The following is a 128,434-nucleotide window of genomic DNA, read 5'->3' on the forward strand; positions in this document are numbered from 1 at the left end:
TTTTTTTTTTTGTTCTATTTTAATTTTTGGCAAACACATAAGTAAGCTCTTTGATAACCCATCGCATGTTATCCATCACATCTATTAAAAAACTGTGCAAATTGTTTTGTGGCTTTTTTGCTTATTTTCCTACATGTGTGTGGACGTAGTGCATTTTGTTTCTAAATTAACTATCACAGGATTCAGAAAGTACCTTTTGTTCAATCTATATGTAGTCCTAAATGATCAGCTATGTATGTAGATATTCCTGATATCGGAAGAGCTTAGAAACGAAGACCCTTTTACCTAAATTATATGAAGAAAAATCTGATATAATCTTTTATCATCAATTCTTCTTCCTTTTTCTTCCATATGTAATCAAGTACTAGGGAGAACTAGTACATATATGTAAATAACAAGCATGCAGGAGAAAACTATAAAAGATGCATGATCATGCGACATCTTGGAATCATGAGGATCCTTGTTAGGTTTTAGGGGCACTGAGAGACCCATTTTGCACTGTGCCGAGTGTCAACTGTCCACTCCTAGCAGTAGCACACATCAGAGAGAGAGAGAGAGAGAGTCCACTGGACTATCATCATTAATGTCTATCACCAAGTTGCAAAAGTATCAAGCTAAAAGAGAGAGAACAATGGTGCGAAGATATCATGCCCTAGCTGGGCTGCTTGTTTATGATATTTTCTTCTAATTAAACTTCCACTTTCCAGTTCATATTTCGCAGCTTTAATAATTGGGAGTTTCTAGTTAAGCCCCCCCCAAGCCATAGTGTTCCCCCCCCCCCAAAAAAAAAAAAAAAAAAATCTAAAAAAAAAAGAAGAAACAAATATAATTTTTATCCCAATTCTTTAAAAAATTTATAGTTTTGGACCCCCAAATTATTTTTTTTCAATTTGGCCCCCCAAAGCCTAAAAGCTGGCTCCGCCACTGTTAATATATACACCCGTACAGGGTAAGAAGAAAGAAAATGAAGACAGCGTGCGAGTTTCATAAGAATTTAAACAAACAGGGTTCACCTGAAACTTAAACCCTAACTAGTTTGTGTTATATATATTACCACGTACGATCCACGAATAACCATATATATGTTATATATATATAAGGGATATTTAGGATTCTCTCCGTTCAAAGTAAAATGAAGATAATTAATTTTATAATTCATATTGAATTTTATAGATTTAATAGTGTATACGTTGTCACGTCATTTAAAATTTTTAAACGATTCGACACAATATACACAATTAAATACAATAAAATAAAATTTAAACAGAAAAATAAATCATTTTTAAAAAGAGAATGTTATATTATATCATGACGTAAACGGAGATATATATAACTAATTATTTAATTTGGCAAATGAGCGGCATGAACCTTGTTTTGTGTCCTCAAGACATTTTCGGTGAGAAATATTAGAAATCATATTTTTATTTTTTAATTATTTTATAATGTTGATTAGTGACAGCCTTAATTAATCAACTCTTGATTATTTTTTTTTAAGAAAAAATTAATCTAATAATTAGTTAAAACAGCCGCATCAACATTATAAAATAAAAATATAATTTATAGAATTAATCATTCCGGTCACGAGACAAGCAGAGAAAATGATCGACCGCATTAATTTTCTTTATAATTAGCGGTATATATGTATACCCATGAAAAATGCAGGAATAGAAGTTGCATGCAGTTGTCCAATTAGGTGACAGGCCAATACTCCAAGCCTTATTTAGCTGGGTTGGGCTTCTCATAGGTTATGGAAGTTGGGTAATGCCTAAATCAATCACACGCTCATTGGCTAGGCTTAAGCCCAAGGCCCGTTGTTTTTAATTTCTTATTTTTGGTCCCAAACACAGGATTGGACCGACCGTATCCAAGGTACGAATTTACCGAAAAGTAAAGTTCAAATTAATATCATCGACTACTATTAATATATTAATACGATCATTTGGGCAAAAAATAAAAATAAAAAATAAACTAGAACCTTATAATTATATAATGCCAGCGCTGATGATTTCCACCTACAGAAAAGAAATTTCAGTTGATTGATGAAGTGACCGAACATATTATCGGACAAGAGCCGTGGACGTTTTTGCTTGTGTTGATGAATTTGAGCGGAAACGTTTGTGCTTCATGCATGCAACGATCGGAGCTTTGCAAACAATCATGTCACTCCTCGATCGATCAATCAAGATTCAAGACATTGAAATTAGAAATCCATGCATCCTCACCCTTCAATTTCAACAGACACGAACCATGTAAAAGTTCATAAGCTTTACTCACTCTCAAAAGACGTCTTCAGAGAGGAGGAGATACTATGGCTTATAAAGTGTACAAGACAAAGATATCTTAGCAATGTGAGACACTTTAAAACGCCCCTCACGTGTGACATATTTGACTAAACACGTGTTCAACAACAGGAAGAAAATGTCCATCATTGTCAAAGGAACCCGCTTTGATACCATGTAAAAGTCTATGGAGTTTACTCACTCTCAAAAAACGCCTTGAGAGAAAAGGAGACACCATGACTTATAAAGTGTACAAGACAAGGATCTCTTACCAATGTGGGACACTTTAACAAACCACAATCACTATGAAATGAAAGAAACGTCCAGGCAGAAAGCTCAAGAAAAGGAAAGAACCTCTGCATCGAGTCTTATGGGCTTAGCTATGGGCCACAGATCGAGTTGCCATCCGCTGAAAGTGCTGACATTTTGATGAACTCCAAGCAATCGGAAATCGCTTCCGAATAAAATGAATTTGAGCCATTATATGATCTAGAGCTGCAACCGGATATGCGTCGTCGACGTCCCTCTAACACCATTCTTTCATCCAGAGAACTATTTCCGTTGATATTGCTACTCGTGATGCTTCTCTTGGTTCTACATTTTTTCAGAAATTTCAAAGCTTGCTTATATGGAAACCTCCACTTACAAAAGAACAACCTGACGAAGTAAAAGAACCTCACCCGCAGAACTGAAAACCGCCTTTTGTGCAACCGGAAACCTCTTGATGGAGGCCTTCTCTGACCACTTCTCCAGTCGTAGCTCATATGACCCATTTGGTCAGGGTCAGGGGGCATCAATGGCGGGCAAGGAGTTGTGGCAGCAGGAGCAAGTTTCCATAAAAAGCTATGAAATCTCAACACAAAAAGCGGAGATCAGTCGTACGAGTTATATATATATATGAGGTAATTAGGAATTAGCACTTCATATATTCTGTTTAACTCGTGACGCGCACTCAAACGGGGCATCATCGCACGACGTCGTTTTCTTGTATATACGACGAAGATAAGCTCTGTGCATGATTGACTCGCCCAACCCCGGAGTCTTTTCTTTCGGTCGTCACGTGAATATAAGTAAAATTAATATAGAAGAAGAAGAAGAAAATAAATGATGGTGCCACGTAAGCGAAATTAATTCAACGAACAAGCCCAACTCCTATTGGCCTCTTTGGGACCTTTGGCTCCGTTAACACCTAATTGATATTCAATATCAACAATAATATATTCTAATCACTTCTTTTTTATAAGTAAATACGATAGAGATTAGGATACTAAAATTCAATTGTTTGTTCGAATTACACGTAATTTAGACAGTTCCACGTAGAAAGAACAAGCGGGCCTTACACCTCAGATTGTTCGATTGAGTCAAGTGAGTCCTGTAGCTTAATTTCCTCTATGTGAGCAAATTGGACGGATTGAGATCTTCAACAATTTAAGCCATAATTGTGACCTTGAGCAAATAAGTCTTATATGAACTCTCTTATAATTGTTTGAGATTACAATTCTCAGTAGAACTACACTCCAAAATTAGATTATGCGGGCCTAGAGAAGATGAGAGGTAGGTACGGGATCAATGAAGATTGGGTCCATAATCCATTGGTTGCACAGGGCTTAGTCAAGGTCCTCAAGGAAGTTGCTTATCTTTGATCAAATTCTCCATTGACCACGTCATCACGTGACTGAGGAGTTCCAGTTTTCATCAACCTAGTCAGATCAAAAAGTTAAGGAAAACTTGGTGTATGCCAATAATGGGGTCAAAATAAATTTTAAGTGGGTGACAGGGAATCACAAGCCTAAAAATGTTGTTATAAAAGAAATAATTCAGAGAGGTTTGTCAGTGGTTTGAATGTTCTCTCCTTAAAAAGGTATAAAGAGCAATTCCAGCACATAGAATCATAGATAAAGAGTGGAAGGATAGTGATAAGCTAATGTCTGCATTTCCAGCTCCGAAGTGGCTGTCCACCAAACCCTCCCCTTTCTTGGTTTTCTATTCTAATGGCGATATCTTCTTCTTCTTTTATTTTTTCTTTTTTTCTTTTTGGTAGAAAGAATTGCAGTGGCATAACTACGACACTAGTGGTAGGAAATCAGTATGGAGGCCCTTACGTGAAAGGCACCATCTAAGATTCTAAATCCCTCCAACGTTCAGAGCTTCCTCCCCGGCCTCCGGTTCCCCATTCACAAATGCCGGCCAGGAAAGATTTTGGAAACCATTCAAGACCAGCCTCCTACAAATCAGAAATCCCATATTGAACCTAATATTCTAAAACACAATAAATTTGAAATCTATTTTACCGCTAAAATTTTGTTTCGGTGTACAGATTGTGTACATAATGACAAGTCATTCAAAAAATTTTAAATGATATGATAACATATATAACATTAAATCTGTAAAATAAAATCTAGATCATGAAATAGAGAAGATCCTAATCTACGAGGCACGTGGGTCCGGGGGAGCCGATGAAAACCAAGGACCATGTTAAGTGCACAAATAGGGAAGAGAAATGCTAGGAGTATAAAAACTTCTACAAAAAGAACTTTACAAACTGACATAGCATTATATATAAAGACGAAAATGCCCTTTTAGCAAAACCCATTATTTCAAGACCACCCAAAGTCCTCTGATTTCTCCAATCAGAGACCGACTGATTTTTTCGACCATTATTCCAATCTCGCCGGACAGCCGGTTCGGAGTTTTCGGCTTGCTCCGATTCAGAGTTTCCAGCTAGGCGAGGCTTTCTTGATGGTTCGAAGTCTCCAACCACGAACAGATCGTTCCCCGATCAGGTGCGTCATCTGGTTGTTCCCGGCCGTCTGTCTTTCGACCAAAAGCTTTTGGTCGGGGTTGTGGTCAAGTTCGAGATTGTCTGAGATTCTAGGTTTCCATTGGGTCGAGGTGCTGGGTTTCCGATGGTCGTGGTGGCCGTCGTGCTGAGTTTCCGGTGGTGTAACGGTTTCCAGCGAAGTGGGTTCAACAAGGGATGAAAAGGTATTCGGTGGTGTAATGGTTTCCAGTGAGGTGAGTTCAACAGGGGATGAAATGGTATTTTTGTCTAGGTACGAAAATTTGTTTTAACTTATTTTAATATTAAGCTAATGTTGAGTTGATGTGGAGCCTCTCACGAGACTCTATCAGTTTGTAAACTTCCCTTTGTAAAAGTTTAAGTACCCCTAGCATTTCTCAATAGGGAAACTTCCAAAGTCCAAGCCAACAGCTATTTAATTTCCTTTGCGCTGATCTTTTAGATATCCTAACCCTGTCATTGCCAAAAGAAATTTGGAAAACTACAGCTGGAAAAAATCAAATAAACCAACTAAACATACTTCGATTTCATCAATTCATGGGTCCTCTAAAACTAATATGAGAAATTTACATGGAAATAATTAGCCAAACCTGGCATTAAATTTTAATTTGGTATTTTGGACTGATCTAACAAAGAGAAAATTAGTTCTAAGCTAAACCTTCATGCCTCAATGCCCTAAATTTGATTCCTTCACAGAAAAATTGATTAGCTGGCCATAAGGATCAGATTCAAATTGACCGTTACTCAAAAGGGACACGTACAAAGAGCCGGCCATGCAGGCTAACAACGGCAGATGTCTGAAGTGGATCAATTCTCGCAGGTAAGCTAACGACCTGAAACCCACACCAATAAAGAAATTTAAAGGATCAGTGATAAATCCTTGCAGATTTTAAAAGAATGATACTGAAGGTAATAAATAATTAACTCCTAAAAATATGACGAGATCAAATACTCAGGACACAATAAATTCTACTTAGACCCAACTATATTGCTGGTCCTTGCCATATACAGGCGAGTTCTTTCCACATGTATTTGATTATTTCAAAAGCTAGACATAAATAAAGGATAAAATGAGGAAAGAAATCGGAGATAGAGAGAGATACGAGGTGGGGATTTGAATAGCACGAGATCAGCTCAGCTCAAAAGAAAGCCGTGTTTAACAGAGAGAGGGAAACTAGAGAAAGGCATGGAGGCTGTGGTTTGGAGCTGGTTGGAGACGGTGGTGGTTGTGGTTGTGGTGGTTTAGAAGTTCCTCTTCAGATTGTTGGATCTTTTCTCTCCAAGTTTTGAGAACCAAAAACAATAAAATACCAAAGAGAAGTACACAAGAATAGAAAAGGCATAAAATAAAAAAGAAAGAGTACACAAGACTGAATACGAGCACAGGTAGAAGGGAAATCTGGAGAAGTAAAAAATAGAGTTCCTTCAATCAATGTCAAAGACATACCTTTTTAAAGGGTGTGATACCCCAAGGATTATCAAGCTGCTCTGGTTGACCAGTTATAACCAAACGTCCAGCTGGATCTGATTGAACTCGCACCTGGGTGCACCAAAAAACAAGGCTGGCCATAAGCACCAGAGACTGAGTAGTAAATGTGATCCCACACTACAATGAAGGGAATATATAATTATAAAGTAACACAAATAAGGGAATACAGAAGTCTGAATTCTGTTTGTAATCCACAAATCATTCCTACTGACAATCAGAATTTCTTTAAATACGTCCTTGAATTCACTCGAGACACAAGAAAAACAGAGACTGGAAAATACATGGGTTCTCTTTATTGGAACTTTGTTTCTATTGATTTTTGTTTCCAGATGGTTAGTTACTCTTTTACCTTGGAAAACATATACCAACCCCCTGGGGAATTTGTCGCACCTACAAGGTATATAACTTCACAAAATCCTTATCACTTAGTTTTCAACTTTTTGGATATCTGTGTGCCAACAACTCCAAATTGGATCAGTTTCTCCTCAACAAATAAGTGTGGGATTTCTCGAAATAATACCGGGAGCGGGAGATTCAATTAACTGAGGTTCAAAGGGTGAGATTTCCTCTCGACCATCAATAGGTTTGGCTAGGGCATTTATAACACAACCTAAATAAGCCTCGCTTACTGATATCTGAGCAATTCTTCCTGTTGCTTGCATTTACAGGTGCGAGTGTGTTGTACAAAATAAAATAGATTTGAAGTTGGAAAAATGAATGAGTGTCACTAGTGTGAGGTCATCCAAAATTCAAAACATCACCAAAATCTGCAGCTGCTTTCTACGTGAATATCATTGGTGACAACAGGCTTTGTTTGCCATCAAAATTAGGTCCATAATGAACAAATCAACAAATAGAAGGGTAAGAAAAAGAGTGCATCACAAAGAATGCTTACCTCCTCACGCAGTAACCCAGGGACTAGTGCATATACCTCAAAGCAATCTTTCTGAGCACAAAAACAGTCCTCCAAGTAGTCAGGATCCCAAGAAAAGCTACTTGTCACATCCACCAGTATTGCTCTTGGGAAGATAAAACATATTAGAAAAGATAAAATAAAACACACTTACAGTTTCCCGCACATTAATCTTCACCCAATCAGCTGGGGGTCCGACATCAACAACTGTTGTGACCAGTCTACCAGATGAAAACCATTTAGCTTCGATTCCATCAGAAAATAGAAAAAGAAGATTCCTATAAAACTTAATTGTGCATGCTTCACTTTATATATATATATATATATATATATATATATATATATATATATATATATATATATATGAGAAAGGGCTACAAAATCATTTGTAAGGACTTGGGGCCCAACACACAAAAGTTGTGTTTCCTTGTATACCCTGGGGCAAGAGATCAATTCAAACTTTCATACTCTATATTGAAGCTCTTTTTTTTTCGAAAGTTAAAAAATAAAAAATAAAAAAAAAAATAAAAAAAAAAAAAAAGAAAAAAGAAAAAAGAAAAAGAAAGAAAAGATGAAGAAAAGAAAAGGAAAGAAGAAGAAGAAAGAAAAGAAAGAAAGAAATAAGACAGAAAGAGTGTCAAAAAAATAAAAATAAAAAAGACACTCTAAAAGACAGAAGAGTATTCTGATTAATTTTTTTTTTGAAAAATGAACAAAGATCCTTTGCCGCTTTTATGCATCAAAACACTGGTGATTGACATTCATATTCCACGAAAGAACTTTTTCCAGTTAAGGTTTCTCCAAGTTCATGTGAAAAAAGCAGAAAGATAAGCAATCAAGGCTTAGCACATGATTTTTGTGTAATGAAAGGATACAAAAGGATTAAAGTGACACTGGTATGAAGAAAATTCAAATGAAAAATAGGATTCATTTTACAAAATTTCCAGTAAAAAACTGTCAACATCCTCAAATAAACTGCCCAACCTACAAACAGTCTTGGGACATAAAAGGAAAAATCAACAATTATTAAAAGAGGAAAAAAAATTACAGAGACTTAACTGCTTATCTGCTTCAATAATTGCAGCTTTCTCACCATGCTCCAGACTGGTCGGTGATTTGTGTTTGAGCAAACCTGACTCAGAAGATCAATACAAATTGAGAATACATTTTGGCATAAAATAAAGGTTGGCAAGAAAGATCTTTATTAGTGGAGAGCATACCAATACTTCTGAGATTCTTTTCACGCTTTTGTGCAGAATTTAAGTTCTTGTCCTGTCCAGAAAAATTAAAAAATAAAGAGCCATTATTAAACTGAATTGGAGGACATAGAAATTTGGTATGTGCAAAAAATAGGGAGTTTAACAATAAAAATTATAATTAGGTTTGAAGGTTTTAACAGACCTTAATAATAGGCTCAGCAACCTCACCATATCCAAGAAGTCGCTGGGAGTGCCAACCCTGCATTGCACGAGCTGCAGCATCCCGCCGTGCCCTACCTGATCCTGGAGCTTGGTAGCCACTTCCCTGCAAAGAAACTCATAGAGTTTAATTCATGGAGAGAGAGAGAGAGAGAGAGAGAGGAATGGCTTAAATCTAATATATGCAACAGTAGACCAAACAACACATGCATACAATTTTCTTTAAATCACGCATTCTCTATTGTGAGTAAGCAATTATCATTTATGCTGATGATTTCCTAATAAGCAAGAAAAGACTGGTGCTACATGCCCTCAAGCCTCACACTGGCACAGGCTGCAGGTTCTACCTTATAATATAAACATAACATGTTGCATTGCTAGTAGGCTCTAAAAGAGATGAGTCTTCTTTTTAACATGAAAGGACAGCAGGAGCACAGGAAGAAAGGCCTCATTTTCCTCTTGAACACAACAATATGATTTCATGGAGTACTCACTTTATGAAGTAGATTCTCACTTCGAATGAAAAGCATAAGTTCTCCAACATAACAATTGAAACCCCTATTCAAACCTGCCTGGAATTTCAACATGCAAAACCCTACATTTGCATATATAGCCTCCTTCTAAATCCTATCATACAATTTAAGCATAACACTTTTAATCATAGTAAAAAACAGAGTAGATAATCTTATCCTACATCACATACCATCAATCTGAACATAAATATTTTTTTTGATAAGTATCAATCTGAACATAAATATTCCACTACCTGAGACCAAAAGAAAAATAAAATTCAACCAAAACTAAAATATAAACTAAATTCTACCTCCTTTTCAACTCTTGTAGACACGGGGACGGATCCAGGGAGTTGAAGCTCACCAGTTTCCCTCTTATGCTTCTCATATTCCAAAAGTGCCTGCACAAACTGAAAATAATCAGGGAAGAGAAAGACAGAAATAAAATCAAGCAGATTATTCTTGGAAGGTAGCAATTTATTACGATGATCGAGACACACTGCAGAATATAAAGCTGAGAAATAGACAGTAGTGACATTTGCTTTCATAACACCCCCCCCCCCCCCCCCCCAAACCACCAAAAAAAAAAGAAAGGCACACGCAGTTAAATATCCACTTTATTGTATTTGAGAGGGAAAAAAAAATGAAATGAACATCATAAATGAGACATTCCAATTCAAATGATGCCTACACCACTTAAAACTTCCTAATTTAAAAGCCCCCATGCGTAGAGAAAATAAAAATAACCAGTGCTGCAGTCATTACTAGTTAAGTCCTATCCACCAACTTTTGGATTGCAAAAAGAAAGAAGATGCATGACTGATTATTTCAACTTGAATCCACACAATTAAGCACCCCATAAGTCTAGACATTACCTTCTCATAGAAAATGCGGAATGTCCAAGAGACTGTTGTACAGGTCCTGTAGAGAGAGAGAGAGAGAGAGAGAGAGAGAGAGAGGTAAGTTCATTGAACAAATTATGAAAAGATATTATCTTCTGTGCAGCTTACAAACCCAAAAATTTAAACAATTGCTACAGCAGAACAGCTAAACTTCCATATGTCAAAGCCATGCAGATTGTAAATGATTATAAAAAAACAATCGACCAAAACATTCCTTACTTGGGGGGATGGAAAGACTCTCCTACTTGCCGCCACAACTTGGATGAAGTCACCTGCAGATACCATAAAGTAAAAGCAGCTTTGTTATATTTTAATAGTATTACAACATTTAATCACAAAACCCTCAGTCAGGCCATTAGTCGATCCAGCAAAGGTTGAATTTTGTACATCCTATCATAGATTGCCTATGATATTTCAACTCAATCAAGTCTTTGCCTAAGTTTTGAACATTCTTAGAGGCCAGGACTCGGTTAAAAGGGGGAAAAAAACGTAATCGTGGTGTGGGTTGGGGTGCATCAATTGTAAATGACATGAACATGTACAAATTTCTTTTCTTTTCTTTTTTAAAAAAAGAAATAAAAAATAAAAAAATCTTACATACTACAAATGCCCATAGGCACGTGTTAGATAAGTGGTTTACCCAACAAGCTAACAAGTTTACTCATTATTTAACATCCAATCAAATCATGTAATAAAATTTAGCAGTGCAGTTTAGCAGTAGAGAATCCCAGCTGAAGCTCAAAATTCCTAAAAAAGAAAGTAGAAGACTCAATTTCATAATTCATTAATGTTAACGAAACTCGCATGGAAAAAGGGAAAGGCAAGACTTTATATATCTTACATATTTGCAAATGGAAGAAGATAAGAGAAAACTCATTTGGATTGTTTTGAAAAGAATTTTTTAATTTGTTTTGAAAAGTGTGTTAGTGGCAAGGGCCACATCTGAAAACTCATTGGGATGACTGATGTTTGAGAAGTGTTTTTAGTGTTTGAAAAGCGAAAATATTTTTCTAAAATTTACCAAACACACCCTTGATTTCGTAAATCGTAAATGAAGATAATCTCACCAATCCCATTAATTTAATCACTTTTCAGACACAAGGAGATATTCCAAAATAAATAACACTAGTTGCTTCACCTACATTGGAAAAGTTACCAGTTGCCACAAAAAACTAACACCTCTGCTACTATGAGTAACGCTCACGAAAATGGAGGCATTCCTACATTCTGCTCTTCGATGGCCTCATCATGAATATTTCCTTTCCCTGTTTTATGTCGCTACTCGAGGCATTTAGATTTTGAATCAGAATTTAATCAGGTGCTTTGAATCTTAAATCATAAATTTCATAGTACATAATAGCTACAATTGTGAGAACTTAGTTGAATTGGTATCAGTCACCAGGTTAGATCCAAACTACCACCATCCTCTTTTTCTTCTTCTTCATTGAAAACTTCCTCCAACACTCCTGCCACCAAGCACTCAAGAGTCATAACAGTTGCAAGCCCGCGTCAGAATGAGGTGGTACTAGGCTATATGGGCACCAAAGCCATAGTCCTTACAACATTCCCTGGCCTCCCACTTCATGGGAGCCTATTATCTGTTGTCAAAAACCCCCTAAATACTTTCTCTCAGTAATTGCATGTTGTTCTTCTTGCTCATGCACATCTACAGAAAGTAAGAACAGCCCTAAAAAGGTTTGTCAACCTTGCACCCACCAATTCTGAATACCAACTCCAGTGAAAACAGAATGAAGAGCCAGAGCAACATGCTTTGAATGTGGCAGCTTTGCTCTTATACAGGCTTTTATGTTATGATGAGCAATTGAAGCATTGGAATAAAGTTGAGCAACTATGATTGCTGCAAATTTGTGAAATATGAAGACAAGGTAATAAATACTAAATTGGATCATTTGCCCCTCAGTTCCAGACAATGCAATAGAAAGTATTGAATTGAATATTCCAAAGAAATGAAGCTGAAAAGCAAGATTTGGTTCCTAACAGACTAATAAAAACCTGAAGCCTTTGAAGAAGGGAAGAGTAAAAACGTTATCTCAAGTGGTAAGGGCCTTGGTCTTGGTGGCATTTTCATCAGGTTTAAGGTTCGAATCCCCTTAGGTACAAACAATTCCTTGGGGCCACCCACCGGTGAAGCTGGAGTATTACCCAATCCATATAGAAGGGACACTTTGCATGGGTCCGAGGTTTACCCAACAGGGTTTGGTCGACAAAGTGGCCCTACCCTGGAGGGGTTTCTCGTCATAATTTTTTTAAAAAAAAAAAAAAAAAATTCCAAACAATCACTCTCTTCCCTCCTTTGGTTTCTACTTAATTAATACATGGATTTAGAAGCAATTAATCTATCAAATAACCTAAACAAATATCAATTATGTAACCAATTGCATATATGCCAATCACACCACTCCAGTTTAAGTTGCAAAAACAACTTCTCATCCATTTCATATATAATATTACTCCATGTTCTAGTCAACATGCAAATTTTTAAGTTTGAGTATTACAAAATATAGAACCTCATTTGCATTAAAACCATTTCATTTTCTTAAGTGGTTTATAATTATAACCAGAAAGTTGAAGTTAAAAAATAATAATCGTGCAAGTGTTTACTTGCTGATGTCTAATAAAGCAGGAAAAAACAAAGAATAGCTGTAACAGAGCCTGAAATATAAATAATTACTAACATAGGATGATTAAAGCATACCAGTTCGTAGCCACCCAATCTAATAACAGCTCTCCATAACCTACACCCCAAGAAAGCATGCATAAGTTAGCCCCTACATAAAACCAGACAAGGAAATCCCCACATTCAAAACAATCAGTATCATCATCATCAACAGAAACTTACTTGAGGCAGTTTAGTGGCTCTCCATAAAATTTAGGGGGCTTAAATTCAAGAGCCTTCTCCCTATGGAAACGCTCCAGCTCCTTCATGAATGCAGCTTGCTCCTGTGGCGTCCCCCATTCATCTGCCTCGGACATCTGCACATTAAGCATGAAAAATCTGAGTAACATGGCATTTTGACTTGTACCCCCATTTGTTAAATTACCGAAAAAAACAAATTTGCGCCGGGTTTTCACTTGAAGTACCTCAACATCACTCAACCATACATTCTTATTTTGAGCTACCGGGGTCGAATACCCCACAGCATCAAGAGTTGTCGGAGCTTCAAGATGAATTTCAATGCGGCCATCGGTACCATTGCTTTTACTTTCTAGCGGTTTTTCATTAACCTTAACATCAGCAGCACCATCGATTTTTCCATCATCAACGGCAGCCTTATCATCATGAGCATCAAGCATAACCTGATCTTCAGCCGGCGATACGAGACTCTTATCCTCCTCATTGGTCCCCGATTTCCCATTTTCACTACTAGGGTTTTGATTTTGATCGTCCTCCTTTGAGATAGTAGTAGGATGCTCCTGGCGTTGAACACTCGCATCAACAAGGTCGATATCGGAACCTTTGGGAGAATCCTGTTCCAACGTTTCTTTATCCCCCTCCATCTCGCTTATATTGGTTCTTCAGTCTGAATGTAATATTATATACTACGTTATATATTTTACTATATATTATAATGCATTATTGTACTGTTGTTAGCACATGATAAAATAAACGCAAAAATCAAGAAAACGACACTCATTGCCGGTGATCCACCAGAATAAAAAAAGGCTTAAATATTTGACAATTTTGCCTTTTTTTTAAAAAAAAAAAAAAAAAAAAAAAAAATCGAAACCCTAACTCCCCGTTTGGTCTCTGAGATAACGAAGGAAACATAAAGAGAAGTGTCACAATTTCGAGTATTTTTTTTTACATCGTTTCCCTCGTATTTTGCTCGAGAACCAAACACAGAAGTGTCTCTTCGAATGTGTTAAAAAATGCGAGAAGATAAAACACAAAAGACTCTTTTCTTAAAGTTCACGAAAAAATACCACGAAAACGGTTCTTAGAGGAACGGCGGAGGTGTATGAAGCTTGCTTGCTTGCGAGGGAGTGAATCTAAGGGCGCAAGTGAAATGCCTGCCGAGAAAGAAGACCCCAACGGCGTCGTCTTAGGGCTTTCGGTTAGAGAATGCAGGGGAAGAGAGTGTTAGGAAATAAATGTAGAGAACGGAAGGGAATGAATTCTTATCCAGAATACATAGAAAGTGTCGTTCATGGCATGTACAGGTGGATTTTGTTAAAGTGAGGAGCACTTAAACGCCGGGGTGGTGGAGAGATAGAGCTGACTCTGGATAAAAGACGAATCCAGCCAGAGGAAAACCCAGGGCGGTCAGAGCGTCCTCTGCTCGTTTTGGAGCTCAAAAACCGCACCTTTGACTCAACACGGGGTTAACACCTGGACCGGTTTAATCAGAGCGAAATTCCCCCAAATTAATTCGTTTTAAAGGCTGCGTTACCATTTGGGTGTGTTTGTCTCCGGGGTGATGTACATTCTCGTGCCGGGATAGGGTCAATGCTGCGTTTGGTTTGAGGGATTTGGAGGGAAAAGAAAATGGGTTTTTTTTTTTTTTTTTTTGGTAAGTTAAAAGAAAATGGGTTTCATTTGTGTCCAGTTAACATTACGGAAAATAAGTAAATTTTTTTTTTTTTTTTAATGAGCTATATGATTCCATGTATTTGATAATGAGATTCGACACTGTCATTGATAGCGATGGCAATTAGTCAATTTCCTACTTCTTTTTTATTTTTTTATTTATTATAAGTGATACGTGACGTATTTTATTTGTTTTAACATAACATGTTAATAAAATCCGTCAAACTTTTTAACGATAGAAAGTAATTTGTTATTTATGCATACTTCAAGTGGCTATTATAATATTGTTATATATAAGGAGTTTATTGCAAATCAAATATGAGCAATAAAAGGTTTTCAAAATAATGGTCCCAAGTAACGTGGCACAATTTCATCACTTTGTGTTTCACCGGGTGACACATTACTTAGAAAAAAAAATATATATATATATATATATAGAAAACTTGATTTATGAGTTTTTTTATTACTAATTAAGTTAAATACTTTATTGTCTCGTCAGTTTTAATAACTTTATTTTTTTCAACCTCATTTCATTTTCGATTAAATGTGGTACCTCACTTATGAGTAGGGTTGACAATTTTGACACGACTCAACAACTCAACGTGAACACGACATAAAATTAGCAGGTTTGAATTTACCTTAAACGAGTTTGAGTCATAAATGGGTTGACCCGTTTAGCTCGGTCTGGCGGGTAGTGTCACGGGTCACTCATGGGTGACCTGCCAGACACGAATTTTTATTATTATTATTATTATTATTTTAAGTAAATGGCCAAATGGGAATAAAACTGAACATGGGATTATTAATTTATTACTATTTACTATTGAAAAAAAAAAAAAAACCCTAACTTCATTACTTCTTTCCTTTTTCCTTCAACAATCAACGCCGCCCCCTCTTCTTCTTCTTCTTCCATTTCTTATTCTTCAGCGCGGGTTGCGCCGCCCCTTCTTCTTTCCTCCCGCTCGACGCTCTCTCTCTCTACTCTCCCCTAGCTGCCGCTCTCCTCGTCTCTCTGCTTTGCCACTCTCTCTCTCTCTCGCCGATGTCACATCCGGTACCGCCAGCATGTTCAACATTGTATTTTATCTACTTTTGCTGATATACATGAAATTCTAAGGAAACATGGATATTTTGAGACTTTTATATTCATTTTAATTCTATCTATCTGGTTTTTTATTGGTCACGAGCGTGTGTGTGATGATTTTCAGGGTTTATAATTATTTGTTTGACCGTGTGTTTGTGTGCTCTGTTGTGGGATTGTGATGTTGGCCGTGTCCATACTCGTTGGGTATGTGTATTCCGGCCAGTGAGTGTTTTGTGTGTGGTGTCTACCCAAACTCTCCCTGTCCTGAAGCCCGGCTGTAGATTGCTTGTAACATATTTTGAAATTGTATGAATCATATTGTTCATTTTGCTTATAATATTTCAAATTTGGCCTACGTTGTTCAGCTTCCCAGTTAGAATCAGAGTTGCCTAATGTGCACCTTCACCCGATATGACCTATTATGTTAAACGGGTTTCACGAGTAGTATATGAAATCTGTTTTGACAGCCCTACTTATGAGCATATACCCAAATAAGTAATGTTTCGTACACACACTTTGTACAACAACGTTAACATATAAATGATTTTCATGTTATTTATTTTATTTTATTATTTTTGTGCAATAAACATTTCTCATACCCAAATAGTACCTCAATTTATCTGCAGTAAAAAAAAAAAAAGAAAAGAAAAGGAATTCCATGTTACACGCACTCGTATTTATTCGTATCCTTAGGTGGCTTTAAAAATCACAATTGAATTAAAATCTAATAAAGTTTCATATCAAAGCCAATGGTAATTTTAAAAGCCACCTAAGAGTGTGGAGAAATGTGTATGGAGAAATGAGAGTGTGTAGTAGCATTACTCATAAAAAAATAAAACTTAAAACGCTTAAATTTAAAAATCAAGAAAAAATTAAAAATAATTAAGAAAAACTTTTTTTAAAAAATGGTGGCTTAAGCTACCCCTTGGTCATGTCTCATGTGAGTCTTTTTACATGGACAGAGATTTCTTACAAACCGATTCGTAGAAAAATTTTGTATAATTTACATATAAGATTAGTATGTGTCTCTTCGTATGTGAGAAACACATGTTTTAATAGTATGCGCTTCTCACATATTTTTTTAATAGCATTAATAAAAAAAAAATATGATTGTCACATGTTTAAAAGACACATATCACTCTTACATTTAAGTTATATGAAATTTCCAACAAATTAATATGTGTCATTTTTACGTATACTTTCCGCATGTGCTATCAGATAACAAATTCCCCGCTTAACGAAGGATTAATGCGACTTACTCACTAATTTCCATAAAAAGATTGGCATTTATAATCAAGTCTCTAACTAGGTCCTCCAAATTTTACTTGGGCTGCAGAGCGATGGCCCATTTGGCGTTGGTTGAAGAATATGCACCCATTGCAGTGACGACCCGCTGAAGAGAAACAGCACTTAGCGCGACGTGGAGGTCTCCTCACTTACGCTAGCCGCTGATTTTATTCGACCAAAGACGAAGAGGTTAGGGTTTTGCGGATTTTATCTCTGGATCCATCGTCGATTCGAATTTGTTGCTTGGGAGCTTAATTTCGCGGTAATTTTATTTTTCTTTATGAAGATAGCATACAGTTATCAGTTTCCAATCAATTTAATATTTGATTCAGGTCCATTATAAAACTCAACAATTGCATAAGGTTTTAGAGGATCCGAAGTGACTGATTTGCTTATTCAATTTCTGGTGTAGTTTCTTGTGACATATGGTTTTTGGTTTGTTTCTTTTTGTTTTGATCTGCGAATCCAACAGGAGGAAGCAATGGATGAGGGAAAACATAAATCTAGGAGAGAGGAATCGGAGAGGAGTGAGGAGGATGTGAAGCGGAGCCACCACCGGGATCGCGAGAGAGAAAGAGAGAAGGAGAGGAATGGAGAGAGGCACAAGGAAAAGAGGAGCAGAGATAGTCGGCGATCGGAGAGAGAGAGGAGCAGTGATTCCGATGACAAGTATGAGAAGGAGAGGGAGAAGGAGAAGCAGAGAGAAAGGGAAAAAGCCAGAGAGAAGAAGAGGGAAAGAGAGAGGGAAGATAGAGAGAGGGAGAAAGAGAGAGAGAAAGAGAAGAGGGAGAGGGCGAGGGAGAAGGAAAGAGAGAGAGAGAAGAGGGAAAGGGAGAGAGAGGAGAGGGAGAGGGAGAGGGAGGAGAGGGAGAGGGAGAGGGAGAGGGAGAGGGAGAAGGAGAAGGAGAAGGAAAGGGAGAGGAGGGAGCGCGAAAAAGAGAGGGAGAAGGAAAGAGAGAAGGAGAGGAGGAGGCGGAGAGAAGCCGATAATGATGGCAGCGATGGTGATGATGAGCACAGGGACCGTGACAGGAAGCGGCGGAGGAGAGACGATGATGATTACAGGGAGAGAGATCGTGAACGGAGCAGCAGCAGGCCTCGCAAGCACAGGGATGACAGTGAAGAGAGGAAAAAGAGTGGTGACGATGATTCAGATAAGATAGAGAAGAGACAAACACGGGAAGAGGAGTTAGAGGATGAGCAGCGGAGATTGGATGAGGAAATGGAAAAGAGGAGGAGGAGAGTGCAGGAGTGGCAAGAGTTGAAGAGAGCCAAGGAAGAAGCAGAGAGAGAGAATCATGGGGAAGTGAATGCTGATGAACCAAAGTCTGGTAAGGCCTGGACTCTTGAAGGAGAGTCCGACGACGAAGAAGTACCGCATACAGAAAAATCGGAGACAGAAATGGATGTGGATGAAGAGGCCAAGCCTACCAGTGTAGAAGTGGGTGATGGCGATTCAATGTTTGTTGATTCCGAGAATGGAATGTTTGCATCCACTTTAGCTAATGGGGGTGATGGTGCTGCTGGAGATGATGAGGAAATTGATCCGTTGGATGCTTTCATGAATTCTATGGTGTTGCCTGAAGTTGAGAAGCTAAACAATACTTTGGCGCCCTCAAATGTTGAGGATAAGAATGTGGACCCGAAGAACAAAGATAAGAAGCATGAAGGAAGTAACGGCGAACAGCCACGGAAGGGTCCAAAAAAATATGTGGGGAGAATAATGCAGGGTGAAGATTCGGAGTCAGATTATGGTGACCTTGAGAATGATGAGGATCATTCAGAAGATGAAAATGATGATGAGTTCATGAAAAGGGTGAAGAAGACAAAAGCTGAGAAACTTTCTATAGTTGACCACTCAAAGATTGATTATATATCGTTCAGAAAAAATTTCTACATTGAAGTGAAAGATATCTCAAAGATGACTTCTGAAGAGGTTGTTGCTTACAGGAAAGAATTGGAATTGAAGCTACATGGTAAGGATGTGCCAAAGCCAATCAAAACCTGGCACCAAACTGGACTTACAAGTAAAATCTTGGAGACAATAAAGAAACTTAACTTCGAAAAGCCAATGCCAATTCAAGCCCAGGCTTTGCCTATAATTATGAGTGGTCGAGACTGCATAGGCGTTGCGAAAACTGGCTCGGGCAAAACCCTTGCATTTGTGCTGCCAATGTTGAGGCATATCAAGGACCAGCCAGAGGTGGTAGCTGGAGATGGGCCTATTGGGCTTATAATGGCACCGACGAGGGAGCTTGTACAGCAGATCCACAGTGATATAAAGAAGTTTGCCAAGGTGCTTGGTATCAGGTGTGTGCCTGTGTATGGAGGTTCTGGTGTTGCCCAACAAATTAGTGAATTGAAGCGGGGCACTGAGATTGTTGTCTGTACTCCAGGCAGGATGATTGACATACTTTGCACAAGTGGGGGGAAGATTACAAATCTGCGTAGAGTCACTTATTTGGTCATGGATGAAGCCGATCGAATGTTTGACATGGGTTTTGAACCTCAAATTACTCGAATTGTTCAAAATATTCGGCCAGATCGCCAAACTGTGCTCTTCTCTGCTACTTTCCCTCGTCAGGTTGAAGTTTTGGCGCGTAAAGTGTTAAACAAACCTGTGGAGATACAAATTGGTGGGAGAAGTGTTGTGAACAAAGACATAACACAGATGGTTGAGGTGAGGCCGGAAAGTGATAGGTTCTTTAGATTGTTAGAATTACTGGGGGAATGGTATGAGAAAGGAAAAATTTTGATATTTGTCCACTCGCAGGAGAAGTGCGATGCTTTGTTCAAGGATCTTATCAGGCACGGTTATGCTTGCCTCTCTCTTCATGGGGCTAAGGATCAGACAGATCGTGAATCCACCATTTCTGATTTTAAGAGCAATGTCTGCAATTTGCTGATTGCAACAAGTATTGCTGCCAGGGGGTTAGATGTCAAGGAGCTTGAATTGGTGATCAACTTTGACGTTCCAAACCACTATGAAGATTATGTTCACCGCGTTGGTCGTACAGGCCGAGCTGGCAGGAAAGGCTGTGCTATTACATTTATATCTGATGAAGATGCAAGATATGCACCTGATCTTGTAAAAGCATTAGAACTCTCTAAGCAAGCTGTTCCTGATGATCTGAAAGCTGTAGCTGATAGTTTTATGGCAAAAGTGAATCAGGGACTTGAGCAAGCCCATGGGACCGGTTATGGTGGAAGTGGTTTTAAATTTAATGAAGAGGAAGATGAAGTGAGGAGAGCTGCAAAGAAAGCACAGGCCAAAGAATATGGTTTTGAGGAGGACAAATCAGATTCGGAAGATGAAGATGAAGGTATACGGAAGGCAGGTGGTGACATATCACAGCAGGCTGCCTTAGCTCAGATAATTGCTGCTGCCTCCAAAGTCAGTACACCTTCTATGCAAACCCCTGCCTCCGCCTCCCAATTGCTTCCCAATGGTGGACTACCTGTTACCCTACCAGGCGTTATTGGTCTAACAATACCTGGAACAGCAGCAGCAGTGCCTGGGACTGGTTTGCCAGCTGCCAATGAGGCGGCAGGGGCAGCTCGAGCAGCAGCAATTGCAGCTGCTTTCAACTTACAGCAAAATTTGGCGAAGATTCAAGCTGATGCATTGCCTGAACATTATGAGGCGGAGTTGGAGATAAATGATTTTCCCCAAAATGCTCGATGGAAGGTTACCCACAAGGAAACTTTGGGCCCAATTTCAGAGTGGACTGGAGCTGCGATTACTACCAGGGGCCAGTATTTCCCTCCAGGTCGGGTTGCAGGACCTGGAGAACGCAAGCTTTACTTGTTCATTGAGGGACCTACTGAGCAGTCTGTGAAGAGAGCTAAATCAGAATTAAAACGTGTTTTGGAAGACATCACGAACCAGGCATTACAACTACCAGGTGGAGCCCAGCCAGGCAGATACCAAGTTTTATAAGTGTAAGAATATGATTCCAATTCATATAGCCATTGCAGGCATAACGTTACTTGCTTATGTTGGATTTAAGTTCAGTTTCAACTACTAGTCATTATTTCTTGCTCAGTTAATAAGTTGGGTGAATTTCTGTTCACTATTGGTTTGGGCATGGGTTATATTTTTCTGGTTAACTTTAGTTTGGGCGTAACACAAGATATCTAATCTTGTACTATCTAAAATTAAAATTATTTGCATCTTTTGCTGAAGCATGTGGATCAAGCTTAAGAAATGATTATTCAACCATTTTGAAAATTGTTTTAGGTTTTGTTTTTTTGTAAAGAATGTTTATAAGTAACAAGTCAGTCTCTACAGCTGAAAAAATAAGCATGTGTTTTGAAAATACTCCTATAGGAAGGCGTGAGAAGTTTTCTAAAAAGTGTTTTTGTTTTGTTTTTTGAAAAGTATTTTATAGTTTGTTTTGAAAAGTATGATGATGGTGGGGCACATCTGAAAATTGATTGGTATTTATTTTTTAGAAAGTGTTTTTTAGTGTTTGAAAAGAGGCAAGAGTTTCCAAAAAGTTTGCCAAACACAGCCTTGTACATTTTGCTATTCCTCTTTTGTTCCCTCCTTTTATGTTCATAGCTTAAAGTAGTACTTGTGGATGAAGAGCAGCATATATATATATATATATCGCCATTGTAATATCTTGTAGTTGTATTGGATGTGCTGTAAAATGTTATGAATTTGTTTTTTTGATTTCTACATTTTCCCGACCCTTTTGATTTTTTGTTTTCTTATGGCACGAGGGATGTTTTAAGCCTATGCTCGCATGTCCAATATTGTCTCTGCCACTTACCTTTGCTATCATGGCTGTGAAAGAGATGGAGATTATGGTGCGATGCTTTTTCCTCATGTTCCTGTTGTTTCATTCATAGTTGTGTCTTGATCTACTTATCAAAAAAAAGTTGTGTCTTGATCTCTGTTTACTATCCTTTATATTGTTCTCTTTGCATGAGTTTTGGGATCTCTGATATTATGTTGTGTCGCATTTGATTTTATTCTTGTGCATTTTTCAGGTTCACAGTTGGGAAATTCCAGAAGCCAAATTGTTGCTATGTTGTCAAATTTTGTTATATGGTTAGATATCCACAGGAGTACTAGACCTAATCAGGTCGCCTCCTAGTAAGAGGATCTCCATTTGTTGGTTTTGCATGGGGTTGCTTAGAAGTGATCTTCAGATTTAATTGGCTTGGCTGACCTTAAAATGGATATAAAATACATACTTTATAACAAGTTGTTTGATCTCTTTACAGTAATCATCACCTCATTTCCAGAAGTGTTTAATCTCTTCAGTAGTCAGTACCTCTTACCCAGAATGTGTTTAATATATTCGTTAACTGTGGGGATGTAACATATGACGCCTATTGTCAAGGGTGATTCTTTTTTCCTTTCTGGATATTCTTATTAAATAACCAGTTGGTGTGATGAACTTTTCTGTAAAAATGATTATCATCACGTATAGTAGTGTTATTGAAGTTTTGCTAATGCTTTGTTTCTCTGTTTCAGCCTGAAATAGCAAGAGAACAGTTTCTGATGGTTATTTTAAGTTGAGAAATGCTACACTTCCCTAAAATTCTCTCACGTTTATTCCCCAAATGATGTGTCATAGTCATACGAGTTCATAGGATTATGACATATCTTTTGGGGAGCAACGTTGGGAGAGAATTTTTGGTGAAGTGTATCATTTTTCTTTTAATTTTCATGCATCAAATTTTGTTCTAAGTACTTGATATTGGTACAGCAGGAACCAAGCCTTCCAGGACTGTCAATCTGGAAAACCATCCATACCACATGAGAAGCTAGGAGGGAGAAATCGAAACAGGAGGTTCGGAAGAACTGGAAAGAGGCATAGATCACCATTTTGGTATGCTTTCTGTAAAGGATTTTCAGAAGGTTCTCTATGTTCTTAAGTTGTGCGTCTTTATGCAATGAAGGAATTGTTTCACTTGGTGCTGGGATTCTATAGAGCAGTCTGCTTGTCTCATAAGGCTGCTTCCGTCGTTTTATTTACGAGATTCATGGTTGTTTTCTGCTTCTTGTAGTGAGGTGCTATCAGTGGAAAGGTGATAGCTAGGGTTGTGGAGGAAACGGTTAGGTATCATGTAACTACAAAATGTTAGGTGGTGTTGGAAATATGAGCCCCCTTTGTCTTACGTGACAGTTTCCGCCTAGTAGTGGGTGGTGAGTACATTTAATATTTTTTACTGAGCGGCAGAATGTCAAATGCAAGTTTGCAACGAGGCGAAATAGAAATAGGAATACTGTCGATTAGTCTTTGAATCTGTTCTTGTTTAAAAGAAAAATAAAAATTTAAGACATAAAAAACGTGGGATAAAAGTGGGGTGTATAGCATAGCTTATAGGAAATTAGTTAATGAGTAAATCTGGAAATGACACTTTTATCCTAGTGATATTCCCACCCTTTTAACGTGGCCGTGTTGGATTTTCTTTGAACAATAGTTGATACAAGAGCTTATTGACACTCTTATGTTAACAGGGTGAGATGGATTGTAATTGTAAGATATCAAATGAAACCATTGGTGGAATTGAGATCTCATTTAAAGAGAAAAATATAAAATATTGGAGTTTTTCTTACTGATTATATTGATAATCCGATGGGTAAGGACGATGATTGAGAATTGTTTGATCCTAAACATAATCAACTTGAATTCGGATAGCTATTGGAAACCTTAGTGAAAGACCGGATGTATTATCTCATCTCATGTTTTCTTTTCGCGAGAAATTATCAATTGAAATGGAGAGTTTCTTTAAACAACAAAGTAGGTGCGTCAAACTACTGATATTAAGCATGTTTGTATCTCTTTTGGAGAAACAAGTGGGCTATTTGTTCTTTTCCTCTCCTCATAAACTTGGATCTAGCGGACAGGTGCTAGTTGGATACGTCTCTTTTGCAAAATGCAATTTGTGTTCTTTCCCTCTCATCCGGCCTTCTTACTTTTTGTGTGAGGCTGCAATCTGTCTTCAATACGGCACTGAAACAGTCAGTTTGGATGACAGAATCAAGCCGCGTTACCTTGGATGGTACAAGTAAGCGTGTATCAAACAAATTCTTCAATAATGAAAGCAACCGAAGTCAAGCTTGTAACAAAAACCTTGAAATCTAATGAATGATAGCCAGTAACGTCAACTTTATAATCTTGGATTTGCTGAAGGCACTCCCAACAAATGGTCTAAAATTTCGGGCAATATTTATCACAAGTTTTTTTTTTTTTTTTTTTTTTTTTTTTTGTCGTTTTGTTATTGAATTAATGATGATAGTACAAATTATTAGTGTTTCTCTCATCTCATCAGCCTACCATGTACAGGCTCTTCATGGTAAAGCCTTGGCGGTTTCAGCACTCCCAACAAATGGTCTAAAAATTCGGGCAATATTTATCACAAGTTTTTTTTTTTGTCGTTTTGTTATTGAATTAATGATGATAGTACAAATTATTAGTGTTTCTCTCATCTCATCAGCCTACCATGTACAGGCTCTTCATGGTAAAGCCTTGGTGGTTCTGCTGGCCGCACGTTTGGCTCTATTTTTAAAAGTTCTTTCTTTTATCTTAGAAGATGATTCTCTCACAGTTACTTTGGTTCTTCAACATCCAAATATCATACAAGATTGGCGTATTGCTCCAACAATCTCTTAGGTTTTGGCAACCATTCCATTAACAACTAGCTGGACAGTTAATCATGTAAACCAAAGTACAAACTTTCTGTGCCCATTATGTGGCAAACTGGGCTACGACTATAAATTTTTCTGGCTGCATTATCATATTTTCAGTTTTCTCAGGATCCTCTCCTCCCTGTTTTGGATTGGATTCCTCTTTCCCTTTCTTAGTTCCTTAGTTTGTGTACTCTTTCTCCGATAGTTATAAAAAAAGAAACAAAGTCTGAATTTAGGGCACATATGACACGTAGGAATAAAGTAATTATTTTTACGAAATAATTGTAAAAAATACATATATAAGAGATATGATCTTTTGTCAACCCAAGACATAATTCTTGACCATATTGTCTATGTGGCAAGGTGATCATATTTTTTTTTTTCTAAAAAATAATAATAATAATAATAAAAGTAAAAGTTGTCACACGGTTAAAGGTGACTAAGAGTTGCGTCTTGGAGTGACAATATAACATATCTCTATATATAAACAATAGGGGTGGTTAGTCATACCAACAAAAACCTCTTGGAATCACCGCGACCATCTCAATAGAACCTTCACGGGAGGTCGTGGCCACTCCCGACATGCCATCTAGTGGTCGCGACCACCCAACCCGATTAAATGATAATTTAAAAAATAGATGTACAAAATATGTATACATATTATGTTTACTTAATTAGGTTATTGAACGTCTTGGATGGCTCTTCAAAAAACATCAAACCGCTGTCCAAAAAGTATCAAATTCACCAAAATCACGTGGTTTTTGCTAACCACGTACGCATACGAGCGGATAATAGTTAGCGGCGGTTAAGGAGAAAATTGAACTGTTGTGGAACCGTGTCATGGTCACGTTGAAACTCTTGTCCACGTGTGTCTTCGTTCTCTTTAGAAGTCAGAGGCCGTCGGGTCCCATTTTGGTTGATGAAAACCCGTATGCTGACTCGTCAGCCCCTAATGGCTAATGGCGACTAGAAATAGGCGGGTTGTTTTGCACCGCTAGTTACATGTTTGTTGTCGTTTTTGTCACAAATTGCAATTATGTACATTAGAACGCACAGATTCATTCATCTTACCTTCCTTCCGGACATCCTATTTGTTTTGGATTCTACGACTTCGTTGTCATTTGTCCTACATTATTTTTTAATTCACCCTTTTTTTTTTTGGTCTATATCCTCCATGTGCCCTGTTTTAAACTGAAAAACGAGCACTCGTGATGAAGGCCGGTAGGTAAAGCAATCTCAGAAATTGCCTTCGTTGATTTTTTTCGCACGTGGAATCATTACATGGGAAAGGGTCTCATTGGCGCAGAGCAGAAAGAAGGGTGCTGAGATTCTGAGGGGTCTAATTCTCTGATATTTTCGTTTTAGCTGGTTGGTTCAGTTCACGTTTAACGTTATCTCTCTTTCTGTTTTATAAGATAAAAGTTTGTTTATTTTTCTTGTTTGGGAATCGAGAAAGTTTTCGATTCAAGTGCCAGCTTTTGGTTGGTTTAGTCAATATTTAAATTTAAGCTCCTGAGCTGAACATGGGTTTCCTGTTCAATGAATGCATAACTTTCAGCATATGTCTGTTATCCTTTTCCTTTTCTAATCATTAGACCATGCTTTAGGTGGGAATCTTTGACGGCGCTTCAATAAATCTTCCATGGCTATTTCAAATCGGATGTGTTATTCCTACATCACATTATTCTACGTCAATCTTACATCAAAATGGTGTGAGATTCATGTATATAAGACCCACATGCATGAGTTTTATACCCTACGTGTCTTGGTGTAAGATTGATGTAGGATAATGTGAGTGGAAAAATTATTTCTTATTCCAAATAAATGTTCGGTTTTGTAGTATAAAAGCTAGCTAGCCTGGAAACGCTAATGAGAAATTATACATTCAGAAATTTTTTGAAATGACTTTCCATGTGATTCTTCTGAACCTAATTTGTACGTTATGGCATCTCATTAATCTCATTTGTTTTCCTTTGCACGTGCTTTACCATTTTGGTGTTTGTGTGAAAAGCTTTTTTTTGTTTTGGTTTGTCTGTTCTGTTCAGGTCTTAATATAGTATAGTTCCAACCAACTCATGCTCTGCCACGTTGTTTTGAACTGTCAAAGCTGTCTTTCTTAAGACATATTTTCACGAGACAATATCGGCATATTATATAGTAGGTTGAAGATCATTTTCAGAGTCGTGAAGGGATCTCAACATGGGGCTTTTGGAGCTCTTCATCACGGCATCAATTCCAGTCTTGAAAGTGCTATTGATTACCGCCCTCGGGTCGTATCTTGCACTCGATGGTGTTGATATCTTGGGGGAAGATGCTAGGAAGCATTTAAATACTGTGAGTTTTTTTATTTAGTCATTTTCATTTTAGATTTACTTGTTAAAGATGGAAGAATTGTTACTGAAATGTAATAATCTGAACTTTTTAAGAGGGCAAAAGTATTCTTTTCTTTGTCTTTTGTTTTGGGATTAAAAACAAAAAGCTGTTCTCATTGATTCATACAAATTGTTCAGTCTCTTAATAGAACTTTTTTTTTTTTTTTTTTTTTTGTTAACAGGTCGTATTTTATGTATTTAATCCAGCCCTAGTGGCCACCAACCTTGGCCAAACAATAACAAGGGACAGCATGGTTAAGTTGTGAGTTCAACTGTTCAACTCTGGTCACTGCGTCAGTCCATTTAACCAATTGAATTTTAGCATTATAGTATGCTGAAGTACATTTGTTTGAATGTGTAGGTGGTTCATGCCAATCAATATCCTCCTCACATTTATTATTGGCTCAGTTCTTGGATGGGTGGTTAACCTAATTACAAGACCTCCTCCACACCTGAAAGGCCTTATAGTGGGTTGCTGTGCTGCAGGTAAAACATATGTGTAGGTCCTTTACTCATAAAACATTGCTTCAGCTGCTTTGTAAATTGCAACCGGACAGAAACAGAGTAGTGTTGTCTGTCCCATCAACAAGTTGATTATTCCTTTTCTCATGGACGATTCATTACAAGTTTGCTATTCACCCTACTGAATGATACAGATTTTCTGTAGATGATAAGAAATGCAACAATGTCTTTCATGCAAAAGGCAAGAGTGAAAGAAACACACTTATTTTAGTAATTGATGTGGTGACAAATTGTAATTCTTAAGTAAGTCTTGCTGTTACTTGGAGTGCACATTGTCTCTATTAAAGGGTGGAGACTTCAGGCAGCTGTTCATCATAACAAAAGCTGGATGTTTTACTCATACTGTTCCACCTGCTAACTCATTCTTGCTACCAGAAGTTAAGTCAGTTAATTGTATTAGTTTGACCAAGGATAGCAGTTATTTGGGATTATACAGGCTGCTTACCTTGAAAACAAGCAATGAACAGGATGTTTTTCTCTAGGCATTTCTGATAAATTCTTTGTTTCCTGAGTTTCTTTTCCTTGGTACAAAATATAGTTGAATCAGTTGCTTTCCAAAAGCATTATGTATAATTTCATCTTCAGAGACTTTTTTAATGTTTGTCAGACTAAATGTGGACTACTTTGTAAATGTGACCAGGGAATTTGGGGAACATTCTTCTCGTTATAATCCCAGCCGTTTGTAAAGAAAAAGGAGGACCATTTGGAGCTCCTGATGTCTGTCATACATATGGAATGGCTTATGTTTCACTTTCAATGGCGGTATGTACCTCTTCTTTTGTTTTGTTGTCTTGCTTCTTGTGATTGAAGTATAAAGTGTTTGTAAGCACTTATACTATACAGTAACCACCTTTTTAAGTTCAGTGTATATAGGCCAGCTCTTGGATGGGCTGTAATCATGAATTTGTCTCAGTTAGAACTCTAACCTGATAAATTGAGAATCACTTTGTATCTGTGTTTGGGTTTGGTTGGTATCTCATAAGAGAAACTTTATTTACATTCAGTTGTAAATAATCATATGTATTCAATTTCTCCTTGGGTCTAAAATTTGCTTATCCTAATGTCTGTGTAATGAGTGAATTTGTTTCAGTACATCTTACTTCGTTTTATGATAGACAATTTCCAAGTATATTTCTACTATGGTAATTTCTTGCTGTGACACTTCAGGTAGGAGCCATTTATTTGTGGTCTTACGTGTATAATATTGTCCGGATATCTTCAAGAAGAAGCACAAAAGAATCAGGAGTAAATGACCACTCTATCAGTAAGTCTGACATAGGGAGTTGCACAGAGCCATTACTTTCTTCCACGAAACATTGCTTGATATCAGAGGACCCTGAAGTTCAATATGCACTACCCTGCACTAGATCTGAAACGGAATCTGAGGTTGTTTCCAACATCAATATGTGATGAACTTTATCTTCTTATATTATCACGTCTCTTCAGTGAAAGCAACATTCTGAGATTTCAACCTTTATTGAATTCCATTACAGGTTGCAGTTTCGGATAAAATAAAGCAATATTTAGAGAAGCTGTCTAGAAAGATTAATCTGAAGACGGTATTTGCCCCTTCTACTACTGGAGCGGTATGACCACTCAGCTAATTATCATTGTCATCTCATCCCTTTTGATGCACTCTTAGCACTGTTTCATTAAGTAGGTATATTCCTAAATGAACTTGTCATGATAAAAACTAATTTTCTCCACCTTGGAAGATGTCCTTAGCATTGTGCACAAGAATGAGTTGTAAAACTTGATGATGGAGATCTATTATACATCCATCTTCTACATGGAATAAACTTTCAAATCTATAGGAGAAACAATAGATGTGCAACGTCCTAACGCTAAATAGAATGTATTAACTTAACTGGAGTTTTGGATTTGCACTGTGATCAGATCCTAGCCTGATGTGCAAGCATGTGCTTCATGTCTGATGCCACTGTGCCCCCCAAACCCCTCAGAATGTGAAGTCTCCAAGCATGTCCATGCTGGGCATGACTTCCTTCTGATTTGGTGTGCATGTTGGTGTTAACTTTCTTGGTGCGGTGGCTTGTAAACTAAATCCAAACTTTTGCTGGTTGTATTGACACATTAGCTAACCTCATGCTCTTTTCTTGTGTAGATTGTTGGGTTTGCAATTGGACTTGTCCCTGTGATCCGTAAGTCGCTGATTGGTGAAAGTGCTCCTCTTCGTGTAATCCAAGACTCTGCTTCCTTGTTGGGGTATAAAACTTATGCACAAAATCTGTACAGCTCTGGATGAATTGGTCATAATTTTGTTTCAAGATGTAGATATTTATCTCTGCCTGGACAAATATCACACATTAACTTGGATTTTATTATTTTCTCATTGTTTTACATTCCTTGATGAGAAATTTTCCTGTTTTAATTCTTGCTGCTAAGTTTCCCAATACTTTCTCTGACAACTGCAGTGACGGAGCCATTCCAGCTCTCACTCTTATTGTAGGTGGAAACCTTCTCAAAGGTGATTAACTGATACTCAGGCTCATCTTCTTTCCTCCTCAGCCTAACTTTTCGATGGAACTTTTTTCACTCTAGCCATAGGAAAGTTATAATTGCTGAATGTTTTCCAGGTTTGAAAGGGTCAGGACTTCAGAAATCCATCATCGTTGGCATTGTAGCTGTTCGTTATATTGCCCTGCCACTGACAGGGATTATCATCATTAAAGGTGCACATCAAATTGGTTTGGTGCACTCTGATCCATTATATCGGTTTATTCTTCTAATGCAGTATGCCGTCCCCCCTGCTATGAACATAGGTAAATATATATCTAACTTGAACACTTTGCCACAGTGCTTTATCTTTTTAACCCCACCAAGTTAACCCACTAATTTATCAATACCTTGTAAAATTTCTTTTAGACCATTTGATATGTTAAAAAGCTTTGTTGGGCTCGTTTAAAATCTTAAATGAGGACCTAGTTTACATCTTTTGAGATTTTTTTCCTTTCTGGTCTCAAATGGCAGGAACCATCACTCAATTGTTTGGAGCAGGAGAGAGTGAATGTTCTGTAATCATGCTGTGGACTTATGCCTTGGCTTCAATTTCACTTACTCTTTGGTCAACCTTCTTCATGTGGCTTGTGGCTTAAAGTTACTCCCTAATCCCACGCACTGCAGTCTGCAGGCAATTTTGTAGTTCAGAGAACGTGCTACTGAACTGAAGCAAAGTTTTGTGTCCATTTTGTAACTCTACAGGATCTTAATCCGAGTAAGAGTTTGTTCCTCCTGATCCATTCTGATCACTTGTATTTTTGCAGGAGTGAAATATATAAATTAGTGCAAGTATTTGATATAATTGACCGTAAATAATTGTAAAATTAGAAAGCCCATATTATCATTAAAATTTGAAAAGCAAGCTTGAGCAATCAATCCATCACATCTAAACAAATTTTCGTCCTAAAACAAATTTAACATGGAGTATGCTTGAGTGAAGCAGATACAATTTGCAACAACATATAACAACTGTTTAGCAGCCAAAAGAAGATTTCCCCCATCAACAACGTAAGCTTTTGTTTAGAGAGAGGCCTTGTTCAGATCATCGAAGTAAGGATGTTCCATAGCTTTCTTTGCTGAGATCCGCTTTGAGGGTTCATACTGCAACATTTGCTACAGAACACAAAAACAATTTTAAGTGGGTGTCAATTATTAAACATAGCCAAAATTAAAGCGGTGGGTAGGTTCAACTTACATATAGCAGATCCAGCCCGTCCTTATCCAAATTAGGAACAGCCTTCGACAGATTTTGAGCTTTCCACTGCGGGTACTCGTGCCAATTCATTAGTTTGCTTACGCCTGGCCACACTTCTTCATTAGGAGTGCCTAATAATCTGCATCAGAAGTCCATAGAGATTATGAGCGCACTTGATTTTTGAAAGCAGGGAGGCACATAAGAGAAAGGATACTGTCTCACTGAACCTGAATATGTGGAGGAGCTGTTGCAGTTCAGAATCTCCTGGGAAGAGTGCTTGCTTTGTGATAAGTTCAGCTACAATTCAGATTAAATAAATTACACCCTTGAAAGCAAACATATAATTTGGTAACCATAAAATTCACTTGAAGATCAAACCAAAGTCATGGGAGTAAGTTCTGTACCAAATATACAGGCAACAGACCAAATATCTACAGCAGTTGAGTAATGGGTAGACCCTAAAAGGACTTCAGGAGCTCTATACCACAGAGTTAATATCTGCAATGGCAAAAACACAAAGTTCTATACTTTTAGTTGTGTAAAAAAGAACTTGTTATCAATAACCAAGAACATACATGAAAAAGCATAACTTTACCTCATGAGTGTACTTCTTAATTGGCACGGTAAATGCTCGAGCTAGTCCAAGATCTGCTATTTTAAGCATCATTGTTTTTCGGTCCATCAACAGATTGTGAGGTTTCAGATCCCTAAGCATAAAAAGCCAGTTTTAAAAAAAGAGTTGATGACAATCACACCATAGTTTCAAGTCTGCCTATCTGAGAGAACAGCCATTTTGGAAGAAAATGTTGGAAAATTACCTGTGTAAGATGCCATGACCGTGGCAAAAGGCTACACCCTTGCAAAGTTGGAACATCAAACTCTGCATTGAAAAGCAACCAAACATTTGTAACTGGAATTGAGGGAAAACAACCTTAGTAAACTGGTCCAGAATAAATTCATTCGTCTATACCTTAACAACATTGGCAGGAATATTCTCTCCAGATTGACGGAAGGTCCGAATGAATTTCTTGAGATCAGTGTCCATGTATTCGAAGACCAAGTAGAGTACTGTCTTCCCTTCTTTATTCTGGCCTTGTTTGACATCCATCAACCTGTTGGGAAGTAGTTTTTTTTTTTTTTTTTTTAATATGCCACAAGATTAAAGCTCACAATAGAGAGAAATAGACGATCCTACAGAGAAGATAGTGTTCTCAAGATAACCCTAGAAACCAGCCAACCTCAATGAACCAAAAGTAAACGAAAGCCTAAAAAACAAGGAATAGGGTCAAGATTCAAGAAACAAGATTGAGTCTAATAATCCCACAAGAAACCGGGGCAAGAATCCTACAACCAAAACCCAATGAAGGGCAGATCAATCACAGCCAACAAAGAAGTTGAAATCCCAAGAATTAACAAGCATAATAACCCCTCAAACAACAAAGTAAAAACCTGAAAACCCCATAGAAATGAAGATCCCATCAGAAGAAATATATTCAAAAGCCCATAGAAACAACAAAGAAATTGAAACCCCAACAATTAACCAACTTAATAAACCCTCTCACAACAAAGTAAAAAAACAACCAGAGCCCCCATAGAAATGAAAATATAGACCCCCATCACAAGAACCAATTGTGAAGCCCAACCAAGAAGCATCCAAACAGAGAAGTGGGATTTAAAGAAATGGAGAAATTTTTTGAAGCCCAACGAAGAACCGGCCAAACAGAGAAGTGGGATTTAAATAAAGTGGAGAAATTAAAGAATCAAAGATGAAGAAGAATCAAAACCAAACAGAGAAGGGAAGAGATCAATGGAGAGTAATGAGTAGACCTGACGACGTGGGGATCGCAGGAGAGCATGCGGAGGATGGAGACCTCGCGGAGAGTGGTGGGAGGGACGCCCTCGTCGTCCTCGTGGAGGCGAGTCTTCTTGAGGGCCACGATCTTCCCCGTCGCCCTCTCTCTCGCCCTGTACACCTTCCCGTACGTCCCTTCTCCGACCTTCTCTAGCTTCTCGTACGCCTCCATTGCTGACGCCACCTTTCTGTTTCCTTCCCCTAACCCTGCTTTCTCCATTTTCTCTCTTCTCTCTCTCTCTCTCTCTCTCTCTCTCGCTTTTCAAATCGCTTTCTGTGTGAGGGAATGAATCCACCGTATTTATTTATATATGCATTAACAGTTGGGAGAGTGGGGGAGGCGCGTGGGCTTCTTTTGTGTTGTTTTTGATCCGTTGCCGCAACGGCCACATTTTTTGAAATTCAAAACTTCGTACACCTTTGTATCCCTCGCTCCTATAGTCCTATTTGATTTCCATATAAAGCACCCGTCACAGATTCTATCCGTAAATGGGCTTGGTCCAACTGGACAACGGCCCATCATCTACTTAATCAAATTGATGAATGAAAACCTATTCTAAAATTGTGGAGGAGAGACATGGGATAGTTTCCGGCTAGGGATTGGCTCCAATTCTTGGCCTGGATTGCAACCTGTTCGACTGTAATTGTGAGAGCTCTTTGATGTGGCTCATATGTCCAAACAAGTGTTCAGTTTGGGCACATTGACCTGTCATGACTCTCTTTCAATTGTTTATTTTGATTGCAATATCTGTGTTCAGTTTAGATGCATTGACTTGTCAGAGAGCTTCTTTCAATTGTCTGCTCCGATTGCAAACAAAATATATCAGTTCTCTAAGTAGCCCACACTTCCTTATTTCATTAAAAGGCCATGAAGGTTTTTAAGATCCTATCCATCCTCTCTTACAAAACAAAAGGTCATTAAATTTGGCCAGTTCAGTCGGAGAATAAGACACCGCCACATACAGTCAAACACCCATCTCAATGTGTAACAAATGTTGGGTATTCCTTTCCTGCAGTTAGTCAACTTCATCTGAAATTCCAACCGCACCAAATGTACATGAACAAGGAATTGATCAAAGAATTATAGAAGTGCATCAAAGTTTTATTCACTTTGCCACCACCTCTCCATCCACTACAGACAACCTATTCTACGGTTACATTCAAGTAGTAGTGGACATAGTATACAACTGTCCTAAGCTAGAACAAATTTATAACTCTTTCAGTAACTAAACACATATGCTACAATCGGCGTTAATGGGATAGTCTAAGCATCCAATTACTCTCACCCTTCCAGTTGCTATTTGTAGTATTCATGAAGATGATGAAAATGTTGCCACCACCACACCCTCAAATTTAGCTTCTTTGATTGAGCCTCACATTCTGAACCTTGACCGATATCTTTAACTTCTGTTCTTCCATGTTTTTCAAAACAGCAAACAGTTTTGATCGATATGCTTCACATAGCTGACTTGCATTCTCCAATTCATCAGTTAATTCCTGAATTTTCTTGTCCTGATCCTACAAAAGTGAAAACAAGAGATTACAATTATTCGAAATTGAGATGCAGGTGCACAAACAAGAAAGACATCGCACATATTAAACGCATAAAAGAACCAAATGATTAATAAATCCAGTTCTTGTATCCCAAGACCTTCAAAATCCAGATTATTTTAGAGGTATAATTTGGGGTGATCTTTGAACATTCACTGTGTACGCTTAACTAGACAATCTTCAAAAGTCCTATAAATGACATTCTTTTCTGCTAAGCTCTCAAATACAAAATGTAGCATTCATTAATGCCAATCCCAAATAGTTGGGACTTGGGACAAAAGATTTTGCTTCTCCCCCCCCCCCCAGCGGGAGTTCATTTGATTATCAAAATAATGATACACAAATTCTATAGCAATCATGACACTATCACTTGCCAGTTGAATGAATTCAATCATTTACTGCAGTCCCATACCAATTTTGTCAAAATTCTCATATGACAGACACAAATTTTACAATGTAATAAGATGATTCTATGCAGCAGTTGGTCTCTAAAATGGAGATATAAATGAATGGCCTATCTTAAATTTTGTTTGGTCGTTATTGATCTCTACTACTATATTGTCCTGCAGAGGAACTTTAGAGTGAAATGCACCAAGCAATGGATTAACCTAACTACCAATGCTATCTACATTATCTTTCACATCGAACTGACCAACAAACAAAATCTTCAAGTAAATCCATGTCAATGTCACATCAAAATTTAACCCAATATGCAGACCTTTCAATAATACTCAAACCAGATCTCGAACTCCAAAACAACCTAATTCGCTCAATATGAACATCTTGAGTTATAATCCAGAAATGATTCATGTATATATTTCACAGAAACGTGAAATCAAAGTGGATGATAAAGTAGCTGGAAGGCATGGAAATAAGGGTATCATTTCAAAAATTTTGCCATGGTTTGCATGAACATCTTCAATATCATTTCCAATATGAAATTACAGATCTCTTCAAAGTGACAGCCAAAGCAATTCCATAAATTAAGTATCCTTTTCCTTTTCTCTCATAAGGCATCTAGATTGTAATTACTTATTAATGACTGATGAATTATATCTCACAAACACCTATTCAATAATGCCCTAAGGTTTAGCGAGCAATGCCTTTGCAGTGTATAGGGTAGGGTAAAGATTCACAGGGCCACATCAACCCCACCTACAGAGAAGAAAATCCAGCAGCAAACACATTTTTCCCTAAGAGTAAATTGTGTAGCGCAATATACAGGCAAGGAATTATAAGGAACCAAGAGTTACTTGTAAAGATACTACGATAATAGAAGAAAGGATTCCTTCCTTTATACTATTATGTGGTTCTGATGTGGCTTCCGCTTTGTGGAGTGCTTTCTTTTCTCGCTTTAGTATGTCTTGGGTTATGCCTAGAAGAGTTATTGACCTGTTTGCTTATTGGTGGTCGTCTGGAAGGCTGAGGACTGCTGCGATTTGGAAGATGGTGCCGGTTTGCCTCTTTTGGTGTTTATGGAAGGAAAGAAATAATAGGTGTTTCGAGGACATGGAGAGATCATTGGAGGATATTTTTGCTTCGTTCTTTCATATTTTATATCTTTGGACTGTGACTTTTGTGTCACCATTGTCGCTTAGTTTTGTCAATTTTCTTATTCGTTTTTCTCTTTCTAATTAGGTGTTTAATTTTGTATACTTCCGGTGTATTTAGGGGTGCATTACGCTTTTAATAAGGCTGTTTATCACTTAACCAAAAAAAAAAAAAACTATTATGTGGTTGTAAATCTGCCCGTTACAAACATAACAGCAGAACTTATCCAGGAAAAAATAAATGCTGTTTTGATTGTAAAAGGCAGAAGCAAGCTTCAATAGGTAGAGACTTAAAAACAGCTATGTAGAGGTAGCTGTATCTGGAATTCCAAAAATACAAAATCTCTTGATTGCCCAGTGCTGATCTTAGTAAAGCATCAATGATTGCCTTGATGCCGTAAAAAGTTATTCTCTAACCTCATAGTCCAACTTTGCAAGTCAGAAGATTGAATCCAAATATTCAGTTGAATATGTGACAATGTATCACTCTCAATCACTTCTAGTTTTAGTTTGTCTCATATTTAAACCCTCAAGATCAATGCTATGCATCCAGTGTTAGCTTGTACCCCTTCTGGTTTCATCAACCAACACAAAGCCTTTTTTTTTTTTTTTTTTTTGATAAGTAACACAGTCATTTATAGCAACAAACATAAACGCTGAACTTAAAGCAGAGAAAAAAGGCCCCATACAATACAATTTAGTGTTGGAATATACCCACAGTTTCAGGCTGATATAGCAGCAATTTTTATGCATTTTCTCTAGCAATGAATCAAGCCCTAATTTCTGTGGAAGTTCAGAAGAGGAAGATTACTGAGGAAAGACCCAGATCACCAGGTAAAGCATGTTTACAGGGAAAAAAAATTCAGAAAGATAATAGGATACAGAGGCCATCAGGGATAATATCTTTTGAGGAAAGAACATACCATGGAGCAAGACTGAAGCTGTTGACTCCCATTATCCAGTGCACTTTGAATGGCCCCAGAACCATGCTTCTTGGATGCAGCAACCTTCTTTGCAGCCTCATGAAGAGCATCCATAGCTACATTATAAACATGCACAGTTTCGGCCCCTTCTTCTACATACTTAATAGCTTCCCGTCGTAGACTGTCATAACGTGCAGCAGAAGACTCTTGCGAATCACTTGGCAACCCAAGAGCGCGCTCATCCAACAAAACCCCACTTTTAGCATTTCTTGTCCAGCGTTTCAAGATATAATGAGATGGAAATGTCAGAACATTCGTTACTCTAAATACTGCTAATATGTGTCTACATATAATACCTGAAAATTCAAACATTTGACAGCTACAACTAGCTTTCTTTTCAAAAACACTGAACCTAACAAAGTGCGACTTGTGGTCTTCCCCAAACTTTGCCACCCGATAAATGGTTTCTGATCCAGTATCATCAATCATAGTCGCAGGATAAGCAAGAGTCTCAACCAATTCTTCTTGGAATTTCATATATATTTTCCTTGTATAAAGATATGCTACTTGTTTTTCCATGGGGGACGGTGTTCTTAGAACTGGTGAAGTATTAATTGTATCATAGTCGGCCTTTACTTCCTTTTCATACCGAGTGGCAATTGCTTTTTCATACTGCTTAATCAGCACCTGAATATTAGTTGATGCGTTTATATACCCATCGAAGTAAGAGTTTATGCTATCACTTCCTTGGGTTATGGACATCTCCCCGAAGAATGTATCCCGTAGATAAACTGGTATCCATTGTTGGCGAGCGATGTACATTGACTGAAGCCACTCATTATCCCCAAGACCATATCTTTGAAGAAGAGACTCCCAACATGACTCGAACTCATCGATTGTCTCTGTCAAATTGATGCACTTCTGGAATTCCGCTTCAAAAGTAGGGTGCGAGTGATATACATCAGATAATTTCTCTTGAGCTTCCCTAAACACATTCCATTTACAAAATCGGTGACGGGTTCCTGGAAACACTTCCACAACAGCTGCTCGTATGATTCTATCCTGGTCTGTTGTGATTGAGATGGGATGGCGACCAGACATCGCCTCTAGCCAAGTCTGGAATAGCCAAACAAATGAGGACTCTGACTCGTTTAGGAGTAATGCACATCCAAACAATACAGGTTGTGCATGATGGTTCCACCCTGTAAATGGAGCAAAGGGGACTCGGTAACGATTCATTCTATATGTCGTATCAAATGTAACAGTTTCTCCGAAGTAGTTATAATTCATTCTTGAATTCGCATCAGCCCAGAAAATGTTTCCTGTTGAATTTTCAAAATCACCCTGGACTGCATAAAAAAAACGAGGATCCTCAGCCTGCATTCGCTTCAAATAGTCAAAAATAATCTGACCCCCACTCCCTAGAGTCCTCTGCCTACTACTACTCATATAATTCTGGCAATCAACTTTAGTAAATCCAACATTGTTAATTCCACCGGACTCTTTGATCAACACAGACATTACCCCACTAGGGCCCATCCCAGCCGCTTGAAGGGTATCAATCAGGCTTCGAGCAGGACCTGATACATGCCTATGTGACCGGAGGCAATGCACCTTATCAGGCGGCACAAGCTCGTGATTATGTTCCTTCACAAGTTTCGACACTGCCCATTTCCCAGAACTCTGCTTCTTCACCGTCATCTGCGCCTTACACCCAACTCTAGTGATCGTCCGCTGTCTCTTAGACCTATTTTCAGCTCCCTCACGACGAAATCCTTCACGGGAACACACAATTTGACGGCATATGATGGACCCATCACGCCGTGACCGCTGGTACACACTGACCCGGGTACTAAAACCAACACGGCGGGCATACGAATTATAAAAAATACGCGCAGCCTGTTCGGAATCGAATTCCATACCCTCATACGGTTCAAGATCCGGTTCCCCATTTGAGTTTAAAAAACCAAGAGACGTAGAAGGATTAGAACCTTCAACTAATTCGTCATTGTAATCTCCTTCATAGTCATCATCTGGGTGTTCTAAGTCGAGGGTAGTAGTTTCATCTTCCACACCACCACCCATGTCAAACTCCATAACCTCATTTTCGATGGTCAGAGGTTCAATATCCATGACTGGATTATACTAAAGTGTCCAATTTTCCCATTAGCTCCCAAAGTTTACAAATTGACGCATTTATTGCAATAAACTTTGGCTAAAGGGGTTTCATTGCGTCGAAATTACAGCAATTAATGGAGAGTAAAACAGAGGAAGAGGGAAAGAGGAGCCAACTGACCGGGAGATCAGGAGCGTAAAGAGACCTCAGAGAGAAAATAGAGTGTGATCTTTGAGCAGGCGAGCTGCAGAGTGTAGTGGGGGTTCTTGGCGGGACGGTGAGAGAAGCTCTGCTCTACTTGCAGTTGGGGAGGGAATTTGGGGTTTGGAGGGTTTTCAGTTTGGGGAAAACTTTCGGGTGTGAAAGAAAGAGATGGGAACTTTGTTGTTCCATTGGAATAGCAGTGACCTGGTGCTACGCGACACAGCTTTCCCTCTTTCGTTTGTTTTGAGAGCGACTGCAATTTTCTTTTTCTTTTTCTTTTTACGCAACTCACGAATTCAACTGAAAATTAGTGAACGAAGTGTTACAGGTTTTTTTATTCGTTTAAGTTATCAAACGAATTTAGTGAACGATTTGAATTTGACTTGTGAGATATCAAAAGGCTGATAAATTTTTATATGAGTTGTGTTAAGGTCTATATAATCTCAACACGAAATTAACGAGTTAAGGTCCAAAAGTCTAACCCACTCAAATCTAGCGCACTTTCGGCACCTACTTATAATTGGGAAGATACAATGGCTCAATTTTTAACCTCATGTTTTATATTGAGAAAATGAATAATTTACATAAAGTTAATAGATTATAAAAATAATTATGAATGCTAGGTCCCATATTGATTCTTTATTAGTTGAGAATGAACTTTATAAGTGATTATAGAGAACTTTAATTATAACTTAGGCTAGTTCCTTTGAAGTGAAAGTATAGATGTGACTAGTGCGTTCAATGGATCGTTACTCGATACACTTTACTAGAGGATCCGCAACATTTACATTTTTGTATGAAAAGCATATGTCATTACCCTCTTACCAGTAGCTATACTGCCATATATAGATCGAGCCAAGTCTATGATCTTTATATTTTCTTAACAATATAGCATGGGAGATCGATCACCAAGGAAATGCATGCAGATTGGCTGTAATTAATAATGCTAGAGTTTTGCAGCAAAGAAGCTCCCTCTAACTATATTTTTTTCAAGGAGGAGGGAGAATTATGGCCCTTTCCTAGAAAATCTTCACACACAACAGAATTAAAATGAACCAGAAGCAGAACCCAACTTGGAAAAAAAACAATATCAGGTGCCCACTAGTCGAGCAACAATTTCGTTTATATTCTTATCAGAACTTCCACCCTCATCCACTGCCTCCTTGGCAAACTTTTTCCACTGCATAGCATTCTTCTTAATCTCCTGCCCTCTCTCTCCGTGCATGACTTCACTGATGCATCTGTCAATTTCTCCCCTAGTCGCAAGACCTTTCTCATCTACTTTTGGCTGAACACCCACTGCCCAAACTGTCTCCAAAAAATATGCATTAGTCATTTCGTCTAAATACAGTGGCATTCCCACCATTGGCACTCCAAAGCTTATTGCCTCAGCTGTTGAGTTCCATCCGCAATGTGTTACGAAGCATCCAATGGCAGGATGGGCCAACACCTCCAACTGTGGGCACCATGCTACCAACAATCCTTTTGTTGATGTCTCCTCCACAAAGTTATTAGGGAGATTGCTATCTTCGTTTGCCTTCACCACCCACAAGAAGTTGCTGCTAGTTTGCCTTAGGGCCCCTGCCATTTCTGTCATCTGTTCAGCATTCAAACCTGCAGCAGTACTGCCAAATGAAATATACACCACCGAACCAGGTTTCTTTGTGTTAAGCCAACTCATGCAGGTCTCACTGTTTGGCTTATAGAGATTGAAACCATAATCTGCATCATCTTTCACCCTCTTGTCAAGGTAAACAGATGGCACAGTTGGTCCGATGGTCCTAACTACGGGCCAGAGATTGGCCATCCATTTTATAACCTGTATTTTACACACATTTACTTGTCATCAATTATATGATAAATCTGTGTTGATAATGAACTTTAAAACATAAAACTTATGTATGCAAACAGATTGAATTTCAGGCGGATCATTATTCATGATTTTTCAGACTTCCACAACAGATATATATAAAATTTTAATTCACACTGCATTTATAACAGATTCTATGGATTCTTATTAGATTGTGAAGTAATTTTCCATATTCAAGCCGAGCCAGAAGATCAAAATTATTTTCTATATATATATATATATACACAATACATCCATTAATATGCCTGCATACATACTCCTACACGCATGTACATACACATGCACAAGTGATAATTTATTATGGTATTAAAGCAAAGACCTTAAAGTTTAAACTTTGTCTACGTTATTTACCTCTCATTTTAATTAAATATTTTACGTATAGGGGGATCGTGAGTTTGAGTCTAAAGGTGAGGGAGAATGTTAGAATATTAATTAAATAATTAAATTTATCATTTTTTATAGACTTCAAATTTTGGGATAAGTGCGATTTAATACATATATTGAGATGCATCCATATGATAGGGTGGGAGAGTACTGTATATCGAATGCTTTGAGGTCATTTCTACATATGAATCTCTTGCAACTTAAATTACCAGAATTGGATTTTTATTGGACTTCTGGATTAAAGACCATTATCTAATTACTTGTGCCAATCCACTAAAGATCAAATTAAGCAATAATCCTAAAAATTGACTTAAATGCCAAAAAATCAAAGAAAAAGCAAGAGGATAATAGAAAACTACTCTCCTCTTCTTCCAACTTATCAAATGAGTTAAAAATAATCCAATCTGCCTTCTCAATGTTGCTGAATTGGTTCAATATGATTCTGATTATAGGGGGAAAACGTCCTTCAACTGAACCTAATGATGGCAAGTTTGGAATTCCAGGTGGCCGCAATCCAGGCATTGAAAAAGCAGGCACCGGAAGTGGCTCATCAGACATCTCCATATACATCGGGTAGTAGCTTGCAATAGCAGCACAGGATTGTGTGAAGAATGCCGCACCAGAAACACCCAGTTGCTTGGCTATGTTCAGAGCCCAAGGTAAATTAGCATCATACACCAGGCACTTCACAGGGTACTCAGACTTCTCTGCTTTCTTGATGAGATCAGGTAAACAACGTGTGGCGCTTGCCTTAAACCTCTCCAAGAAGCCGATCAACCCACCTGGTCCTGCAAACCCACCTTCAATGCAGTCATCATAAATTGGTTCAAATGCAATCGACCCAGTTCCAGCTTGCATGGAGTTCATGCCAGAGAGTGTCGTGGCTACTGTGATTTTGAGCCCTTTCGAGGCCAAGCGCTTTGAGAGTTGGAGCATTGGATTTATATGGCTTTGTCCATGAAACGGGAAAACCACAACGTGAGCACCGTAAGCTCTCTCTTCCTCCATTTCTGTACTGGATTCTTTCACCTGCATTAATTATTATTTCCTAAGCTGCTCTAAGGCAACGGGAGGCAAAACAAAAATCTGTCCTTTAGCATTTCTATCTGTTAGTTTTAAATTTGTTTTACAAGGTTACAGCGACAATTAAGGAGGAGTCTGTTAGTTTGTATTGCTCTTGGCATGTTAGAGATCTCAGGAGAAGTATACGGAAAGTAGTTCATTCATTTGTGGAGGCCCTTAACTTAATTATCAGATAGCTAGCACGTATTTAGTCGTAGCAGAGGGTAGTTTGCAAAGCATATATCTTCATGCTGTTATTAATAGGCATGATTAAATCAACAATTTTTTGTCGAACTTTTGAAATAATATCACAATTAATACGGAGGCCGCAAAGCAAGCTCTATGAGCCTTGTACTTTCTTTTCTTTTTTTACTTTTATATATTTTAAGTATACACTCGTGAATATATAAAATGGTTAATTATAGAATTTAGTTTTTTTTGGTTAAATAGAGTCTCTAAAGCAGTCCCAGCAGATGATCTATAATCCACTGTATATCTATAATACATAACATAACTTAAAAAACTTCCTCCATCTGATTCGCTAGTTCATATCTAAAATAGATTTGATGGACATTGGTGAACAGTGCGACGCCACACGCATTGTTCACACATGTATGAATATTCTATTATTAAAAGTTTGCACATTTCTCTTTCATTCTCTGCTTTCTCCTTCTTTTTGTTCCTTTTCATTTCCCTACCGACGCCAGACGCCAGCCTCTACCTTTCCATCATCTTCATTGAACGGTTGAAGCATCTTCTGCCGGATCGGTCAAATGAAGGGTAGCGTGAAAATGGGAATTTTGAGAGATTGGAGCAGAGAGATAGACGCCCTGGATCGGTCACGGGGCGGTCGTGTAAGAGGCTGGCAGGGATAGAAGGAAGCGGTTTCGGGCTGGGGAGTCCAGGTCGGGTTAGGTAGAAGACCCAGTACGTTTCGAGACGAAGACGAGGGTTTCGTCGTCGTCGTCGAGGAACTGGGCGTTGAAGTTGATGGAGATGCCATTAGTGAGATGGTGGTCAGAGCTTAGAGTGGCTGTGGGGTCGGTGGAAACCATGGGCCGCCAACGAAGATGATTCATCGTGGGTTGATTTTGATTTTCCGGTGTTTTGATTTTGATTCACCGGTTGGTTGATTTTGATTTTGATTCACCGGTGGGTTAATTTTGATTTTGATTCACTGGTTGGTTGATTTTGATTTTGATTCACCGGTTGGTTGATTTTGATTTTGATTTCCGGTGGGTTGATTTTGATTTTCCGATGGTTGATTTTGATTTTGATTTTCCGGTGGTTGATTTTGATCCGGTGGGTTGATTATGGTGCGGTGAATTATGGTTGAGGTGAAGGACTTCAGATCGTGGAACAGTGCTTAAAAAGCCATTTCCGGTGGGTTTGTGTTGAAGAGTGGGAATGAGGTTTTAACAAAAATAATAAAAAAAATATTAAAAATGATTATTTTAATAAAATAGATATAAATTTAGATAATATGTTGGAGAGTAGTTTTAAAGGTGGTTAGCTATATTAGCCAAAAATGAGTTTTGGTTTGTAGAATAGATTGAAATTTAGATGATCTGCTGGGAGTGGTCTAACATGTTAAAATCTATAACCCTTCTTCGGGGCATTATAAAGATCTACTAGTGCAGTCCACGGACGACACGCGCCGCCTCGATACTAGTCTGTCTAGAAACTACCGAGGCATGTTCTTTTCAAAAACCGGGTGCAATATGGGTATGTCTCAAACTATGCCATTACAGTCAGACACATTGAAGCGTATCAAATAATGTAAAATGCCTGGACGCTATTGATCTCATGGAAGCTTCAAAGCAACAGAAAACATAATCTACCTTTCTATCATAACAAAAACAAAATTTCATCTTTTTCACAACTTGCAATACAATCCTCTCAATTATCTTGCACAAAAAAAAAATAATAAATAAAGTTGATGTCAAAAAGTGAAACTCAGTTCTGCACCTACATTTTCATGATAGGAAGACGACAATTATTTTAGAATTTAAGTACCAAAGTCATCAGAACTGGAATGATAATAACTATGTTTAGAAGGATGTGTTGGATGAAGGTGAAGCCATCACTGAGAGAACGTCTGTCACGGAAGCCATGACGCTCAAAGCTGCTTTCAGAACATCCTGTGAACACCCTGGCTTTACGATGGTTCGCACCTGAAGAGAAAAGAGGAATTCAATGAGAAATTATTTGCAACCAAAATAAATACATGCCAAAATCTGATATTCATCTTATACTACTAGATGTTGATCAGCAAAACTGCAAGTTAGAGAAGGGATAGCATTGGAGAAAAAAATGACTATCTTCTCCTTCCATGGTACACAATGGAATCGAAATCCATTCACCCCACAGGGTACTAAATCCCCAGAAGCTGCAACATCATATCATATGTTATGACCGCATGATTATGCACTTTCAGATCATCCTCTTAAGTCATATATAAGCACAAAATGAACAAAAACCAAGATGTTGCACAGATGATGCAGGCTAAAAGAAACTCAAGGAAACAAGCTCAAATGCCAAAGAAATCATGAAATTATGTTCATATTTCAACGATGGCATATCCCACTCAATGCGAATGCAGCAGGAGATGGGGCGGGCATGAGGCTTAAACCGGATCCTCAACAGGCTACTCCGTACTCAAGTCTTGTTGTAAAATTTCCCTGCAAATGAGAAGTCTCTAGGCTAGACCCCTAACAGGGACGACTGGCTGGGGAAAGAACCCAAAAGCAATAATTGCAGTCGATAGTTTTGAAAAAGAATTTCCATCATGGCCCCAAAGGTCAAGCTGTGTTACTTCCCATATAAGATGTTTTGAGCCCAATTAGGACTAGGGAAAATAACGGTCTATGTATATTGATGCAATTCTTTCAATAGAAAGAACAAAGCTTTAAGCTAATATTTTCAGCTCATAAGGTCTCTGAGGTTTGTGTGACACAACCTTAATAGAAGGTGTAACAAGTTTGTGTGATGCAACCATAGATTCATGAAATTTATAAATCAAATTGAGAATAAATGTGATAGTTGATATACCATAACAAATTGTCATATCACAAGAGAATGCAAGGTTGCAGCACAAAAAACTATCATGTTTGAACATCCCAAAGAATCGAATCCATCAACAGAAAGTGATGGATTACAAAACCTTGCCAAAGGAATGGTTCTTTGCTTTCTCATTTTCATAGCAATGTTCATAGAATGCACGAGTAGAACTACAAATTTGAGACCATAGAATTGTAAGCACCTGGTCAAGATATTGCTGCAGTTTCTTGATGCGGCCCATGTAATCCTGGTCTTCAACACACAGACTTAGAGCCTTAGAATCAGCACCAGGACCATCAAACTGAAGGGGTCCTGGATTTCTGTAGAGGTCATCCATCAAAAATTTTGCTGCATTTTGCCTCAATAGACTGTAACCAAAGCCACCCACCAGTGTAGAACCAGAGTTAAAATAAAATCTAGTGGCACAAAAAATCAACACATAATTCAAGCAAGTTGTGTGGCCAAATTGTGTGTGTGCGCGTGCGCGCGCACGTGTGTGACTGAGAGAGAGAGAGAGAGAGCAAAAATAATCCTAAAATATAAAATAAAAAGAAATCAATTTGAAGAAAATCAAATATCATTTATAACTTTTTATTCTTTATTTCTCTTACATTGTACTAAATACCAACACCAATCAGGCATCTCACGTGCAATCACTAAGAGACTTACTCATATGCTTTGCCTCTCAAGTCCACAGTGGCTGGATGAATAGCAGGTTTTCCTATTGACGTGGCACCTGGACTTTGAGACCAATGCTTCACAGTCATCATTGCCTGATGTTCATCACCAAGTAGTCATAACTGGAGTCAACATTCTCGACAATTGCAAGTATTACCAAAGAAAAGAAAACGCTGGAATGCACTGAACTTGAACTAAAAGACATGAAGGAAAATTACAAAACCCATATTTGTCAATTATTATGGCAGAGAATGCTATAGAAGTACAGAAACAAAGAAACCTACTGTAATTGGAGCAGCACCACAACGCCATTTGTTCACTGGATTCTTAAGGTTGGTTACAGTTGCCATGTAACCATTCAAACCAGCTGCTAAAATATGGTAGCAGATATGCCCAAGAACCTGCAAGGATATGGCCTCAATATTAACATGACAGGAAAATATTAATAGCTAAAAGTCTGAGGAGATAAAGCAACAGCTAGCTTTTCCATACATAGGCATAGTCACAATCAAATTTTGATGGTAGTGATCCCCGAGCCTGATAACCGAAAAAGTGGCAGATAGCATTAAATTTCTTCCCTTTGTATGTGCCTTCTTTCTGTCCAAAACACCAAAGAACATTAGCCACTAAGGGTCTTGTTCTATTAAAAACAACTCAGCATATACAGTTAACTGTAACCAATTATACGTCGGTTCTAATTTTCTTATCTTAAAAGGCAATTAACTGCTGACCTAGAATCATGAATCATATTCATTAAGCATCAAACAAACAATAGTACAGGATAGAATAGAAGTTTGCTCAGAGACCAAAAAAAAAAAAAAGAAGAAGAAGATAGAATAGAAGTCGAACAAGAAAAAGTCTTCAGCCTATTAATGATTAAGCAATGCAAACTTCAATAGAGACAAAATGTCTGAATGACAGCAAAATCTGATACCAGCATAAAAGAAGAGAGAGGCAAGAATAGCAGGAAGGAAGTAATGCACTCAATGGAATTTTGCATTTTGTGCAGAGTGGTTAGGCGCCAAGTGGATGCCAAATCTTTCCCCTAAAGAAATAAAAATGACTCCCTCCTCACATGATCTCAAGTGATTAGGATTTCTCCCATGCACTTTCAATCACGTAAAACACACACAGGGGGAACATCATCTGAGATCTCCCAACCAGTAAAAGGTTACCGGGAAAAGAACAAAGCATGTAAAAAAAATAGGGGGGAAGGGGAAACAATAAAAGAAACAAAAAAAATGTGTACCAGGCGCTTGTTCATTTCGGTCTCCACAAGATGTGCAAAAAGTTTTTCTGTCTCAATCTGTAAAATAAAGAAAAAAGTATATTAAAGATCTTAAAATTTGATGTGTCTTTTTCAAAACAGAAGTATCTAAAGCCTAAATACCTGGGATAATTGTGCAGAGTCATCTGATTCAGGGTAAAGGAGCAGCTGTAACATTCAAAATCTCAATCTTAGAAGGGCCCTATAACTAGTTAACACTAGATACTATTAGTGGAAGACGTCTTTCAATGGGAAGTCTATGGCAAATTCGTACCTGTTTCTTAATAAAGGGTGGCAAAAATTCAAACAAAGCAGATGCCCAGGGTGAAAGTTGAGAAGAAATGTTATCAGAAGAAACACCTTGCCTGAGCAAATTATGAATTTCCTGAGGCACAAAACATTAATATTAAAGCAAGAACACATATTAATAAACTTTTTAATGTCAAATGAAGATACAAAATAAAAGGGAGGGAGAGAGGTGCTGCAAAAGGAATTACTTTTTAACTGCCTAAGTTACCTTCAAAAGGGCATAAATTTCAGGAATGCTTTCTATAAGCCCTTCTGGTAATAAGATGACTCCATGGTTCTTGTCTGGTCCAAATAAAATAGATTAGATGAAAAAAAAAAAAAAACTGAAACTATCAGCATCAATGACATTAGAAGCAACTCAAAACTGTTTCAAACCTTGTCCTGCCCTGGCTTGAACTGCATCACAAATTTGTTTTGTGATATCAAAAAGCGTAAGCTTTAATGCAGCCACCTCCTCCCCAAGAATTACCTGCAAAGTGCATATCAAGTTATACATAGAAAAGAGATATAGAAAAACATAGAAGGTATATTAACAAATTCATGATGACAACATCAAATTAAATAACAACAGAAAAGAAATACTTACCAGATTGGGATGGGACTGTAGAGTGCACTCCAAAGCAACATGTGATGCCTTCCGACCCATAAGTCGGATAAAATAATAATACTGGAACAGAAAAGAAGTTATGGAGACTTTTCAACTGAACAAGATCAAAACAGAAACCAGAGACAAGAGCTTTTTACAAACCAAGAAAAAGAAAATTATGGCATAGCAAGATCAATAATCATACTCTAATAATCTACCATCAAAATTAAATTGAAACTACCAGTTCATTCACGAGGAATCAGAATAAGGGAACTAGATATCCATTACCTTCTCTGCGGAGAGTGCATCAGTGCAAACATTGCTGATGAGCTGGGAATTGACCTGAAAAGAAAATTCAATTCTCATCCTCAAGTTTCTTAGGTAACACGTAATCTCATAACATAATCTTGCAACTCCATCAAAAAAATGAGATTTAGCAACCAAGTGTACAACAGGTGTTGGAAAAGAAATAATATCAACAAGCAAATCGTATAACATCAAACAATGTGCTGCACACACACACACACACACCATGTGCCCAGGCTCTAGTTGCATGTAATCTCAAAGCAATAAGAAACAAAACTAAAAAAGGAAAGGGAAGCAAATTTGTAATTATCTGCAATTATCAAATCTCCATGCACAACATGGAGCACTTTCTTAAAATTACAAGTATACCATCAACTTCATCTGACATACCTTACATATTGTATCAAAACCAACATTAGTTTCCACGAACTGGTTCTTAAGATCTCCATTCAGAGTAACAGGTACACCAACCACCTGTGAAATTCATAAAAGTTCAATCAATAGACTGTGGTAGGACAAAGATATATGGTTAAATAAATTTACACAAGCTAAAAGGTATAGAACTGCAACAGAAGAGTTAAAAAAATTTAATTATCTGGAGACAACTACCTATAAATATCACTTGAGTATTTCATAAAAAAAAATCACATGCATAGTACCTTTGTTGTGCATTTTGCTTCAGCAAATGTTTCTGCAAGCTGAGCAGCATCTGTGTTTGATGTCACGCCTTCAAGGATACCAAACATTCATATTCACTAACTTCCAGTTAAAAATATATATGTTAACTTTAAAAAAATCACTTCCTTTACCTCCTATAATGACAAGGCCATCCAATTTCAAATCTTTGCATGCATTTAGGGCAGCATTAACTTGCTCGATTGTTCTAATTTGATCTTTTGTCCGTCCCAGCAAATCATAACCACCTAGTGAAGCAGAACCAAATTATACAGTTCATAAGGTTCAAAGTGTGATAATTTAGTATCTGTTCATGACAATTTCCTTGTACCACCACCTACCTTGATTTTTGTAGGTTGAAAGAATGTCATCTGTTATCTCAAGAGTTTTCTTTGCAAATAAACCTTCTGAACCACCTGTTTACAGTTGCAAAGGTATTGGCTTAAGTAACTAACATTTTTTTTAACGAGAAAATGCACACAACATACTCTCATATGTCAACCAAAGTGACAACAAAGCATATTGCAGACAGGCAACATAAGCACAGGTTTCTGAAAAATCTATGTTTTAATATGAAGAATTTGCACAACCAAACACCTTGAAAAAATCATAGAGAAAGAATAAAAAAAAAGTACATCGGGGCTGATTATAGATATCCAGATGTATGTATACATAGGTGGATAAAAACACATGTCCGACGCAATCACAAACATGCATACCAATTTATAAAACAACAAGAAGAGAGGAAAAAAAAAAAAATCCCTCCAATAGAAAATGCAGCTTACCTAGAAATCCAAGTAAAGTACTATTGGGGTTGTGAATTTTAAGAGCATTATGAAGACCCCAAATAACATTATGTCCTCCAGGAGATTGTCTCCCACAAAAGACTATTCCCACCCTGTAAAAATACAACACATTAGACAATAAGATGTAATGATAATAGAACAAACGTAAATGGAATGACAATAAAATTACAATCAGATGTGCACCTCATAGCCGGATGCTCAGATATAATCTGAGCATCTGGGACTTTTGCAGTTTTCCTGAGAAAGTGAGCCAAAGGCTGACCGTAAGTGTGTGGGAAATATCGGCTTATCATGTGGAAATCATTGGGGTCTACCGCTGTTGTTGTATCACCAAATTCAACCCTGACAGTAGTTCCCTGTATAATGACAAATGTTTGATCAACTCAGTGATAACTCCAACCCTTCTAAGAACTAAATTATGAACCACACTTCTAATCTTTCATATAACGCATATCCCATTTATATTCGAAACAATTGTGGAAAAGAGTGTCAAAAAAAAAAAAACACCCATTTATTTGTTTTACTAAGTCCCGAAGGAACATTCTGAATGTTCCACGCCCAAACAATAAGAATATTATTTTAATCAAGACTCCCCTTTTGTGTCCCATAATAAAACAGCAGTTTGCGGGGGAAAAAGAAAAAAAGAAGCATTTGATCAGAAATTCCAAGGTCATCTCAACTACATGAGTAAAAGTCGTAAAACGATTGCAATGATTTTTGCACGATAGAGTAACAACCAAACACACATGAACCAAAAGAGAGTGGCAGTGAACAACAACAGATCGAATCAAACACCCAATCCATTCTTTTGCACGATAGCAGATCTGGGCAACAATCGGATCCCGTATTTTATCAAACACATAGAGAGCGACCCAGAGTGAATTAAACAACAATCTCAATTAACTCAGCAATATTTGTTAAGTGTAGGTAATAGAGGTAGAGAGAGTAGAGAGGGACCTGGAGACAAGGAGGGATTTCAGGTTCGTAGTGAGATCGAGATTTTTGGAGGTCAGAGAGTTCTCTGGGAATGCCGTAGTCTGAATCCATCGACAATTTCTTGTGCTCTGTGTTTGCGTCGTCGTTGTTGTTGTTGGCTGTTGCTTTGAACAACTACTACTGTGAGTGGGTTGGGCTTCAAGAGACCGTTTATATAGCGGGGAAAGGAAAGGACTGGGCGATACAACCAACCGAAGGGCCGCCGGTTTGGTCTTTCGCCTTCTCTCGCTTGTTATTTACGAAACTGCCATGGATTCTTCTCGGGACGACGGATTTGCCCTCTTGTTGTAATCTTCTTCTGGATTGGATCTTTGTATTTATTCCTTGAGATCCTTTTCAGCAGGTATCCACTGAAGTTCACATATCCTTTTCATAGTTACGATTATTATTTGATTGCCATCTTCCATGTTATATCAAATATTTTTTTACCATATTTGTCCCCAAACCCCACTTTTTTTTCTTTCTTTTTTTTTAATTATTTTTTTTTATCGAATTGGATGGTATATCCTTATTCTATAAATATTTTACCATACTGAAGCGGTAGGTCTAATAATCTTAAATAAGTCATTATTAAAAAATAATAATGCTACATATTACAAAAATATCTCACAAATACTTTACAAATCTAGCATGACAAGGTTTAGTAGTCGTTGGATCGTAAAATAACAGGGGATGAGAAATGCTATATACTGTCCAAGTATTCATCTTTCATCTATTAAAGCTGATGTGGCGTGATTCTTCCCATATCATTTGGCGGATGAAAGGTGAAGGGTTGGTTAGTATATATTATTTATTTATGAGTAGGGCATCTCCGTAATTTAGTTATAAGCCCAATAAACATCTTTTGTACAAAAATAAAAAATAAAAAATTATATAAAATAACTTGGATACAATATTACATCTGCTTTGACTTTGTTGGTTCTAGGATATGGAAAGAATATTAAGAAATTTTTTCACCCATGGTTTCCATTATTTTTACTAGTTGCCCAGGCCCCAAGTATTAATGAAAAGGCAACAATTTATATTGTAACAAAAATGAAAACAAATACTATGGGCGGGTGTGGATTTGAAGATTGACTCACTGAGTCTTATAGTGGTTTAAGGGAGATCAAATCCACAACGGATAGAACCTTCCTTCAGAACCGACCAACAACTTGTTTGTAACTATTTTCGTCCAGGCAACTTCTAGTGCAATTGTAAAAGCCACAAATTGTGACTTTGCACGCAGTGGCTGACCAGGCTTGTAAAAATGGAGGGATCAAATTGATAAAAAAAAAAATTTAGAGGGTAAAAATAAAAAATTTAGGGGGTAAAATTTTTAATTTTTTAATTTTTTTTGAAAAAAAAAAATTTTTAGGGGAAATTTTGGGGCTTGGGGGGTCAGGCCCCCCTAGCCCCAATGTAGGACCGCCCCTGTTTGCACGGTAAAATTTTTATAAATGGATATGGCAAAGTGAAATGAAAGATTCCTTTTGAAATTATGATTTTGTTTTAGGACATAAATTTCTTACGAACAGAAAATTTTATACAATCTATGTATGAGATTAAATAATATATACATCATTTGTAAAATTTAATTTTGATCATAAGATAAATCATTTTTATTTTATTTGAAATGGAGACCGGGTTAGCTCAATAGGTAGGCCGCTTAGGCCATTACCTAAGGCCGCCGAGAGAAAAAAAAGAAAGAAAAAAAAAAAGGAAGAGGAGGAGAAGGATGCCTTAAAATTGTGAGTTTATTTTATTTCTTCTCATTTTAGAGTTTCAACAATTTGTAACTTATATATTCTGTGTGACAATTTTGTATTTTAATGGTTCATCTCTATGACTCTATGCCACAATTATTATAGATTCTAAATAATAGAACCAAATAAAAACACAATTAGTAAAATAACAACAATAAAATTTAAATAAAATTATAATGTAGAAATTTAAATAAAATTTTGTTTAATTAATTTTATATATATATATATAAAAATGTGTTTTACTTAGAATTATCGTATTAGAATTCAAAATTGGTCGAATAATGGAGAGGGTGGAGGCCAAATTATATACAAATAGCGAGCTGAGCGGAGGATGAGGTCTCACCCTGATGCACATTCGCTTGGAATATGCTGCCCAAGGACATGGTTGTAAATTCAAAGAAAGCTCACTTGACTTACCAAACAATGTAACTTTTATATAGAAACGCTGGGTGTATCTCTTACCTAACGCTCCACCTAAGCTTTTCACAGATTCATGAGAGCTACAAGTCTTTCTTCTTTTTCTTTTTTTCTTTTTTCTTTTTTTTTTTTTTTTTTCAGAGCTACAAGTCTTCAGCGCAGGCATGGCCGATTTTTTTTTGTTTTTCCATGGAACACGGCCTCGGACTCCGACTTTCGATCCAAAAAATAAAGAGAGAAAAAATCAATTTTATAGTTAAGACTTTGAATTGACAAATCTCATATTGCGGGCAGGTATGGTTAGATCTCTCTAAAACGTTGGTCCAGCTTACCTAACCTGGTATTGGTAGGAGCATAATTCAACGACTGTGAAAGAGAGTGAAATGACACCCAAACCATATGGGCAGTGTCCAGGGCATTAATGTATGTGTATATACATACATTATTAGTGTTTAGTTCATAAACTAATATATTAGTTCATTAGTACTTAGTATATAACAATATGACACATTGCACATCGTTAACATATCCCAGACAATTATGTTTAGTAAAGACTTGGGCTTTCAACACATCATTTTAAAAGAAGACGCGCTTCAAATGATAAATGTTATGAATTCTATAAGATGTAGTTTTTGTATATATAAATAGCTAATAAAGAGACGCATGGATAACTATTGCGTCAATGTCTAGTTGCTATAGATTGCACACATTCACCGGGAGGCAACTTATGTAACACGTGGCTTAGCTAAGGGCACAGTTAAACAAGTCATAGATGATATTTGATTGGAAGAAATTTTGAGTTACATGTGCGATGTTGTTTTGTTAGAGTAATATGGTCTATTTTCTTGACCAATGAATGAAAGTATGATTAAATTTTGTTAAAAAAATGAATAATTATATACTATACTTATATTATAGTTAATTATTTATAGGATATGCTAGACTTACTATTTGCTCACATTATACATATACTATAGTTCATACTCTCTAGTTATATATAATAACATATTGTTACCTATAGAATATAATTATATACTCTATTGCATAATATGCCTTGTATAGTCACATAATTATATGTTTATAATATAGATAAATGTATAAAGGTTATTCACAAACTCGAGCTTGAACTCCACTAAAAAAATTAATAGCTATCTTGAGCTCAAATTGAGCTAAACTTGCCAAGTACCCTGCTCGGCTCAAATGATATTTTTAACAAGAGCTTGAGCTTAGCCAAGCTTCCAACGAGCCAAATTTGATACATTTCATAGCTCAATTTAAATATACTTCCTAATAAACGAGCCAGTTTTAAAATCTTAAAAGTTTGAATCGACTCAACCCTAACAATGAACGAATGAAAGAATTTCAGTGGATCGAGGGTTCTATGTCCCTCACAAGTTTTCTGCCATAATCCCCCAAACTTTTGACAATTTTCCAAATACCAAAATGGATTTTTTTTTTTAAAAAAAAAAAAGAAAAAGAAAAGAGAAGAGAAGAGAAAAGAAGAGAATAAGGACCGGAGAGTAACTCACCCGCCAGTGACGCGGGCAGTTCCAGGCCAAAAGAAGCAATCCCCACATTCTCTCCTTTAACATTGGAGAAAGGGGCCGTCAGTCTCTTTTTCTTTTTCCAAGTAATTAGAATCTAGGATTTAGAGATGGGGATGTGTTAATGAAGAAAATATCACGCAAAGAACACGGTGATATATTTGGTTAGAGGGAGAGAGTGCCTACTCCATGCCGTCAACATGGGGCTACAGATATCATGGTTATATACATCGAGAATTCATTTTGGAAAATGATTTTGAAACTTCAACATGTGAACAAAGTGTAGGAGGACAAAACCAGCAATGAAAACCCACAAAGGCCTCAAAAAGTGGGGAACCATGCCTTAGTAACGCAAACAAGAAATTCTTCACCCCAACACGAAACAACCATAAAGAAACATGCGAGCAAAATAGAGAAACCAGCATGTCCGTTACTTTATATTTATCATAAGTCATAACTCCACTACATTCTTAACACCTTAACACCAAAATAGAGATAAGCATTGAACATATAATAAAAGAAGATGAAAGTCCTTCCCAAAAACTCAAAGAACAAGGTAACTCGGTTTCATCTTGGTCCTTGAAGCTTTGCATCTCCTAGTCTTTACAACAGATTGGGCCATCAAGTATCCAAAAATCTTACTTCTTGCCCCTCTTACTCCTGGATTTTTCTTTCCCACGTTTTCCAGTGGAACTCTTCCCAGAATTAACTGGGGCATTGTGGGCAGGGTGAAAAGGCACATGATGCCCAGGAACCAAAGCAGGGAACCCAACAGCAGGGATTCTGCAAAACCATGGTCAACGTTATCCAATTCGTCCAAAAAAACAAAAGACCAGAGCATAATTGAAGGGCCATCAAATAGACACAGAAACCAACTTTGTCAAAGCATAATGGCAACAATAGAATGATAACCCATTTCCATAATTACCAGCCTAAAGTATGGTAATTCCACTAAACTTTGCAAGAACAGGCACAGCAACCTCTCTTACAAGGAATGCTCACTAGGAATTAATGTTAGTAGTGTTAAACTATATATAGAGCCTGATTAATCAACCCAACATGGGAACACGTGTTAGTCGCATGACTAGATGTACAAAGAATGCCCAACTAGTTTGTACACGCCCATGTGAAGTCCAAACTTATAGTACATGAGTAATGATATTTTTACATCTCCTATACATCTCTTGTACATCTCATTTTTAAATCTACCTTTGAATTTATGTAACTCACATTGGGCCCTACAAATTTAATGGTAGATTTGAAACTTGATTGTATGTAGATGTACAAGAGATGTATAGGAGAGGTAACTATATCATTTCTCATAGTACATAGCCAACCCATGAGAGACGTGACTGACAGCTGGATCAAACAATTCAAGACTACTGAATTAGGAATGGAAGAGATGCTCAGCAAGGCTATAATTTTCTTGGAAAAAAAAAGGATTGGGTTGAGAGTAATTTGGTCAAGATGAAGTGCTGTGAAGGAATGTTGCGACTTCAGTTTACATCCAGCAGATTCCAAATGTGCAATGACGAATTTAATAAGATAATAATTTCTACATGTTCCAAGTTTGCTGAGCAAAAAACTAACAGATGTCCATGCATCATGTTATTATATGCCAATTCTTATTGAAAATATTTGGTACCATGTTACTATAGGCCAATTCTTATTAATAGTAATTCATTTTTTTTTCTTTGCTTTTATTAGCCCTAAGACTTCTTTTTCCCCCACTCGGAAATAAATAGTCTCAACATTGAGATAGGTAGTTGCAAAGCATACCCAGTAAGATTTAAAAAAAGAAGAAGAAAGGACTCATTTGAAGCTCTCATTAAGACAGGTGCAGATGACCAAATTTTCAGGGCGTTCAACATGCCTAGCTACTTGCTCAACTTTATTCACAAACCTGACCATCCAACTTTGAACCAAAGAGTCCTCCCAACAAGCTAAAGGTGTGGAGAACCCAGTCAATTCGATGAATTTTGCAAAAGGTAAAGAAGGCAGGTTCAAGAAGCAGTGAGCTAACTCAACGACTTTAGCCTATTTGTTTTTTTAATAACAGAAAATAAGAAATAGACACATGTTATTTCAGTATTACATCTCCCATGAGAGATAAGTGAAATTAAGATGTTTAAGTCAACTTGGTCAACTCCAAAGCCAAACACAGGCAATTACAAGTTCAAACAGCACTACCTAGCTCAACTCAGTCTATACAATAGTTTAGCTGCCCAATTCACTAAGCAGTTATACATGCCCGAATACCAATAGTGGTCCCATATTTCTCATAGGGTTGAAGCAAAATCAACAATAATATATAAGAGAGAGAGGGGGAGAAGAAGAAGAGAAGGAAAAAGAAAAAGAAAAAACAAGGGCAAGATGGTTTAAGATCCATACCCAACAAGAGCACAGCAGACTCCTGCTTGGTCATGGGGGCACCAAATGCATTGCCCGATTGCAAACTAAGCCGTAAAGCTTGATTCTCTGCATAACAGCACTGAAGCAGACGCCCCAGTCTCCTGCATTCCGCTTCTAGATACCTACTCTTCATCTCAAGATCCCCCACGTACATCTTTTTCCTCTCCCTCGATCTCACCGCAGCATCCCTATTTCTCAGCTGCCTGAAAAAATTCAGGTCCACCCATCATCACATGCAACTCTTGAAAACTCTTTATAAGACGCAGATCAAGTTCAAATGGGATACATGAAAGAAATAGAACTCCTTATTACTTGCCCATTGCGACAAAGTCTACAAAGGACCAACGAGAATCAGAACATATCAGTGGAGGATGTGAAAGATCAGGCACCCATCTTAGAAAACTTTAATTAGAGATTACAACACTAACGAAAGCTTTAATTAAAGATTATTTTTTCTGATTGCAACCACCTAACGAAAAACACCAATACATTAATTCCTGAAAACAACGATCACACCAAATTAGAGATCATTTTTTCCTGAGGATCACACAGTAAGCCAATGTTTAATTTTAGATAACTACGCAAAAACTTCTATTCTAATAAAGTATCCATAAATCTAGCTCAAAACCCTATAATAGGTTTATAAAAAGTCACTTTTTCTTCTCTGATTTAGATAAAATTTGAATGAACTAGTGGTACCTTCTTCGTTTCTTGGAGTGGGGATCATCAGCATCATCTTGACTGTGACAATCTTTATCGTTGTTGAGCACGTTCTCTTTCCCCCAATCACCGTTTCCGTCATCGGAAGCAGTGGAAGAGTCCTTGTCGACCTCGCCGGAAACCTCCCCGGGCGAGTCCAAAAGCACATCCGCCAAAAAGTTATCACAGAACTCCTTGCTGGGCTCTGCCGAGACCTTCTCGTCGTCATCGTCTTTCATCAGGATGGTCTCGATCTCGCCGATCCACGACGAGACCGGACCCGGGGACGGGTTCGACAAGGCCTCGGCGGATGATGAGTCGGTGAGAACAGGGGATTCGATCGGAAAAAGAGAATTCGTGCCCTCCGGTAGTTCATCGAAGAGGCTCCCCCAATCGATTCTTCCAATAAAGTCTTCGTCCTCTGGGAAATCAGGATCTTCCATAACCCAATAATTAATTAGATAAAAGAGGAACACTAAAATCTAAGCGAACCGAAATATACACAGAAAAACAAACAAAAAAAAATGAAGGAAAAAATTTAATAAAAAGCGAGGGAGAGGGAATTCATGGAAGGAGAAGGCTGTTTGTTGTGAAGAACGTGTTCCCAGTATATATGTTCGCACCTAAAAACGCGTGGTGGGCTGGTTTTCTTCGTCCGCAAGGATTAAGGAAAAGCGAAGACTGGAGACTAGTTCCCATAGACTCGCGCTGTTGTCCCGCCACGTGTGGTGGACCCAGAGAATCGCACTGTGATATGCTGACGTGGACGCGTTGAAGCTTGGTTGCACGAGGTGAAAACTTATCGGTCAGCAGAGGATCTTAAGGCGTGCGCGATGCTGTCACTCAACCAATAGAATCGCGCTAACTGGGGGACGTGGCATCCAAGTGAGGAGAAACGTGGAGAGGACGATTTGATTTTCCTTTTTTTTATTCTTTTTCCTTATGAAGCACCGCCTGGATCCCAGTACTCGACTACCAGGTCCTCTACCTACTCCATGGCTCACACTTAGAGCAATTACATTTTTCTTTCTATTTTAATTAGAAATTATTATTTTTAATTATCTACTTTTTAAAGCACGTACTTTCTACTCTCTAATTTAATTATCTATTTTTACTGCTTCATTTAAGAGGTAAAAGAATGATTAAAAAAAAAAAAAAAATTACATTTAGTGGTGAGCATTGTAATGAATCACCATTTTTTATTTTTTATTTTTTGGTTAAAGTAGCTAATCTTTGGCTATCTGGTTTAGAAAGAATTCTTCATGTTTCTTTACATGTTTTTGGCTCCACAATTTTAAAAGCCATTAATTTTAAAAAAAATCTAAAAAAGTAGAAACGTTTTTTTCCCTCAAAATAATTGGAAAGGAGGCGTTAACTTTTAGTTCTGCAGGGACAGCAGGGTCCTTGATAAACTTATATATTGTCAAAAAGCTCATATTAGAACGACGTTTAGTTAAGGGCAGGCGGGATGCTCAAAGGCCCAATGAAATTAATATCCAAATGAATGCAAATTTTCTGCTGAAGAGAAAATTTGGCTCTTACTAGCCAAATTTAGCCATATCATAGATTTAAAGTTTAGCTACTGCTATACTCGCCGAAGATGCTCTCCTATGGAAATAGCTCCAAATTTTCTATTATTCTCTGCACAAAGAGAAGATGGCATGGCTGCTGCCCGTGGGATCCTCTGCATGGGAGAGATCACTCCACGAATAATGATTTTTGCACAACATTCATTTGCACGACAATTGCACACCAAGACACATCGAGTGTAAAATCCATGCATGTGAGTCCATATATGTAAGACTCACATATATGAATCTCATACTCAATGTGTCTTGGTGTGCAATTGTTGTGCACATAAATGTTGTGCGGTGTTACACAAGTAACCCGTCCCCTCTCCCACACCCCTGCCCAAAGAGATCTTTCCATCCTACCCTTGCGTCGTACAATCCCGTAGCGCTCTTTTCCACATTTCCTTTCAGCCTTCAGGCTACACAAACCCGGCCACAGACACCCGGAACTCAAGTTATATACATTCATTCACAAAAGATGCAACTAGATACAAGGACGGGGTTTAGCAAAAACATTGAAAGAATTGGAGCACCAAGGTCCATTTATAGGTGCAATTCTCATTCAAACGTATATTGTATAAAACGAGAACTGCAATGGTAACAAGCGTAGATAATCTAGCTTGGAATTGGTAAAGGTGGGGTTGACAGTTCTAACGTGTATATTTATAAATTGAGAAAGTGGTCACTAACACCCATTTCTTCCTCAAACTATGCAATTTTGCACTGGTGAAACTTCACCATTTCCTGTAGAAATCAGTCAAGGACCTGTCACTAGTAATCACACAAAGCCAAACCTCATGAAAACTTGAAGACATGTTAACGTTGGAGCTGTTGAAGTTATGGCACCTTAGTTCTCGACATTTTTTTTCACCCCCAATGAATGATCGCTTCAAGAAGTAATACTTTGTCCCTCTCCAAAACAATGGTCTTGACCAGATAGATGATCATGGAATTTTAACCCTATATCTGCAGCACTAGTGCAAAGGAGGAAGGAGGTCAATTTTGGATTCTCAAGAATAAGAGGGTAAAAGGGTGTTTATGTTTCTAACAGAAAGGGTCAAACAAGTTTCCTATAAAGCCACAAAAACACAGAGAGAGGCACCACCTCAACTAGTTATAGACACATAAGTATGTCCCTAAGTTATCAAGAAGGGAAAACATAACCTGTTTTTTTCTTTTCAAAAAGCATAATGTTGTACCCCTGATAAACATGTTACTTTTGGTTAGAAGAAAAACAAAACTGAGATACATGCTTGATACACTAACCAGACAACTTTCCCTGTTTTCTGACAAACTTTGAGTTCGGCAATCCCAATTTTAAGGGTACCAGACCTGGCCCTAAACGCATAAATGGAAAAATAATTAGAGAGCGCGAGAGAGAGAGAGAGGGAAAAATTTCTGACAAGAAATTTAAACCAGGAACCCATTTTCTGACCAACTTTGAGTTCAAGAAGCCCAATTTTCTGGGCAACCAGATCTGGCCCTAAAAGCATAAATAGAAACATCATTAGAGAGAAAAAAAAAAAAAAAAGAAAAGAACAATTCAGTTTTTTTGACTAAAAAATGAAACCAGGAACCCGTTTTCTGACCAACTTTGAGCTCGGCGAGCCCAATTTTCAGGATCTGACCCTAAAAGCATAAATGGAAAAATCATTAGCGAGAGCAAAAAAAGGGATAAGTTTCTGACTATAAAATAAAACCAGGAAGCCATTTTCTGAGGATCTTTGAGCTTGCAAGCCCAATATTCAGGGCTACCAAATCTGGCCCTAAAAGCATATATGAAAAATCATTAGAGAGAGGGGGAGAGAGAGAGAGAGAGAGAGAGAGAGAGAGAGATAAGTTTCTGACTAGAAAATAAAACCAGGAAGCCGTTTTCTGAGCAACTTTGAGCTCGGCAAGCCCAATTTTCAGGCTACCAGATCTGGCCCTAAAAGCATAAATGGAAAAATCATTAGAGAAAGAAAAAAAAAAGGTTTAAGCTTCTCACTTGAAAATAAGACCAGGAGCAGAAAAATAAGAAAATGATCTCAATCAACTAATCTCCAGACCCTCAGGAAATGCCTAAAACTTGCAGTGACATCTATGATGGTAGTATCAATCGCAACTAGTGACCTACAATGGATGTGGACTTGCAACAGCAGGCCCAGTCAAAATCTGAAATAAGAACATCCTAACCCACCACACAACAAGTCTGCTGAGGTCCTATAATAAGTTATTATTGACCAAAGCCTGTATAACCATCCATGTAAAGTTGTGAATCTAAGTTATCCAAGTATTTCTGATGGCAAAATGAATGGTGGCACGAAATGAAATACCTAGAATGAAAAAAGTGGCAACATCCCTGAAAAATGAATATCCAGCAAAGTCCCAATTTAGGAATGTGATATTCGTACTAGGCTGACCAAGGATTATTCTTCACAGACCCAGGTTGGATAAAACAATAATGATAACTATCCATCAAACAAAATCAACGGTTAATCTTATGGAATAGTAAGCAATGGGGCAACCAAACTGCACAGCCCTCACACCATTTAACAAACACAATGCTCTAAATTTTTTTATCATGAATTGAGCACCATATATTCATGGAACCTACCAATTTTCTCTGAAATGGCTGGTAGGTAAGAATCAGTTTGTTTGGAGCAATCCCCCGTGGATATTAAAGTTTCAATTAGACACAAATTCAACATAACCTCAGAAAGATTCAACCATCACCTTAAAAGCACACCTCAATTGACAACTTCCAAAGCGGTTCAAATAATTTAGGTTGCAATTCTAAAATCAAGTCAAGACCAGATGAACACCAACAACTTGACCAAACATTACACGCGACTATCATGCAATATTAAAAATTTTGAAGACGGTATTCACTCAGTCGTAGATGACATGGGAAAAAAATTATTGTTCAATAATTGAATGTCCCTAATATCTGGTGAGAGATAATCGCCCACAAAAGAGATCAAGAAGAAATAACTAGAAAGTGGCCTAATTATAATATCAAAGTTAGAAAGGGGCCTATTGAAAACCAGAAACGACCACAAGAAAAACATAGCGCATGTTCACTATTTGGGAAGCAAATGGCTAAAGGCTCCAAAAAAGTAGAGCCAATCCGTATCCACTAACCACAGAGATTTAAAATCAGTGGTTTGCATTGGCAACACTCAAACTGGCCAATGGACTTAACTAAATGCAAAACTCATATAAAAGAATGGTTTGAGTGAGATTAAGTCTCACTCGTTACGAGCCAAAAGCCTCCAGTATGATTGCCTTATGCACCACCAATTGATTCTGAACTAAACATAAACCCCACTTACAGCCAGTGTCTTAATCGAACAAGAAGCTCAACATAAATAGAAATTAGAAGTATGATTAACAATAACCCAGTACCAGCACGGTTAAAACTACAAAAGGCTCATAAGACTAAGACCAGTTAAGAAGTTTGAGCATACCAAAGCTAAGCTATGTTCTTAAACGGCACACTACAATCAGGACCAATAGTTCTAACGAAGACCAATTTCGATCTCTCTCAAAGAAGCAACAAGGAAAACCCAACCGAGCCTACCGAATGAACCAAATTTCAAGTACTGTACCGTATCAAATGAAAGGGAAAATGCCTCCATACATCTCACTGCCTCTCCTTCTCTCGGTTCCACTGCTCAATCCTCGCTCGCCGCTCCTCGCTCCCTTCCCTCCCCAGCATGGGGCTCCGGCTCCTGCTCCCGTTCCGCCTAGGACTCCCGTGCCTTCTCCTCCCACTACTACCGTCTCTCTCATACCTGTCTCTACTCGATCGCTTCCCATTCCCACGATAATCACGATCCAAATAATCCCTATAATCTCGCCTATGCCTCGGGCTCAAACTCCGGCTCCGGCTCCGGCTCCGGCTGACCCTATACCCACGGTACCTCCCGAAGAGTTTCCTCCTCAGCTCCCTCCCAATCAGCTTCACGTGCATGAAATTGCAGTACCCACCTCGGTTGCAGTTGTTCTCTTCGAACTGCCGGCACGTAGCCTCGCGGAAATCGGTGACAGGCGAGAAATCGGCTATAATCGGCCGGCCCGAGTAGAACCGGCCCTGCAAAGCCTGCAAGGCGGCGGCGGCCTGGTCCTCCTCCTTGAACTGGACGTAGACGTTGCCGATCATGTGGTCGGCGAGATTGTCGCAGACGTTGAGGCTCTCCATCTCGCCGAACTTGTTAAGCTCCTCGAAGATGTCCTCGTAGAAGTCCTCGAAGTGCTCTTGGATCTTGCGCGGGTCGATGGGCTGGCCCTGGGCATCCACGCCGGGGGTGATCATGTCCGGCCGCTGGTACATGTTGGAGAGGAGGATCGTCGGCGAGATCGTGGGCCGGTTGTGGAGGCGAGAGCACCGATCTCCGTGGCGGCACGCGCCGATCTTGAAGTAGAACGGACAGTTGACGCGGTCCTTCTCGGTGCCGAAGATCGATGCCAAGTGCTCCGCCATGGAAGCTTTATTCGATTGAGGGGATGGATCGTTATTAGGGTTTTTTAAGGAGACCCAGTGGAGTGGGAAATTGAAGGTGGAAATGGAGATGTGTGAAAACTGAAGAAAAGGCCTAATTCATGGCAGTGAGAGAAAGAATGCCCTAACTTAGGAATTGGCTTTTGGTTTGGAAGCTTCTAGCAACGGAGCAAAGTGAGCCCAACTCGCCGGTTCAGATTCATGGAACAACCATGTAGACCCTCCAAGGTGGAACCTTCTTCATCTATAAGCACTTGCCTTTTTATTTGATTTTTTATTGGTATAGCGTACGTCGCATCGTGGGCGTTAATTGCGTTTACTTTTTGACTTCTTTGACCAATGCCTACATTCATTTTTTTGGCTGGACTACACTACGTACTGAATAGGAATTGTGTATGGGCCGATCTGCTCTCGGGCTTATAGCTCATAAATCGTTTAGAAAAAGGAAAACAAGCCCCCCATGACCCAATTTATTTAGGTTTTTTAAAAATGCCAGATATTGTATTTTTATAATCTCATCTTACAATTGTTCAACAAACAATAGTGATGTAACACTCTATATTAATCATTGATTTGTTTTATTTAATAATGATTAGTCGAAAGCTTAGTTGCTAGTGTCACATTAACCTTGTTGAATAAAAATATAAAATCTAGTTTTTTTCTTTAAAAATATAATTATGTAGGCTCTTATTTTACTCTCATTTCTTTTGGAGTATGCTTATACCAAACAAACATCTCACAAAAATGATGTGACAAGATTTTAGTGTTTTTTTTTAAAAATAAATAAGATTGATCCAAGGGCTATTAAATCTTGTCATGTAAGCTTTGTGAGATGTGTGGTATGTAGCCATTACTCTTTCTTTATTCCTTGGTGTTGCATTACCATTCAAATAAAATTAAAAAAAAAATAAAATAAAATTGAGAGATGCTAAATACTATAATTTTATCCAACATTCATCCAACAATACAAGTGGCAATTCCAACCAGTCCAATGATTGATTAAAACTACCACATTAACATTGTAAACTAACTGTTAAATAAAAATATGGTATATATAGTTACTCTTCATACAAACAGCTTCAAATTGTGCTGTGTTCCTAAAGTTCTTCGTGTCAAGAATTTTCTTTTAAATTGAATCAGTGTAGAACCAGACCCACCACTCCAATTGTGATTGGTGAGCTGAAAAGGCAAGAAGTTATTGGAGCACTCGGGAATTTTGGATTTTAGGAGAGCAACAAAGAAAGATTTCAATCGCATTGATATATCACACGCAACTCAAACATAGAGCAAAGGCAGAACGATGGTATGCCTGCTCAACAATCCATCAATGTTTTAGAAAAAGAAAGAAAGAAAAAAAAATCATCAATCCAAAACTCTAGTACAACTTGAAGAAAAACAAATGGACAAATATGGATCAGGCTTTAGAGATAAAAGCTGACCCACGCATGAAACCATGCAACACACCAATGATTTGATCATCTAGGAAGGCTGTTTAGAGGGAAATTGCGTAAAGGATTCTCCCTCAGTAGCTCTGTTTCCCTGCAAAAATTGAACAGTAAAAGGCTCATCACAAGTATCCCTTCAAAAACAGCCTGCATACTGGAATGGACAACAAATTTTCTCGTGTATAAGTATTGCTTACTTTTTAAGGTCTCGGCCATCCCCATTCCTAGGATGCAAGGCTGAAGACTTACCACCCTCATTCTCATTCGTCTTATTCATTCTGAAAAAAGTACTCATAACAAATTACTAAACAATCGGACAGAATTATCAAGAATGAGAATAAGATCTAGTGTGCATTCACTATTTGATTATGTCCATAAAGAAGCCATAAAGAAATTATGTGATAAGCACATTTAGTCTGTTCAACTAAGTATATTGGAGAGTGCAATTAAAGATATAATTTGGAAGATAATTTTAAAAATATCACAACAATCTCACTTGTTAAAACAAGTTCTAATACTCACTCTTCGCATTCTTCATCAACAAACACCTCAATACAGGAACTTGGAGTTGCACCTCCTGTTGTAGAACCAAGTCTTCTTTGGGGAACCTGAAAAAAGCAGGCTTAATCCTTTAGATGTTGAGGAAGAACGATGCAAGGAAATAAAATCCAAGGTGGTATCAATTGTGAGACGCAGTATGATTTGGAAAGAAAGAGCGGCAAGGGGGTGAATGGTAAACCTTGTATGATGTCCACTTGGTAGGGATTGGATTATTTTCTTTAGTTCTCTCTGCTCGAGTTCCAAGAGCATGCCAAGAGTTCAAGTCTGTCTTTGATCTATCTGGCTCATGATGCAATGGGACATCAACATTTAAATCTAAAATAGCAAGCGGACGAGCCCTATAAAAAGGAATCGCAACAAAAGATTTAGAACGACATTATCAGACCTAACTCGAATTGAAGGAAAAAATAAAAATAAAAAAAATCAATGGGCCAGATAATCCTCAAAATTGTATTTCAAATACCAGAAGTTACACATATCAACTTCCATTCATCACAAACTTTGTCTGAATGGCCATTTCTACAATGGTCTACAGTTTCTAAAGCAAATTTCATCCAAGATTTCAATGAATATATAAAATTCCTATCTTGGGAATATTAAAATAAATAACACCGTATGCTCACCTATTTGGCTTCAAATTTTTCTTGATGAGATCAGAGTTCTCAGTAGTACGCATTCCTGCACCATTAGAGAGTTTTAGAAAGCAGATATTCAAGAAGGCAGACAACAGAAATGGAACTTACGATTTTCTCCCCTAGAGAGGACAGTTCCAAAACTCCGTGCTGGTAAACACTTCTCCATTGAATCTTCCTAATATTTAAATAAATAGAATAGTAAATGGTTTGTATACTAGTTATATCAAAGATTAAGTCATTAACAAAAAGTCACATGCTTACATCTGTTGCTTTTGGTTTTCTCATTGAGCGGGCAAGAAATTTCCTATAGGCATCCTTCAGTTTTTCGACTGGTTGAGCATTCCTATTTAATTGAAAAATATATATACATATATATATTAATGAGAGATGTATTTCTGCAATGCATGAAAATAAAATAAAATAAAAGCTGAATAAAGGTCAAACAAAGAAATTTAGAAAATAGAAACAGCATAAAAGCTGGGTCAGAACATATGTTAATAACTTATAAATGCTTAAGGTTACACAATGTGTGCGAACTGTTGGATTCTGTTTCTGTTGTAGAGTTTTCTGCGGGGACTTCAAATGCAAATTTCTTGACTACTTACGGGAAGCAAATTTTTCAAGTGAATTGGTAGTATGGAAGTTGCATGGTTGTCAGTTTTTTTTTTCCTTCTTGATTCAACATTCTACTTTTAATGCAATCCAAAGAGTTTAGTAGTTTTTGTTCTTCTACTGGACCAAAACAACAAAATGCCAAGCATGGAAATACTACCATGTGATGCATTTAAAACACATACCCAAAGAACAATGTAATAAAACAAATATGAGAGAGAGACAGCATATTTTTTTCGTAAAAAATTAGAGCCTCTAGCAGCACGGAATTACTATTAAGAACCACACTCACAATAATGTACAGATTTTATTTTTTTTTATTTTTTTCTCTTATACTAGCAGGCTAGTGGCACTCACGTTTTCTTCTTCTTCATGTGCTTTCTAGCGGCACTCCAAAGATTACAAATTTTCATATTATAGTAATAAAATGCAACAGAACAGAGTAATCTATGTTATAAAATATTAAAACAAGTCTTACCTACATATCCCAAGATTATACATTTCGTTGGCACGTTTCATCTTATTCTTGGATTCAAGATGCAAAGCATATGATATATAGTACACAGCATGTGACTTCCCAATTTCATTTGCATCTAGAAAACTGTATATGATTTCCGCGTCAACACAATTTTCAGCCTGCAATATCATTTTATTTTCAGAAATCAATCACGAATGGGCACCGCCAGAGGGACACATGTATTCTTTATACTAAAAAAGAGAACAAGTAAACAAGATAAAAAGAACGTACATATTCGAGCCACACTTTCAAGTAGCGTAGATCATCTTTATATCTGTCCGAATGCCAAAAAGTGCGGACACATTGTTCATATATCACAACCAGCCCTGAGTGGTCTCCACCCGGAGGGAATGCTTCCTGAACCCACTTAATACACCTTCCAAATGAAAAAAAAAGAAAAGAAAGCAAAGATTGCCATTAATCTCTATGACAAGTTCCTCTCAGAAGATGAATCAGTGTGTGGACATGTGTGACAGCACTGACAGCATTTGAAAAGGCCGTTGTTCAACTAAATTCGTTATACAAAACAGACGAGTATCGACCATTTCTAGCAGTAAAAAACTTACATGTTTAGGAGAAGGAAGCGATAGTTGTTGGTATATTAAAATACCCAATATCATGCTCATGTAGGAAGAAATATGGTAAAATATGTTTAATAAAAGCTCATTCTAATTTCACCATCTAAGTTGGGAAATGACAGAGAAGAAGAAAGATTGAGTGGGAAAAATTAAATCATACCCTCCTTATGACATTGAGTTTTCCATAACAAAAAAAAAAAAAAAAGTTGATCTGTTGAGCTAGTACTATACCACAAAGTATGAGGCATATTTTTCTCAAGAAATGACACAACAAAATCAACGAAAGGTGAGAGTGCTCACTCGAGCCATGGCTGGAGAGGATCATCTCCTTTATACTCATCGATCGCCTCAATCAACCTCCTAAACCCCAATTTAAGAAGTTAATAAAAAATCTGAAATAATAAGCTATGATTAAAGAATTCAACCAAAGAAGGAAAATGGACCTCCGGTGCTCAAGAAGGGATTTCTTGAGCCGATTGTCGTTGTGGGATTTGAGAGCACCGTTTAGGATTTCAACCTTTCGGCCTCGCTTCAAGGGCCTGACGTTCTCCTTGAAAAGCTCCCACTCGGTCCCAGTCTGTCTCTTGGAGAGAAGAAACTCCGTCTCTGGATCCAACCTCTCAACCTCGGTGTGGGTCTCCTCCTCCATCGACTGCTACTATGCTTCTTCTTCTTCTTGATCTGTACGGACACACAAGATTCAAATTTTTGAAAACAGGTTAGGGTTCTTGCTACCACTTAACCGTTGTACACTTGTACTCTCTTTTTTATATAGAAATGGACGTTTGAAAATTGAACTTTGCGCTCTCCATTGGGGATGGGGAAATTGGGTTGGGCCCCAAACCATTACAAGTTCAGCTGAGCACCCAAGAAAAAAAGCCCAAATTTCTAAAAGAGATTTTTCAAAAGAAATAATTTTTTTAAAAAAAATAAAATAAAATACTAATATATAATTAGCGCATAAATGTTCATGTTTGAGCTTAAACAGGTATAACCGAAAGAGAAATATTTGATTTTATTCTTTTACACATTTTTTGTTTATTTACGTATAAAAGATATATAAATTCACTATTGAATTTGTAGGATCACGTGTAAATTTTATATATTTAATAATAATTCTTTTTTTAAAAAAAAAAAACACAAAAAATGACATCAAATACATTTTTAGCCCAAAAGGATGAAAATTCACAATAATTAGCTAGTAATTTTGACCGTTAATTACTATGAATCTTAATTCAATCGAAAACTATAGTCCAATTTGAACCTATTACTCATATCATGGACTATTGCTCATTGAGAAATTTAAAAATATTTTAATCTCTTTATGAAAACCATAGAAAAATGATAGCCATACGTATAACAAGCTGCCATAAGTCGAACAACCAATATATATATATATATGCACACACACAAACGTAACATTTTACGCTAGACAACCATCTCAATTGCTCCTATAGAAAGGCTTGGCTGACTACTCTCAAAGTCATCAGGAGTTGTGACCACCCCAACAAGCAGAATAAGGTGATCATAACCATTTCCACTAGTTGTAATAATTTTGTAAAAAAAAAAATATATTGATTGTCATAACATGTCAGAACGTAAGGCTTGTACGTAAAATGTGGATAAAAATGGACCTAAAAGAAATTGGTAGGAGCCATGTTCCCCTCTAAAGGACAAGGATTATGTCTCCCTTTCATTTGAAATTTATGTTTTTATGATTATTTTGAAATTTCTATTTTTATGGTTATGATTTAAAGTTGGTGTATCTAATGTCATATTACTTAAATTTTTTTAAAAATACACATTAATATTAACATTATCCAAACAATTAGATAAATCTAATGAAAAATGTGCACGAAGTCCACACCATGGGCTTTGGCCCACGGGTTAAGATGAATGGTGATGACAGCAAACAAGTACCCTGTCTCAACTCACCCCTTTTTTTTTTTATTTAAATGTTTTTAGAGCTCCGGATAATTTTTTTTTTTTTATTTTTTTTTTTTATAATAGCTCCGGATAATGTTGGGAAAGACGTTCACATCACAAAATGTAAAGATGGGTCATGGCCCATGGGCGCTTGCGAAGGCTCTAGAATAACTGAACAAGTGGAAACAATTATTGAATTGGCGAAGAAGCATAAATAAGGGCGGACCAATTGATGTCACCAGACAGGAGTGGGGTATTTACGTAAATCACACCAATGCCCCAAACTGCAACAGGAGGAATGTGACTCATGGGTTAACCTCACCGAAGAAAACAGTAACCCTAGTTAGACGGACGATAAGACCTTTATATCCGAAATCCAGGTTGCAGATTTGCAACCAAAACAGGAAATACCAGGGGCTTTACTCTGTTTTCACTTTTCTGTTCCATCGGACGGCAAAGATGGCATCAATACTAGCCCCGGGCGTGATATCCTCATCGTTGTCTTTCAGATCCGACGCGTTGTTTCCCTTGGCAGTAGTGCGGTCGCATGAGACGAAGAAGAAGGGGGGATTGTCGGTAAAAGCGATGGCAGTGGCGAAATTCAAAGGAACGCAGAGGAGACAGAAGCAACTGACGGAGATGATCGAGAAGAAGGTGACGGAAGCGAAGGAGGTGTGCGAGGGGGACGCGACCTCCGACGAGTGCAGGGTGGCTTGGGACGAGGTGGAAGAGGTCAGCCAGGCCAAAGCCGATCTCAGGCTCAAGCTGCAGAAACAAGATCCTCTCGAGTCTTTTTGCGAGGAGAATCCTGAGACCGACGAGTGCCGAATCTACGAAGACTGACTCATAAATTTCTGGCATTCACCGTTGATCCGTAGCAGATGATCTTGTTGGCTCCTCCACTGCTTTTTATGACTATTTACGCTGTTGTTTTGTGTATATGCTCACTACGAGGCCGCCGGTGATGAGTCTAGGACTACGATTATAAGATCGCTTAATGACTTGTTCAAATGTATGTAATTCTATGTATAATTATGTCTTTTTTCTTTTTCCGGTGGTCTGAGTTCTGAGCAAACATGTGTAACTAATAACTATGATGTCTCTGTAGAACTATCAAAAAAAAAAAAAAAAATTAACTATGATGTCTCTGTAGTCTGTGGTTTCCGTTCTCTTTCTCTTTGATTAGAAAACATTGACAGTTAGAGGAAGTTTTTTTCTTAGAGAGAGAAACTCCAGAATCTTATAGAGAGAGAAAGCTTCCGTTTTAGTATGCTTGCCGGGGGAGGGAGGCTCCCTGCCTTCCTCCTCCCGGTCTTTGGCCCTCCTAGCCTCTAGGAGGATTTTGTTCCTCCATGGCTCGTTCCATTGGAGGGTAGTACTTCTCCATGCTGTTAGGGCCGAGAGTTTTGTTTCCTCCCAGACTTGTTCCGGTGGAGGTTTTGTCCTCCTAACCCTTTTGGGTTGAGGAGTTTATGTTCTTGTTTTATTTTTTTTTTGACCGAAAAGCCTACATGCAGTGTTGGTTTGGAGGATCGGCCGCTTCTTCGTGTCTCCGATGGATCTCTTGCCGTGCTCACGGTTTGCTTTCTGTGCTAGATCTGTTATTTTCTACTGGGTTCCTTATGACATGAGCTTCCCATCTGCATTCACTGTCGCCATCTGGTTCGGCCGACTCAAGCTGGTGGTCTTGCTGCTCGTTCTTCCAGGCGCGTGGTCTGCACGTTGAGAATGACTTCTTTCTTTGGTTAGGCGCGTGTGGGTCACGCCTTTTATTTCAAGCCCTAGCTGGTGGTGGTTGGTCGTTGGCGGTGGCTGTTTGCTGTGTGGGGTGCCTCGGGGGACGGCGCGTGTTTCGCACGCGCCATCTCTGTTTAAGCAGTGGTCCTCTTCTTTGACGCTTGCTGTGTTGGTTTTTTGGTGTTGTATATTCTCTTGTTGCTTTGTTTTCACAGTTTGTCTATGTAATGCACAAATTTTACTAGGCTATTTGGTGTCTGTGTAAGGAGAGGCTTTAAGGAGTGTCCTTGTAATTTTCGTGTATTAGTTTAGGCAGCTGCTTTTAAGTCAGACCTGATTCTGACTTAGGATATAAAGGTTTCTTTGTACCTCTAGTCTATCTCTGTAATGCCTGATGGCTTTGTTTAGCTTTTAATGTAGCACATGCTGCATGATAAAAAAAAGAAAAAGAAAGAAAACATTGACAGTGTTTTCTTAGATATACCAAAATACAACCTATTTATGCTCAATTTCGAAAACACTAAAAAAAAAAAAAAAAAAAAAAAAGGCTATTAAAATAGTTTGAAATTTTTTTTTTTCGCATTTACCTTTTTCATATATTTAACTTTATAAATATCAACATTCATTCAAAATATAAAATAATTAAAAAATCAACCTAAAAATTACTTTCAATTGAAATATACACAAATTAGCTAATGATGATTAATAAAAAAAATTATAAAAAAACCTATATACTTTTTAAGTTGGAACAGTCATAAATAACAATCAACATCATATTCAAATTACCAAAAAAAAATTCAATAGTAAATACTATCATTCGAATTCAATCATAAATATTGCTGCAAGTGGAGTAGCATTGCTCTTTTTTTTTTCTTCTCTCTTTTATTTTTTTTTGTTTTTAAAACAAAAATATTAATAAATAGCTTAAAACACAAAATACTCATAAAACTTAATTATTATTTTTTTGTCACGTCATAATTTTTTTTCAAATAAAACATAAAAAAGTACTTTAAAAAAAAGTTAACAAACGAAGAATGTTTTTTTCCATGTTCAGACAACACCGACATGACCATATCGATCTGTTTAATTGGTTCATAAGAATTCTTTGGGAATAACAGCATAACTCGGTTAAAAGAGGCTACTCCACTTGCAGGAAAGCGATCAACATGATCTATGTATAAAGAACCAAAGACGGACAAAAAGGTGAACCTGGATATCTCTGAAGAAACATAACAATTGATTCATGTCAACAAGGTGGTGAGTGCCATTAACAAGAAAGCATGATTTTGGGATCAGACTCATCAGAGTGATAGTGCCATGAAATGCAAGATTTTGTAGAACAAACAAGGATTTGAACATGCACGCAGATCAGTGGACAAAGATTACGGATTTAAATTAGATCAGAACCGCACATGAAAAAGAGCGTATACCTTCTGCTCGATCTCTGATAAGGATTCCCTTTTCAAGAGAGGGAAAGTAATCGCCGCTCTTAGAAAGAGAGAGAGAAAGATAGAATTTTGCTCAAACGACGCAGTTTGAGTTTAAAAAAGCCTTGCTTAAATCTGGGCCATTTAATACTTTTTAACAGCGGATGTGCGCAGAAGCCGAATCCTAAAAACAAACGATGAAGGACCTCCACGCAAATCTCAGTGCTTAAACACCATGGCTCTGCTTTTGTCTTCGATAAACCCATCATCTTCTTCTTCGTCTTCGTCTTTATTCGGGTGCCCGAATGTCTTAAAGGCCTTGGTCCCAAAACCTCGAACCCACCTCACCACCAAGTCTCGTTCACTCTGCAGTGCTTCATGGCAAGAGGTCCGTCCGAACCATTTCATTTTCGCTTGGGTTCCTTGAAAATTTACTCACACTTTACTTTGTGCTCTTTGGATGAAGCTTGCGGGAGTTTTAATATTCTCCGCGATTCCTTTCACCGCTGTGAAAGCCATTGCTAATAGCCCACTAGGAGAGTCGCTTCAAAGGAGAATGGAGCAGACCAAGAAGTTCGCGGTTGAAAATTCATCCAAGTTCAAGGCCTTGGCAGAGAAGGCAAGAAAAGAGAGGTAATTCCGGGTAAGCGTATTTCAGTATCCGAGTGGAACTCAACTGGGGCTATGTGGAATTTCTTTAAAATAGATGCAGGACAACAAGAAGACACCGCTCGACAGGCGCTCGAGCGGCGGCCTACCATGGAGGTTCGCTTGATATGCTCAAGCGGGTCCCTGGCAATCAGACGCATATGGAAAGATTTCTCGGATTAGCAACGATCCCAATTCGATTTTCTCTTCGATTCTTACTTGTTTCTAGCATTATTAGTTTCTATATTATTCTACATTTTCCATCTTAGGAATATTTTCTTGCCTGCCTTTTAGGAGTTCTCAATGAAAAGACAAAGCACACGAATACACCAACTACACCTAACATGTGAAATGGGTGCATGAGGATGTTGTGCTCAGCCTGGAATACAATCATGAAGTTGAAAGTACCAGAAATTCTTTGGATAAAAATTGATCCTGTTCAATAGTACTTTATTCAGCATGCAATTTAAAGAAGCTAGTTGTGGCATTGCTAGTTGTTGATGCAAATTAGAGTGGGAACTTGTTTCCCACGCTGCCTCCATGTGAAACATAATATTTTTGGATGAGCAAAGTTGTAGTCTTTGCATTGATACTCGTGGAAGCAAGAGTTTATGTCATCGTTAAAGTTACCATTGAATGCTCTGAAATGTCATGAAGTTCAAGATATTCTCATGTTTATATAAATTTAGTTATAAAGAACAATCTTATTAATCATATTTTATCAAAGGCATGGTAAGTAGTATTTGTATTTTCTCTGTCTTCTTGTATTCTTTGGGTTGTAGAGGACCTTCTGCTATAGGGATTTGTCTATTATATTGATGCAATCATGTGAATGATATGTGTTTGGATCATATTGCCGTTATACCAAGGTGGCAGATATGCATGTATCCCTGAAGACATGATATATTTAAATACTTACCTATATGGGCCGCATTATTTTTGCTTGTAAATTATCATGGGTATACATATTCACTTTATACTATATTCTTTGAGTTTATAGCATGTGGTATGGAGAAGAGCGCCCTCGCTGGCTTGGTCCACTTCCATATGACTATCCTGCCTATCTAACTGGTGAACTACCTGGAGATTACGGCTTTGACGTTGCAGGTCTGAGCAAGGATCCTGCAGCTTTCCAGAAGTACTTTAAGTATGTTGTAATTGTTACTTTTTGGCCATTTCTTCATCAATAATGTGTGTTTAGAACAATAATTGTCTAAAGTAAATTGATACTTCCGTAGATCATATTGCACTGTATTTCCTCTAAAATGTTGGTACTTGGATTCAAAATGTCAAAGTTTCTCCTGCTGCTTCCTTACAATTTTAATATGGATTCAATATGTCAAAGTTTTGAACTTAATGGAATAAGTTGGGTTGATGGGTCTGTATAGTCAGAAGAAGGGCTCTGCTAACTGTGTTATGTGAGCATTAGCTACCCAACTATCTGACTATACCAATCAACTGTTAAATATAATGTTCCAACACTGTGTAAATGTTTTACCAATGCTTTTGCATATTACTCTCCATGCTATTTACCCAACTCTATATAGATGCAAGGATGATTTATTTCAAAGTGTTTTGCTACGTTTAATATGACTGTAAGTCAGATATGGCTTCCGTTGAGTTGAGAATGTCTATTAAGACTTGCATAGTAAGTAAAATGTGCGAGTCTTGTGATTTGTTTGCCAAATGATTAATTTAATCTATATCCAGCTTTGAGATACTGCATGCTCGTTGGGCTATGCTTGCATCGCTTGGTGCTCTTATTCCAGAAGTATTAGACATATTAGGAGCCTTTCACTTTGTTGAGCCTGTCTGGTGGCGTGTTGGCTATTCAAAGCTTAAGGTAACCTTCTGCCTCATTGCATATACCATCCTGCAGAGATATTTTCCAAGTTTTGTTCTCTCTGGTTGATTTCTTCCTAGAAATTTATGTTCTACATTATCCACTAGTCTGCATGCAACTATGAAGTAGATATGCTTCGACCTGGCATAATTCATTTGTTTGAAGAGATCAAGACTAGTCTTATGAGTTCATGTCTCAATCTATGGCTATAAACATCTCTTTGATTATCCAATTGCTCATCTGCTTGAGATTATGGATTCTTTTCAGCCATTTACGAGACCTGTTGGAGCCCTTTTCAAAAGAAATGTTTGGGGTTGGGGAGAGAGAGAGAGGTTCATGATTTGCAGAGCAATTATTCCATGTACTTGATATATGGTTAGTTATCAGTGCTCGGATAATAATATAGATGTCATCATCAAGCTAGTTTCTGTCATGTCCTAACTTCTTAGGTAATCAAGTTACTCTGATACTAATATTTAGGTTATCAATAGTTGGAGTTTTTAAATGTCCATCTTGTTATACAACTTGTGTGAGCTGGTTGGACACAGATTTTTGGGGAGGTATGGAGTTTATAAATGGATACTATCTTAGGTAATGACTGGATGGGGCTCAAATATTATGTAGAGCCTGGTATGAGAAGTGTTTGGGTGTATAGTACACATGATGGAGATATAACAGATGTTTTTCTTGCCAGGAAGCAGATTTTGGGCAAGATTCTAGCGTTACAGATGTTTGTCTAACCAGGAACCAGATTTTGGAGGATATTATTTACCAAAACCAGTTTTAATATTATTCTTCAAAACATGATGCGTGCAATTGAAAATACTTTGGAATCATGCGTCTTAATTATACTTTTCAGTTCAAAATCAAGCTTCTTCATAAATGGCTGAAACTGAAGAATATAGTATCCAGATTTTAAAACCAAAAAATGTTACTGAAATTGATTTGCCACCCTAATTCTTTCCAGAATAGTTAACACAGTATAAGTTTACAAGTTCTTTCTTAAAACTACCCAATTGGAGAAATGAGTCAATGAATTAATCCAGTTTGTTAATTGAGATCAGTTTGAGGGCTTTTAAGTTGCGCTCCTTGCTGGAGCAAAATTTTGCGTTTCACTCGGATATTGCGCCTCATCTTGTTCTGTTATCAACCTTTCTGAGCTCAGCCATATGATGAATATAAGCTGATCAAACTTGTGGGAATGTTACCTTTAAATAAGCAATGCTACTGATTTCTTTTTTTTCACTTCTACAATTTCACCAGGGAGATACTCTCGACTATCTTGGCATCCCAGGACTCCACTTAGCTGGAAGCCAAGGAGTGATCGTCATTGCCATTTGCCAAGCACTCCTGATGGTAACAACTCTATGCAGCATCCCTCTGTCTTCTCATAAGACTATGGCCAATCTTATCCTCCATATAAACGTGCATTTTGATCAAGCTCAAATTCAACTAACCTAATCAAGCTTGGATCTTGATGGGTTCTCTGAGCTGGAGCTTCCTCCATAGCCTCAGCCTGTTGTTCATGAGCCTTGCACAAAACTCAAAAGGATAATTTATGTGCATGTTGTCATTGCAGCAGAAACTGAAAGCATACTTAATTCTTTGTCCTACTGTTGATATCTATATTATTTCTCAACAGTAGGTTCTAAAACAATTGTATTTTTTTTTTTTCTTTTCTGGAATTTTTCATAAACAGGTTGGACCCGAATATGCAAGATTTTGTGGGATCGAGGCATTGGAGCCTCTTGGAATTTACCTGCCAGGTGATATCAATTATCCAGGAGGAGCACTTTTTGATCCCTTGAACCTCTCCAAAGACCCTGTTGCTTTTGAGGAGTTGAAGGTGAAAGAAATAAAAAATGGGCGCTTGGCGATGGTTGCCTGGTTAGGCTTTTACGCGCAAGCAGCTTTGACTGGTAAGGGTCCTGTAGACAACCTTCTTGAGCACATCTCAGATCCCTTCCATAATAACCTGCTTACCATCCTCAAATCCATTTAAAAATATGCTTTTGAAATCTTTGTTCCATGCAAGGTCATGTAAATGACAGTGAGTTTTTCTTACTACACAAAATTTTATTTGTGCTTCTATGCCTCCAGTGTAGAAGTAAACCTTTTCCTCCCTCCACTGAAGATCTCTTCTCTGTGTTTGATGGAACCTCAAGACCTTCTCTTACAAAATAAGAAGGGCACGACCAAAGACCTTGTATCTGCAAAGGTCCTGACCTTCTATCAATTCCCTCCTTTAAGGTTTAAAATTCGTTAAATCACTAGTTAAGATATGCATTGTTTTTAAAATGTTTAGCTTGGGTTTAGTTTCAATTGGAATTGGAATACGTCCCATAACAAGACATAAGGGACACGTGTTCCAATCCTACAGGTCTAGTTCCAACTAGAACTGGACCCAAGCCTAATCCATTATTAAATCACTCTCTTCATTAGATTTTTTATCGGTGAGCAATAACACATAGGCTGATAATCACGTCATATCCAATCAAATTTGGATACGTGTACATATGTTTGAATCAAACTACTACATAATTTTAAAATGTCACATAAAAAATAAAAATAAAATAAAAAAGAGTGACTGAGGTAATTGAGGATGGTTCGGCTACTCCTATTGGCATTTAAGGTGGTTTAGTTATCCCGAACTTGGTATTAGGATAGTCAAACTACCTTCGGTCTCCAAAGGGAATAGTTGAACTGCCAACATAGGGGTGAGTTAGGGTGGTTCAACTACCCCACCTTGCCTTCGGCCACCTATAAAAGCTATTGTGGGTGGTTTGGCCAATCTTAGGACCAAGTTGGGACAGCTGAACCATCTTTAGGGCTAAAAAGGTAGCCGAATTATTCTCAAAGGCCAATTAAGATAGTTTAGCCACCCTCAAATGCTTGGTTTGAGGGGCCAAACTATTCCCAAATGCTACTAAGGATAGTTTAACCACTCCTAAAGCCTAAATACACGTGTGAGGGTGGTTTGAGCCACCTCTCTCTTTATTAATTTTTTTTTTTTTTGTTTTTTTTTCTTTTCTGTAGTATTGTCAACAAATGGTGTAAACTCCACCATTCTGTAAAATTTAGCTAATAAAAGCCCAAAACGCCGTTCCAGCAGATCATCTATAAATTCCTTAAACCAACATTTTGTTAGCATTGAATTGCAGCTTCTTTATTGATTCGTTTAATCGTATCTCTCTCTGTCCCTCCTCCTTTCCGTCTTTCGTCTTTGTCTCTCACCACGAAACATCTCAATTTTTATTGACCCACTCGTCTTTATAGAAACCACCAAAAGACTCCAAGAAAAATAAAAATAAAAATAAAAAATGTAGGTTTGTTTGAGCCATGTCTTGTCCTCGTAGTCACTGGTGTGTTGCTGAGAACTCAGAAGGGTCCAGTTTGAAGGGGCGAGTCTGGGCCCTAGTAAGTAGTAACAACATGTTTAGAATATTGGATATTCGGTGGAATAGTTGTCAAGTGTCACTAGAGATAAGAAAGCGGACAGCCTAACTATATTATTATTATCCTTTAAAAACAAGAGATTAGGCTTTGGAGAATGCACATGTTGCTGAGAGAGATTTCTGTGGCCAGTGATTAGTGTCCATGTGGCTTCATGTGGGAAGCAAGGCTTGACTAGTTGCTTCTACTCTATGTCTCAATGCGAAACGTCTCCTTTTTCTTTCTTTCTTTTTTCTACAACTCTCTTGCGTAGCCGCTTTGTTTTTGTAGTACAGTGATGTGTACCAACTGCCATGTATTACGATACAAGCGGGCGGCCGGTGGTGATTCAGATCTAACGCTGACAGAGACTAATTCAATTTATTTTTTATTCAATTACAAGCTAATAAGAGCTTCTTCTTCTTCTTATTCTTCTTATTTTTTTCATGGAAAATGACTCTTGCACAACAGTTGCGTAATTATTGTGCAAGGTCTGAGAGGTATGGGATGGGTTTAAATTGTTTAATGGGGTAGGTTCCACCACATGAGTTTCACGTGAGACTCATCCCATGTTTCTAGAATGGGTACACAACTGTTGTGCACCAATCAATCATCTTTTTCCATATTATAAGCTTAAAGAAAGTAATGCTACGTGTACTTACTTCTATTTTACTTATACTCAATTTATATAATTTTATACTCATAATGTTATGTAAACTTACTTCCATCTCTTGGTTGACGTCACCTTCAATCACCACACAAGGTGCTCAAGATCACTCCAAGGTCCCCTAGGGCTCCTGGGGTTGGAACTGTCATGTCAACAAGTAAGAAAAGAGAGAATAAGATGAAAAAATTTCTAGCGTTTTTTTATTTTAAGCAAAATGGCTCTAATTTTTGTAGTGGAGAGGTACTATATATGTCGCTCAAAATTTGAAATAAAATAGAAATCCTTCGTTGCACCCGAACAACTTTAGGTTTTATTAGTTTAATCAAGTGTCCGAACAACTTGAACGGGTGCACAAACTTGATCCCTACCTATAATACCCCAAATAATGTAGACATTTTATTGTACCCGATAATCGGATTTCGTATAGATAAAGCCATGATGCGTGCGTAGTGCATGTGGGGGGGGGGGGGGATGTAGAAATAAAATTAAAATGCAAGGAGTGATGGACACCTACATTTAAGAGAGGAAAAAGAAAAAGAAATGGTCCCAGTGCTTTCGAAGAACATCATGTGGTCACTATGGAATCATTATGCGTCTCAATCGTCCTACTGAGGTCGTAGGTTTAAACACATGCTTTCTCCTCCAGCCAAAATCATTGGCTGACCAAAAAATATAAAATAAATAAAATAAAATAAAAAAGATTAGATTCCCAAAAAGGCCAAAAATGGTATGCCCACAAATCCTTTGTTATATAATAAGTGATTAATATTTACTCTCAACAGCCATTACTACATTTGACTTTGTGAGGATAAAACTTACACTAATTATAAGGAGCCATTTTATTGTATGCTATAGCTGTCATAAAGGTGGGGGGGAGTGGAGGGGAGGGGAGAAAAGAAAAGAAAGAAAGAAAGATGCCTACTGTTGTTTAGCTTATGAACCAAATTGACATCCATTAATGGGTACATGCCAGTTTGCATGACAGCTAGCTGGCATAAGGTGTCGTGATTGGACCCCCAACTTCTCACCTATTATTATCAGTAAACTTAGTTGACATAAGGTAATATGAATTCAAGTTTTAATTTCACTAAATCCTTATAATAGTGTACCATTAACAAGCTTCATGCTTTGCTGGCATGATTTTAATGTGGGTTCAACTCCTAACCTCTTTTAACAAACCCCTGCCCATGCTGACAATCAAATTCGGATTAGAATTTGATAACCTACGAGTTGATACGAAGTAGGATTAGTCTTTCATATTTATAATTTATAAATCTTTTTTAAGACCAAGAGTTCAAGAAGAATCAAATAAAAGTAAATTTTTTTATTATTATTATTAAATGATTGTCTGTTGTTAATGTGCTTTGGAGTAGGGTTGTTTTTTTTTAATTAAAAAAAAAAATCACTTATAACTTCTAATATTTCATCACTTTTGTAATTAGGATATCCATCTTTTAAAAATATCAATTTAAGGTATTTACTTTCAATTTTTTTCATTTTCAATCATCTGATATAATTTTCCGTTAAATCTTGTCAAAATTTCTAAAATACCCCTTATTTTGTTCAAGAAAAAAAAAAAAAAAAAAGATAAACAAATTATAAGGATTTAGGTGTTGGTTAGAATTTAACAAAATTTGCAAAAATACCTATGCCTGAATCTTTAAAAAAATAAACAAGGGTATTTTGAAATTTTCGATAGAATTAATAGAAAATTCTAACGGATCGATAAAATTGAAATAAATTTTTTAAAGATGAATACCATAATTGCAAAAATATATATTTTTAAAAATAAGAAATAATTAAGGATTACAAGTGAAGTTCTATAATTTTTTTTTTTTTGTCTGAAAATGCATTTTGATATAAAATAGATGAAAATTATTTTTTGTATTTTTTGGAGAGTTTTAATTTAGGTTATTTGTCAATATTTTTTGTTTTGAAAAGGGAACACGAAAAATAGAAAACAAAAAATTTTAACAAACAAAACTGGTTATTTACTAAAATTTTAAAAGTTTTTTTGAACTACCTTAACCTAAGAAAGCTAAAAACTAGTATTAGATCTGTTAGTTAGTTGCGTTACAAACAAAATCTGTTCAGACTGTTCACTAATTTTTAAAAGTAGTCGTTCCTGACACATAATTAAAAGATAACAAGGGATCGACACGTGGGAAATCGTAAAAAGGGTAAACCAAGAATTGTAACTAGAGGCACACGTATGTTTCTTTGCCCAGCAAACATTTTTCAAATCATTGCTTGCATTATAATCTAAAGTCGTACCATGAACTCGTTTTTTTTTTTTTTAACAATTAAGGAGGGTCTGAAGATCACGCCATGAAACTACTCACAGATGGAGAAGAGGTATTTTAGGGTTAAAATTAAATTTTATATATATATATATTATCACACAATTTAAAATTTTTAAATAATATAGCACCACATACATTATTAAAAGAAACAAAATAATATATTAATCATAAATAATTTTTTTTTCATTTTACTTAAAATTGAGAGAATTCTTGTGGGTGATTAGAGATTATATACCCATACTCATGTCTATGATGAGAAGATATGCCACGTTTCCTCTTAAACAAGAGATTTAAGATTTAACAAATCGGCAGAATATGAGGGGATGCCACTTAATTTGCATCTCACCATAACTTTGATAAAAGAAAATAATAATAAAATGCTGATAATAAGATTTGAACCGAGAGTAGTTTTTTTTTTTCTCCTTGTTCACACTGTATTAATTACATTGTATGATATTTATAGAGAAATTAAGATATGGTAAACAAGATAAGGTAGACCAAGTAAGGTAATAAATAAATGACGAAACTTAAAAAAGAAAAAAAAAGAAAAAAAATTATTCTAACTCACACCAACAAAGACTTTCCTGTTTTTAGTGAATTGGGAAAGAGATGGAGAAGGTTTTTTTAATTAAAAATATAGTCTTGTTTAATAATTTAAAAACACGCAACTAAAAGTATTTAAGCAACACGGTACGGTATATAACGTGATTGCCGTATCAGTAATTTAATTTATGTCAATTATTTTAGCTTAATTTGACTGAAGTAATGAAGATAAAACAATGTAAAAATTGAAAAGGTAATTTGCTTTATAATATAACAGAAATATATTATTGATAGAAACTACTTGTATTTGTTTGACTGTAAAAGTCGGTGATCAATTTCAAGGAAAAAGAAAAGAAAAGAAGAAGATCAAGGCTGTTTGGAGTGCGTAGCGACTATTCTTAGGATGATAGAGTCAAAGGCAGGTAAGGCCATTTTTTATTCTGGTAAGTAGCTAAGGTCACCTCGTGTTTTATATTCTATTATACTATTTGAATCCAGAAGATCTGGTAAGAGTGTCGGCAATCCTTTTTGCACTCTAATTTTTATTTTTTATTTTTTATTTTTAGAAAATAGACTTTTTGTCGAAATTGGGTCGAATACCTTTCTTCAATTTAGTTTATAAAATTGTAATATATTTTTTAACACGTTAAAAATAGATACTTTTTTTTTAATAATATCTAAAAGATTTTTTTTTTTTTTTTTTATAAAAAAAAAAGGTACTTTTCTTAACACAACATTTTTATATTAAAAACAAACAAACCCAATTTAAGAAAAACTCGGTCGTTTTTGGAGCCGTCACTGAACAGCAAGGCAGTTTGAAAGGACCCGCTCTCTCTCTCTCTCTCCGGGTGCTTCTATTGCGAGGACTTTTATTGAGAATGAAATTAAATGAAAATTAAACGTCCTTATCCGGATGCTCCACCACAACGTTTCGTTTCGATGGTAAAGCGTAAAGGGCGACTATCTTTCTATTTTCACGCGTTTGGGAAAGTTTGATAATGGCCCCCGGCCAGTCCCCACAATTTGGTTGGATTTTAGGGCTCCCCCAAAGATCGAGTCCATCTACCTAGTCTGAGTCTCAAACTCTCTAGAACAATGTTGACCTTTAATCATGACCTTCTATTCACATATCAATTATCAAATAAGAAAAAAAAAATAATTACGTAAAATCCAAATTTTAGGTTAATTGGGAATTTGCAAAAAAATATCTCATGTCGTTTCGCTATTTACCATTTCGTCATGCTTTTGTTTGATTCCACATGTAAAATTCAACTAGACAAAAGGAAGTTTAGGACTCTAGTGTCGGTCCATATGAACATACATCAATTTGTTCTTATCTCAAATTACTTTTTTTTTCTTTTTTTTTTTCCTGAAAAAACCGTCTGTTTATGGCATGACATCGCTCTTATTCACAATTTATGAAACGTATCTTAAAGAATTCATGAAATAGAGAAATTGACTGATGATGATCCATTTCACGTATACAATTAGACACTTCAAAACAATGAAATGAAGAGGATCGAATTTCGAATTAGGTTTAATAAAATAAAATAAAAAATTGAAATAGGATGACCCACAAAATATTGTTATATTTAAAATGACTCTTTTGTAACTTATTAACATGTCTTAATTAATATAAGATTGACTCTATATATATCAACCACTAAAAATAAATTAACACCCTCAAACCACATAATGAGTTGATGACTGTGTCAACAAGATATAAAAAAATTATAGAAATATGTTATTTGTACAACTTTTATATAATAATTGCACAACAATACTGATGTATTCAATATTGTTTTGCAGCTAACGTGTCCTTGTTAAAACATTATTAGTCTAGTATTTTCATTAAAACGTGAACGATGAGGTTTTTAGTCTAGACTTTGCGTCCTTGTTAGTTTGGATATCCTATTAGAGAAGGGTAGTGTTATCTATGCATCACACTTTATTTATTTATTTTTTTTTCTAATTATGGTGACGTAATAATTTAGAGAGCTCCGTAATTTAAATAACGTAACTCTTTTCAATTTTCATCAAAATATAACACAAATCTGCATAAAATAAAAATAAAAGAAGAAGAAGAAGAAGAAGACAAATCTTTAAGCGAAGGCATGATAAAGATCTTGAAATATATGCGGATGAAAGGGTGATGTCACGTCCCGAGTCATCACAATCCCGCGCGTTCCCATTCCGAAATCGGGAAACAAACACTAAAAGCGTGTTGGATCGGTCATTTGACATGATCCCATCAAATTTAGGACATATTGTTTTCCTTAATGCAAGGCAGATCTCTACGGTGCATGAAGTGGTGGACCCTTGGGATAGCTATAATTAAGGCCTGTGTAGTTTGAGAACCCAAATCATATGAATTACCAAAATTAAAACCAGTAGTAGTAACCAGTAAGTAACGTTTATCCCTTTATAATTAGAATTAATGCAATGTTTTTTTTTTTTTTCAAATAAAAAAAAAAATTGATTATTACTCAGTGAAAAGAACATGAGAAAAAAAATAAACAGAATATAAAGAGAAAACGTGATGAAGGTATGTGAGTTCAGATCAATCAAAGAGCCACACTCAGCCTCGTCAGTTCTCTCTCTCTCTCTCTCTCTCTCTCTCTTTCCCTCGCCAGCTGTTTCATCTCCGCCTGTCTCTCAACGCCATTAACGCCCATTCTCTCTTTACTCATTCCTCGAGCCCTTAGATCCACGCGTGGAATTCCCTACATTGGCGTTGCTGATTGGGTGATATCGCTCCCGATCCGTTCGTTTCTGCAGCCGCTGGATCTGAGTCACCGGCGTCGGTTCCTGTAAGTTTAATCTCCCTGATCCCGTAAGATCTTCAATTCTTCTCATTTTTGTTCTCTCGGTTAGAAATTCAGATATCAAACAAATTGTCGGCCATTTCATTAATTTATATTCGTTGTGTCCGATCGCGTGGGATTTGGGAATTAGTCTTGTCCGTGACAATGACGGCGGAGGTGGATGCGCGTGGAATTGGCGAGGTTGCAAAGGGTGAAGTTGAGGAGAAGTGTAATCCGCAGAGAGAAAACAACGGGGTTGTGATGGTTAATGCGAACAGTGCGAGTACTAAGGACGACTCCGACGGCTCTTACGTGTTCGTAAGTGGAAGCGACGCCATTTCTGACTGTCACGTTGAGCCGTCGGATCTCAATGAGGATGTGGAGCACGTGGAGAATGTCGGTGCGGGTAGAGTTGCCGAGCTGAAGGTGGTTGAGAATGGCGGTGGTTTGGGGGGTTCGGATTGTGGAATTAATGAGGGAGAGGGCGACGGTATTAAGGAGGAGAATGGGACGGAGGCTGTTGTGGAATCTGAGCCGCAGCGGCCCGTGGTTGAAGAGCAAATCAAGGTTAATGTTGAGGAGTCTTCTGGGGATGCCCAAGAGATTAACAGATCACAACCTGTGGTTTCGGGTGCTGCTGAGTCTGAATTATATGAATCATCAACGCAGGCCGATGATGGCAAGGCGGAGGATAATAATTCAGACTCAGCTGCTGAATCTGAGCCTCAAGCGATTGATGGCCAAGAGAAGAAGGTTGAAGAGGAGGAAAAGAAACCAGATTCGTCAACAGACGGGAAAGATAACCACGAATTTCAGGATATAGTTAACGTAGATATTCAAAATGATTTGGATCAGGAGAGGGAAGCACGGGAAATGGAGACCAATGAGGTTCCTGTGGAAGGTGGTGCACCAGGGGCCCTTGTGGGAGACTTGGAGACGAAAAACCAGGCAACTGCTCCTTGTCCTGTGAATCATACAGAATTAGAAAGAGAATTTGGTGATAGCGGTCCTGTCTCTGATGAAAACGGGGATGGTTCACCTGCCAATCACGCTCAAGATAGCCCTTCAGAAACCGTTGATGGCCATCAAAAGGCAGTTGAACAAAATGGGTCTTCTGAAAATACCGAAAGCTTGCCCTCCCCATTTATTTTTGGGAATGCAGCTTCTAATGAGATTCCTGTGGAAGCGAACTCGAGGGAACATGAGGTGGACTTGGAACAGACTTCAAAAACATCTTCATTTCAAGTAGCTGATACACAGTTTGAAACAGAAGCTGTGCCTGATGAAAATGGAGATCGCTTGCCTACCGATCATGCTCAGGATGGCATTTCAGAGAACTTTGTTGAGAATGACTTGGTTGATGCCAGTCAAAACACACCCGAACATAATGGGTCTTCTCAAAACGTGCAATGCTTGCCCTCCCCTGTTGCATGTGCAGTTATTCCTGTTGAAAGTGGCAAAAGTTTCCCAAGTGCTCCCGACAATCATACCGAAGATGATGCTGGGAATGAGGCTTCTTCAATTATGGAGAAGCTTCCAACTTGCGTTGCTGATGATGAGAGGCCAGAGACTGAAGTTGGGAACTTATGTTCAAAGAGAAGCGAAAGTACTGATTCTTGTCCGGCTGAATATACAAAATTAGAAATCCAGGTTGAGAATAGCCTTAATGAAGCTATTAAAGATGAGAATGGCCCTGATGAATGTATTAAAGCCGAGCAAGGCCCTGCTGAAACCATTGAAGGTGCGAATGGCCCTGATGAAACCATTGGGGGTGAGAATGGCCCTGATGAAACCATTGAAAGTGAGAATGGCCCTGATGACACTATTAAAGCTGAGAATGGCCCTGATGAAACCATTGAAGGTGAGGATGGCCCTGATGAAACTATTAAAGCTGAGAATGGCCCTGATGAAACCATTGAATGTGCGAATGGCCCTGATAAAACCATTGAAGAAGAGAATGGCCCTGATGAAACTATTGAAGCGGAGAATTGCCCTGATGAAACCATTGAATGTGCGAATGGCCGTGATGAAACCGTTGAAGGCAAGAATGGCCCTGGTGAAACTATTAAAGCTGAGAATGGCCCTGATGAAACCATTGAAGGTGAGAATGGCCCTGATGAAACTATTAAAGCTCAGAATGGCCTTGATTATACCATTTTAAGTTGCCATGCTGATGATGCAAGATCAGAAACTGAGGCTGGTTCTGTTGCCATTGATTCTGAAGAAAAAGTGTCTGACTTTTCAAGTGATGCGGTGAAGATAGAATCCGGAATTTCAAGTGGGGTCATTGATTGTGCTGATGGCCAGCCTCATTCTGTTTCTGCTACAAATGTGGAACCTCATGTAAATGGTTTGGTTGAAAATGAATCCTCTACTAGTCTAGGTGCTTATGTGAAATCAGAGTCTGAAGTTGCGAGATCAGAAACTGAGGCTGGTTCTGTTGCCATTGATTCTGAAGAAAAAGTATCTGACTTTTCAAGTGATGCCGTGAAGATAGAATCCGGAATTTCAAGTGGGGTCATTGATTGTGCTGATGGCCAGTCTCATTCTGTTTCTGCTACAAATGAGGAACCTCATGTAAATGGTTTGGTTGAAAATGAATCCTCTACTAGTCTAGGTACTGATGTGAAATCAGAGTCTGAAGTTGAAAATATGCCCATAAGAAGTAGCAGGGATATACCATGTGATGATGATTCTGAATCTGAATCCAAGGTTCCGGATGTCTCTGCTAATTTGACTGAAATTGCAGTAGACAGTGTGCCAGATGCTGTAGATGTTGAAGATGGAGTTGATCAGTCCACTGGTATAGATAGTCGTGACAAACCAACATTTCAAGGAACTGAGGGCATTGCTGTGGTTCATGGTGATGAAACCTCAACAACTTCCCCAGACGGTTCCAACATTGATGCTTTGGAAGGACCGTACTATTTAATCAGGATCCCAAGATATGATGACGGAAACATAAGAGAACAGATCAAACATGCTCAGTTACAAGTTGATGAGAAGACTCGAAGCCGGGATGCTATTCGAGCTGAAATCCAAATGCAAAGGGTGAGGAATCTTTACAATTTCTTTACAATATTTTTTTAGACCAAGATTTTTTTTTTTCCTGTTATATTATTGTTGCGATGCTTGTATGATTAGGCCATTTGGAAGGAGTATGGTGAAAATTTTGAAGCTGCCATGTCGGAAGAGAAAGCTGCGAGAAACTTGCTTAGGTCCAAACGCCAGGAGATGGATTCGGCTCAATCTGAGATTAACAGAGTGAAGAATGCAATTTCTGTTGAGGATATTGATGGCAGGGTACTCACTTCTCTTTTTTCTGCAGATATCTGAATGGGGGAATTTCTATGATCTGTTTATTTGCTTTTGTTTTCTTGTAAGCAAATATGCTTATCTTTTCAATTTATTGCGCGTATGTAGATACGAAATATGGAACATGCGATTCAACATGAGACCCTGCCTCTGCGAGAAGAAAAGCAGTTGATTCGTGAAATCAAGCAATTGAAGCAACACCGTGAACAGCTCTCTTCTAATATGGGTAGGCAGGATGATGTACAGCAGGCTTTAGATCAGAAAGAGCAGATTGAAGAACGCTTCAAGGTACAGTTTTCTGGTTGCTCTCATCATGTTTTAATTTTTATGTAACTAGCAGGTGACTTGAGCACACTTCAGATATCTATAAACTTTTTACACCTTGTATCTCAATACTTCTAAAAAATTTATGTAATAATCTATTAGGATAACTTCTTGTTTTATAGTATTACAGAGTGGCGTTCAATTGCTAATCTATTTTCCAGCATTTACAGTTTCTGAGGAAGGAGCTGGATATACTCAGAGACAATGTTCTGAAAGCTGAAGCTGTCACTAAAGCTGCAAAAAAGATATACAATGAGGAAAATGAAAAGTTGAATGAATTACAAGCTCGGTTTAAAGCTGCAGATGACATTCGCCAAGAAGCATATGCACATTTACAGAGCTTGAGGAAACAATTGTATGAGAAGGTATGGTTTTTTGATATTTGCGTAGGATCCTTTTGTTTGATGTCCAAGTAATATGTACAATATGGCAATTTTCCTTTAGGGGATACTTAGCTGGACTTTGTCAACATATAAAGTAACTTTTTTTTGGCCCTTGGGTATATCCAAAGATATCAGACCACAGAATAGAAAGTCTTTCCAAAATGTGGCAGCAGCCATGCCATGTCAAAATCAACAAGTGAACATCCAGGGATATTAATTGCAGAAACATCATATGTTATATAACTTGTTGAAGCTTTTACTGCCACATTTAAGAAAATAGCTACAATAGTCTCGGCTAAATTTGACTTCAAATGTATTTCAGTTAATTTTGATTACGGTGGAATTGTATCTCCTGGAGAGATCATACATCTGATCGCTTGTTACAACTATGATCTCTGTCTTGGTCTCTCTCTCTCTCTCTCACACACACACACACACACACAAATGTGAAGGGCAATCTAGAGGAGAAAGTTAAAATGAATTTACTAGTCGGCAACTCCAAATTGTGTAGACAAGGCCTTATGACTAGAAGAATATATGGGAAAAGTTATTCGGATTTGATAATCTACGGAATTAGATGATAAGGCGCGAAGCTATTTTCCACTTAGATTATGCTGCACTGTGAATATTGTGTCAGTGTAATTGTTGTTTTTAAGCCTGATCAGATGTGTTCTTTTTCTTCTCCCTAATTGGGTGTCTCTTGTATACTCTCCATGTACTTGGATTGCGCCTCTCTTTGGAGATGGTGGACGATACTTTATTTTGTTTTTATTGGCAGTTTTAGAGGAATTTTTCTCCCATTATGTGCCGACTCCAGTAGCTGATTTATGTTGCAGAACGAATAAACAGTCCGCACCATGTTTTTTTAGATATTCTGGTTAAGAAAAGGAAAAAGTCATGGAATCATAACAAACTTCGCACATATTTACCTCTTGGAGGACATGTAAGGCCAACAAAAATGTAACATCGAGAGGCAAATTTTTGAAACAGAGAGATTGACCCTATTCTCATTCCTTAAAATCTGCAGACCAAATACTTTCGGAAGTACAAGGATGACATTAACGCAGCTACTGATTTAGCATCGAAGGGAAATAAGGAGGAACTGCAACGACTATGTGTTAACCAGGTAACTTTCATGCAGTCTTTTGTTGCTCTTCTCTAGCAAATCAGCTTTGATTTTGCACTTACAGAGATCTACTGTTTAGGTGGGGAAAGTTATGGAACTATGGAACAAAGACAATGAGTTCAGGAAAGAATACATCAGGTGCAACACTAGGAGTACATTGAGGAGATTGAGGACACTGGATGGCCGTTCACTTGGTCCTGATGAGGAACCACCTGTAATTCCCTATTTTGTTAATGAAAGGGTGGCCAGGGATAACTCTGTATCCCTGCAGTCAGCTGCGGAACAAGAAAAACAAAATGTACAAGTGGAAGCTGAAAAAGTAAAGGAAAAATCCATCGCGAAAGCTGTGGAACAAAAGAATGAGACAACTAAATCTAAAAAGCCTGTGAAACCTGCACCTTTGGGGAGTGGATTAGCAACTATTTCTGGCAGAGATGTGATTGAAGAAGCAAGAGAAGAAGAGCCTAAGGTGACAAAGGAGGAAGAGGAGTTGGCCAGGAAAGCGAAGGAACTGAGAAGGGAAGAGGAAGCAGCCAAGTTGAGGGAGCAACAGTTGTTGGAGGAGAGGGCCAAGGCCAAGGAGGCCCTGGAGAGGAAAAGGCGAAATGCAGAGAAGGCCCAAGCCAGGGCTTCTTTAAAAGCACAGAGAGAAGCTGAACAGAAAGAGAAGGTAAATTCCACTAATTGTTCCCAATTCCATTACTTCAATTATCATTTTAGCGTAGCCCAACTATATGTGCATATGCCTCTTTTTTTTTTTTGTGTCTTTCTGTATCGACTCAGTATGGCATGTGGTCTAATATGCAGGAAAGGGAAAAGAAAGCAAGGAAGAAGGAAAAAAGGAAGGTTGGCGCAGTAGAGGCCACTGATGGTGGTAATGAAGGAGAATCTGCTCCAAGCTCAGTAACTCCAACTGAAACTCCCAAGGAGTCTGAAACTGGAGAGAAGGCCTTGCCGGTAACAAAGAGGTCCCAAAGAGCACCACAATTTATTAAGCAGCAGACCAAGGCAAAAGCTGTTCCCCCACCTCTTCGCAACCGCAGTAAGAGAAGGATGCAGCCATGGATGTGGGTCCTCCTTGCGGCATTGGTTGTTTTTGCCTTGTTTTTGGTGGGGAACAGCAGCTTCTCTTTTGATTTTGGGCTGCTGCAACGGTTTGGTTTCTGAATACTATCTCTCAATACATCATATTAACTAGGTATCGCTATAGAGGTTTGGTGAGGTATTCCGTAGATATATAAGCAATTCTTTCTTGCTCTTCACAGGATTTGTTTTCCTCATAGTTCTATTGAGTTAACTATAAGTGGCTTTTTTATTTCACACACACACACCACAAAAATAGATTTGGTTTTCTGTTTAATTGCTTTTATTAAAGAACCAGAGACTTTTCGAGTGTTGCTTCCATATTAATATAATAATAATAAATATGGTGATTTTTAGCTTAGTTTGCTTCTCTCTCTAGCTTGCTCGTTTCGCGCGTTACACGCTTCAAGTGTTGGATGACGACATGACGTCTTTTTTCGAGCAGCAGGACAAATGCTCCTCACTTCTCTCTCAGGTAAATTAACCTTCAGGTACTGCCCGTTTAGCCCCACGCAATGTTAAGAATTTTTTTACAATTTTGACAAACGGCCATGGGTCTTTTAACAAGAGTTGATGGGGGCAATGTGAATGGGAGTGGTAATGTAGCATTACTTATTTCAAATTCACCGATTTGTTAAATAAAATAAAATAAAATTGTGTATGTTATCAATAATAGGTGGATCTTTTTGACATTTCATTCGAACAATCACCGACTTCAAAATCATCTTTTTTTTAAAAAAAAAAAAAAAAAAACTAGTATAGTCTCTTTCATTTGGTCGTAAGGTACCTAAATTTCAATGTTTTGAAAAGTCGATCTCCTCCACAGTCGAATGTAAATTATAGAATTTCATCTGCCAATCAATCAAATATGGAATTGGATAAGGAAAATGGACACTTTGAACTTTGAAGCCTCGAACACAGTGAACCAATTGCCATCGAGCTTGAAGCAAATTGTTTGCCTTAAAAGTCTAACGAGACAAAGTAGTCTAAAAGCTACATTTTCTTCTTAGGGATAATAATTAAAAGCCGGTACGAGAGAAAATAGTGAGAGAGATATTTTTGTCCTCCGCTTAACTTGGACAATCAAACCGCTGATTGGTTGCCATTTTATGCGTTCGAGCGGCATTTGAGGTATTAGAGCATTTGTAATTTACTGAAATTTTGACGAAAAATATCATTTTTGTTATTTTATCTACCTAATTTTTAAAAGCACTAAATACCAAAATTCATAAATATTCTCTACTTCAAAATAAATACTATTTTTTATTATTCTTTCAACCAACCAATCAAAGACTAAATAAAAAAAAACCAACCAAAGACCCTTCTAGAATCCAGACTTCTACCAGACTCACCCTTAGACGACCAGCGGAGGCTCAACGACCGGCTTCTAGATCCACCGGTTGACGCTCGACGATCGGCTTCTCTGCTTCTAGATCAACCGGAACTAGCTTCTTTGACAACCGCCTTCTAGATCTACCGGTGGACGCTCGACGATCGGTTTCTCTGCTTCTAAATCCACCAAAACCGGCTTCTTCGATGACTGTCTTATACATCCACCAGTGGACACTCGACGGCCGGCTTCTCTACTTCTAGATCCACCGGGACTGGCTTTCCATGACGGTCGGCTTTTCCACGACGGCCGGTGGAGGATGACTATCAACGACCTTCGCTGGCGAAAATATAATAAAAAATTGCAAAATAATAAGAGACGATCGATTTTGCCCTCGTCTCATCAGACGAGGGATTTAGACAATCTGCAAATCTACTGTAGTAGTAGAGAGCTTGTTGCGGACGACATTTTAAGCAAAATCGTCTGATTTTGGTGATTTCGTCTGTTTAACGACTTCACTACAAATGCTATTATGACTTTTAAAATCAACTTCTTTACAAATTAATATAACAGTTTATAATTGATGACAATAACGAATTAAGGGTGTCTCTGAGATTGCGATTTTATAGACAATAAATTCGATTTTAAATCAAATTGCAAAATATAAATAATTTAAGAACTACGTTTTTAAAAATTGCGATTTAAAAATTCAGATTTTCTGTGTTTTTAAATAGCAGGTAAAAGGGTCTTTTTTTTTAAAACGTATAATTTTAAGTGCTAATTTACGATTTTAAAGGCCAAACAACGATTTTGCCCAACGCTTAACTGTATTTTTAAATATTACTTTCTCAAGTTTCACTTTTTGAAATTGCAAACCAAATTGACCCTAAGGGTTCCTCCAAAATATAAATTGGTTAAAAAATAATTAGCCTTTAAATAATTATTTGATAATTCATATTTAACCAAATAATTAAGAACTTGTAATTAACAAATTAGTCATTATAATTATTTCATTAAATCATAGACTAAACTTATAATTTAACTTGAGGGGGGCGGATTGTGTTGAAATTTTTTTAGGGGGCCAAAGGAAAAAAAAAAATACTGACCTAAAAAATATATATATATATTAACAAATTTAAAGGCTAATTATTTTTTAACCAATTTATATTTTGGAGGAACCTTTTAGGCTCAGTTTGGGTTTGCGATTTCAAAATGTGCAATTAGAAAAAGTAATATTTTAAAATGTAGTTAAGCGTTGAGCAATAATAAAACAACTCAATGTTTTATATTTCAACTGTGAAATAATATGATTATTCAAATATGGTTTTTTTTTTTTGTAGTTTAAATTTGTGTTTTTTTTTAAAAAAAAAAAATTTATAAACTTTATTAATAAACTGATCAAACGGGTCGGGTCAACCCCATTATTTAACAGGAATGTGTTAGGGTTTAAGAGTTTGACCATTTTATCTAAACGGGTCGGGTCCCTAGTTTACTTGTTTTGGTTCAATTTCTAAGTACGAAAACTTAAAAGAAAAAAAAATAACTCTACTAATTTTTTTTAATTTTTGCATTTTTTGTCAAGTTCTAATTCAATAAAAGAAAAAGGCTTTGTTTTTTTTTTTCTAAGATTTTTTTTAGTTTGGTGTTTACTTTTTAGACCGTGAGAGAAAGAGGGAGGTAATATGATTGTTTAGATTTAATTTTTAATGTTGAAAAAAAAAAAATTGTTCAAATATACGGGTAAAAAAGAGTTGACCCATGGGTCAAATAGATTAATCTTATATCGACACTTTTATTAAACAGGCCTAACGATTTAACCATTTTATGAGTCAAATCCTATTTCATCCATAATTTTTGGGTACAATAGGTCAGCGAGAAATGGTGGAGAGGGTCAGAATTCACGTGGTTCACATGCGACCATGTACGAATTAAGTAATTGTGCAAAAAAAAAAAAAAAAAAAAAAGGTGTTTGGGATCTAAATCTGTGTGCGTAGAATGATCCTGACCGTTAAAATCATGCACGCATCTCTTTACGTACGTGGATGGTTGAACCAGCGATACCCGGTACGATGACGACATGAATGAGGGCATCTTTGAGTGGCTGGTGTTGGGACAATCACGAGAGCGATTGCCAACTGTTTAAACAAACAAACAAAACAAAAAAAAAAAAAAAAAAACAAAACATTTTGTACAATTCTCAAGCAAGTGGATGATGTCATGATGGCCTTTGCATCTCACGAGTGCTACGAGCCGTGTGGGAGTTTTTGTGTGGATGCATGTTTTATTTTTTTTCCCTTTTAACCTTTTACTTAGGAATGTTGTTACCTTATCAAACAAATAAATAAAACCCTTAAAGTAAATTTTAAGAATTAAATTTAAATAAATTATGAACATACCATTGTGAATACTCTAACTAATTAAATGCCTAATGCTAAAGCGATCTTTTATAAACCAATCATGTTCCTATATGTGGTAGGCGGAACTAGTTATCCATAACATGCGGATAGCGGAACTAGTTATCCACGTGCCCATGTTACAGACTGGGCTTAGAAACAAAGAAACAAAGGATAATGATCGCCAAAAGAAAGAAGAGAGATACGGGGAAGAAAGGATTATGGGATGATGATGGGACTGCTCACTGATCGCGGAGTACGTGCGCTTGTACGGTTTACTCTCTCATAAAAGCTCTTAAATGCTTTGTAATAAAACAGATAAACAAAAAAGAAAAGAAAAGAAAAGAAAAAAAAGTTCGTTTTTCAGTGAACCACAGACTTACAGCTGGCGTCACGCTGTGCTTCGTGTCCCGAGGACCCTACTCGCACTCGTGCCGCATCATAAGTGGCCACGTAGATGATACCAACAGCGTAGTGGCCCGCAGTACGCTGTGGACTTTCGATTGCTCAATTTATTTTCTGCCCTCTCTTATATAACATTTATAATTAAATTTGAACAGATGAAAAAATTACAATTATGTGTGGTAATTTAATTTTTTTTTCTTACAGTTAATTCCATTAGACTTTTTATATTATCTTTTGTTTTAGATAATAAAAAAGTATAATTTTTTACTTTACTTACTATTTTTACAAATTTTATATTCTATTATATTTTCTTTAAAAATTCATCTTTTTTTTTTTAAAAAAAAAAACCACCAAAAAAGAATAGAAAAAAAATAATTGTAGTAAAAAAAGAGAGAGAAGATAAATAAATTACTAAAAAAGTAATACAACAGGTATAGTATTAATCAAAAAGTGAAATATATGTTTTAGGTAAAGAGGAAACAAGTTGGTGTACCATCGTAATTTTTACCTCATATTATCATATTAATTAAAGAGTAATGATTCATTATTATCTAAATATATAATTTTTTGCCACCTTACCTATGTGGTAAGGTGGTCTCCCACTTTAATTTATTTTTAAAAAATAAAAAAAAAATCAAAAAATAGTGGGGACCACCTTACTATATAGATAAAATGATAAAAAATTATATATTTAAGTGGTAATAAATCATTACTCTTAATTAAATATACATAATATAAAAATTTTAGAGCACCTATTAGAGATGCTCTTATATGTTATAAATCGTCTTTCCCATTTATTTACCCGATGCTTGAAGGCCTTGTGCACAATAAATTTGACATTCTATAATGAGGATGATTGATTAAGAAAGATATTTAGGCTAGCTAAAATAATTCAAATCTTGTTTTGACTGGTCAAGATGTTGGAATTTGACTAAAATAAAATACATCTGATTCATCAAAATGTTGAAATATTAAGTTGTTACTATAACGACTCAAGAAAAAAAATATACTAGTCATATATGTGTTATTTTTTCAAAATAATTAGTTAATTTGAAGTTTTTCTAAAATTTTTTATAAAGTTCAGTTTCACCCAATAACTAAGTAATGTAAAACTTCGCACTAATAAATATTTTTATAAATTACTTATTCTACGTGAGTTATTCATCTCTTTTCGATATGAGACTGCAGTGTTAGTATTATCAAATTTTACTTACCAAATGGGAAATAAAAGCGTTAAAAAGCCATTAAAAATTATAAAGACTAACGTGTGAGTTTGTTATAAAAAAGTTGTAGTAGCTTTATAAAAAATGTTACTTCAAATAAATGTTATAAAAAAAAAAAAAAAAAAAAGGAAAATCATACTGATTTTCAACGGAGAGGATTTATATCAACGGATCGGATCAACTTTGAAGTCTTTTAATTGATTTTTATTTATATTTGAAAAAGATAAAAAAGAAAAAGAAAAAAAACTTAATGAAAAAACGTTGAGAAAGAATTCCGGGTAAGTTCATCCCTCCATTTCTGACAATTCCATCACACCAACTCCAAGAAGTCAAGGAGAATGAGGACAGGACCATCTTCCGATTTTGCCCTGACAAAAAAGTAGGGGGTAGAGGAAGGGGTTATTAAACTGGGCCTAAACCAATTAATTCCCATTAATTTACATTGGCAGCAAACAAAGGAGTAGAGCCGTAGAGGAGTAGAGGACCACTTGGTCCACTTCCAAGTTGAAAGAGGCTTTCTTTATTTATTTGTTTAATTAAAAGGAGAAAATAATAAAGAACTAAAAGTAGTAACGTACAATAATAAGAGCTTATCGGAAAGAAAATAAAAGAAAAAAAAGTACGAAACCTAACCTACAATCCTTAGGCCCAGAATGGGAACGTACAAGATTGCACAGTGAATGAATGAATGGGTTGGCAATTGGAAGAAGTCATAGCATCTGACCAGATGCATCGTACTTGAAATACAGCTGGTTCCCACACATTTGTGTGCCCTCCGTACGATCTCTTGCGCTTTCCTTTTAGTGTACCAGATTCATTCACGCACGTATTACCCCGCACGCGCGCGGTATATGTTATTTATCATTTTTCTTTTCTTCTTGGTTGATGTCCATTTACTTCTGATTAATTTTAATTTAAATAATAATTCAATCAAAAATTGATAATGCCGCATCGACAGAAAATAATAAGAAATAAGAAAAATACAAGAGAATGCAAATAGCATTTTTATATTTTATATTAATTAACGTAATATATTGTAATTAGTTTTTTTTTTAATGTAATTCACTTTAAAAAATAAAAGTCATAAAATTTCATTTGTCTATTAATATATGAGAAATATATTTTTTATTTTTTTATAGAATCACATATAACTCTATTAATATTATTAAAAAAACATTTGATGCATCTCACAATTTCAAAAAGATCCATAACAATATTTTAGATTGAATTAGAAAAATTTAATTGAACTCAATTTTTTCTTTTTTTTTTAAAAAAAAAATAAAAAATAAACGATTTGTCTCCAACATTTACATGCAATATAGATAAATAAAGAGAAATAATTTTCTTACATCCGTCTGTTGTACATTTTTTATATAACTTTTTTCAAAAAAATTAACTTTTGAATTTGTAAGTCTACATGTAAGTCTTACGATTTAATAATTAATTTTAAAAAATATATATATAAGATATAAATATAACATATCTTATAAATAAATTGCACCGGATCGAAATCGGACCCATCCAAAACCTAATTACAACTGTAGATGGAGAAGAGAAGGTTGTGGATAAATTCATTGCGAATGGGAATGCAAGCACGCAAGCGTTGTGTTGTGTTGTGTTGTGTGCAAGTCTCCGAAATTGGGCGGCATTTACGTGACGCGGACGACACCAGAGGAACGCGGTTTCTACTTTTGTACCGATGCCCAATTGCCCATATTGAAAGAAGGAAGGAAAAAACAGGGCCAAGTACTATTTAACCGTGACATCGACCAACTTTGTCCTTCTTTTCGCGCCTTCTGCTGGATTACCAAACTGCCCATTTCTTCTCTTTCCTTGAAATTCCGTGATTTCATTTTCACATTGCGTTCTGTTGACCTGCTGCTTTTTTACTGGATGACAAAAGCTTCTACCTTCTGCTAGACCGAAAGGTAGAAAAAAACGAAATGGCAAAATTAATCCTATATATCTCGCTTTTTTAATAAAGTTTGAATCAACTTGTGCCCCCACTAATATAAGATAGACGAATAGTAGTCTTAGCACAGGCCTTTGCCCCATTGGTTGATCTAAAGAAATATTTATATAGTGTGCAGGTGGGAACAACGCGCGGTCCGGTGGCCTGAAAAACAATACGAAGAATCTGTACGACAACGGCAATATAGTCATTTTCTATTTAAATCTGTACGATAACGATAATGATAATGATAATATAATAATAATTTTACATTCACGCTGCACGCTTACTTAGTTAATTGGATCTTGATCAAGAAACAAAACTCTCTTCTCTATGGTCAGCAGATAGTTATTTCGTAAAGAAAGAAAGAAAGTTAGCTCGCACAAGTCAAACCGTAATGGATTAAATGGTATTAACTTGGTATCACGTTTAAGCATATAATTAAATAGTATTAAAATATTTAGATAAATAGAGAACCCAACAATTTTGTTATTTGAATTACGTACTTTCAAACTATAAATAAAAACCTAACAAAAGAAAAGAGTCGAATAAAGATTTGGTGGATCAGTTTAGTCATTAGAAAAATTTACCAGAATTTTATGAAAACTTGTGTTGTAAAAAGTGTTTTGCCGTCGCTGAGCAAGCGAAATGGTCCAAATTCTTGCATTCATTGCTGTATAAGCAAGAGATGAACAACCGGGGGGGCATGTACAAACAATAACCAATTAAGTTTAATCATCAAATTAGAACATAGGATAATATGCCCACAGTTCAAGGCATATAGCAAGATACCAAAACCTGCATGCTAAGAAAAGATAGGTATTGGATTTGGAAGAATGTTTGGGGAATGAGCTTCTTTCTTTCTTTTTTTTTTTTTTTTTTTTTTTTTTTGGAAGGGATGAGCTTTTTCTTCTTGTTACACCTAAGAATATATAATTAGCTGCCGAACTGAGTTTAGATTATCCGAATAATGTTAGCGCTCTAGGTGCCTAAATGGAACATAATCATATTATTTTCATTTGTTTTTTTTTCTTAAAAAAAGAAAGATATTATGACATGTATGTGACGTATGTCACGGAAGCCTAGTTTTATATATATATATATATATATATATATTTATTGTTATGTTATTTATAAATTTTAAATGATCTCAATGTACGTAATATGGTTAGTCAGTTAGTGTAGAAATGAGATAAGTCTCTGTTTAGCTTGAAATTCTCTTCAATTACCACGTAATTTACGTGATAAACGTAAAAGAATGGTAATAAAAATGAGAAATAGCCGGAGCATTATAGTCATAGATGTGGCAGCGGCGGATATTTTCAGAACTCCTAGTACTAAAGTCGTATGTTGTGGCCATAAGATGGTGGTGTGGGCGTGCGATGTGTGCCGGACGGAAAGCGATAGGGTCGCAAAATTTGTCGGAGGCGAAGCCAAACAGTTTCCATACGGAGCGCAGTAAAGTGTAACTATCGTCGAAACCTGTTGTTGTTAACGCCTTGTTAAACAAAAGAAAAAGAAGACTATTTCATTTTTGTTTTCCAAAACCAAAAGCAAAGTTTAATAAGGAAAAGTCACAGATTCTTCGTTGGTCCTTGGGCGGCCCCTACTAAAACCCCAATCTTGCTTTAATTTACGGTTTCTGCCAACACCGAAAGAAAAGAGTTTTTTCTTTGAAGGTGAAGACAGGGAAAATTTTTTTTTTAAAAAAAAAAAAAAAAAAAAGTTGGAACACAAAAGTAAAACATAGTTGCGGAGAGGCTGACTTGTGCGGTTTTAGGTTCCTAGATCGGTTCAGTTGGTCTTCGATCGAAGGGTCTTGGGTTTGGCTGAGCGTCAGTCCTGGATTTTTTAGATTCGGATGATTACTGGTTTTTGGGTTCAGAATTTGTATCCGTTTTTTATTTTTACTTTTTTTGTTCAGTTTCAAATCTGAAAACTTCAGATCTGAGTTGAAGTAAAGGCCTGGTTTTTGGGTGTTGTTAGATTCCGGCGGAGTACATGGGGCTGCACTTGACAATTCCGTGAAGGTATGTATTTGACTATAAGTTTATATCTATTTATGTATTTCTATTATTTGTTGCATCTCTAATGGTTAGGTTTTGCTATATATTCGCATCGCCTATAATATATACTCTTCAAGGACTTAAATCTTTGTGTGACCATGTTAATTGCCGTGAAATGGAAATGTGAAGTCGAAAAGCTTTGGTCTTTGTTATCTCCGTTGGATATTTTCCGTCGGTTTTTGATATTTTTATTTTCCTTTTTTTGGGGGTATGGGCTTGGATTGCCTTGACAAGAACAAAATACTTGTAGCTGGAGTATCGGAAGTCTTATCTGTTATGCCACTCTTTCCCTTTATGCAGATATATCTGAGGTCTGTGGAGGGATTCTTGAGACGACAAGAGAGAAATGGAGGAGGCAGGTACACAGGTGGCTCCTCCCATATTCATCCACCAGCAGACACTGTCGAGTCGGTTTTCGATGGCCAAGAAGCGTGATCTGCCTAACTTTCAGGGACAGGCGCAGCGGTTGATGACACCAACCCCCGGCCTTCAGTACCCTGTAATGGACACCTGGAACCATAAGGGTTGGGATTGGGACAACGTCAGATTCGTCGCCAAACCAGTCGACCTGATGTTGGGTACTCCAGCAACGGTAGCAGCGGAGCAGAATAGGAAAGAGAACCATATGGGTGTGTCTGGGTACGACGAAGAGGACGACAGGCTTCGGCTCAATCTTGGGGGCGGCTTGAAGTCTGTGGAGGAGCTGGAGCCGGAGCCGGAGCCGGAGCCGGAGCAACCGTCGAGGCCCAGCAAAAGGGTCAGGTCCGGATCTCCCGGTGGTGGCAACTATCCCATGTGCCAGGTAGATAACTGCAAGGAGGATCTGTCGAATGCAAAAGACTATCACCGCAGACACAAAGTGTGCGAGCTTCACAGCAAATCTAGTAAAGCCCTTGTCGCCAACCAGATGCAGAGGTTTTGCCAGCAGTGCAGCAGGTTGCCCTTAGTTTTTCTGTTTGTGTCCTAGAACTCTTTTGGGCTTTTTTTGAATTTGTTACAACATTACTCATCAATATCTTGGTTGGCCTTTTGCCAGGTTTCATCCCCTTTCGGAGTTTGATGAGGGTAAGAGGAGTTGCAGGCGTAGACTTGCGGGGCATAACCGCCGAAGAAGAAAAGCCCAACCGGAGGATGTTACCTCACGGCTTTTACTCACTGGAAACCGGGATAACACTGCTGCCACTGCAAATTTGGATATCGTCAATTTGTTGACTGCTATAGCTCGTACACAAGGTAAACGAGACTGGCTAAAGTGTAAGTTTGGCTTTGCTCTTGCACACTTGACATTTTGCTAATTTTATCATTTATTCAAAATCATAGGAAAAAATGAGGACAAAAATATCAATTGCTCGTCAGTACCGGAAAAAGAGCAGCTCATTCAGATTCTTAGTAAGATAAACTCACTACCTTTGCCGGTGGACCTTGCCGAGAAGTTGCCCAATTTAGGAGGAGGTTTGAATAGGAAAGTCCCAGATCATACTTCTTCGGAACAACAAATCAAATTGAATGGAAACACGCCTTCTCCTTCAACAGTGGACTTGCTTGCTGTTCTTTCATCTACTCTAGCTACATCTACTCCTGATGCTCTCACAATACTATCTCAAAAGAGCAGCCAGAGCAGTGACAGTGAGAAAACTAAGGTGACCTGCCCTGACCAAGTTTCTGGTCCCAATTTGCATAGGAGACCTCCCGTAGAGTTTCCATCAATTGGAGGTGAGAGAAGTAGTAGCAGTTACCAGTCTCCTATGGAAGATTCTGATTGCCAGGTTCTAGAAACCCATGTTAAGTTACCCTTACAGCTATTTGGCTCCTCTCCTGGGGATGACAGCCCTCCAAATCTGGCATCTTCAAGGAAGTATTTCTCATCTGACAGCAGTAATCCGGTTGAAGAGAGGTCTCCTTCGTCTTCTCTACCTGCTGTTCAAAAGCTGTTCCCGACACAGAGCAAAACAGAACCTATGAAGCCTGAAAAAATGTCAATCAGTAGAGAGTTTAATGCAAATGTCTTAGCTAGCAGAACCCATGATTGTAACAGGCCTTTTGATCTTTTCAGAGGATCAAATACAGGAGCTGAACCTGGTTCGTTTCAAAGTTTTCCCTATCAAGCTGGGTATACTTCTTCTGGATCTGATCATTCACCTTCTAGTCTGAATTCTGATGCGCAGGTAGCTTGGCACTGCATGCTATTCTTTTTTGTTCTTTTTTTTGGGGGGGGTTGTATTCTGAAATTTTATATGGGAATAGACTAATTGTGTGGTTCCTCCCAACAGGATCGCACTGGTCGAATAATTTTTAAACTATTTGACAAGGATCCCAGTCATTTTCCAGGGACGCTGCGGACACAGGTAAAGAATTTATGGTTTATCTTTTCACCTTTTTATTTTGTTATTTTGAGTGGCATGGAGATCTAATGATATTTTTGGCAACTTTTAATAGGCTAAATGACTTTTCTTGTTTAGATATACAGTTGGCTTGCGAACCGTCCATCAGAAATGGAGAGCTACATTAGACCTGGTTGTGTGGTTCTATCAGTTTATGTGTCCATGTCATCTGCTGCCTGGGAACAAGTGAGTAAACTGCTGTAATGCAGGTTAGCAGCGTTTATCTAGCCACTGTGCTGACCACTTGCAGGGTGTATGTGTTCTTTGCAGCTTGAACAAAACCTTCTTGAGCGGATCAATGGTTTGGTTCAATCTCCAGATTCTGATTTTTGGCGAAGTGGGAGGTTTCTAGTTCACACAGGCAAGCAATTAGCTTCACATAAAGATGGTGAGTACTAATAGAGTTCATGGGTTAAATTCTTTCTAAGTTATAGACTGTTTATATTTTTTCAATAAGTGTGTATACTTATTGTGTACTTAAAGGCGCCTTTACGCTTTAAATGATACTTTCCGATTACGTAATAAAAAAAAACCTTTTCGATAAATGTTTACTTTCTTGTGCTGTGATGTTATACAATCCAGATATTTTATCAGAAGAAAAGGATTTTATTCCATACACATCAACATAAAAGAGAAGATGGTTTTACTTTTGGATGGCTCATAGTAGAAAATTTGTATTATTTCTCTTTGATTATAACTTCTTGATCTTTATATTGTTCTTCAGGAAAGATCCGTCTATGCAAATCCTGGAGTTCATGGAGTTCCCCAGAGTTGATTTTGGTGTCCCCTTTTGCCGTCGTGGGTGGACAAGAAACATCTTTTCTATTGAAGGGTAGAAATCTGTCTATTCCTGGCACCAGGTAAGTACAATGTGCTTGTTATGTGAAGAAATGTTCTGTTAATTTTGACTCTGTTTTCAGGAATGTTTGTTTACAAATTGTGCAGGATTCATTGCACTCATATGGGTGGTTACACATCAAAGGAAATTACGGGATCTAGCTATCAAGGAACCACAAATGATGAGATAAACTTGGTCAGTTATAAAATTCACACTGCATCATCTCCTGGGGTTGGTCGCTGTTTCATTGAGGTAGAGCTTTGGGAAATTCTTCTGTTTAATTATGTTAGTCTGCTGATTTTCTGAATAGAATCCTTTTAAAATCTGTGTTGTAGTTGACCTTTACCAATATCATGAACAGGTAGAAAATGGTTTCAAGGGCAACAGTTTCCCTGTGATAATAGCTGATTCTACCATTTGTAAAGAATTGAGGCTCCTTGAGTGTGAGTTTGACTTGGAGGCAAAACAAAATGATGTCGTTTCAGAAGAGAACAATAATGATTTTGATCGGCCAAGGTCAACGGAGGAAGTTCTGCACTTCTTGAATGAACTTGGATGGCTATTCCAAAGGAAAGGGAACTCTTCCATGCTTGGGGGTCTGGATTATTCACTTAGCCGGCTCAGATTTTTACTCACATTCTCTGTTGAAAGGGACTGTTGTGTTTTGGTCAAAACACTCCTAGACATAATGGTTGAAAGCAACTTGGATGGGGATGAGCTGTCAAGGGAGTCATTGGAGACACTATCTGAGATTCAGCTATTGAACAGGGCAGTAAAAAGGAGGTGCAGGAAGATGATTGATGTGCTTATCAATTATTCTGTTATTTGCGGGAATGATGCCTCCAGGAAATATATTTTTCCACCAAATTTTGTGGGACCTGGTGGTATTACACCTCTACATTTGGCTGCTTGTATGTCAGGTTCGGATGATATGGTAGATGCTTTGACAAGTGATCCACAGGAGGTATTTTTCCTCTTCTACTACTACCACTATTATTGTTATTATTGTTGTCGTTGTTCTTGGTATTGTTTTTGTTACTTCTACCACAACTCTTTAACTTTCTTCTCTTTCGGGCTTTTAGCTCTTAAAAAATGAGTTACAATATGATTTTGGTGCCTGAATTGTGTCAAAATATAATTTCGTCTTTTTAACTATAGATTGTTTCAATTAGTTCCTGAAATTTCTAAAAATGTCTCAATGGTACTTTCCTATGTTCACGATAATTGTTCATGATGCGGGTCATGTTAGATCACACCAATTTCAAAGACAGAAACACAGGAATCCGATATTTATTAAATAAATAAATAAAGGTAAAAATGAATAAAAAGTATTGTTGTTCATAACGTATGTATAACTTTTTTTCACTGTCATTATTTTCTGAGATCAACATGTGACTTAACGTGTCATGTCTGAATTATAACGATGTGTGCCGAAAACATCTATGACATCAGCAATTGTCATCGTATGGTAACATTGAATCAGGATTTCATTGAAATGTTTTTAAAACTTTGAAGGACTAAACTGAAATAGTAGTTCAGGCCTTCAGGGACGCAATTCAGGGAGCAAAATCATACTTCGAACCAAAGAAAAGAAAAGAAAGTAATGCATGTATTGGATGTACATTTTGTCTTCTGAACTCCTATGAACCCTATTTTCTTTCCCTGTCTTGTAGATTGGATTGAACTACTGGACGTCCCTTTTGGATACAAATGGGCAGTCACCTTATGCTTATGCTATGATGAGGAGGAATTACTCTTACAACAAGCTGGTGGCTCGTAAACGCTCTGACAGAAAGAATGGTCAAGTTTCAGTGACGATAAGTAATGAGATAGGGCAACCACAGTTGACAATGGAGCAAGAGAGTAGGATAAGCACCCAATTAAAACAAGGGTCCAGATCTTGTGTTAGGTGTGCGGCCGTGGCAACAAAGTACAACATGAGGGTTCCAGGATCACAGGGATTGCTTCGGCGCCCCTTCATTCACTCAATGCTTGCCATTGCTGCTGTCTGCGTTTGTGTCTGCCTATTCTTGCGAGGGGCCCCAGACATTGGCTCAGTTGCCCCCTTTGAGTGGGAGAATTTGCAATATGGCACGTGTTAAAAGGGAAAATAATTTTGAAGAAGGAAGTGGATTCCTATATCTTCTTTTTGTCTTGATTATGTTGATTTTGGAAGGGAAAAACTATCTACAGATTACTAAATGGAAATGGGACCTAGGGGTGGACAGGAGCTGCATGGGCAGACCTGGGAAGCAAGGAAAGCACAGCAGGTTCAGGTATGCCATGGTTCTAATGCTTGCGTATTTCTTCCTAACAAGTCTAAGATTTGGGATGTCATAGATTGTGGACTTACTTTTAGCTGAAGTTGTGCTGGAAAATAGGTAATTTTTTTTTTTTTTTTTTTTTTTTTTTTAAAAAAAAAAAAACTTTGGAATTTAGAGATCTTCAGCTCTCTAAATATGGCAAGGTGTTGCACATCCAGATGGAGGTAGAAAGAGGAGTTGAGAGAATGTGAGCATGCATGTATAGTGTTATTAGAGGTTTAATTTGGTTATATTATGTGGTTTATTTCCCTCCCTTTTTTATTCCTTTACAAGTGATGGAATCATAATTGTAGGTTTTACCATGTACATTTTGTCACTAAGGTGATCAGTTGGGTCAATCACACAAGTGACAATATCATATGATTGAATACTGAAATATTTGTTCTAGTATATTTTAAATAAGAAGCATGTGGGTGTAGCTCTAATTTGCCTCGGACTTTGTTGCTACCTACGTAATGAGAGGCGAGCATGTGTAAACGTAGAGCATTATGTGAACTTGCTTGCTCAATACGTAGACTCGAAGTTTTTGAGGTTCAGTGGGGACCATATTGATCGTCGCCCCTGGCGCTGGGGTTCAACTATGGGCGTGAGACACCATGGATGCATCTATCTTTTTTTTCTTCTTATTTGGGAAGAACATATTAGAGAGAGAGAGAGAGAGCTTCTGTCGGATTGTGTCACTTTCCTCTCAACCTGAAAAGAAGCAGGATCTATAACCTCTTCTTGTAGCCTATTTTGCAGAAAAGAGATTAAAATGGATGGATATTAGAGAATTCTAGGCCTTTGCAAATCGCAGTTTGAGGGATAAATTTGTTGACATGGAGATAGACTCTTTTTTTTTTTTTTTTTTATCCCCCTTGGGGATAGACTCTTTATTCCTTCAAAACTAACACTAACATAGATGTACTAAAAGATATATAAGATAAAAAGAAGATAAAGAAAAGGTAATTCCTAGCTCGTTTCACTTTGCCACGGTGTGGTGTGTGCCCCGTTCAAACTCTTATTAGAGTAACGTCTTCTAGCACGGCTACATTATGAGGATAGGAAAAATGATGTTTGTACCCACATTGTATACATACTTACAATGGGCGTAGGATTTATGCATGTGAGACTCATTGTGAATCGTTATCATTTTCGAATGCGATAGGAAGGTGCACAGATTTATGCATGTGAGACTTATTGTGTCACAATGCACAATTAATGTGTGCATAAATAACACAAATTGTGAATCGTTATCATTTTCGAATGCGAGCGGAAGAGGATTGTTAAAGCGGACCAGACCCCTCAGAGTGTGATTCTTATGCTACTGCATCTTGTTCATTCTTGCAATTATGTGATTTTATTGGTGCGTAGCCCCAAATGCAATTGCCCAATTGTGATAAACTCCATAATAAGAGGAGTCGCGGTTTTTTCAATCTTTTATTTTCAGGTTTTCTTAGTTTTCTTGTTATCAAACTTAATTAACCAAGTGCCAACCATAATTGCAACCTACTAATTAATCTTCGTGCTACCACACTTCAGTTTGGGATCTTAGAGCAGATTTTGTACAGGAATGCACCATTTATTTCATACGCCTTTTGAAATAAAATGGAAAAAGAACAAATAGTTTTGTCACGTGGGTTAGACAACTTAACCACGCGTAGAGGTTTTGAGTACAGTTTGTCCAATTTCACGTAAAATATTTTCTACGAAAGTGATTTCTTTATTACCTTTCCCACACAACTCAGGCACAATAGGTGGGACCTAGACATGTGGGTTTTACGTGTATGGATCCCACTCAATGTGTTTAAGAATTGTAAAAAAATAATTATTTTATTTTTCATGTTGGACTTCACAAAGATAGTTCAAGTCCAAAGACGTGATAACCTGATTCAAATGCATATATATATATATATATATATATATATAGGAAAGCAAAAATTGAAAGAACATCTTCCAAGGGTTTTATGCATAATCTGATTGGAATGTAAAGGGTAATATTAGGAAACCAACATCTTCCTGAATCATGTCCGTCTACAAGTCTACAACCGTCTACTATTTATTGAAATATTTTTCTTAAATATATTTGCCAATCAAACATTTTAGCTTAACTTCACACCCTACCTAGAACGGCCATATCAAATATGTAAAAGACACCCCATCAGCTATACACAGCTATACAAATATCAAACAATCAGAGAAACACCACACACGGATCACTGGATCCATCTCAGATATCAGCAACTTAATTACACAACTTAATTAATTACACATATATATAAAAGCCAATTCCAAGAACAACCCTAATATACGTAATTTACTGGATTCTTCTAGATGTGGTGCCCTTTCCTTTGCCAACATTTTGAACCAAGCCTTCCCCAAAACCTTCTGCAAGACCCTCAAGTAGTCCTCCAAGGATTTTGACGACAACTTCAGATGCAAAATGCCAACGTGAACCCCCTTGCGTGCTTGGCTTTTCGAGGCCCTTGATGCCATTGGCATAGAGCCCATTAACCATATCCTTGGCACAAACCGCATGGAGACGGTATTCACAAACACAGCAATGGTATACTCGCCCTGACCTCCTCCTTATCTTGCACTCACCACACACAAAAACACCAGGGTCGCCGTTTGATGTCGTATTTGAAGCAGGTAAAAGTCGAAGGGTATGTGGGTGGCACGGGAAGTTAACTTCTGTGGATAGCATAGCGCAGCAAGGGTGCATCTGGAAACCACATGCACTGCATCGGAAAGCATACCCTTTGGTGGTATTGCCACAAACATCACACTTGGATTTTGAACCTCCACCTTTTACTATATATATAATCAAAATTAACCACAAAAACAAAACAAAATCAAGTTAGTATTATTATTGTACTGTTCACATCAATCGTGGTATGGCCAAATTAAATTATTAATTATTAGTGATCACCTGGTTTAGAATAGAAAACGAGTTGGTGTTGGGAGTGGAAAGGGTGGCCCTTAAAAGCAGGAGGAGCGAGGGCACAAAACTGATGTAGCTGAAAATCGCATTGTTGGCAGCTGAACCTCAAGCCTGCACCAAATTCCTTGCAGCCCATGCAGTTAAAGTGGTCGGGCAGGTTTAGTTGCGACAGAGGATGTTGTGGGTGACTGAAATGAATCATCTCTTCCCCCAAGATAAGTTGAGGGGACGTGGGAAACTGGATGAGAGGAGGAGAGTACTTTTTTGGGCCAACAAATGATGTGGTTTGAGGAGCGGTGGGGAAATCCTTTGAAGCAGACCTCTGTAGGTTAAATGATCTTGTCTGCTTCATGCTCCTATATATATATTGCTCTTAAGGGTTTTGTTTACTGGATAGATCTCCTATATACGACCTACACCTCCCTCGATAATTTGGATGTGAAAACTACGAAACAGATGGCTATCTTTTATACTAGAAAGCGAGATACTGTTTGCTCCAGCAACAAAAAGTTGACACTATTTAGCAGCCCATGTGGAAAGAAGATGCCACTAATTAAGGACACCTTCAATAAATTGTATATTTGCATGTGCAATAGTATCTGTGCATGCAGCTCACCATTCATGGCCTACCCAAAATAGTAAGAAAAAAAAAAAATATTCATCCGAATCGCCACTTTGATTAAAGAATTGGCTAGCTCCTAGCTAGTTACTATATAGTCTTAGCAAATTGTTGAGCACTATCTCAACAATGCATAATAATAATAAAACAAAAAAAAAACTTTTTATTAATTAATAATGAGAGAATAATTTATTATGTTTTTCGTGTGGTATTTTTTTTGTATGAATTATCATTACTTTTTAAACAAATTCAACATTTTTTATTAAAAAAAAAAATGAGTGTCAAAATTTTTATACAAAAATGGAAACTTCCTTACCTTTCACCCTTTTGACCAAGCAACTCCATGGATGACTCTTTAACTAAGGAAATAATATTTTAAATGAAATAGTTCTTTAACTAAAATTTGTGGAAACCAATGTAAACGCTCTAAATATTGCTACCTGTAGGAAACAAAAATAAAAGTTTAACACAAGGGCAAAGTTCTGTGTTTCATGCATGTGAAAGAGACCCATTTTTTTTTTCTTTTTTATTTGTTGTAATTAGTTTTTTTTTTCTAATTATTTGTTGTAATTAGTTAATTTATGTTTTAGACTTCTATTGGCATGAGGTTCTTACTGCTGACCCGATGAGTAGCTTAGATGAACCCATAAGAAAGATGTGTACAATGGACAAAGAAAATTATAAATTTTTTTTAAAAAAAAAAACAAAAAGAGTTGTTATAATTAATTTGAGGAGTGTCTCTTCGGAAGCCAGCATGAGAATATAAACATGGCCCCAAAACAACGTAGATTCTGATAGAAAGATAATTCCGGAAGTAAACACAATATATAACTTGGTGCACACTCAAGGAGGAAATTGGTAGATACCCTTGCACCCCAAGTCAAGGTTTTTCTTTTAGCTTTAATTATATATATATGTTCAATGGCATGCATGCATGTGATGATTTGATCAAAATAACAAGCCTTCCCCCACTAATTTCTTCACCTTTAATTTAGTCGATCTCAAATATTCGATTTAAAGTGAAATCGAAGAAAGGAAAATATTGCAGCCTTTTCTTTTCCAATATGCAAACTGAAGTCGCCCAGATTCATGAAAGATGGGGATGTGCACCCATATCCCCCCCCCCCCCCCCCCTTTCTTATTTTCTGTGTGTTGAGTTGTAGGGCATTTTATCGCATATTTTAATAGATGCCTTTCTTAATCACTTTGACTTATTTGTGTCACCGATGCTCAATTATTAGTTTGCGTTTTACAGGTGATTCCCCATTTTCTGTACTTCCTTTATACCCTAGCTAGCTCAATGTACACCAAGAAATACACAAACGAAACTACAAAGGAAAAGAGACAGATTCTCTTGTACACCTTTTTGACATTAAACGCGTTATAACTTTTTCAAACACTGTTTTAGATGGCCATTCTCTCATATTATGGGCACTTTCATCGTAACAACTGGACTTGAATCATGTATCATACTCTAGGTATTGCATTAGTGTTGTCAATATATAGCTTTTTTTATATTATCTGTAGGTTGGGAGCTAGATTTGACCCATTTAATTAAATGAATTAGGTTAAGGTTAACTTATATGATTTTATATCTATGCTTCGATACTACTCGAATCCGACATGCAAATACGAATTGCCACCCCTATATTGCAACCACCGACAATTGGAAACAGTCATCTAAGCTGCCCTCTTCTTCTTCTTTTTTCCTGTATATATTGTTGTGATGATCTGGCCATTCATCCAAATCCACCACAACACTTGCGTATAATTACTTCTACGAAACCCTCGACTTCTCTTCAAATATTCTTTCTCCACTTTACTCATTGAGTCGTTTTCAAGAATACAAGCTTTATTACTTTAATATTATTTTCGTTTCTTTATAATCTTACAAGAATATCATATATACACGATTTGCTAATTGATCGAAGGGTTTTTTTTTTTTTTTCTTTCTAAAGATGATATCATGTCAACCAACAAATACATGGTAATGTCTTTTAAATTTGGTGGGTTTGATTTCAGCACCCAAAAGTAGAGGACTTGGCCTCTCTTTCTCATGATTTTCGTAGTTATATTTTGAAGTCTGTGGGCATTATTATTAAGGATATTCAAAGCTGATTATCAGAATTTGAGTGCCAAGGGTTTGAGCTGCCTCATTCAGGATGCTTAAAGCAAGAAGCCCTATAGGGTGCTGGTAAAGGCCCAACAGGCCTAGCCGATTGCACCATGACAAGACGTCGCAAAAGAAAAGGGTACCCTTTTTTCAAACTTGTTAATGTTGCTCTCATGAGGCAGATGCTCTTTTCGTGGACTAAGCCCATTACAGCAAATGCATTTGGGTTCACTTGGGGATGCCTCCACGACTTACGTTATATACCACATACTTATTCTACTTTTGTTGGATATAAAGATACGATTCTGCCACACCCAATCTTACATGGCGCCCCCTTCCTTTTTTTTTTTTTTTTTTTTTTTTTTTTTTTTTTTTTGTAATCTCAAAACGCGTTGGATATATATATATACACGAGAAATTATTGTTGTATAATTCTAATAATTTTTTTTTTCAAATTAATTATTAGATCTGTTTTTCTACATGTGGGTTTTAAATATTCAATAGTTTATCTTAAAAAAAATTGTTAAAATTGTACAATAGTTATACGAAAGTTGTAAACGTATCATATCTCATTTTTTTTTAATAATGACATATTCAAAGATTACCATTCCCTTCCATTGTAATGCTCATTATGTATTAATAATAATAATAATCAAAGCCTTCTTGCTATTCCCATAGTATTACACCATATACAATTTCTTAAAATTAAAATGCCTCAATCATTTTAATTTTAAAACAATTGTTGGAATTTAAGAAATTGCATATGATGTAATACTCTATAATTTTAAGAAGGCTCTTTTATTTTTTATCTTTTATATATATATATATATATATAAAATTAAAATTCAAAAAAAAAGCACAGTAAGAAGGCCCGTAAAGACAGTTTTCTCATCCACCGACAGATGTAGGCACTAGGCAGAGGACCAAACACAAAGACTAGGCCGACACAAAAAATACAATTATTGAAAGAAGAGGACTTGTGGCTTACCACCTCCAGCTTCTGCATCGCTGTGGCAATGTCCCACACAAACTTCCACTTTCTTTTCTTTTCCTTTTTTTTTTTTTGTAAAAAAACTTTTTTTTGTGCCCAGCAAATATTTTTCTTTTAAGAAATGTTATATATTATATTATCATTTCACTTCATCTAATTGGATTGATTTGATAATGTCCACCAGCGCTTTAATATTTATTTTTTAACAATATTCAATGGACATGGTACATCAATCCAATAAAATGAAGTATAATGATAATGTTAAAAACCATATCTTTATATTATTGGGTTGATGGATAATGTTTATTAGTCTTTGGACTAGTCATTGTGAAGAAAAAAAAAAAAAAAAAAAATCTTTAAACTATTCTCCTCTAATAAGAACTTTCTGTTCTATTAGTGTGCATAGAAAAAGGAAAATATTGATAGGACCCTCGTGTTATTCGCGTTTTTAATATTAAAGATATATAAGTTTTATTTTATTTTCCTCGTATTCTCTCTCTACCGACCTTCGAAACGCCTGATTGTGATGTTCCGGAAGCAACACATGTCACCGACTAACGTGGTACGAGAAAGCTTGGTTTCTTCGTTATATGTTTGCAACATTTTTCTTCAATTAAAGGGGCACCGTTCAAGCAATCACGTTATAAAATATCATTCTTGTGGGGTGAGGAAACAAGTGCATGATTTATGAAAGAAAACCTGGCAAGTGGCAAATGATTAAACGAAGATTAATTAATGGCTTTCTCATAATTATTGTGGTCAGAAAAACGTGTTTTAAAAATGAGCAAAAAAATCCTCCGAATTCAGTTTGACTTTGATCGCCACTTGGGCGAAGAAAGATTTATATATGTAGGGGAGGGGAAGATCTTTGAAAGTAACCACCATTGGCTTCACCTCTTCTTCACTAATTCCTTTCAATTTTGTTTGTTTGTTAAAAGCATAACAAACGTCGTCTTAAATAATTAATTAATTAATTAATTTTTTTTTTTTTTTTGTTTAAATGGTTAACATGTAAAATATCGACTTTTTATATTTACTGTATGTATGTATGTATATATGAATTGCTAGATAGACGTTGAGGATAGTGCATGTTCTTATTAATTCTCACCTGTCAATGAAATTACCGTTGGAAACTCCTACTTTCGAGTAAACGGACACTATTATTATCCCAACCCAGGTCCCAATCATTGTATTGCCCTTCTTTTGTCATCAATCATCATATTACGTACCAACAACGCGGATAGGTTGGATGGCCATTTTTTTTCATTTCAAATGAATTAATGTAGAGAATTTCTTGTATTCTTCTTGTTTAATTTTAAATTTTAAATAATGCAATATTAATTATTTATACTATTAAATGAAATAAAATAAAAACAAAACAAAAAAAATATAAATTATAAAAACGAATCCTATCAGCTTCACCAAAATATTTCGCTGCCCTCGTCCCTATAGCATCGTATCGCATCACATCACATATCATTAAAAAGAAAAAAAGAAAAAGAAAAAGAAAAAGAAAAGAATCACCTCCAACCTCGGAAGAACCGTTGGAAGTGTCGGTTTAGTAATTAAGGGATGATCGAAACCCGTTTTAAGAAAGCCCATCAACTTCAAACGTGGAAACGGGAAGAGATGCCAAGTAATAAGAAGGCCAATTGCACCCGAAAAAAAAGAAAAAAGAAAAAAGAAAAAAAAGTAGGTCCTTTAGTTTACGACATGGGCAATAGGTTCCTGCGTAGGGGAGCCTGACTCCCCTTGGACTCTTTTTCTTTCTCGTTAATCGCAATCATCAAAATACCACCATCGAGGCGAGAGACCGACAGGAGGAAGAGAACAGACCCCCACCCCCTCCCACTCACCCAAAATGAGGAAGGACGGTCCACCGCCTTCCGTCGCCAAAATGCTGAGCTGCTTCGAGACCAAGACTTTAGTCGTCACGTTCCTTGCTCTGGGGCTTGTCATGCTCATGTGGAATCTCCCTCCCTACTACCAAAACCTCCTCTCCACCGGTCGCTCCTCCTGCTCCGCCGCCTCCTCCGCCGCCGCTCTTTCTATTACCAATGCATCCTTTTCTAACTACTCCTCCAGCCAAGTTGCTGAAAAGAAGTACTCGGCCCCCAAAACTATTCCCATTCCTGACCCCAATTATCGAGTTTTCCGGCCCGTCGGCAACGCCGCCGCTCTGTTCGTCCTCATGGGCGCCTACCGCGGCGGGCCCCGTACCTTCGCTGTCGTGGGTCTTGCCTCCAAGCCCATTCACGTCTACGGTCGGCCCTGGTACAAATGCGAGTGGATCTCCAACAATGGGTCATCCATTCGGGCCATAGCCTATAAGATGCTTCCCGATTGGGGCTATGGACGCGTCTACACCGTCGTCGTTGTCAACTGCACCTTCCCCATCAACCCCAATCAGGATAACATAGGTGGGAAGCTTACTATCAATGCGTACTATGGTCAGTCCCCAAGGAAGTACGAGAAATTCACAGCCTTGGAGGAAGCACCGGGCTCTTACAACGAGTCCAAGTACCACCCGCCTTACCAGTACGAGTATCTGTACTGTGGGTCATCTTTGTACGGGAATCTGAGCGGCGCTAGGATCAGGGAATGGATGGCTTACCACGCCTGGTTCTTCGGACCCAAGTCGCACTTCGTCTTTCACGACGCGGGTGGGGTGTCGGCCGAGGTGAGGGCGGCGCTGGAGCCGTGGGTGAGAGCTGGGAGGGCCACTGTGCAGGACATAAAGGGTCAGGCGGAGTTCGATGGGTATTACTATAACCAGTTCTTGGTAGTGAATGACTGTCTGCATCGCTACCGACAGTCTGCCAATTGGACCTTTTACTTCGATGTGGATGAGTATATCTATCTTCCCGACGGAAATACGCTGGAATCTGTGCTCAATGAGTTCTCCGATTATACTCAGTTCACTATTGAGCAGAATCCCATGTCCAGTGTACTCTGCTTGAACGATTCTACCCATGATTATTCTAGGTACTTTCTTCTTTAATTCTTTCTTCTCCCACAAGAATTACACACCAAAGAAAATATTCTTTTTCTTTTTTCTTTTTTCTTTTTTTTTTTTTCCCAACAGAATGTTGGGATCTAAGATTCGTAATTCTATGAGATGAAACAGAATTCCATTAGTAAGTACCAGTACTAGTTTTGGTTTTGGGAAAGTTGGGGAACTTGTCGTAAAACAGGGGAATGTTACATTGTTTGATTCCTAATATATAGTCCAATTTCTCTTTTCCGTTTGTAGAGAACATAGCAAATATATGCACACCAATTACTTGGAACAGTTTTTTTTCGTATTTAATTAATTAATTTATTTATTTTTTTGCGGCGTGACATAAAATTCAGGCAATGGGGATTCGAGAAGCTACTCTTCAGGGACTCAAGAACCGGAATCCGGCGGGATCGGAAGTACGCCATTCAGGCTAAGAACGCCTATGCGACCGGCGTGCACATGTCGGAGAATGTCGTTGGGAAGACATTACACAAGACAGAAACGAAGATCCGATATTATCACTACCACAACTCCATATCGGTGCTAGGCGAACCGTGCAGGGAATTCCTCCCAGTTTCGGCCAAGAACAACGTGACCTGGTACGACAAGCTCCCCTTCGTCTATGATGACAACATGAAGCTGCTGGCCAACACCATCAAGGAATTCGAGCTCAAAACCATCGGAAATGTACAGCTCTAAGATTAGCTAGGAGCGCCTTTTAGTGGTGCCCAAAATGATTTTTATTGTGACCATTGCACCAAAATCCACATGTGGGCAAGCAAATGTTACTGCAGATATGTGATGATGGCTTGCTACTCACGCATGGCGTGCATTGTCATCATTGATTGATTGATTCTTGGCTCATAAATTAAATTAGGTTGCACAAAGTCTACTCCTCTTTCCTGGCTGGGGATCCGTCTGACCCACCCACCACCCATGGGCATGAGCGGTGGGAAACTGTTGCAAAAGAAAAGGGAGGAATTGGACCCAACAAAGCTTTCATTTGTCTATATAAAAGAAAAAAAAAAAAAAAAAAAGTGAGTGAATTGAGTGTTCTTATTTGTTCCCTTGATCTCTTTTTTTTTTTTTTTTTTTTTTTTTTTTTTTTTTTTCTTTTTCTATATTATTAATTCCCAGTTTATATTCTTGGTGAAATTTGTGTAAAGATGTTTAATGGCCCTTTTTCTCTCCTTTTTATGGGGGAGGTTAATTTCCTTTCTCTTTCAAGCAAGAACAGTGCCATGTGATTCGGTGGACATAGATAGATAATAGAGTAAATTTCTTAGACATGGTGGTGTTGAATGAATGATTAAGACACTTTCCCTTTTTTCCTTTTGATGATTGATTCCCTTGCTAAAGAGATTGGATTATTGAAGTGGTAGCCGGTTGCTAACAAAAAGGCCAAAGACTGAAAGATCGAAAGATATTGCAGAGAGATTAGCAAATGGTATTGCAGAAAGTGATGTAAAGATATAATATATTCCATACTAGATCCTCATATAGGTTACAAGTTCTGCATGTTCTGATTATTAATTATTGGTAATGAGAAACCTTGCATTATTTGATATTCTTGCCATGAATGGGGTGACACACTGCCGTCGGCCGAGGAGGTTCTGCCGTTCTGGTGTGGTAGACATTTTGGTGTTAGGTAAGAAACTTCCAAGAGCGTACCAATAATTCAACAAAAAACAACACCCAATAATTGTTCTTGTCTTTATTGAGGACACTTGGGTTGGATTCTGCAAGCTCTATTTATGGTTTCTGGTTATACCCGAACACCAATCACATCATATAATCATCCTATTTATTTAAAACTTAAAAGGAGCTGTGCGTAAGATGTTCATTCTCTTTGTACACTCTTTTTTGTATATATATATATATATATATATATATATATATATATTTAAAAAAAAAATTATCATTAAATATGTTAAATTTAATTGTGGTTCCATATATTTCAATAGTCAATTTACACCTTTTTGGTACGGAAATGTGCAATAGAATAAAACTATTTTTTTTTTTATGAAAAAATTGTATTAAAAGTCTATGTAGTTGATCTAAGTTACAAATTACTCATTCTCGTATCAAAATTAATTCAGAAATCTCTGTAATTAGTATAATTTACAAATCGCTCTCTAAAGTCAAATTCTGTTAAAAATTTTGACAGATTCCGTTAGGCGTCACGTCAGCACCAATAATATAGCAACACGTGTCACTCTTAATAAAAAAAAAAATCTTAAAAAAATTATTTTAAAAAAAAAAATGGAAAAGGGTAAGGGGTGGCATGAGGGAACCGGCAATCACCCCTTTCCCTTTTCCATTTTTTTTTTAAATAATTTTTTAAGATTTATTTATTTATATTTTTAATATGAGAAATGCTAGAGGTACTAAATTTTTAACTAAAAAATGAGGACTAAAATGATGTAGAGTTTATTCAATGATACCCGTAGTATTTTTTTTTATTAATTGTTTTAATAATCTCTAATGAATAAACTCCACATCAGTTAGTAAAGCTCATTTTGTAAAAGTTTAAGTATATGTAGCATTTCTCTTTTAATACATTTATATTTTTTGTATTAAGAGTAATACGTGTTGTCATATTATTGGTGCTGACATAGTGCCTAACAGAATCTGTCTAAATTTTAAACGAAATTTGACTCCTATGAGCGATTTGTAAATTAGGCCAACGAAAGGACCAATAATATACTTTTCCCTATTTTTTTTTTAATCTAAAAGTCGATATTGTCCCGATTAAGGGGGATTCTACCCATGGTAATTGCTATCACTAAATTCTGGTTACAAGATTCATTATATTACCCTAATATACAAAATGCGAAGAAGAACCATTATTTTATGTGAGCTCTTCAAAATTTATTTCACTTGGATGTGCATCAACAATCTATTTTACTCGTTAATCTTCTGTTTTAAGTGGAAAAGGTATTATTTGTTAGCAGTACATTAATAATCACCCGTGGGAGCGTACGTAGTGCGATGCACATGCGTAAGAGATGCTAGTCCAAATTAACACTTTAAAAATGCAAAAAAAAAAAGAGAATTAAGAGAAAGGAAATTGCAGTACCTACATCTACATGCATGGTTACCTAGGGGGCTCAGCTAGGGGCCATTCGATAAGACCCAGTTGACGGTGGTCCTGTTGGACCTAGGCCACAGCGGAGCCTAGCCCCTTATCAATCATTTATAATTTGGATCCGTCAGGTCTCGCGAGGCCGACGGGATCCGACCCTTATTTAACCCACTTCATAGCAATAAGCCCACAATGGGCAACAAAGCAGACCACCTCCTCGCCTCGATAGGCCACGTACATTCCCTCAAGCGGAAAACAGAAAAGTCGGTGTTCCATTTGCTCGGGCCCAACAGTTTTTTGGAGGCCCAATAATCGTTAAACCAACTTCGTTTTAAATGACGGACTTTGGAAGACCAGAAGTCAATGGAGTGGTGTTGTGGTAACTATCGTTTCGTTGCTGGGCTCTCTTTTTTTTCTTTTTTTCTCTTTTCATAAAAAAAGAGGAATTTGATCTCTTCAGAATCTGCTTAGTGGAGCGAAGGATGTATGATTAATGGAATCGGGTTTCAACGTGATGGGGTTGAAACGAAACGGATGGCTTGCAGGGCAGCCTGGGTTGGTTGTGTGAAGTGTGAACGATTGATTTTTAGTCAAAAGATTGGAGAAGCCAAAACTATTTGAGTCTGTCCAGCGTAGAACGAGGCCGAACTTTTGATTCCATTCAAACTTCTCAATCTCCAATTTCAGATTCTAGTGTACGATGCTCGTGCCTGAACCGGCATTGAGGCCTGACGGCTGACGTGAAGGTGTTTCTCGATCAACTAGAAGAACACAAAAGCACAAAGGCAAATTAAGGCAACGGGGTTCACACTGGCATTAACAACTGAAGCAAAACATGCATGATGGAAATTGATGATTTAGCATTTAATTACAGGATGCTTTCGTACTTGGACTAATAAACGAGCAGGAGCTGCTTTTGTGTCCAAGAAACTTGATCGTGTTATGTCTAATATGGCTTGGCTGCAAAGGTATGGCAATACTTCAGTAGAGTTTTTGGAAGCAGGGGTTTCGGATAACTCCCCAGCTTCAGTGTCCATTGAGAAGCCTGTTAGTTTTGGACCAAAACCCTTTAAAAATTTTCAACTTTTGGGCAGATCATAAGCTGTTTCTGGATTGGGTTGAAGAGGGTTGGTGTACATACGTTAGTGGCTACTCTATGTTCAAACTGTATACTAAGCTGAATGCTGTTAAGAAAGTGCTGAAAGTTAAAAATCTGGAATTCTTCGGAGGGTTGGGGCAGAGAGTTCTTCAAGCTAGACAAGATTTAGAAGCTGCCCAAGCTAAATTCATTGCTTCTCACGGCAATGAGGAGTGCCAAAGGAGAGAGAGGGAATGCTTGCATACGTATATCTCTATCTCAGCTGCGGAGGAAAACTTTTTGAAACAAAATTCTAGAAACATGTGGCTCAATTTGGGTCATGGCAACAACTCCTTTTTCCACAATTCTGTTAACGCTACAAATTCATCTAATCTCATTAAGATCTTGAAGGAAGAGGAGGGCAATAGAGTGGAAGATCCTCTTAAAATCAAGGAGCTTGCTGTTGGTTTTTACCAAAGTCTTCTTGGATCCACGGCTCATGAGTTTGATCACCAGAAGGCTGCCCGAGTTTCTCTTTCAGTTAAAAAGAGATTTTCTCCCAATTGTGTTTCTCATATGGAAGCTGCAGTACTGACTGAAGATGAGATTAGGAAGGTGATTTTTGCTATGAACAAGCTTAAGGCCCCTGGACCGGATGGTTTCTCTGCAGGGTTCTATCAAAGAGCTTGGCCTATTGTGGGGAAAGAAGTCACTGATGCTGTTCTGGAATTTTTTTCAGACAGGCCGGATTCTTAAAAGGGTGAATGCCACTATCATCACTTTAGTTCCAAAGAAGAAGAATCTGGATACCATGGGAGATTATAGGCCTATCTCTTGCTACAACATCATTTATAAAACCATCACCAAGATTCTAGCTAATAGACTACTTCTGGGACTTGATAACATTATAAGTTCCAATCAAGGAGCTTTTATTCCGAAAAGAAGTATTTCAGAAAACATACTACTTGCTCAAGAATTAGTGTGTAATTATCACAAGAAGAAAGGTAGTCCTCGATGTACTTTGAAGGTGGATTTGATGAAAGCATATGATTCTATTAGTTGGGAGTTTATTCTCCATTGTCTGCTTTGCTTTGGAGCTCCTCTTCAATTTGTGGCTTGGACTAGGGAATGCATCACTAGTCCGAGCTACTCTATAGCGCTTAATGGCACCCTTGTTGGATATTTTAAGGGTAGGAAGGGATTAAAGCAAGGAGACCCAATTTCTCCTTATCTTTTTGTTATAGCCATGGAGGTTTTGTCGCTTATTCTAGAGGAGATTACTAGAATCAGCCCGTAGACTCATGGTTGGTCAAGAATTTATCTTTTGCAGGCCGGTTGCAACTTATCAATTTAGTTCTTTGCAGCCTGCAAGTCTACTGGTCTAGGATTTTTATTCTTCCTAAGAAAGTTATTCACCTGTTGGAGCAGAAATTCAATAGGTTTCTTTGGAATGGTACATATGTAAACGCTAAGGCAAAAGTTTCCTAGGACAAAGTTTGTGTGCCTAAACAGGAGGGAGGTTTAGGTATCAAAAAATTGGAGGTTTGGAACCAAGCATCAATGTTGATTCGCATTTGGAATTTGTTTGCTAGGGCTGGTTCTCTTTGTGTGGCTTGGGTGGAAGAAGTGTGGTTGAAGGGGAAAAGCCTTTGGCAATTAACTATTCCCCATTCTTGCTCTTGGAGCTGGAGGAAGATCCTGAAACTAAGGCCTATAGCTAAAATATTTCTCAGTTATAAGGTTGGAGATGGTAGGAAGATTTTCATCTGGCATGATAATTGGCACCCGGAGGCATATCTTCTAGATAAATATGGGTACAGAACAATTTATGATGCAGGGTATGCTATTGGGCCTAAATTGTTTTCTATCATTAGGCATGGTGAGTGGTATTGTCCAAATGCTTGTTCTGAGAGTTTGGTTGAGATTCAAAGTTGATTACCTGAAGTTACTATAGGAACAGAAGATGTTCCTGTTTGGAATTCCAGTTGTGGTTCCCTCTAGCTATCCCGAGACATTCCTTTATTCTCTGGTTGGCTTTAAGGGATGCATTAAATACCAAAGAGAAGCTATGTTTGTGGGGATTTAATTGTTCTAGTGTCTATCTATTCTGCCATGCCCGACAGGAAAGCAAAGAACATTTGCTCTTTAGTTGCAGTTTTAGTAGGAGAATCTGGCGTGTTCTTTTGGCTGATTGCTTAGTTGTTAATCCTCCTGTGGATTGGGACAGTGTTGTGTGGTGGTTTCAAGAGAAAGCGTGTTGAAAAAGTTTGAAATCCTATCTTTGCAAACTTTGTTTTGGGGCGGCAGTTTATAATATGTGGAAACAAATGAATGATCTCCTTCATGGAAACATTCCTAGATCTTAAGAATCCATACTCAGATTAAGTGGCTAGTGAGAGCTAGAATTCTGGTTAAAGGATATGCAAAGCTGGTTGGGAGTAACCTTGGGCTTGTCCATGGGTGGAATCTGCATAATTTGATCCGAGAAAGGCTGGTGTAGTTGCAGTCTCTTTTTTTTCTTTTGTAGAATATGGTCTTTTAGTTGTTTTACTTGTTTAGCAAGTTGGTGTTGTTTGTCTCTTCTCGGGGGGTATGCCCTTGTTTTGAGTTAGCTCCAGGCTTAGAGTGTTACTATTTTGCTGTTGTTCTTTCTGTAGTTTGTTCTGCTTCTGCAGAATTCTGTTTTGTTGCTTTCTAGCTGTTTTAGCAGGTTGGTTTGAGTGGTGCCTGTTTGGGGAATCAAGTTTTAACTGGAATGTAATGGTGGTGATTGGTGAACGAGCTGCCTTTCAGCACATCAAAATGGGCATATAATATGAGAACAAAAAATACCAACCAACTTAACTTCATGCATTAATGCAATATATTTACGGTCTATAACGCCACAAATTTCAGATACCTGGATGCAGAATGGCTTCTCATATAAATCCCTTGTATTCAGTTGTTTCAATTTATTTTTTTTTTTTTTGGTACTGTATTCAATTAGTTTAAAATAAAAGGCAAAAAGAATTTTTTTTTTGTTTTTTTTTTTACATTAATGTAATATTTCATAATTAGTGAAATGATTTAAGTGTGTATGATTGACAAGTCAATCAGTAACTAATTAAATTCAAAATTTTGCTCAATCATTTATCTAAGGGAACAGCTTCAATAAGGCAGTGGAAAAAACCACGAGGTTTTTGCCCTCCAATGAAAGATTGACACCTCAACATTAAACAAGAAAAGTAAATATTAGTAAAACACTGGATCTAAACCCTCAATTTCACTCTTTTAGTCTTTAAAAAAAAAAAAAAAAAAAAACCATCACAGCTAAAAAGTCGCCACCGCTACCCCATGTTGGAATTGAGGTGGTTGCCATCGAGCTGCGCTGCCACTTCACAGTGGCTGGGGTGGCTTTCGGGCCAACCCTAGATCCATCTAGGGGTGGCCGCGCGGCCGCCCTCGCGGCCACCTTCGACCACTGGGTGTTGCTTTGTGGCTACCCCTGGTCTGTGTGGAGGTCGCGCGGCCACCCCTCAAGTCTGGGGATGGTGATTTCGACGAAATCTGAAAACGAGAGTAGTGATTCCAACGACGTCTATATGTTTCCGGCAAAATCTAGAAATTTCCTAACGGCTGGCGGCGACGTCCGGCATGGAGCAGTGGCGGCGGTGATGACGGCGTCTGCATGGGCGGTGGTTGGGAGTATTTTTATTTGTTTATTTGTTTTTATTTTTCAGACTAAAAAAAGTATAAAAAGATATTAAATTCAGTGTTTTGCAAATAATTATTTTTCTTGTTATAGGCTGACGTGTCAATTTCTTATTGATAAGTATAAAACCCTTATTTTCTGTCCTGACAGTATAGAAGAGGCTCTCTTTATCTATTTATGAGCTGTCACGATAATTTATAAAGAATTTATAATAAAAGTTGCTTGTCCTAAATTTTTGCTTATTTTGGAAAGAAGTTAACTAGGTTTCTGCTTTGACGAAGGGTTTTTATTATTCTGGAAATTTTTCTCTTTTGGTAGGTCGGTTCAGTTGCCACATGTCAGATAAGTACATCATAGTCCACTTAGGAAAAAAAAAAAAAAGCAGATTATAGTCCAAATAATGTCATCACCGATTTTATTTCTTTTTTAATTTTTCGCGAGTTTTTCTTGGTCACTATCTTTTTCCTAGGGAGGTGGGTTGGCTTGTAGTGTTTTATTTTATTTATTTATTTATTAACCAAAACATGCTTTTTCTCTTGGGCGATTTACTCGAGAAGTTTCAGGACCAAGACCAACCCTGTAGTGGTGCATAATTATCTGATGGAGTTTCGTATAAAGACAAAATTAAAATTAGAAGCAAAATAGATAAATTGGAAAAATCAAAAGGCTAATATACATTGTTATATCACTCGATAAAATATTTATAATTAATCCTAATCAAAACCCTAATCTGGTTCAGATGGTTGACTTGCCACTTGGGAAACAACAGAGATGAGGTTTAAGAAGAGCATGGAGCTTCCTTATACAGAAGGAAACCTGTGCACGATACACACACGTGTGGCTTAAGGCGGCGTTTACATTAGTTTAGAAGGACCCACTTTGACAGGCGTGAAAGAAGAGTCAATCTCAATCGATGACTTAGAAAGAAAAAAAAAAAAAAAAAAAAAAAGAATCTCAATCGACGGTTCAGCAACAGAGCTTACACAGATAAGGTGTCCGCACAGTAGGAAAGAGCGAAAAAGGGATTTCATCGGACGGTAACAAAGAATGTAGAATCTCGTCATTGCTGTCTCCACTGAAACCCGTCGATAAAATTCGGCAGCCTTCGTCGTATGTGGGCAAGTTTCTTTATTTCTATTTTTATTATATTATGTTTTCTTTTATTATATTTTATGTAGATTTATATTTATATATTTTGTTTTTTGTGACCGCCTTAAAAAATGAAAGGTATTTCTGCATCCTTGGGAGCTTTTCTCTTCCTAGCTAGTCCCTTCCCCTGCCTCTCATCAGAAACACTCTCCTTTACCCTAACAAGCTTCGGCGGCGATTTCTTTTCAGTCGTCTTCCCCAAAAGATTCTGAGGTTGAGTCTCGGTTAATGATTCTTTATCTCTGATTTTCGATATTTGTTCTTTCATACTGGTGGATTTACAGCTTTCTTTATTTGTTTGGCTGACTTACGTGTATGGTTTTTGTTTTCTTGTGTTTCCAGATTCAATCTTGGAAGGTTTTCATCTGTTCTTGTGGAACTGGACAGTCTGGCTATCGATAATCAACAGCAGCAGCAGAATAATATTGGGTTTGTCGAGGCCAATCACAAGAAAGTCATGGTATTTTTTCTCCCCCACTCTTTTTCTTTTTTCTTTTATTCACGCTTCATTGTTTATTTTCTGTTTGCATTCTTTTCCTAATCGATATACCATGTTGGATAATCAGGTGAGTCCGATAGGCCGAATGGGGAACGATGAATTGGGTCCCCCGTGGCTAAAGCCACTGCTGAGAGCTAGTTACTTTATCCCCTGCTCCATTCATGGCGATTCCAATAAAAGCGAATGCAATCTGTTCTGTTTGGACTGTATGGGACATGCTCTATGCTCCTACTGTTTGATCAATCACAAAGATCACAGCGTTGTGCAGGTTTTGAAATTTACATGTATTCTCTTGTTTCCCTCTTTGAATCTTTGTTATATGAGGAATGTGTTTGTAAAATTTTATTAGCTTGGGTGGCTGCAGATACGACGATCCTCGTACCACAACGTGGTCAGGGTTAACGAGATTCAGAAGTACCTCGACATTTCTTGTGTTCAGACATACATTATCAATAGCGCGAAGATTGTGTTCTTGAATGAGCGGCCACAGCCTAGGCCTGGAAAGGGGGTTACTAATACATGTGAGATTTGTTGCAGAAGCCTCCTTGATTCCTTCAGATTTTGCTCTTTGGGTTGCAAGGTGATTATCTTTGTCAATGTCACACTTTCATTTGTCTGCCTTATTTGACTTTGCTTCGTTGTTGCTAGTGCTTTTTCATTAACATAATTTTTAAATCTTATTTTCTACACTTTCATACTCACGTACAGTTTAGGAAGTGCCAATTTCTTGTTGATCGTGTATTGTCCTTCCCGTGATCTTTGGTTTGGTGGTTACTTTCGTGTTAGAAGTTTTCTTGCCGACTACTTTGAATAACATTTTCTTTGCTTACCCTGTTTTGTGGCCCGTTCTCTCACCTACTCTGTTTCTTTCTTGCTGCTTCTTCTTCTTCTTCCTCCGCTTTTGTGTTTTTCATGACTAAATTGCCCTTCCCATTGTGTCATTGTCAGCTAGGAGCTGTGAAGCGGGGTGACCCAGACCTGACGTTTACACTGAGAATGAAGCACAGCAGGGACGCGTTCCATGGTGGGTCGGAATCGGATGAGTCATCAACCCCTAAGAAGATTCGGAGGACGCAAATTTTCAACCGTATGATGATGGATAGCCCTGCAATTTCATCTGATGGCCACAACAATTACGGTGGAGAGAGGTCTGCCAGTTCCGGGGACGAGGCCACTACAAACATTTCACGGTTTTCACCCGCAACGCCTCCCATTTTCAACCACCACAATGCCAGGAGAAGAAAGGGTATACCCCATCGAGCCCCGTTTTGAGATTAATCAAATCATATATAGGGAGGAAATGAGGGTATATTCATACTTGTGAAGTTATAGCTAGCTATATGGTGAATTGAAGTGGGACTTTATAAAAACTAATCGATAAATGAAATAGAAAAAAAAGGAACAAAACTGTGGGGAAAGGAATTGCACAGACTTAGCTGTGTAAATATACTAGAAAGATAAATAGAGTGTGTTTTTACTAGGGTCCTTCATATATATTTGGTAATTACTCTTGGGATTTATGTCTAAGTTAGAAATTTTAGGATATAAATAATTGCCCATCCTTGTACAGATCATTACATATCTGGGCTTTTGGTTGTTGGAAAGATATCATAATGGAATGGCACCATGCTGTCATATGTACAGAGAATATATTTTGTGCATATATGTTCGTGTTTTTTTAAAAAAAATAAAAAATAAAAAAAATATATGTATATATATTAAGCTGTGTGTTTGATTCGTCCGTATGCGTTGAGAGGCATGTCTATGTTGAGTGTTTTTGGAACTAATATTAAAGAGTACATTAAAGTAACTGCACGAGTGGCTTTCTCTTTTTGTATTCTCTAAGCCTTTAATGTGGAGTTTGGTTGAGAGAGAGAGCATGAGCAAAAAAAAAATAAGTGGAACTATG

General features: G+C 37.4%; 18 protein-coding genes and 1 long non-coding RNA gene across 30 annotated transcripts; 9 read left to right on the top strand and 10 right to left on the bottom strand.

Moving 5' to 3' along the window:
* Window positions 1-2,250: 2,250 nt before the first annotated feature.
* LOC133872051 (uncharacterized) lies at window positions 2,251-3,156 on the bottom strand. The gene is made up of 2 exons (XR_009900923.1): window positions 2,960-3,156; window positions 2,251-2,873 (listed from the first exon to the last, which is right to left on the bottom strand). It is a non-coding gene; the product is annotated as an uncharacterized LOC133872051 (long non-coding RNA).
* Window positions 3,157-5,581: 2,425 nt separating this feature from the next.
* On the bottom strand, window positions 5,582-14,685 carry LOC133870732 (AT-rich interactive domain-containing protein 6). 2 transcript variants are annotated; one of them, XM_062307938.1, is made up of 14 exons: window positions 14,259-14,685; window positions 13,416-13,855; window positions 13,174-13,307; window positions 13,030-13,069; window positions 10,533-10,585; window positions 10,287-10,332; window positions 9,723-9,812; window positions 8,883-9,005; window positions 8,702-8,753; window positions 8,541-8,613; window positions 7,636-7,702; window positions 7,464-7,514; window positions 6,527-6,619; window positions 5,582-5,912 (listed from the first exon to the last, which is right to left on the bottom strand). In XM_062307938.1, exons 2-14 carry the CDS (start codon window positions 13,830-13,832, stop codon window positions 5,820-5,822), a joined length of 1,332 nt encoding a protein of 443 aa, XP_062163922.1. In that variant the 5' UTR covers window positions 13,833-13,855; window positions 14,259-14,685; the 3' UTR covers window positions 5,582-5,819. The 2 variants fall into 2 exon arrangements, with proteins under 2 accessions (XP_062163922.1, XP_062163923.1); XM_062307939.1 differs by having other exon boundaries at window positions 13,416-13,891.
* Window positions 14,686-17,272: 2,587 nt separating this feature from the next.
* On the top strand, window positions 17,273-23,386 carry LOC133870731 (DEAD-box ATP-dependent RNA helicase 42). Of its 6 annotated transcripts, none has more exons than XR_009900778.1 (4): window positions 17,279-17,495; window positions 17,706-21,175; window positions 22,960-23,079; window positions 23,258-23,386. XR_009900778.1 is itself a non-coding variant. In XM_062307937.1 (3 exons), the coding sequence occupies exon 2, from the start codon at window positions 17,715-17,717 to the stop codon at window positions 21,171-21,173; it is 3,459 nt and encodes a 1,152-aa protein (XP_062163921.1). In that variant the 5' UTR covers window positions 17,273-17,422; window positions 17,706-17,714; the 3' UTR covers window positions 21,174-21,175; window positions 22,232-22,448. The 6 variants fall into 6 exon arrangements, 4 of the variants coding, with proteins under 4 accessions (XP_062163921.1, XP_062163920.1, XP_062163919.1 ...); XR_009900777.1 differs by lacking the exons at window positions 22,960-23,079; window positions 23,258-23,386 and adding exons at window positions 21,974-22,048; window positions 22,232-22,448; XM_062307937.1 differs by lacking the exons at window positions 22,960-23,079; window positions 23,258-23,386 and adding an exon at window positions 22,232-22,448 and having other exon boundaries at window positions 17,273-17,422.
* A 2,600-nt stretch (window positions 23,387-25,986) lies between these two features.
* On the top strand, window positions 25,987-31,097 carry LOC133870833 (protein PIN-LIKES 3-like). Of its 2 annotated transcripts, XM_062308070.1 has the most exons (11): window positions 25,987-26,252; window positions 26,930-27,218; window positions 27,439-27,518; window positions 27,618-27,742; window positions 28,419-28,540; window positions 28,946-29,164; window positions 29,272-29,364; window positions 29,901-30,001; window positions 30,211-30,263; window positions 30,373-30,558; window positions 30,767-31,097. In XM_062308070.1, the coding sequence occupies exons 2-11, from the start codon at window positions 27,084-27,086 to the stop codon at window positions 30,889-30,891; spliced, it is 1,239 nt and encodes a 412-aa protein (XP_062164054.1). In that variant the 5' UTR covers window positions 25,987-26,252; window positions 26,930-27,083; the 3' UTR covers window positions 30,892-31,097. The 2 variants fall into 2 exon arrangements, with proteins under 2 accessions (XP_062164054.1, XP_062164055.1); XM_062308071.1 differs by lacking the exon at window positions 25,987-26,252 and having other exon boundaries at window positions 27,100-27,218; window positions 27,464-27,518.
* Window positions 31,088-33,649, bottom strand: LOC133870834 (cell division control protein 2 homolog D-like). Its single transcript, XM_062308072.1, has 8 exons — window positions 33,318-33,649; window positions 32,461-32,602; window positions 32,309-32,370; window positions 32,086-32,197; window positions 31,895-31,988; window positions 31,718-31,787; window positions 31,491-31,629; window positions 31,088-31,408 (listed from the first exon to the last, which is right to left on the bottom strand). Exons 1-8 carry the CDS (start codon window positions 33,560-33,562, stop codon window positions 31,316-31,318), a joined length of 957 nt encoding a protein of 318 aa, XP_062164056.1. The 5' UTR covers window positions 33,563-33,649; the 3' UTR covers window positions 31,088-31,315.
* Window positions 33,650-34,396: 747 nt separating this feature from the next.
* Window positions 34,397-39,981, bottom strand: LOC133872071 (protein FAR1-RELATED SEQUENCE 5-like). Its single transcript, XM_062309581.1, has 2 exons — window positions 37,367-39,981; window positions 34,397-34,860 (listed from the first exon to the last, which is right to left on the bottom strand). Exons 1-2 carry the CDS (start codon window positions 39,497-39,499, stop codon window positions 34,696-34,698), a joined length of 2,298 nt encoding a protein of 765 aa, XP_062165565.1. The 5' UTR covers window positions 39,500-39,981; the 3' UTR covers window positions 34,397-34,695.
* Window positions 39,982-40,776: 795 nt separating this feature from the next.
* Window positions 40,777-43,060, bottom strand: LOC133870393 (mogroside IE synthase-like). The gene is made up of 2 exons (XM_062307506.1): window positions 42,300-43,060; window positions 40,777-41,525 (listed from the first exon to the last, which is right to left on the bottom strand). The coding sequence occupies exons 1-2, from the start codon at window positions 42,973-42,975 to the stop codon at window positions 40,777-40,779; spliced, it is 1,425 nt and encodes a 474-aa protein (XP_062163490.1). The 5' UTR covers window positions 42,976-43,060.
* Window positions 43,061-44,823: 1,763 nt separating this feature from the next.
* On the bottom strand, window positions 44,824-51,850 carry LOC133870784 (pyrophosphate--fructose 6-phosphate 1-phosphotransferase subunit alpha). The gene is made up of 19 exons (XM_062308004.1): window positions 51,647-51,850; window positions 50,873-51,045; window positions 50,669-50,781; window positions 50,225-50,299; window positions 50,018-50,131; window positions 49,868-49,935; window positions 49,599-49,682; window positions 49,191-49,244; window positions 48,903-48,983; window positions 48,692-48,785; window positions 48,525-48,598; window positions 48,282-48,392; window positions 48,131-48,175; window positions 47,990-48,046; window positions 47,233-47,337; window positions 47,025-47,141; window positions 46,732-46,835; window positions 46,265-46,430; window positions 44,824-45,176 (listed from the first exon to the last, which is right to left on the bottom strand). Exons 1-19 carry the CDS (start codon window positions 51,734-51,736, stop codon window positions 45,054-45,056), a joined length of 1,848 nt encoding a protein of 615 aa, XP_062163988.1. The 5' UTR covers window positions 51,737-51,850; the 3' UTR covers window positions 44,824-45,053.
* Window positions 51,851-55,801: 3,951 nt separating this feature from the next.
* On the bottom strand, window positions 55,802-59,126 carry LOC133871044 (bZIP transcription factor 60). Its single transcript, XM_062308394.1, has 3 exons — window positions 58,503-59,126; window positions 57,783-58,006; window positions 55,802-56,174 (listed from the first exon to the last, which is right to left on the bottom strand). The coding sequence occupies exons 1-3, from the start codon at window positions 58,943-58,945 to the stop codon at window positions 55,936-55,938; spliced, it is 906 nt and encodes a 301-aa protein (XP_062164378.1). The 5' UTR covers window positions 58,946-59,126; the 3' UTR covers window positions 55,802-55,935.
* Window positions 59,127-60,577: 1,451 nt separating this feature from the next.
* On the bottom strand, window positions 60,578-64,789 carry LOC133871045 (splicing factor U2af small subunit A-like). 3 transcript variants are annotated; one of them, XM_062308397.1, is made up of 2 exons: window positions 63,664-64,789; window positions 60,578-61,039 (listed from the first exon to the last, which is right to left on the bottom strand). In XM_062308397.1, exon 1 carries the CDS (start codon window positions 64,536-64,538, stop codon window positions 63,699-63,701), a length of 840 nt encoding a protein of 279 aa, XP_062164381.1. In that variant the 5' UTR covers window positions 64,539-64,789; the 3' UTR covers window positions 60,578-61,039; window positions 63,664-63,698. The 3 variants fall into 3 exon arrangements, with proteins under 3 accessions (XP_062164381.1, XP_062164380.1, XP_062164379.1); XM_062308396.1 differs by having other exon boundaries at window positions 60,578-61,047; XM_062308395.1 differs by having other exon boundaries at window positions 60,578-62,000.
* A 996-nt stretch (window positions 64,790-65,785) lies between these two features.
* Window positions 65,786-69,657, bottom strand: LOC133871262 (mitotic spindle checkpoint protein BUBR1). The gene is made up of 11 exons (XM_062308665.1): window positions 69,348-69,657; window positions 69,205-69,264; window positions 68,558-68,702; window positions 68,288-68,445; window positions 67,459-67,540; window positions 67,306-67,372; window positions 67,186-67,240; window positions 66,741-66,900; window positions 66,524-66,609; window positions 66,199-66,279; window positions 65,786-66,095 (listed from the first exon to the last, which is right to left on the bottom strand). The coding sequence occupies exons 1-11, from the start codon at window positions 69,551-69,553 to the stop codon at window positions 66,032-66,034; spliced, it is 1,164 nt and encodes a 387-aa protein (XP_062164649.1). The 5' UTR covers window positions 69,554-69,657; the 3' UTR covers window positions 65,786-66,031.
* A 1,519-nt stretch (window positions 69,658-71,176) lies between these two features.
* On the top strand, window positions 71,177-71,972 carry LOC133871773 (calvin cycle protein CP12-3, chloroplastic). Its single transcript, XM_062309191.1, has one exon. It carries the CDS (start codon window positions 71,290-71,292, stop codon window positions 71,671-71,673), a length of 384 nt encoding a protein of 127 aa, XP_062165175.1. The 5' UTR covers window positions 71,177-71,289; the 3' UTR covers window positions 71,674-71,972.
* A 1,774-nt stretch (window positions 71,973-73,746) lies between these two features.
* Window positions 73,747-78,613, top strand: LOC133872029 (chlorophyll a-b binding protein 7, chloroplastic). Its single transcript, XM_062309534.1, has 6 exons — window positions 73,747-74,382; window positions 74,461-74,627; window positions 75,643-75,789; window positions 76,353-76,485; window positions 77,749-77,841; window positions 78,185-78,613. Exons 1-6 carry the CDS (start codon window positions 74,230-74,232, stop codon window positions 78,485-78,487), a joined length of 996 nt encoding a protein of 331 aa, XP_062165518.1. The 5' UTR covers window positions 73,747-74,229; the 3' UTR covers window positions 78,488-78,613.
* Window positions 78,614-86,036: 7,423 nt separating this feature from the next.
* LOC133870283 (uncharacterized) lies at window positions 86,037-92,826 on the top strand. 2 transcript variants are annotated; one of them, XM_062307371.1, is made up of 8 exons: window positions 86,037-86,240; window positions 86,386-89,285; window positions 89,379-89,537; window positions 89,658-89,837; window positions 90,044-90,238; window positions 91,284-91,382; window positions 91,462-92,052; window positions 92,190-92,826. In XM_062307371.1, exons 2-8 carry the CDS (start codon window positions 86,400-86,402, stop codon window positions 92,547-92,549), a joined length of 4,470 nt encoding a protein of 1,489 aa, XP_062163355.1. In that variant the 5' UTR covers window positions 86,037-86,240; window positions 86,386-86,399; the 3' UTR covers window positions 92,550-92,826. The 2 variants fall into 2 exon arrangements, with proteins under 2 accessions (XP_062163355.1, XP_062163354.1); XM_062307370.1 differs by having other exon boundaries at window positions 86,037-89,285.
* An 8,491-nt stretch (window positions 92,827-101,317) lies between these two features.
* LOC133872022 (squamosa promoter-binding-like protein 14) lies at window positions 101,318-107,801 on the top strand. The gene is made up of 11 exons (XM_062309525.1): window positions 101,318-101,797; window positions 102,134-102,769; window positions 102,870-103,066; window positions 103,154-103,998; window positions 104,104-104,178; window positions 104,293-104,400; window positions 104,485-104,602; window positions 104,939-105,074; window positions 105,160-105,304; window positions 105,414-106,016; window positions 106,726-107,801. The coding sequence occupies exons 2-11, from the start codon at window positions 102,180-102,182 to the stop codon at window positions 107,152-107,154; spliced, it is 3,246 nt and encodes a 1,081-aa protein (XP_062165509.1). The 5' UTR covers window positions 101,318-101,797; window positions 102,134-102,179; the 3' UTR covers window positions 107,155-107,801.
* Window positions 107,802-109,394: 1,593 nt separating this feature from the next.
* On the bottom strand, window positions 109,395-110,739 carry LOC133870802 (protein VACUOLELESS GAMETOPHYTES). The gene is made up of 2 exons (XM_062308024.1): window positions 110,288-110,739; window positions 109,395-110,169 (listed from the first exon to the last, which is right to left on the bottom strand). The coding sequence occupies exons 1-2, from the start codon at window positions 110,649-110,651 to the stop codon at window positions 109,673-109,675; spliced, it is 861 nt and encodes a 286-aa protein (XP_062164008.1). The 5' UTR covers window positions 110,652-110,739; the 3' UTR covers window positions 109,395-109,672.
* A 4,962-nt stretch (window positions 110,740-115,701) lies between these two features.
* On the top strand, window positions 115,702-117,842 carry LOC133870042 (galactan beta-1,4-galactosyltransferase GALS1). Its single transcript, XM_062307076.1, has 2 exons — window positions 115,702-117,007; window positions 117,377-117,842. Exons 1-2 carry the CDS (start codon window positions 115,884-115,886, stop codon window positions 117,720-117,722), a joined length of 1,470 nt encoding a protein of 489 aa, XP_062163060.1. The 5' UTR covers window positions 115,702-115,883; the 3' UTR covers window positions 117,723-117,842.
* A 723-nt stretch (window positions 117,843-118,565) lies between these two features.
* On the top strand, window positions 118,566-121,942 carry LOC133871724 (uncharacterized). The gene is made up of 3 exons (XM_062309138.1): window positions 118,566-118,671; window positions 120,983-121,155; window positions 121,301-121,942. The coding sequence occupies exons 1-3, from the start codon at window positions 118,566-118,568 to the stop codon at window positions 121,940-121,942; spliced, it is 921 nt and encodes a 306-aa protein (XP_062165122.1).
* Window positions 121,943-126,104: 4,162 nt separating this feature from the next.
* On the top strand, window positions 126,105-128,186 carry LOC133871192 (protein RGF1 INDUCIBLE TRANSCRIPTION FACTOR 1-like). Of its 2 annotated transcripts, none has more exons than XM_062308583.1 (5): window positions 126,105-126,239; window positions 126,369-126,486; window positions 126,593-126,793; window positions 126,875-127,105; window positions 127,474-128,186. In XM_062308583.1, exons 2-5 carry the CDS (start codon window positions 126,484-126,486, stop codon window positions 127,795-127,797), a joined length of 759 nt encoding a protein of 252 aa, XP_062164567.1. In that variant the 5' UTR covers window positions 126,105-126,239; window positions 126,369-126,483; the 3' UTR covers window positions 127,798-128,186. The 2 variants fall into 2 exon arrangements, with proteins under 2 accessions (XP_062164567.1, XP_062164568.1); XM_062308584.1 differs by having other exon boundaries at window positions 126,890-127,105.
* The last annotated feature ends 248 nt before the right edge of the window (window positions 128,187-128,434 follow it).

The sequence above is a fragment of the Alnus glutinosa genome, chromosome 6, assembly GCF_958979055.1.
Source record: "Alnus glutinosa chromosome 6, dhAlnGlut1.1, whole genome shotgun sequence".
In the NCBI taxonomy this organism is placed as follows: Eukaryota; Viridiplantae; Streptophyta; class Magnoliopsida; order Fagales; family Betulaceae; genus Alnus; species Alnus glutinosa.

Coding starts and splice junctions, on each gene's coding strand:
- LOC133870732 (XM_062307938.1), bottom strand. CDS start 13,832: ATGGAGGGGGATAAAGAAACGTTGGAACAGGATTCTCCCAAAGGTTCC. Junction 13,070..13,173: donor GAGCCACTAAACTGCCTCAA/GTAAGTTTCTGT, acceptor CTTGGGGTGTAG/GTTATGGAGAGCTGTTATTA. Junction 5,913..6,526: donor GTATCACACCCTTTAAAAAG/GTATGTCTTTGA, acceptor TGTGGGTTTCAG/GTCGTTAGCTTACCTGCGAG.
- LOC133870731 (XM_062307937.1), top strand. CDS start 17,715: ATGGATGAGGGAAAACATAAATCTAGGAGAGAGGAATCGGAGAGGAGT.
- LOC133870833 (XM_062308070.1), top strand. CDS start 27,084: ATGGGGCTTTTGGAGCTCTTCATCACGGCATCAATTCCAGTCTTGAAA. Junction 29,165..29,271: donor GATCTGAAACGGAATCTGAG/GTTGTTTCCAAC, acceptor ATTCCATTACAG/GTTGCAGTTTCGGATAAAAT. Junction 30,002..30,210: donor GACTCTGCTTCCTTGTTGGG/GTATAAAACTTA, acceptor TGACAACTGCAG/TGACGGAGCCATTCCAGCTC.
- LOC133870834 (XM_062308072.1), bottom strand. CDS start 33,562: ATGGAGAAAGCAGGGTTAGGGGAAGGAAACAGAAAGGTGGCGTCAGCA. Junction 32,198..32,308: donor GGTCATGGCATCTTACACAG/GTAATTTTCCAA, acceptor TTTTATGCTTAG/GGATCTGAAACCTCACAATC. Junction 31,788..31,894: donor GTCTGTTGCCTGTATATTTG/GTACAGAACTTA, acceptor TCTGAATTGTAG/CTGAACTTATCACAAAGCAA.
- LOC133872071 (XM_062309581.1), bottom strand. CDS start 39,499: ATGGATATTGAACCTCTGACCATCGAAAATGAGGTTATGGAGTTTGAC. Junction 34,861..37,366: donor AGCTTCAGTCTTGCTCCATG/GTATGTTCTTTC, acceptor TCACTTTTGTAG/GATCAGGACAAGAAAATTCA.
- LOC133870393 (XM_062307506.1), bottom strand. CDS start 42,975: ATGCAGGTGAAAGAATCCAGTACAGAAATGGAGGAAGAGAGAGCTTAC. Junction 41,526..42,299: donor TAAGTTGGAAGAAGAGGAGA/GTAGTTTTCTAT, acceptor ATTGATGACAAG/TAAATGTGTGTAAAATACAG.
- LOC133870784 (XM_062308004.1), bottom strand. CDS start 51,736: ATGGATTCAGACTACGGCATTCCCAGAGAACTCTCTGACCTCCAAAAA. Junction 48,393..48,524: donor AAATTTATGCCCTTTTGAAG/GTAACTTAGGCA, acceptor TTTGTGCCTCAG/GAAATTCATAATTTGCTCAG. Junction 47,142..47,232: donor TTGATTGTGACTATGCCTAT/GTATGGAAAAGC, acceptor ATATCCTTGCAG/GTTCTTGGGCATATCTGCTA.
- LOC133871044 (XM_062308394.1), bottom strand. CDS start 58,945: ATGGAAGATCCTGATTTCCCAGAGGACGAAGACTTTATTGGAAGAATC. Junction 58,007..58,502: donor CACTCCAAGAAACGAAGAAG/GTACCACTAGTT, acceptor GAATTTTTTCAG/GCAGCTGAGAAATAGGGATG. Junction 56,175..57,782: donor GTCTGCTGTGCTCTTGTTGG/GTATGGATCTTA, acceptor ATGGTTTTGCAG/AATCCCTGCTGTTGGGTTCC.
- LOC133871045 (XM_062308397.1), bottom strand. CDS start 64,538: ATGGCGGAGCACTTGGCATCGATCTTCGGCACCGAGAAGGACCGCGTC.
- LOC133871262 (XM_062308665.1), bottom strand. CDS start 69,553: ATGGAGGAGGAGACCCACACCGAGGTTGAGAGGTTGGATCCAGAGACG. Junction 68,703..69,204: donor CCTCTCCAGCCATGGCTCGA/GTGAGCACTCTC, acceptor TTCATTTGGAAG/GTGTATTAAGTGGGTTCAGG. Junction 67,541..68,287: donor TATAATCTTGGGATATGTAG/GTAAGACTTGTT, acceptor TCAATTAAATAG/GAATGCTCAACCAGTCGAAA.
- LOC133871773 (XM_062309191.1), top strand. CDS start 71,290: ATGGCATCAATACTAGCCCCGGGCGTGATATCCTCATCGTTGTCTTTC.
- LOC133872029 (XM_062309534.1), top strand. CDS start 74,230: ATGGCTCTGCTTTTGTCTTCGATAAACCCATCATCTTCTTCTTCGTCT. Junction 74,383..74,460: donor GCAGTGCTTCATGGCAAGAG/GTCCGTCCGAAC, acceptor CTTTGGATGAAG/CTTGCGGGAGTTTTAATATT. Junction 76,486..77,748: donor TTGGCTATTCAAAGCTTAAG/GTAACCTTCTGC, acceptor CAATTTCACCAG/GGAGATACTCTCGACTATCT.
- LOC133870283 (XM_062307370.1), top strand. CDS start 86,400: ATGACGGCGGAGGTGGATGCGCGTGGAATTGGCGAGGTTGCAAAGGGT. Junction 89,538..89,657: donor TTGAGGATATTGATGGCAGG/GTACTCACTTCT, acceptor GCGCGTATGTAG/ATACGAAATATGGAACATGC. Junction 90,239..91,283: donor GGAAACAATTGTATGAGAAG/GTATGGTTTTTT, acceptor TAAAATCTGCAG/ACCAAATACTTTCGGAAGTA.
- LOC133872022 (XM_062309525.1), top strand. CDS start 102,180: ATGGAGGAGGCAGGTACACAGGTGGCTCCTCCCATATTCATCCACCAG. Junction 105,075..105,159: donor CTGTCTATTCCTGGCACCAG/GTAAGTACAATG, acceptor CAAATTGTGCAG/GATTCATTGCACTCATATGG. Junction 106,017..106,725: donor TGACAAGTGATCCACAGGAG/GTATTTTTCCTC, acceptor CCTGTCTTGTAG/ATTGGATTGAACTACTGGAC.
- LOC133870802 (XM_062308024.1), bottom strand. CDS start 110,651: ATGAAGCAGACAAGATCATTTAACCTACAGAGGTCTGCTTCAAAGGAT. Junction 110,170..110,287: donor CGTTTTCTATTCTAAACCAG/GTGATCACTAAT, acceptor TTATATATATAG/TAAAAGGTGGAGGTTCAAAA.
- LOC133870042 (XM_062307076.1), top strand. CDS start 115,884: ATGAGGAAGGACGGTCCACCGCCTTCCGTCGCCAAAATGCTGAGCTGC. Junction 117,008..117,376: donor TCTACCCATGATTATTCTAG/GTACTTTCTTCT, acceptor CATAAAATTCAG/GCAATGGGGATTCGAGAAGC.
- LOC133871724 (XM_062309138.1), top strand. CDS start 118,566: ATGAGAAACCTTGCATTATTTGATATTCTTGCCATGAATGGGGTGACA. Junction 118,672..120,982: donor GGTAGACATTTTGGTGTTAG/GTAAGAAACTTC, acceptor ATTTAATTACAG/GATGCTTTCGTACTTGGACT. Junction 121,156..121,300: donor CAGTGTCCATTGAGAAGCCT/GTTAGTTTTGGA, acceptor AATGCTGTTAAG/AAAGTGCTGAAAGTTAAAAA.
- LOC133871192 (XM_062308583.1), top strand. Junction 126,794..126,874: donor AAGATCACAGCGTTGTGCAG/GTTTTGAAATTT, acceptor AAATTTTATTAG/CTTGGGTGGCTGCAGATACG. Junction 127,106..127,473: donor TTTGCTCTTTGGGTTGCAAG/GTGATTATCTTT, acceptor TGTCATTGTCAG/CTAGGAGCTGTGAAGCGGGG.